General features: G+C 39.4%; 8 protein-coding genes and 2 non-coding genes across 33 annotated transcripts in view; 7 read left to right on the top strand and 3 right to left on the bottom strand.

The window, feature by feature from the left end:
• The window catches only part of limd2 (LIM domain containing 2), a 22624-nt gene extending 4159 nt beyond the window's left edge, over window positions 1-18465 (top strand). For both annotated transcript variants that reach the window (XM_077542136.1, XM_077542127.1), the window contains exons 3-5: window positions 13025-13066; window positions 14917-15053; window positions 16081-18465. In XM_077542136.1, the coding sequence (XP_077398262.1) occupies window positions 13025-13066; window positions 14917-15053; window positions 16081-16240 (339 nt within the window). In that variant the 3' untranslated portion in view covers window positions 16241-18465. The remainder of the gene's footprint in view (window positions 1-13024; window positions 13067-14916; window positions 15054-16080) is intronic.
• A 741-nt stretch (window positions 18466-19206) lies between these two features.
• On the top strand, window positions 19207-46396 carry map3k3 (mitogen-activated protein kinase kinase kinase 3). 2 transcript variants are annotated; one of them, XM_077542114.1, is made up of 18 exons: window positions 19207-20061; window positions 21044-21161; window positions 27213-27267; window positions 28363-28490; window positions 28569-28609; window positions 32272-32371; window positions 32440-32553; window positions 33122-33242; window positions 33425-33558; window positions 33976-34049; window positions 34901-34968; window positions 35706-35801; window positions 35879-36040; window positions 36113-36261; window positions 39318-39449; window positions 41691-41820; window positions 44061-44238; window positions 44710-46396. In XM_077542114.1, exons 3-18 carry the CDS (start codon window positions 27264-27266, stop codon window positions 44930-44932), a joined length of 1854 nt encoding a protein of 617 aa, XP_077398240.1. In that variant the 5' UTR covers window positions 19207-20061; window positions 21044-21161; window positions 27213-27263; the 3' UTR covers window positions 44933-46396. The 2 variants fall into 2 exon arrangements, with proteins under 2 accessions (XP_077398240.1, XP_077398233.1); XM_077542107.1 differs by lacking the exon at window positions 21044-21161.
• Window positions 46397-48117: 1721 nt separating this feature from the next.
• On the top strand, window positions 48118-60123 carry gfap (glial fibrillary acidic protein). Of its 2 annotated transcripts, XM_077542095.1 has the most exons (9): window positions 48118-48561; window positions 51866-51926; window positions 52005-52100; window positions 52241-52402; window positions 52470-52595; window positions 53466-53686; window positions 53768-53811; window positions 54048-54133; window positions 57208-60123. In XM_077542095.1, exons 1-9 carry the CDS (start codon window positions 48125-48127, stop codon window positions 57235-57237), a joined length of 1263 nt encoding a protein of 420 aa, XP_077398221.1. In that variant the 5' UTR covers window positions 48118-48124; the 3' UTR covers window positions 57238-60123. The 2 variants fall into 2 exon arrangements, with proteins under 2 accessions (XP_077398221.1, XP_077398214.1); XM_077542088.1 differs by lacking the exon at window positions 57208-60123 and having other exon boundaries at window positions 54048-55060.
• A 3926-nt stretch (window positions 60124-64049) lies between these two features.
• On the top strand, window positions 64050-94848 carry kcnh6a (potassium voltage-gated channel, subfamily H (eag-related), member 6a). Of its 4 annotated transcripts, none has more exons than XM_077541905.1 (16): window positions 64050-64539; window positions 68136-68366; window positions 70141-70290; window positions 71793-71896; window positions 73310-73616; window positions 73864-74066; window positions 82325-82750; window positions 84438-84855; window positions 85874-86073; window positions 87324-87576; window positions 88703-88896; window positions 89123-89222; window positions 89299-89586; window positions 90253-90439; window positions 91793-91985; window positions 92095-94848. In XM_077541905.1, exons 1-16 carry the CDS (start codon window positions 64464-64466, stop codon window positions 92323-92325), a joined length of 3561 nt encoding a protein of 1186 aa, XP_077398031.1. In that variant the 5' UTR covers window positions 64050-64463; the 3' UTR covers window positions 92326-94848. The 4 variants fall into 4 exon arrangements, with proteins under 4 accessions (XP_077398031.1, XP_077398022.1, XP_077398039.1 ...); XM_077541896.1 differs by having other exon boundaries at window positions 90250-90439; XM_077541913.1 differs by lacking the exons at window positions 64050-64539; window positions 68136-68366; window positions 70141-70290; window positions 71793-71896 and adding an exon at window positions 72231-72341 and having other exon boundaries at window positions 90250-90439.
• Window positions 68728-68799, top strand: trnac-gca (transfer RNA cysteine (anticodon GCA)). Its single transcript has one exon. It is a non-coding gene; the product is annotated as a tRNA-Cys (tRNA).
• trnac-gca (transfer RNA cysteine (anticodon GCA)) lies at window positions 90544-90615 on the bottom strand. Its single transcript has one exon. It is a non-coding gene; the product is annotated as a tRNA-Cys (tRNA).
• A 1514-nt stretch (window positions 94849-96362) lies between the features above and the next one.
• On the top strand, window positions 96363-106011 carry LOC144033743 (transmembrane protein 265-like). 4 transcript variants are annotated; one of them, XM_077542053.1, is made up of 3 exons: window positions 96363-96680; window positions 97896-98134; window positions 103664-106008. In XM_077542053.1, the coding sequence occupies exons 2-3, from the start codon at window positions 97904-97906 to the stop codon at window positions 103814-103816; spliced, it is 384 nt and encodes a 127-aa protein (XP_077398179.1). In that variant the 5' UTR covers window positions 96363-96680; window positions 97896-97903; the 3' UTR covers window positions 103817-106008. The 4 variants fall into 4 exon arrangements, with proteins under 4 accessions (XP_077398179.1, XP_077398202.1, XP_077398195.1 ...); XM_077542076.1 differs by lacking the exon at window positions 96363-96680 and adding an exon at window positions 96694-97145 and having other exon boundaries at window positions 103664-106011; XM_077542069.1 differs by lacking the exon at window positions 96363-96680 and adding an exon at window positions 96694-97782 and having other exon boundaries at window positions 103664-106011.
• Window positions 103002-114009, bottom strand: prr14 (proline rich 14). 7 transcript variants are annotated; one of them, XR_013288035.1, is made up of 13 exons: window positions 113606-113811; window positions 111902-112072; window positions 111449-111587; window positions 111306-111371; window positions 109873-109913; window positions 108085-109788; window positions 106343-106493; window positions 106157-106266; window positions 105958-106026; window positions 104222-104587; window positions 103662-103812; window positions 103515-103552; window positions 103002-103272 (listed from the first exon to the last, which is right to left on the bottom strand). XR_013288035.1 is itself a non-coding variant. In XM_077541940.1 (10 exons), the coding sequence occupies exons 1-10, from the start codon at window positions 113659-113661 to the stop codon at window positions 104281-104283; spliced, it is 2814 nt and encodes a 937-aa protein (XP_077398066.1). In that variant the 5' UTR covers window positions 113662-113812; the 3' UTR covers window positions 103002-104280. The 7 variants fall into 7 exon arrangements, 1 of the variants encoding a protein (XP_077398066.1); XR_013288034.1 differs by having other exon boundaries at window positions 103515-103812; XR_013288038.1 differs by lacking the exon at window positions 113606-113811 and adding an exon at window positions 113863-114009 and having other exon boundaries at window positions 103002-103812.
• A 401-nt stretch (window positions 114010-114410) lies between these two features.
• cd2bp2 (CD2 (cytoplasmic tail) binding protein 2) lies at window positions 114411-118772 on the bottom strand. 4 transcript variants are annotated; one of them, XM_077541996.1, is made up of 7 exons: window positions 118754-118772; window positions 118014-118120; window positions 117127-117259; window positions 116818-116975; window positions 115823-116405; window positions 115668-115753; window positions 114411-114598 (listed from the first exon to the last, which is right to left on the bottom strand). In XM_077541996.1, exons 2-7 carry the CDS (start codon window positions 118089-118091, stop codon window positions 114488-114490), a joined length of 1149 nt encoding a protein of 382 aa, XP_077398122.1. In that variant the 5' UTR covers window positions 118092-118120; window positions 118754-118772; the 3' UTR covers window positions 114411-114487. The 4 variants fall into 4 exon arrangements, with proteins under 4 accessions (XP_077398122.1, XP_077398094.1, XP_077398113.1 ...); XM_077541968.1 differs by lacking the exon at window positions 118754-118772 and adding an exon at window positions 118671-118737; XM_077541987.1 differs by lacking the exon at window positions 118754-118772 and adding an exon at window positions 118598-118723.
• Window positions 118505-123324, top strand: pheta2 (PH domain containing endocytic trafficking adaptor 2). 6 transcript variants are annotated; one of them, XM_077542019.1, is made up of 5 exons: window positions 118505-118643; window positions 120060-120324; window positions 121583-121670; window positions 121744-122047; window positions 122816-123324. In XM_077542019.1, the coding sequence occupies exons 3-5, from the start codon at window positions 121590-121592 to the stop codon at window positions 123127-123129; spliced, it is 699 nt and encodes a 232-aa protein (XP_077398145.1). In that variant the 5' UTR covers window positions 118505-118643; window positions 120060-120324; window positions 121583-121589; the 3' UTR covers window positions 123130-123324. The 6 variants fall into 6 exon arrangements, with proteins under 6 accessions (XP_077398145.1, XP_077398169.1, XP_077398136.1 ...); XM_077542010.1 differs by having other exon boundaries at window positions 118516-119103; XM_077542031.1 differs by having other exon boundaries at window positions 118556-118643; window positions 120130-120324.
• The last annotated feature ends 4584 nt before the right edge of the window (window positions 123325-127908 follow it).

Below are 127908 nucleotides of genomic sequence, written 5' to 3'. Positions count from 1 at the left end.
ACCTGAGTGGGGCGTGGAATCATGAGTGACAGCTACACAAAAGTGTTTTGGAACCTCCCCCCAGTGATGATGCCTTCAGTAAAAGTGGGAAATAAAATAAATCTAACTCAATACTTATATTCAACAAAAATCTAAACACAAGTCAAAACCAGTCAGTGCTTTTAATGACAAGTCCATAGTTTGACCTTATCAACAAATTTCACGAAGTACACAAGGTTATTGTGTAGATTTTTGTGTCAATAAACAATTCTTGCTTGTTTACAACTGCTGTACTGTATAATATGGTTAGAGTACATAATTGGGCTGGAAAAATAGCAATCATGATTATTTGATTGAGATTGAAATTAGGAAAAAAACAATTTGCTATTGCTTCGCAAGCAAAATGGGGCATTCAGGGTACTTTCACAGCGTCAGAAACTTTGGTTTTCTTCGATTAGAACATTTTAAGGGGAAAATAATTGCAAATATTTGAATTATCATCTCCGGCGGATTAATCAGTCATGCCCTGGTCTCAATACCCACACTACACACCCTACGCTCTTCAATTAAGTGTTCACTGAATAATAGAGGTGCACGACGTGTTCGAGAACACAGGTTACAAGCGTGAGAAAATTGTAGAATTGGGACAGTGTGTGTGACGTCATCAACTTGCGCCACTGCGTTCGATTGTGTCATCAAACATTGCCACAGCGTTTTGTCGTTTTGGGAACTTTGCTGCTAAAAATGATACAAAACTGTAGTAAAGTAGTACTAAAATAAAAAGCCCTGTCAATGACAGCTATGGCTCCACGCCTGGATTTGGGAAGCATTTATTTGCTTCCCCTGCACAACTGGCAGTGCATCTTTTTAATCAGATCAAATCAATATATTTTATGTAATCCTATTGGAAAAAAAAAAATGATTTAAGCTCTCTTTTCCAAAAATGATCTGGGCAAGATGTTACCGCAAAATTAAAATGGTTTCACCAAACATACAAGAAACAGATAAAATCCGATCTCATGGGGTAAAACTTGATCTGACATCACTATGGAAAAATAAGAGTGGGGTTTCGTGATATTTTGACTTCAGCTCATGAAAAATGGGAACAAAAACAAGTGATATATTTATATTTTTGTTTGATTTAAACCTTTACAGCCTTTCCTGTGATGCTGAACAAAAAACAAGATGGGTGTGCCATATTTGAGGCATCATGTTCAAAAAGACTTTAGGCTGTAATTGCATTGTTGAGCAAAGTCTGTTAATACTTAATGTACATGTTAGGGGTGTAACAAAAACTGATTTGAACCAGAAATAGTTTTTTATTTATTTTTTTATTTCAAAGATGTGAGTGCATCAAATTGAACTGAATCGAATCATCCCACTTGGAACTATGTATATCGAGATACGTGTCTTTTATTGGAGAGATATATCTTAGAAGAAAATGGAAAATACATTCACAGTAATGACAAGTTTATTTGAATGTATAAAAAATGACAACAAAAATTATCGCATCATGTCCTCTGGAACTGAGCCGTGCCATATTGAATCAAATTGTAATCCCACAGAGTCTAATTGAATCGAGTCGTTCGACTTTCAAATACACCTCACGTATCAAATTGTATCAAATCGTCTTTCTGGAGCGATGCACACCCCAGGTATGAAATGTTTTATTTGCTTTGTAGCGCTGGGAATACTTTCAGAATACATTTTCTCTGTCACTATATCTTACACTTGGCAGAGGCAGTCACTCGTCTATGTATGGTTATTTTTTCATTTCCTGCTAGGATTAGAGTAACCTTGCTCTGAAAGATGAATTCTCGCGGTATTTGTGAGTTCACAAACTAGGAAGAATAAATCTTGTACCGAGCCCGTTGATTTCCACCGCTCTGACCAATCACAAAGCGACATTGTGTTTAGGGTGGGACATGCAACTGTAGCCAGTGCCGACGCGGGGGTAAACAAACAAAACTAACATGGACGAATTACGAATTACAATTTCCTTGTTGAATGTGCATTTTTAGCTGGTAAAGATGTTCGTGCTTGTTTTCCCCACTTTGAAGAGAACGAAGACGACATTTTCATCGGTGTCTGTATTTGGTCAAAACAAACGTGCACAAATCCGCATCGTCCAATCAGCTCGAAGTATTGTACAGAATGGCCCGCCTTTCCGAGCAAAGCACCGTAGAGCAGTCCCAGATATTGTGGAGAACTTCCTTGAGTGAATCACAATATCAATCTGGCTATTGCCAGGTTAGGATTAGAGAGCTGAGTACTCTATACAGACAATTGTGAGTCAAGACACACACGCGCACATGCACACGCGCACAGATTTGTCCAGCCTGCTGTGGGTGCCATATGTTGCCGTTCCACATTCAGAGTGCTATTCGATCGACTACATAGCTTCAGGCAAAACAAGGGGAAGGATGTTACATGACAAAAGCTACATGCTGGAGCTGCTGTCACCTTGTGAGCAAAAGTGTTGTCTCAGACAATTAAAATGGAAAACATGTTTTTGTTAAGGAGTGCCAAAAGGCAGGCAACTTGAACATACCTTTAGTCGTGTGTCTATCCAAACCCAATTAAACAAAATAAATAAATAAATAAAAAATTGAAAAAAAAAGAGAATTGCAAGCATTTTTCTTCCATATACTATGTTACTATATGACTATTTTGTTTTCGAAACGACTCAAATAGACTCAAAAAAATTAACAAAGCCTAAAAATTGCAAGCCTTCATCTATTCAAATTAAAAACTTTACAACAGGGCTGGGGAAACTCGGTTGTCAAGGGCCGGAGTCCTGCGGGTTTTGGAGGTTTCCCTCTTCTAAGTTAACACAAGCCGATTCCAATCAGCAGGATCGTTATCAGGCTTATACAGAGCTTGCTAATGAGCGGATCATATATCAGTTGTGTTGGAGAAGGGAGACATCCAAAACCTGCAGGACTCCCTCAAGGACCGAGTGTGCCCACCCCTGCTTTAGTCGCTTTGAGTGTGTTCCTGGGGGAAAAAATGTTAGTGGCCTTTACAAAGCTTTGAAAAACTCTTAAATTTGCCTTTTATGACCAATTAAATACCACATCAATCAAGTTTTAAGACATTTTAAAGTCACTTTAATCAAATGTATGAATTTTTTAGGATTTTTTTTTTTTTTTAAAGGAAATGACCTTTAAAAAAAATCTTTGCATAATATGATCTATGCACCCCCTCTCGTCTAAAACACGGTATGTATTCCTGATTAGTCTTGTGTTTGTGGAATATGAGTTAAGCAGCAAAATTCCCCAGTTTTTATCCATCTCAGTGAGCAGCCATTTTGCCACTTGCTGTGGACTTAAAAATGACACCACATTTGCTCAATGGCTCAGGTAACGACCAATTACCGTTCACCTGTGTTCTGAATTCATGCCATCATTGGTCATTTTTAGGGGTGTGAATTGCCTAGTACCTGACGATTCGATTCGTATCACGATTTACAGGTCACGATTCGATTCGATACCGATTAATCCCGATACGAATGGTCACGATTCGATACCGATTAATCCCGATACGAATTTAGTCGATTGTTGCGATTTTTTTTTCATTCATATTTAGAAAATACTAATCAGTAAGCTTGTAGAGTGTAAGATTTATATGAAAATGTATTATTTATTTATCTGAAATTTCAGTCTTATAGAGGTTGTAATCTGTTTCATGTTTGAACAGCATTCAAATAAAATATTAAGGCTTAATGTTCCGTTCATATAACATTCTTCCATGCTCAAGGTGTGAATCCTAAAAAAAAAAAAAAAAAAAAAAAAATCGATTCTGCCGATTATTGAATCGATTCGAGAATCGCGCGATGTAGTATCGCGATATATCGCCGAATCGATTTTTTTTGACACCCCTAGTCATTTTGCTGCGCAACTTATATTCCACAAACACGATACTAGTAAATCAGAATACCATTTAGAAGAGTGGGGGAACATACAACATATTAGCGTAATGAAAAGTTTTAATTTTTGTTTGGCTTCCCTTTTTTAAGGCCACTTTGATCAAATTTAAGACTTATTTTCAAACATTAAATCTGACTGCAATTTGAGATTTTTAGGTTTTCCACTACATTTTACCGGTATTTAAAATTAAGACCTAAAATATTTTTAATCAAATGTCTTAAATGCCTAATTAAAATATAAGACTAGCTGTGTCTCACAAAAAAGTCAAACATGCAGAGTTTGTTCATTGACACTCGTTTAACATTCGCATGGCTATGGACACATATTTTTTAGTAATATTTTGTTGTAATTCATAATTCTGTGACCTTACAAGATGTTCCTCTTTTGCATCTTCACGGGCTGGACATTATACTCAAGGATTCCACACCTGGGGGAGACTTGCTCTATCAGTTGTGAAATATTCCTGTTGCACGTGATAAACACGAGAAACTTTTCAGAAGCAGGTTACTGGTTTCAACAGAGTTAGTTCCATCGCTATTCTGTCCACAATTGACATTACAATGTTTTAATCAGGAGTAAAGTCGGTTTGCATAGCTATTATCTTCCGTATAAAAATAACATCCAACGTCAACAGAGCTGCACGCTTGGCTGAAGTTCTATCTGAACTTTGGCAGGCTCCCCAGACAGGAAGCCACTTCTGCAAAAATGCCGCATCACTCTTCTGGGGACATGCAGGAGGTGTAAAATAGTAAAGAGGAAGAAGGGAAGATGTGATTATACACTACTAAGACTGCTAAAATTTCAATTAGAACATTAGAAATTTCACTTTTTTTTTTTATATGTGTTTTAGAATCATAGCAGTGCTTCAACCGTCTATGACAGACTCTTGATGCATGTCAAGATGCTAATTATCTCGGTTGCTAATGCTAATATGAAATCCACGAGCTAGCAAAATGACTTAAAAACAAACAAACAGCTTGTACAGCTTGTTTGCAATGGGGAAAAGGCCCAGTGAGCCGACACAAGAGCCTATGACCAAAAAAGAAAACTGTGCATTCGCAGGAGACTATTAACAATTCTGAGCTAACGTCACAAGTCAAAATGGCGGTCAATTTGGTGCAAGGAAGCTCTGCTAATTGAAAAGCATTGCCCGTCTTGACTAAAACATCCTGAAGAGTGACGCTGTTCCACTCCAGACCTGTAGGTAGCAGTGATGTGCATTCTACAGTATCTGCCAGACTGCAATGAAAGTGCTCCTTGTTCTGCTTAGACAAAAAGCAGCTTTATTTCTATTCAGTCTCTCCTCAATGGCGTCCACCAGCGGCTGCTTTGTGGTTCCTAATTTATTGGCTGAGTGAGCACCGTAGCCGAGACTGGAGCTGAGGAAGAGGCATGTCGTAACAACTTCCTGCCATGCTTCCGCGCCTTGCATGTACATATAAGGAAACACAAGATGGCATGCTGGCTACTACCAAGTAAGGCAGGTTTCCATCAGGCTACTCAGGCTATATGTTAGCGTTCCAACTGCTAGTATGTGTACAATACTCATCGATTGGTTCTTAAAAATCCAAGTAGATAATGTGCTGTTCTTGCTACACAATATAGCAAGTTTGCATTTGATCACTTCTCATTAGAAATAGTGCCTGGTTATAGGGCAATCCTAAATCCATCGACCCTAGCACTTCCACTTGTTAACATATTGCTATCAAAATGGAGGCATTATTCCAAAACTGTCTTATGTTCCAGCTCTACTTGTCTCTTTTCTTCACCCTTCTATGGTCACACTAATTTACATGTTTTTGTTTTTGTTTTTTTTGTACATAGTCTGCTGTGGACTTTTTCTCCCATTCCCAAACACAGGTGTCTGCTCTTCCTACCGCCTGCTTTTCCACGTGGAACTCTGCATGAAAGTGCCTCTTGTTAATCTATTCGGTGTAGTCATAACTGTTGGCGCCGCAGTAGCATGTAGCAGAACCCGTCTGCAGAAACAAATTACGGGGTTGGGGGGGCTTCAACCTAAATCTAACGTTTTTTAGGCTGAACAATGGCATTGTGACAACAGCAAAAGTGCTCAGAAATATTTTCTGTCACGTAACTCATGCACTCCCATGCCATTTTCACAGAAGCAATCCCCTTCACTCCCAGTTGTTTTACTGGATTTTGACTGATATTGCAAGGCCCACAGAATATTGTGTTCTATTGTTATAAAAACATGAAACCTACCAAAAGTAAGATTAAAGTCTCTTCTTTCATCAGGAAAAAAAAAAATATTTTAGTGATGCACGATATGAAAAATTTTAACCGATACCGATAACCGATAAATTCCTGCTTTGTATGGTCGATACCGATAACCGATACGTTTGTTTTTTTATATTTAATATAGCCTTCATATAATCTGCAATTTCTTCATCCAGGAATTGAAAAACTGATATTTTTTTAGTAGCTCTGATTATGACAGCAAACAAATGTGTCTCTTTCAAATGTGTATTTTCTATAGGAAATGGCTAACAGATAATTACACAAAATAATAAGTTAGTTTTTAAATTAATACAGAACTACAACTGGTTTATCTGGGAAAACAAAAAATTCATGTATATATGCATTATGCAATAGGAATGCATTTATTCAATCCTAAGTGCAATAGTGCATGAGGATGAGGTCGGTGAACGTTTGGTAAAATTATATACATTGACATTTGTCAACCTTAAAGGCCCAGTATGCCGGCTTCACTCAGGAAAATGCACCTTTTAAATACAGGATGTACACACTTTAACTTTCTCTCAGTCTTCACATCTGGGTTTATGTTAATCTTTGTTGTTGATTTTGTCCTAAACCCCCACTCCCCCAGTCTTTGGAAAGACAGTGTTTACACCCCTCCAGCCAATCGCAGAGCGGGAGGGTGCGTGTCGCAAACGGGGCCGGGCGAACGTGTCAGCTGCGTGACGTCACTCCCGCGGCAATTTGAAAGCACGCACGCATTATTATTTTTTTCTCACTCACTAACTCACTCACTCACTCACTCACTCACAGAAGATTACGAGTGTAAATGAGTGAGTGAAGAAAAAAAATAAATCCGTGTGTGCTTTCAAATTGCCGCGGGAGTGACGTCACGCAGCCGACACGTTCGCCCGGCCCAGTTTGCGACACACCATCCCCCCGCTCTGTGATTGGCTGGAGGGGTGTAAAGACTGTCTTTCCACAGAAACGTCCCGCTGTTTACAAAACAAACACAAAATGACAAAATACAAGCTGGGGGGGTAGGGGTTTAGAACGAAATCACCCCCACATGTGAAGAAAAGCCCAGATCTGTAAATTGAGAAGTAATTTGTTCGTTTAAATCCTGTATTTAAAAAGTGCATTTTCCTGAGTGAAACTGGCAGACTGCGCCTTTAATTTAAAAAAATTGAAATCAAGTAAATAGACAAAATTGGTATTGCAGCAACCATTGTGGGTGCGTGGGTGGTTATGTTGTTTCCCGTGGTCCCATGAGGGAGAAACACAGACTGGAAAATAATTAATTAATAACTAAATAAATAAAGAGGAAGCAAGCTGCTTACATTTGCATGTTGTGTTGTGGCTTGGTTACAGCCGACAGTATCTGGCATTAAATAGTTAGTTCAGTGCTTGGCTTGGCTTTAAAAGTTAAACATAAAATAACATATGATACGCATCCTTGAAAACCCCTACCCCGAACTGCGGTGAGACTTAACGTGTAGTGTTAGTCCATTCTTGTCAATCAATCAGAGGATGCAACTATGGCTCCAAATGTGCTATTAACTTGTAAAAAAACGGGTCAGCTACAAAAACTAAAAAAAAAAATGGCTGCTTGTCTAACGCTATGAAAGCCATAACTTTGGCGTTAATGGCTTTAGATTTGCTGCTGCTGTCTTGCTGGCTTCTTAATTTAGCGCCGTTAGCCTAGCAACATTAGCTGCTACAGCTGTGCCTCATTCAAGTTCGTTCAAAACGGCTCCACTCCACTTTTTCTCCTCTGTGCTTGCCAAAAGTCATCTGGATGGTAATTGTCATTCCGCCATTAGATTTGTTGGTGCTGGCTTGTTAGCTTAGCGCCGTTAGCCTCGCAACATTAGCTGCTGCAGCTGTGCCTCATTCAAGTTCGTTCAAAACGGCTCCACTCCACTTTTTCTCCTCTGTGCTTGCCAAAAGTCATCTGGATGGTAATTGTCATTCCGCCATTAGATTTGTTGGTGCTGGCTTGTTAGCTTAGCGCCGTTAGCCTCGCAACATTAGCTGCTCCCTCTGTGCCTCCTTCAAGTTCATTCAAAACGGCTCTGCCATGATGAAGTATTTTCAGGTGAGCAAAAGCCTTCTTTCCCCCTCTTCGAATCCTTGCTGAAAATGTTTTGATCTTCTGCCATGGAGAAGAAAAAACACCACACTGGTGAGGAGGACATGTTGATTGCTACGTGCTAGTCTAGACAGTAGTGTGAGGCGGACCAAGCTTCGGGTAAGCCGTTTTTTTTTTTTTTTTTTTTTTTTTTGAGATGCCGGTCTACAAGAGCGAGAGGCGTGATAGACGATGTAATCTGCGCGACCTGGACTGTACAAGATGTAAGCAGCGCGACTTGGTGTATTGTAGGGTCCTCACGTTGCAAACAGTGTACAGACTTTAATAGATGTATCGGACCTTCGTATCGGCTCAAATGTACATATCGGGCCGATCAAAAATGACGTCATATTTTCCCATATCGGCCGATATTGTATCGGTCCGATAAATATCGTGCATCCCTAGTATATTTCTAAAAAAGAAAAAAAAGAACTCAACTCAATTTGTACTGCAACGTGACTGTGTGGGTCCGTACCGCATTACTATGTATTAGGGATGTAACGATAAGGCCATATTAAAAGTGCCACAATATCGTGGTCGTCATGTTCACAATATTTAAAAGGAACACATCTGTTAAAAAAAAAGTCATGTTGATTTCTATTTGTGCAGTTCTAGCACCCTCTAGTGGCTAGTTTATTAGTGCAATTTAATTTTCATTAGGGATGTGTCTTCTATGTTTTAACATTATGCTAATTGTCAGCTGAAGTGGGACCTAATTTGCTTGTGAAGCGATCAATACGTGCTTGCATTAACAAGTGCCTCACTATTGTTATTAGAGATTGTAGGTGGTTTATATGCATTCATGTTATGTACAAAAGCACAGTATTGTGCTTTTTTTAGTATGAGCTCTTTTTTTTTTTTTTTTTTTTTACAATATTGTGTAGTGATGCACGATATGAAAAATTTCAACCGATACCGATAACCGATAATTTCCTGCTTTGTATGGTCGATACCGATAACCAGGTCATCTCCGGGTGGGACGCCAACCCGCGCCGCCAGCCCCGAGGCGAGGGCAAGCGATGTCTCGCCAGTTCCCATTTACACTCCTTTAAACAACACATTTTCTTTTTATGGCGCTTTTTCGGCTGAAAACCAGGATTGACTCGGAAGCTACGTTTAATCTCGAGAGGTTTTGGGAGACTTCCCGTCACATTCTTGAATGAACTCGGCTCCTGTGGGGTGTGTGATTGTGCAGTGTGGCTGCACACCACACACGGTACGTTCAAAACTGTAACTCGTGATTTTTTTCTCTTCACGTGTCTGTCAAAGATTGGAAATCGCCCGACAATTTTTACGTAACAATTTTCGAGTGGGCGTAAGCTCTATGAGCTTTTTTATCTGCCATTTAAGTAGAAGCACCTGTGGCTAAAGCCAATCTGTGGCAGTATTTTTATTTTCTGGACCTGGATTCTCCAACCCTGCTAATAGGTTATTTGAATTTGGCTCTGCAAAGTGTGCAAATCACTTTAGAGTTCTCCAACAAGCACCAAGCAAGTAAATCAGAAAGTAAAATTACCTTTAGTCCATGTTTATTCATGTTCCTGCCAGTGACTCTTCAAAGTTTGGCTGCACACTGAGGGGCATATTCACTAAGAATGCGCTGCGTCCAGTAATAGCGCGAAATATTGCACCACAATTGCACCTGCAGTCTGCGCCCAGTTACCCACCCATTCACTAAGGATATTGCTCTAATCATATACCGGCGCAAACACACCCACAAAACTGACAGCTTGGAGCAAATTTGCACCTGATTTACCACACATGGCAACGGATTTGCGCCAAGAACATGCTTGTTATAGTAACAGTTGCGAGAAAGATGACATCAGAAAGCGAGGTTGGACTGAGTGAGCGTTTATAGGGCCATTAAACTACAGAGCAGAGAGAACGATGACCTCATTCATTCATTCATAAAATACAAATTATTGGTGCGATCGTTGTTTTTTTAAAAATATTTTCAGAGGTTGGCGTGGGCGTACAGTATGCATCTGGCACGTAAGCATGATCGTAAAATGCCTCCCCACCATTGCTGATCAGCCCGGGTTACGTTATGTGTCCTAAAACAAACTTAGAAAGATTTCCCCCTCCCTCTCTTTTTCTCTCTCTCTCTCTCCTCTCTGCGTGATCTGCCCTGGAAGTTGTCCAGCAAATGGCACGCACTGCTGTCATGATCGAGGTTGGAGCAATTAATACATGCTTTCCAAAAACGTTATTTGCAAATGCGGTGTTGCTACTTGCGCTGGCGTTAGTGAATTAGTCGCTGCATATCATATCAGTCTCATTTGCATTGGGGTGGGCATGTTTTGCGTCAAATCTATGCAAATTACTTAATTTACATAGACGCAAATAACGCCAGCGCACCGTGACGCATTCTGTTCGGCAGACCACTTAGTGACGATTTCCCCATCTGCGCGTGTTTAGTGAATTAGGTGCTCCCAGATTGCTCCATTTTTGCCGGTTAGCGCGGTGCAAAGTTGACGCAACCCTTTAGTGAATAGGCCCCTGAGTTAACTGAGTTAGAAAAAAAATCACGCTTTGATGAATTTAAATTAATCTCCAGAGTTAACGTTTTAATTTTAACAGCGTTGCAATTTTGTCATCCTGGATCGGAATTTGGCGTTTGGCGGCTCCCATTACAGCGGCATGATGTGCTCATTGCTCGGTCATTGGGCCGGCGGGCGAACGCGCACCGGGACTACTCGCTAACCCGGAAGTATATTTGTTTGATGCGTCTCCGGAGCGCGTCTCCCCCCGCCCCACTCCTCCCGATCCCGATTGTCATTGGTTAGCTTTCGCTGTCAATCAAAGCCAAACTTGAAAGGAGGTATGTGGTTGGCTGGCACGCCATGCTTTACTTGAAACAGAAGCCGCAAGTTTACGTGACTGATAGGAAGAATAGTTGGTTGGCGAGGCATCTTAAAAACAGCTAGGGCGGGCATGGCTGACTGCCAGGGCGGGCACGGACCCCCAAGGCCCGCCCATTCCGACGGGTCCATCATGTAGCATGCGTGCCTCTGTTACTATTTGCCAGCATTGACCCCCTCTGGCTTTACCTTTGGCTTAAGCTTCCCTAAAGTGCAGTGGCGTAACACATAATAATTCATTAGCTGCAGTTGTACACTAGATGAAGGGTGTCACTTGCCAATCGAGTAAAATCTATTTGACCTGTCGCACAACCTATCAAAGCCAACATTCGTCCCTTGTGGTTGTTCTGCATGAAAGATACTGACATAGAACCATTAAGATAAGAATGCCAGCAGATTAGTGGACCATATTATTCAAACTCACGAGTACAGAGAAAATATGGTTTGAACTCATTTGCTCCCAAAAACGTTCATTAAAATAGCATGTTTTTAAATATTGCCGTGGTCCTCCCCCCCAAAAAAGCTTTGATGCAGCCTCTGACCTGAAAACGCTTAAAGCGATGGTTATTACAAAACATAGCCAACAGGTGGAAGCAGAGTATAAGAGATCAACCAGGGGCATGTTGCAATAAAAAGCTCTTTTTTTTAACAGATTTTTGAATAATGATGAAACGGCAAATAATGCTGCAAAACGGAAACGGATTGAAATATACTTCTTTTTTTTTTTCCTGATGAAAGAAGACACTAATCTTCCTTTTGGTAGATTCCATATTTTTATAGCAATAGAGCACAATATTCTGTGGGCCTTGCAAAATCAGTCAAAATTCCGTAAAACAGCCGGGAGCAAAGGGGGTTGCTTCAGTGAAAATGGCTGAGAGTTAATGGTGATTTTTGGTAGGGGGCGTACTATCCACAGGTGCGTATTAAACAGGATTTTGCGGTACTCTCTTCGCTCACACTAACAAAATAAGAGAACCACTGCCGCCTACAGTTGTGCAAGGCTCGAAATAAATGGTTTTGCATTGCAGTTTGTGGGTCAAAATTTGGATTTTGCGTCTCATTAGCACACTGGCAGCCATGCCTCCGTCAGTCAGCTGTGGCTACATAATTATGCAGTTTATCGTCACAAGTGTGAATGTGTGAGTGCATGAATTTGTGAAGTGTCCAGAAAAGTTGTACATAAATCTGATGCATTATTACCAAGTATCAGCACGTGGTATTAGCGAGTACTCAAATTTAAATACTAAAAAGGGGTATTTGTGCATCCCAAGTTACGTCCACTCGATTGTACATGGCTGTGGCAGTGTCGACTAGGGCTGTGCGATACAGTATATCGAAAAAATATTAATATTGCGATATTGGCCCATGCAATATGCATATTGCAAAAACATGTAATAAGTTTTTTTTTATGTGGAATTGTTTGTTTTTATCTGAATTTAACCAGTCAGATGCAAACTTGGATGTTGAACATTACCTAGGGTAATTCGTAAATTAATTAAGAATACATTGAGCTTGCTTATTTTGCTGCATGAAAAAAAAATGTAGTTCTTTCATGAATGAAAATTTCTGTAAAATTACATGTTAAATTTCACAATAATATCTATCGCTGTATTCAACAACTATATTGCATGTTTTTTTTTTCTTTTCTTAAATATCGTGTAGCCCTATTGTCAATTGTGCATGGCTGCGTTAATGTTCAGTTGAGGCCAGTGGCTTGGTGTCTAATGTTCCCCTGTTGGAGTCACTTGACTGCTCAGACTATAGTAGATCCTCTCCCATGGGTGAAGAGGCAGATGGAGACAGGAGGGCGATGACTGGGGTTTAGTGGAGTTAACATTCGGGTAAAAATAATAAGGGCACCATGAGAACATATTTGTGCTTAAACTGTCATTTGTATTCTTTCTCAGGATACCAGAAACACTGAGGAGAAACCAGTCCAGCGATCCAAGGTAAACAAGTGTGTTTGTGTGTGTGTGTCCTTTTTTGTGCAAAGTCACAAACGTGACTCTGGGGTGAGGTTGGGATCAATCTATTCAATGTTCCATTGGTGCTCAGAGCCAAGGAAGGCAGTGTGGACTCAATGAGCTTGCGTAATAAAACCAATTTAATCAGACAAGATAAGGCCTGCGGTTATTTACTCTTGTCACACTTTGGTGCTCCTCTGCATCAGATAATCATGTCCTTGTCTTTACTTTGTGAAGCAGCATGCGGCTCCAGGGTGTTTCCTGGCTCAAATTGAGGTAGTGGTGGTATCACCCTGACTATGATGGATGACTACCGATACCAAATATCGATGCCAATACCAGTCTTATTTTAAGGTAATGGTACTCACAGCGGTGACAATACCATTATGGGCTGCCCTCCTGCAGCCATTTTACGATCAAGGATTAGAAATTTGAAATTATATTAATACAAAGGTGTCGTTAATTTTTTGCCATTTTTCTTAACTGCAGTCATTAAAAATTAATCCACTCGTGCATATTAAATTGTAAATATAGTTCAGTGTTTTTGTAAAACACTTATGTTTATTGTATCTACTGTGTTTTTTTTATGACTTTGGCGATGGGTGGAATGTGCCACCTTTGCCTCGCAACCAGGAAATGGGCGTGTGCAACGGTTTCTTCTTCGGTACATTAAAGTTTTTTAAAAAAAAGAAAAGAAAAGAAAGCTGTTTCTTCTTTAGTTGTTGCTTCAGGTCTTTCCGGTGCACTGCTGTTGATGTAGTGCCTCCATAATGGCACAACACTGCAACTGCAGTTAAAATGCGTTCCTGCCGAGCTCAATCAACACAGCTGGAGAGCACTGTGTTGAGCGATATCAGCGGCTCAGGATGGAGGTGGGGCGCAAATTAGGTGGAGGTGGCCGCCTCTGAATTTTGTACACAGGTAAAACCCCTGCGGAACAGATGCGCAGAATGCAGTAGACAAAGTGTTGTCAAACATGGCATCGCAGCCAGTATCTCACTTAACTCATACCGAAAGTATTGGAACGGCAAGGTCAATTCCAGTTTTTGTTGTATACTGAAGACATTTGGATAATCAGGTCAAAAGATGACTATAAAACAAAAGTTGAGAATTTCAGCCTTTTCCCGTTAGATTTCTGCGGAAGTTAAGCTGATGGATATTGCAAATTGGAAAGGTGAATGGAAATGAATCATTGAGCATAATTAGAAACAGTTTTGTTTTGTCATAAACATACATACATGCACAATAATACAATTAAAAAGCATGCAACAGGTTTAATTTTAGCAGGACTCAAATACTTTATTAATTAATGAAGAAAATTATCCAAAAACAGACAAAGAAAACCTGAAGTCCTCTGCCTCAAAAAAGTCCCATTGGACACACAAGTTAAAAAAAAAAAAAAAAAAAAAAAAAAAAATCATCTTCCCTCAAGCTTCTTAAATCAAGACTATGCATTTTTTGTCAAAGCCTTTCAGGCAAAGGGTTTGACATATTAATTGTACTTGTGTGAAATCTGTTTTAGTTGAATCATGCTAAAATATATTTTCCACAACTAAATTTAAGTTGCCTAAAAACATTGATTGAACCTTCAATTATGTAAATTCCTCATTCCAATACATTATTTCCCATAGAAAGTTTCCAGCTTTGAAAATTCCCTGGATTTTTGCAACCCTATTTACAAACATGAAATTGTTTGGATTTATTTGCAACACAGCATACAAGACTAATCTTTGCATTGAGACGCATGTTCCTTCAGCAAGACTTTTCAATGTATAAATAAGTGGAATGTCTTTCATGTAGATGTCACTCCGGTGCGTAACGTTCTGTGTGGTCAGTCCTTTAGCTTCAAGGGGCAGAAGGAGCTGTGCTCGTCCTGCGAGAAGACGGTCTATCCAATGGAGCGGCTGGTGGCCGACAACCGGATCTTCCACTCCTCGTGCTTCTGCTGCAAGCACTGCAACACCAGACTCAGGTGACCATATGCCTCATTGGCATAGTGCAGCCCCTTTTAATTAGTTTTTTATTCAAAAACCAAAACAAAACTGTTTTTTGCTTGTATCCCTCTTACAAGATTTAGCTACCCATACATTTCAATTTGTTAAAACACACCTTTTGAACATGAAATTGAATTTAAACAAGCATAAAATGTATACAGCATGCTGGACAGTATTTGTAGGTGCTGTGTGCTGCAAATACTCCTCGCCGGCAAGATTTCCTCATGTATATTAAAAAACAACAGCTTTTTAATAATAAAAATAGCACTCCATAGTATTATGCTCCGTAGAAACATACAGTAATAAGATAATTAAATAAAATGTAGTGTGTGCTGTGTTTGAGCATGCATGCCTTGGCTAGTATGTGACATACATAATAATGCATGTAGGTTTCATGATGAAACATGGAGACTATTGCAATTATCTGGAGTCATATATGTGTTTTTTCACAGAGCAGAAAGAATGTATGTCTTTGAGTGTTGTTATAAACGCTGTCTGTATGTGCTGTTGCATTCAAATAACAGTTTGTAACTACTGTGATACCGATGCTAGTTTTCTTTTGGTTAGATACTGTAACGGCACACAATATGTAATTTTAATATCAAATCTTTGTTTAGTTTTTACAGTTAACTTCAACTGGGCCTGGCAATAAACAGCTTAAAATTAGCACACTGAGCCTATTTTTTTTTTTTTTTTTAAAAGTCTTCTCTATTTGACGAACTGCACTTGGCATTCTAATCAACATCATCTGCTTCTTCTCAGTGCTCACTTTCTTAAGACCCATCATGAGTAAAAAGCTCAGTCCTAAATCATACTTTTTGCTCACAAAGCAAAGCATCGATAGTGCGACTGCATACGGCAAGGTACTACTGTAGATGTTCTCCACAAAAAATTCTGCAATTTTATGGGGATGCAGTAGGTGAAGTGGGATATTGTGTATAGCGTTGCAAAACTATATTCCTTTTTCCATGCGACTAGTTGTGATTGGTCTTCTTCCACCCGCAGCTTGGGAACCTTTGCCGCCCTGCAAGGTGAATTCTACTGCAAGCCTCACTTCAAGCAGCTGTTCACGAGCAAAGGCAATTATGACGAAGGCTTTGGACGCAAGCAGCACAAAGAACGCTGGGCCGCCAAGGACACAGAAAACATAACCAAGACGGCCTGAAAACAAAAAAATGGTGACATCATTGCCCCCTAGCGTTTTACACCCCCCCCCCCCCAACTGGCCATAACTCACACCACTGTTTTGTTCTTCTTTAGTTTATTCCCAGCTAGTTGATTGTGACCAAAAGCCTTCTCGGCTATGGCGAGAAGGGAAATGTTACCATGCTGTAATACTTTTATTTTTTTTTAGTTCTTGTTGTTGTTGTTGTTGTTGTTGTTGTTGTTATGCAGAGGTGGGCATCCTCGTTGACTGCAATTGATGATTGATGAAATTGCCCACCTTTTGGCCACCTTTTCAGCGAATGCACAGACAAAAAATACACGGACTGAGCACCAAGTGAAGCAGGATTACTTCTGTCGATCGCAGTGAGTACGCACGATCCTTCTCAATCTGTGTATTTTTGTGAGGCTTCACATGATCAAGCATTTGCTGAAAGTGCTCAAGCACACGCCAAAAGGTGGGCACTTCATCAATCATCAATTCCAGTCAATGATGATGGCCACATCTGTTGTCATGAATAATTTGCACCCATTTAATCACGTCAGTAGGCACACAATTTTACACACACACTCAGGTCAACTATCCCAGGCTCTTTATTGGCAGTGTCACCCAAGGATTTTATACAAAAATGTTACAATAACAAACTGCAGCGGTCCCGAGCGCCTGACGGGGTACCAAACAGGGTACTGTAAAGTTACCTCGCGCCTTTTTTTTTTTTTTTGCGTTACATTCTCGTTTTTTGTCGTGTCAACCGTCTTAATTGCATGTGGTTGGTACGAGTGGGTCCTAACGGCCTTAATTTAACCACTGTATTGGCCTTTAATGCCGTAATGATCTGTTTTTGTTTCCAAGCAATTGGATTGCTTGTTTTGTAAATGTACCTGTACATAGCGCTGTGGTTTTTGTGACCTGTGAATACTACTCACTCTCCACCAATCGCCCGGAGTCACCAAACTATTCCACACGTTTGTGCCATCTGTCATTTGAATCATTCCAATCATGTGAAATGACCCTCCCCAAACCCAGTGTTTTGCCAACTTTTAAAAATCATCATACGGCACACCATCTAAATTTTGCAAAATGCAAGGTGGCCGTGTAAGAGCATTTAATTTCTGCACGTCACTATACGTGGCTGGCATAGATGATCAAAGATTCTGCCTAACCCGTTGGCACTTGGACCTATTTCTTCATGAAGTGGTGCCCCTCTCCGTAAAACAAGTAGTGCATGCTGCATGTGTGACAGCCGGTGCAGAGCTCCCCCTGCTGATGACAAGCTGGCTCGTCTGTGAGGAAGAGTAGTTAATCATATGTTGTTTTTTTTGTTTAGTTTAAAAAAAAAAAATTTTTTATGCCTTTTTAGTCAAAGTTGCCTCCATCTGCGGTCTCCATTTTTGATTGACCGACAATTAAGCAGGATTTTAATGTATTGTGTTGTATGAAAATTACAAAGAAAACTAATTTTAGGGACTTGACTGACACTTGAATGACTTGGTTGATTTTGTTACTGTGAATCGAGCTTGCTGCAACCAGTAAAACAGATATTTGCATTTTTTTATTTTTTATTTCAAGCGAAGCCTTAGAACTAACTATGACTTCATGTCCTTATCATGCCTTTTCCAAAAGCAAACTACTCATTCCACATTGCCGCTCAACCAGCAGCCCCACTCACACCTCCACAAAATAATGTATAATACTTTTAACTCTGCTGTTAGTGTGTATGTGCGTGTGTTTGTGAGTGTGAGATGACTTTTTAATCCTTGAATGCTTTAAAATCAAAATTATTGTACTGTATGTGGAAAATGCTGTCCTTTGTTTTGTCTGTTGGTTGTCACTCGCCAAGGTACAACATCTGTGAACATCACTCTGGTCAGATGATTGATGGCATTTAAAAAAAAAAAAAAAGAAGTTAAATCTCTGTTCTCATGGCATTTGAATCTTTTGAAATGTATGCCTCGTTTTGACGATGTGATTTATTTTTTATTTTTTAAACGTATCACACACTTGACCCATGGTTTGAGGTGGCCTTATAAGCAAAAGAACGCCCGGACTGCACTTTGCAGTCTTCTTACTCTTCCTTTATTGGGTTGCCCACACGTTTTTGTAATTAAATATGATGCACCCCTCATTCTACGCCTCAATATTTTGATCATCATGTTTTTTTGGGTTTTTTCGTTTGTTTTTTTTCATACTTTTGGAGAAAAAAATAAACAAAATGGTGATGTTGATTTGACTCGAGTTTTACTAGCTCCACAATCAGGGTCTGCCCCAGATTTTTTTTTCTCCCAGCACTATTTATTTATTTTCATTTTATTTTATAGAATATCAAAGAAAATGCTGGAAGGTTTAACTGGGGCTACACATATTTCTAATCTTAGTTTAGGGGACGGGCAAACTCGGTCCTCGAGGGCTGGAGTCCTGCCGGTTTTGGAGGTTTCCCTCTTCTAACAAAAGCTGATTCCAATCACCAGGATTGTAATCAAGCTTATTCAAAGTTTGCTGATGAGCTGATCACATAGCTGTATTGGAGAAGGGAAACAACCAAAACCTGCAGGACTCCAGCCCTCGATGACTGAATTTGCCCAGCCCAGGTTAGCGCTATCCCCGTGCACAATGGCCTATAAATGAGGGTTTGGCGTTATAAAATTGCTGTATTTTAATTCAACAATTTGGGATTTGCACAACAGTACAATTAACCTTTTAGTGAAACCAAAACGTTCAAGCTGCGGTTAACGAACACATACTCAAACACGAGTGATAGCCTCTAAGATTTTACACCTGCACCATAAATCTATTTCCTAGTGCTCGTGGAGGCATTGGCAGCGTAACTACTGTACAACTGCTCTAACTGTAAAACATGACAGGCGTACATTTATTCTGCAAACGAAATCTATGTCGCTAGTTGTATTTCCGAAGTGTTTGCGAAGGCATCACATCTCGTACGTCACAGTTGCTCCGCCCAAGCAGTGGTGACGCGCCAGTGCTTTCATACACATCGAATAGGTAACTGCGCTCCCGCGGCTTCACGGCGCTCATTTAATTAGTGGGACAAACGCGAAATCAGTCGGGATTAAAATACATTTTTTGAACTACTTGGACAACAGAATGTTGCGACACGTGGGGAACAAGGACGTAAAATTGGCGGGCTCCTTTCCAGGATACTTTGGAAGCTGATGAGATTCGATGAGTTCCGGTGGTATTTATTTTTTATTTTTGTATGTCACGAAGTTGGCGGTAGCCGCTTGAAATGATTTGGTGCTTTGTTTTAATCATGGGAATGTATGATAGACTACTTCCTTAATGCCAAGGGTTGTCGCATTGTTGTCACTAAAAGGCTAGTTTGCTGTCGTTTAAGTCAGTCACGAACAAACAAAAGTACTCAGAAATGTGACGTGTTATGACCCTCCACGGCTCTCCTTTACCTATTTTTTTCATTGTGTTTCAAAATGGATTCCATCACCGTCAGTCATTGGGACACCCTATTTGGGCACCTCCAGATGTTTACCCGGAACTTACTTGGCACATTTTCCGAACATGTCAGCATCCGTAGCTTCCCCAAAGGATCACTTCCCGTCTAACTCTCCCACGTGACCACTTTTGTTCATTTATTTTTCTTACCTGGGAACTGCCAACAATTATAATTTGTCATTTCGCTTGTGTGAGACCCGTGTGGACGACAACCCTGTGGGCAACAACATGGCGGTCGGCACGCATGCGCTCTCTTCATGGTGGCGCATGCCGACTGAGTAGGGGTGATGCACGCACACCACCACGACGACACCTGTCATCGCAGGCGGGGTGAGGACACACGTGTGACAGCTCAGGTGAGGAAAATAAATGCCTCCTGATGGCCCCACAACATGCCACCAAAATTGCCTCATCAGCACTTGCATGGATTAAGTAAATGCATGAGACGGAACCCCGTCAAGTCCAACACCCAATATGTCACCTGTCAAAAAATGTAAAAAATAAGTGAAGCCATAAATAAACACGTATAATTAGTTGGCGTACAGAGTAGACACATTTTAACTATGATACAAGTGTAAAAAGAAGCAAATTGCCGTATAATAAAGCATGGCATTTAGCATTCTTAACTGTCTTACAAGTCTAATAAGTGCACTGCAGTGTACCAAAACTATATGAAATGACTTAATCCTGTTGTAAGTAGGGATGCACGATAATATCGCTGGCTGATAATTATCGGCAATTATCGACCAATTTGATATCAAACAGATAAACCAGATAATAGAGAAATCTGCCGATAATTATCGTCAATTTGATTTCATACAGATAAACCAGATAAAGAAATCCAGCAATAATTATAAACATGCCACGTTGGTCCATCTGTTGTGGTTGTGTGGCTCATATAAATAAAATTCAGATTCATGGTGCTTTACATACATTGAAACATTGTGCAAAGTTTATAAAATGTTTCAATGTATTTGTTAGACTTATAGTAGGACTCGAAAGCATATTTTTATTCAAGTTAATTTTGCAAACAATTTTCAACTTATCGGTTATCGACATCACCACCCATAAATTATTGGTTTATCGGTATCGGTAGAAAATAGCATTATCGTACATCGCTAGTTGGAAGCATTTTTTAAATTAAAACATATTTGCCATACAAGTGCAATAAGTAGTCAATAGCTAGATAATACGATAAAAAAAACAAACTTAGATTGTACCATTTTTCGCATTCTTAACTGTCATGTGTAAAAACTAGAAAAAAAAATACAAGTGAACCACCGTGTATTAAATCTATCAAATATTAAAACAATTGAATCATTTGTTGGCATTTCTTAGCATTCTTAACTTTCCTACACTGCGATTGGCTGGCAATCAGCTGGGATAGGCTGCAGCACCACAGCGACCGTTGCCGTTCAGAAAATGGATGGCTGGAACTTTCATAACAAGTGTACAAGTAAGTCAACTGACATAAAAAAAAAAAAAAATGGTGGTAACATCAAGTCATATACTGTTAGCTTAAAAACAAGTGAACCACAGTGTATGGTAGGGCTGCACAATATATTGAAAAAAAAATCGATATTGTAATATTGCCCTATTCGATATGCATATCGCAAAGACATGCAATAAGTTTGATATGGAATTTTATGCTTTTATCTGAATTTGACCTGTCAGATTTACCTGTTTGACATTTATTATTACGTGACAAGAAAAGGAGAGAAGACACTCAGTTCAAAGCTCACGAGGAGAGAGGAGAGGAACTTACTGATACAATTCACTACTGCACTCTCTGAAAAAAATCCCCTCCTCCCCCTGTCTTTTTATTTGGTTTCCACGCCCCTAGTTACATGGGTGTTCCAACCGTAATAATGCAAATGCAAAACAGTTGGAACACTGAACTTAATGAAAATGTGCACTGCCATCCAATAGTTAGCTCATTGTTTGCAGATTTCTAGCATTCTTACTATTTGCATTTTATATATATTGTACAGGGGCGGCACAGTGATGATTGGTTAGCATGTCTGCCTCCCAGTACTGCAGAATCGGGTTCGAGTCCAGGCTCCGGCGCTCCGAATTGTCCCTAAATGATGGTTGTCCATCTCTGTGTGCCTTGCGATTGACTGGCAACCAGTTGAGGGTGCACCCCGCCTACTGCCCATAACCAGCTGGGATAGGCTCCATCACCCCCCGCGACCCTTGTGAGGAGCAAGCGGTTCAGAAAATGAATGGATGGATAGATGTATTGTACAACCTTTACAGTGTTAAAGTCTATCTATGATGTGATTTGGTGGAGGTATGTCCACTGTAAATGTAACCTCTCTCTAAAGTTATCTTCTGTGCGTACCTCAAAAATCTGAGCATTTTGGAACATTTTGTAGCATTGCATATCTTTTAGATATGTCATGCACGACATTCAAGTGCAATTGGTTAACAAGACAACTGCATTCTAGTCATAAGATATTGGTGGGGCTGGGGGATAAAATGTTCACTGGGAAAAACGGCCTCAGACTAAACAGCTCGGGGGGGAAGCGTAGTTGTATTGTGTGTGTGGTGGTTCTATGTCCCTGTAGCCCCAGCAGTCCTGGAAACATGATACAAAAAGAAAATAAAGTGGGCATAGCAGAGCGGTCCCGCATTCCGCTTGGAGGCTAATGAGAATCAGGACTGAAGGCAGCATGCAGAAGTGGGCAACTCATAGCCTGCTTACTGTTCTCATTATTCCCAGCATTCCTTGAAGTAACCACCTCCGAGGATTGTAAACACCTTCCTTCCGCATTGGCTGCCATGAATGCCAAGTGGCGGATGCTTGAAAGCAACGTGGCAAAGGGCCGCCGGCGGACGTGCCCGCCATACCTGTGGTGGAATTATTACCCACAAGGCCAATGGCTTGTTGCCACTTGCCACGGGTGCTGATGCCCTTTACAAGTTTTCACATTAAAAAAAATAATAATAAGGGTCATGGAAATAATCGTCTGCAGGTGCAAACTGTGTGCTTCATGAAACTTTTATTAACTTGACTCTTTGTTTTGAGCCAGTCTAACAAATCTTGATGATATTGTAGTCTTCAGACAATACTTGAGGCATGCCCGACTAATTACTGGCAGTACAGTAGAAAGCGACAAGATGTAAAAAAAAAAAAAAAAAAAAAAAACTGGACAAAAGGGGACATTTGGTCACCCTGCAATACAGTAAATGTAGTGGGCTAGGCTACTTGCTGGCAATTATTCTGCCCCCCTTTTACACACTTGGCTACTTGCTTTATGGAGCTGCTTCACGTGGTATCTGCTATTCTGCCAGAAAATAACCTGGTCCTACTGTCACTGCTCAACTTCCAAAATGTGAAGTAGGCCTGACTAATTGCTTCACTGGAGCAATTCGTATGCCCCACTTTGTGGTCTCTGCTGCATTTCCAATACAGTAAATGCTACTGGCCTCTTGCTGGCAAGAAATTATTCTGGCCCTGGCTGCTGCATTAACAGCAATTAATCCTGGCCATGTCTAGTACAGTCTGTGTTGCACTTCCCTTACATTACATGAAACGGACCAGACTAATTGTTGACACTGATGTTCGATTGTTATCCATTACCCATTGTTTGCTGTTTCATAGGGTTGGGTAAATAATCCAAATTTAATTGTGATTTTTATTTTGGCTTTGTACAATCTTAAAAACTAGTGCTGTCAAACGATTAAAATATTTTAACTAATTAATCACACATTTTTCTGTAAATAATCGCAATTAATCACAATTTTCTACTTCTGCTTCTGTAATGACTCGACAGAGTCGATGAAAAACAGATCCCAGAAACGCAGGCTCAGAGGAGGAAAACAATCTCGATTTATTCTTTTGGATAAACCGAAGAAACAAATCTTGCTCGCAGGCAAGACAACGAGATTTACAAAAATGCACTTGCACACAGGCAAGGAACACGGAGGTAACACAAAACACTTGCAAAAGGCAAGGACGGAATAGTAAACACAAAACACTTGCAAAAGGCAAGGAACACGAATGTAACAAAAAACACTTGCAACTGCAAGGAGCACTAACGTAACGGAAAACACTTGCAACCGGCAAGGAGCACTAACGTAACGGAAAACACTTGCAAAAGGCAAGGACTAGAAAAACACAAAACACTTGCAACCGGCAAGGACTACTCGAAAGATACACGGAATCAATCAACGCGGAAATACAAACAAAAAGCGACGCGGAATACTCACACGTGGATACAACTTAAACTAGGACGACAGCAAATTCAGAAGTTAAACAACAGGAGAACGCGGAGAACACTTGGACACAATGGTGAGCAAATAATAATCCGACAGCTGGCTGTTGCTGGTCGGAGTCCCTTTATAGTCCTGATTGCCAACTCGATGCAGGTGCGGGGCTGGGGAACGCCCCCCTCGTAATTGGCACTGGAACACACACACAAGAGCACAACAGGGCTGAGAACCGAACCATGACAGCTTCTACTTTTTTCGTCGAAGATTGTAACAGATATTTATTTGAGTAAAGTCAAAATGGACTCAACCAATTCTCAGAACTTCTCGCTTACAGGTTTAGTTCTGCTCATGAGCATTGGTGTGTGATTCCCCATAGACGTAAATTGAGCAGGGAATTTTGCTCTGAGAAGATACGCCAAAGGCATACAACTAATAGGCACGGTTGCGGAATCCAGGTTCAGAGAGAACAAACCCTGAAACAGTTTGACTTTAGCCACAGGTGCTTTTATGAGCTTGTTTACCTGCTATTTAAGTAGAAGCACCTGTGGCGAAAGCCAATCTGTGGCAGGGTTTTTACTTTCTGGACCTGGATTCCTCAACCCTGCTAATAGGCTATTTGAATTTGGCTCTGCAAAGTGTGCAAATCACTTAGGCTGCATTCAGACAAGCTACGGAGACCGGTAGGGGACATCACGAAAATATTTAAGATAGCAATACAACGCAATCCTATTGCATTATATTGCAATACTATAGTGTTATATTGCGCTCTTAAATATTTTGGTGATGTCCCCTACCGGGCTCCATACTATAGCTACGGCCGGGCACTAATTTGGTATTTCCGGTTGCGCATGTGAAGAACTGTGATTGCGAGACCGGCTTCAGCACAATTAACGTAAACTTTCACTGTATTTCCGGTTGAGTATGACAGGAGCCGATGGGGCAGGGGAGACTTCAAGACGTTTGACCGCAGAGCAAGCCGGGCAGCGAACCGATTAGATATTGACAGCGCGGGCGCATTGGTTTTTGCAGTGACTTCACGGACAGTCAAATCCGTTCTGAGTGTTTCGAGCTGATCAGAATGAGACGCATCCTGTCCAAATCGGATATGAAACTACCTTCCGCAGGTGGTTTCAATCCGTCCTGGAAAATTTGAATTTCATGTGCTTTGTGACTGTTCAGACTACAAAAGAGCCATCCACTTTCAATCTGGATGGGCTCAAAATCGGATTTGGGCTGCCAGTCTGAACGGAGCCTTAAGAGTCCCCCAACAAGCACCAAGCAAGTACAACAAAAAGTAAAACTACCTATAGTCCATGTTTATTCATCTTCACTCCAGTGACTCTTCCAAGTTTGGCTGCACAATGAGTTAACTGAGTTAAAAAAAACAAAAAAACAAACGCTTTAATGAATTTAAATGAATCTCTAGAGTAAACGCTTTAATTTTGACAGCCCTAAAAACATAGAAAAAAATATATATATGTGTGTGTATGTATGTATGTATGTATATATATATATATATATATATATATATATATATATATATATATATATATATATATATATATTGTGGAGAACTGTGCTATTTCCTAACTGTGTGAAAGTACACTGGATGCGCCGTGTTGCTTAAGTGTTCCCCAAGCATGCTTTTACCGATTTAATGACACCCCAGTTGGAGTTTACAGTAAAACTATACACACAACAAAAAGAATTAAACATATGTGTATATTTAAAAAAAAAGATATGCTTCATTTCCAAAATATCGCCACTCGCCAGTGCTAATGCTAAAGACAATGTAATCCCATTGACAGGAAATAAACATTGACTCCCTTGGGTGATGTTCATTCAAATAAATCTTTGAACGTGCTGTAGGAAGACGTTGACCGTGCACAGATAAAATGTACAGTACACATATTCTTCCTAATTTGTGAAAAAAAGTTATATTAATAGAGCTTAAGCAGAACGCTCCTCTTCTACTCTTATCTTATTTTAAGTGAATGTACACCATGCATGCACAGCACCACAATGTCCCTAAGAGGCCAACACGCAAACAACAGGAGCAGTTGGAATCTATTTTTATTTATTGCTTACTATTGCTATTTTAGTATATTTTTATTTTACTTTATTACTAATTTTTTTTTTGGGTTCCTTCAAAGTTATATTTAAAGTTGAGTTTTCAAGCATTCAAAGAACTTTTATTGTTGTTCCAACTCACATTTCTGCATGATATAGCACGGAATACGATACCCAAGCTTAGCCTGCTAGTAAGTCCCAAGACTTGTGAGAATTAAAGTAGAACAAAAAAAACATAATAAAACAAATATGATATAACAAGATAAGGGAGATTCACGGTCTGATTGTGTGCATCGATGCAATGCAGTAAAGGTGAAGCTGCAGCTGAATGAAAATGCTAGAGGCTTGAATTTCACATGACATTTACAAGGTCCTGCGATTAGCTGCCAAACAGTCCAGGGTGTACCCCGCCTCCTGCCCAAAGCCAGCTGAGATAGGCTCCAGCACCTCCCGCGACCCTTGTGAGGAGCAAGCGGTTCAGAAAATGAATGGATGGATATTTGTATTGTACAACCTTTACAGTGTTAAAGTCTATCTATGATGTGATTTGGTGGAGGTGTTTGAAGCGGTTATAGATGAAAGAGGACAGAATCAGTCTCCTTTCAGCAGTTGATCAGAGACGTGCTCACAACATGCATGACGTCACACACGTTTGCTACAAGCTAAGTTTGCTTACAGGCTAGCTCATAAACAAGCAGCTGCTGCGTCTGTGATGAGCCATACACACAAAGAATGGTCCAATTTGTGTATATGATGGTAGTTTAGAGTGGTTGAGTTGTGGTAGTTCTTATTTGTTTGGACTTGATCCTAAAGCAGGAGGTGCAAAGTTGCAAACCATTTTATCTTTAAATATCTGGGTAGATTTGTGGTATTTGTGGTAGTTGTATAAATACTAAGTTTTGAAGTCAATGAATAGTCATTTTTATTTATGGTGATTTCAGTTTCAATCAAAATAATTGTGATTATCATTTTATCCATGATTGCCCAGCCCAACTGTTTGCACACATGCTAAGAACGTGTCTGTGTTTTGTCGACCTACATCATGTCACATTGCCGCCAGAGTCGGCTTTTCTTGGCCAAGATGGCAGCACACTCGCATCCTGACAATTGTTGCGCGTCTGGCTGATAACCTTTTGTCTTCTTACATCCTGCTGGAGGACAAACATCACCGAAAAGCCTCATTTTGAACTCTAATGTTGTTATTTGGTGTTTACCGCAGTTGGACTGGCAACGCTTCTGAAGCTTTGAAGACCACGCCAGCGTCGCCACAATGAGTAAGTCCGCCAAAACGCCGACAACGCGAAACAGACCTGTTTGGTATTCATGTAAAAAAATGAAAAAAACTGAGGCCCTCTTCAGAGCGTTTGCTCTTGACTCCGGTGAGTAAAGGATCGTGTTTCCTTGCTTCAGAAGTAGAGTTCTGCTTCTCCTGACTGTGATGTCAGTCCAAGCTCCACAAGACTAAATGTTTGCTCTACTTGCGAGGCGAAAAACCTGCCCGGATATCAACCGTGGGAGAAGGCAGATCGAAATGCAGTTTGTTTGTTTGTTTGTTTGTTTTTTTAAGACATTGACTTTCTGAAAGGTACTTGCATAGAATAGGAGGGTGAAATTGACCAGAGAATTTCTCAGCTTCAGAGACAGAATCAGAGATGCATGATGCCTGCATGAGAAGGAATCACAGAAAGTTACGGCACAAAACTAAATTCAACTGGAACAGTAACACCCAACATTCATTTTGTTGTGCGAGAAAGGCACAAGCTGAGTCTGACTGAGCCAATTTGGGGGAAATGTTGTGTGAATGATGTTAAAGGTTTGACACTAGTAACAGGCTCGATAGGGGCTCTCGAGGACCGAACTTGGAGACCCCTGCCTTAGCCCCTTTAATACTGGCCATCAAAGAGATTGTCTTTTTCCATCTGTGTAAAAGAACATGGAATGGAGGTTCAGTTTTCTGTTTACGGCGGTATCAAGGACAGTGGCTGTGTGAAAGGGTACACTGCAAAGCTGGGATGGGGGTGTAAAGTTTAACACCAGACACTCACTTGTCCCTGCCACCTTTATACGTCACACCAGACCCTGACATCCTCTAAATATCCGAATGTGGTAATAATTTGCCTTGCTGGGTTCTGTGTGAAAAGGCACAATCTGATGAATTTACCATTGTGGTCCATTTAGTTTGTAGATTTTATTTTTATTTTATTTTTTTTTATTTTCGTTCTGGACAGAGAATTGTCCAACAATCAGTGTCAAGCCCTGCCCTTTAGGTACCTTACTACTGGATTTCATACCCCACGGAAGAATGCGAGAAAGTTTATTAAAATGGGGAAACTGTGAACCAAATATTTGCCGCATTTGTCTTTGTTCAGATGAGCGACAGGCACTCCACTCCATCATGAAGGACCTGGTGGCCCTACAGATGACACGGCGGCAACCCGTTGTACCGTATGACAGCAGCGGTGGTAAACTCAAGACACCTGCTCAGGCTCATAGACAGGTGGGTCATCACCAAGTTTATTTCTTTTAACTGTTTTTTTTTTCTTTAATGTAAAGCTTTGCATTTGTTTTCTTTCAGGTGGATGTCAGGATCAAGTTTGAGTTCTCAGGCGAGAGACGGTGAGTTTGTTGACACGCTTTTGTATACATATCGGCGAAATGTTACAAGTAATAAAAATAAACACATTTCTCGTACTCTAACTGGCAGAGCCTCAGTGTTGTTGGATGCACAAGCGGCGTTGGCGCTGCCTTCCTGACAAATGGGCTCATCAGAGTCGTAATGCTACTTTTATTCACTGGACCCACTGAAGCATTTGAATGCCAGGAATGTGTGCATTTAGTCCCCTGTTAAGATAATAGATGCGCAGTGACATTAGCGTGACGGGTCTTTCATCAAAAAGAGATGTGGACAGCGAGTGTTGGGACGTTCTTCACACGATGGTGTATTTCCTCTCTCATACATACTATGTCTGAAGCCGTCAAATTCCCAGGCCGACTTATCTCACATTGGTCCTTTCCACACATGACAGCAAGCCGGACATTCCTACATGTGTCGCTTATCAGAAGCTAAGCAATTTATGTAAATTAAAACGGTTTTCTCTCAAGATGTCAAATGATAAAAAATTTTAATGGATTAATCACATTTTAGAATTTTGATTAATCATTTACTGTAATGAAAAAGGCTTTTTATTAACATTTTTTGCCTGAGAAATTTGAAGAGCACCTGTTATGTGTTATTTCAACATTTAATGTTATGTCTTCAACATTTTTTGATCAACGGCACACTCATCCTCCTCTTTTTCTAATCAGTTAGTCACTTGCATAATTTAAAATAATAAAAATGACCCCAGTAGTTTTGACATGAACAAATATTCTGAAAGTCATATGCAAACATTTGTTAACTCATTCACTCCCAGCCATTTTCACAGAAGCAGTCCCGTTCGCTCCCGGCTGTTTTAGTGGATTTTGACTGATTTTGCAAGGCCCACAGAATATTGTATTTAATTGCTATAAAAGCATGGAACCTACCAAAAGAAAGATTAAAGTCTCTTCTTTCATCAGGAAAAAAAAGTATGTTTCTATCTGTTCCCGCTTTGCAGCAATTAGCATTACAAGAGAGCTAAGTTTCATCAGTTTTCACAAATCTATTTAAAATTGTAAGTAATTGAGCTTTTTTTCTACATGGCCTTGGTTGATGTCCTTTGCTCTGCTGCCACCTGCTGGCCGTTTGTGTAATAACTACCATTTCTGCAACCGTTCTTTGCAGTTGAGAGGCTGCATCAAGCCTTCTGTATGCTCTAGCATAAAAAAACACACACACAAAAAACGTATAAATACGTCTTTGGGACACTTAGAACATTTAAAAAAACGTATTTATACGTTATTGGGATTAAATGAGTTCAATGCATTACTTTAATGCATGTATGTTTATTGTTCAAACACAAACTGTACTACCTTTAACATAACCGTCCGCTGCCAAGATAAAGGATAATCTGTGGTCAAAATTAATAACTTGTTAAATCTGCGTTAATACATAATTAATGCGATTATTATTTGTGATTAATCAATAAGTTAATGCTTTAACATTGACAGCACTAGTTTTCTCACAAGTTACATTTTCTGAAATAGGCTACCTCAATGAATACATCAAACCCTTGCAATTCTCAGGGGTTATAGGTCAAGCTCTGATACAGCAAAAAGTTTTGAGTAAAAATGTTGAAAAATTGAGACTGGTCTGGGTCACTAGAGACTTTTTGCACATGACATCACAGCCGTCATCACAACGCCTCCTCCCGGATGGTGGACAGCAAAATAGTCACTTGCCTCGTACAGATCCATTGAATCTCGTACAGTCCTGTATCCAATCAATTATCTTCTAAAATGGTCATACCTTGATGTGTGGTCGGTTGTACTAATAGACGAGAAAGGGTGTAAACCAAAGCTAGCTTTTTATCGCATACCTACTGATGAAGATAAAAGACGTCGACGGTATTAGCAGGGCTCCAGGCAGCTCTTAAAAGTATTTGCGGATTTGCAGCGATCATCTTTTACGAGCTTAGTAGATCAATTTTCATATATTTTACGAACAAACATACACTCTGACAGAAATTGTAACGGAGATGTCGAATTATGTGACTGGAATTGATGACTTATGGAAGTGCCCACCTTTTGGCATGTGCTTCAGCACTTTCCGCGAATGTTTGATATTTGTGAAGTCTCACAAAAATACACAGATCGTGTGTACTCACCGCGATCGACAGAAGTAATCCTGCTTCACTCGGTACTCAGTCTGTTCACTTTTTTCGCATTATCAAGCATTCTCATGCTGAAGCACACACCAAAAGGTGGGCACTTCCATCAATCATCAATTCCAGTCAATGACGATGCCCACCTCTGCAAAATCGTATTAACGAGCCAGATAGTTAGCATCCACTCCAATTGCACATGCGCACAGCTTAGTTTTTAAGTATACCTTTTATGAAACTATTAAGTGCATTTGACTGTTTAATAATGAGGGATTAGGTCTTTGTGCTTGGAGTTTTTTTGGAGTCATAATCATGAAATTACTGCATTACGTGCTAGTCGACATAACATAATCATAGTGTTTCAATATAGAACAGAATGTGTACAAATAAGTCAGTTAGCATGATAAACAAGTTTTACCTTTGCATTACGAGCTATATTGTCCCCCGGATGTCAGTGTAGCATCTCGTCCCAGAGACCCAACCAGCAACAAACTTTTAAATCAGCCCCGGCGTAAGGAGGCGATACGGCATCGACTACATAATGATATAGGTCGTGCGCTGTGAATTCCGGCAAAGTCGGCGATTTGATTAACTTGGTAAAAACAGCAGGCGACAGAAGGTTTTCAAACTAGCCATCTCCAACTTAAGTAAATAACGATCTCTATGAGTCCCGACTAAAATGTGCCACTTTGACTGACAGGCGAACTTTGGTGAAGTTGTAGATTGAGATTCCATGGCTCGATAGACAGTAATAACTTTTAATTACCGGTAGTAAAATAACAGTCACTAAGTCGCTCCACATCACTTCCACTTCCATTCCACAGTCATTTCCTTCCACCGTCCATCATTGGGCAGTTACATGATCATATGATGATCACATGATCCAGTTGACGTCGGTGCAAAAGGTCTATTGAAAGTTGGAGTGGAATTTGACACCTTATCAGCTAGCATCAGCTATAGCTGCTCAACCTGCATTGAAAATACAGTAGCTTCTTTTGTAATATGCATTTGCAAAATGAGAGTGTCTATGCATCCCTAAATCAAAATGTGGGAAATGGCAATAGGAAAGTAGTAATTGGTATTTTACGGGTTGGGAAGAGGCGACATATACGCTAGTCCTCACATATCTGAACAAATCATCAGTAAGAAATGTATTTTTAAGCGTAATGCTGAAAGATTCATTTGAAGTGATATTAAATGGTGCAGTGTTTATTTTCACTAATTTTATCCAAAAAAAATGTAATTGCATGCCATCAAACAAAAGTCACAAACAAGTGAAATTGCATTTCCTGCAGCACGCTTGAAGATCTCTCATGGCTCCAACCTGCTGTGGCACATTGGTTGGGATTAGAGATCCGGACGTCACGTGACTATTTCTCTGAAATTGTCATAATTTGTGTCCTTTTATAAAAACTATTCCCAGTCCAGTTTGGAGGATGGGGAATGCTATGATTAGCTTCCAACTGCCTGCACAACACAAAGATGCAAAGGTGCACATGCAGGAATTCTCCCAAATTTGGTCTTCTCTGGTTTTAGGATCCTAACGTTTGGCCGACCGGTTCAGTTCGACGATGTCCAGCACAAAGTCAAACTGGTGTTTGGCCAACAGCTGGACCTCTATTACATGAGCAACGAGGTACATCATGAGTCCACGGTTGTCGTCATGTGGTTGCCTTGTTGACACGCTTGTTTGCATCCTTACAGTTGTCCATCCCGCTGCGAGGCCAGGATGACATGGACAAAGCTGTAGACCTGCTGGACCGAAGCGCCAGCATGAAGAGCATCCGGATCCTACTGCTTGAACATGAACACAACAACGTGAGGCAAATGCACACTGGACAGGACTTTACAACACACTATTGCAGCACTGTTGTTTCTTCACTGCGCAACAGTTGTGAAAACTGGCTTGCAGTGGTTGAGTGTGTTAGCAAATAATACTATGCTAATGTCTTTCCAAAGGTTCTAAACAAATTTTGCCGAACTCGAGGCCCATGGGCCGGAGCCAGCTCACCATATGTGGCACAGCAGAGCTTAACATGCTCAGCTTAATGGGTTGTTTCTTGAGAAAAGTCTAAACTTTGGTATATAGTACAATTTGGAGGATTTACAAAAATGTCATATTAAAGCTTTTTTTCCCTATAAACTAAACTAAGTGTGCTGATGTTATCTGGCTAGCTAGTAATGGATGCTAACTTTAAATGCACTTTGTCTTCTGGCACTGTTCTGCCTCAGAACATTGTAAATGATAAAATATTTACTTCCATAACATGAGCAACTTCTTTGACAGAGTGAGGAGAATCTCATCTCCTTCAGCAACTCACTACTGCCTCCACAGGATTCAAGTGGTATTGCCGCCTTTTTATACTACCAGATCTCCATCTTATAGGCCCCTTCGCCACCCCAGCACGTGCCTTGCAAGCAAGTTCGGATCAAAGCCTCACAGTCCATCGGAGACGTCAGTGCTCCGTACACGTCGTCGGAGCCTAGGGGGCGTCATCTGTCCACCGGTAAGCTGTTGAGTTAATTCATGTATTTTTTTTTACAATTAGTAATAGAGAAATATGTGAAAACCTTTAAAACACACATTAATGCTTGTGTTTTAAGTTTGTAACAGGCTGCTTAATAATTCATTTAATGTTTGGCCAACTGCATTTTAACCAGCCCCGCTCATTTCCCTCTGGATTAACAGGTTCCCAGAATGCGGGGCGAAGCTCGCCACCTCCTGGCTACGTGCCGGAACGCCAGCAGAGGATCGCCCGCCAAGGTTCCTACACCAGCGTCAACAGCGAGGGCGAGTTCATCCCGGAGACCAGCGACCAGTGTGTGAGTCACATATATGTATTCAAATGTATTATTAATGTGCTTATTTTTAACCATCATAAAACGATTTATGCATGTTTCCGTTACAAATGTAAACTTTCTTACCTGGTCTACAAATTACCTTGATTATTTCCACTCGTGTAGGCAACAGACACGTTTAAACAAATATTTCCTAGTACACCAAAAATAAGTCAGTTCCACACTTAAGTTGGGCTTTATTTTAACTGACTAGTCATATTTTTTTTTTTCTTTTATAGGGCTTATTTGTACAGGTAATTTATTTAGTTTTGTTTGTATACAAGCAGTAGAAAAAAACATTTAGATCATATGTCCATTATAACTTAATTATGCTATTTCAGCATTTCAATTCCTGCTAAGTGATGAGTTTGTGCGAAGAATGTTGTTTTGTTTCCCATGCAGGTTCGCGATCCCTGGAGCAGTGCCGAGAGCTCTGTGTCTGGAAGCTGTCAATCTTTGGACAGTAACTCAGACAGGTTGGCATTCCTTAACGCTACTGTAGCTATATACGAAAGTCTATTTTGAACATGAAGTGCAAAACAAAATGAAATCCTCAGGTTCTAGTTTTGTTTTAAGTCACTTAAATCAAACAGCCAACCTTCTCGTTACTGGACGACCGTCTCTACACCCTGAGCCACGGCTGCCCTAAACTAGGTTTCCTATGAGTGAAATTTGTTCCATCAGATGATGCCTCAATTTCTAATAGCTAGTTCAGCAAAATAAATGCTAAATGAAAATACAGTTGTCTTTTGTGGCTTAGCAGCATATTAGCAAGAGGCTAATAAATGGCTGGTAGCCGACTGTCACTCACAATATACCTTTGTCATGCTTGTTTGTCCACTTATTTTCTCTTTCTAAACTGGATACCTGATGGCTTTTCAATTATACTTTTTTGATCCATCATCTTCATTTAAGTCTCAACATCATAGTTTGCCAACGCCGTCTGTTCACCTATCGATAAGCTGGAGTCACGTGACGTAAACAAGTTTGTCCATCCCTCGCACCCCTCCCCCTTGCTTACCTCTGCAGTCACAAATTGAACCCCCCCACCCTTCCCACTTGCCTCTTTCAATTTGAATCTCTGCTGCAAGTTGATGTGAAGACGAGGGCGCCCCAGCACCCAGTCTGCTAATTCGACACAGAAATGAGTGGTAGTTTAGTAGAAACTAGTGAGTTTGGTTCTGTTTTTTTATTTTTTATTTTATCTTATTATTATTTTTTGCGGGCGCCCATTGATTGCGCCCACATCGGTAGCTCACATTGCCCATAGCAAAAAAACGTCCCCTGCCAGCTTCACATTTTGTGTGTAACTCTTCTGTTTTGGCAGCCCCTCTCTGAGGAAGTCTCGCATGCACCGAGCTAAGAGTTATCCTGACAACAGACAAGAATTTTCAGGTGAGAAGCCGCACACAATAAGCCCCTTTTCATGCTGTCCCTTAAACTGGTGTTAAAGTCTCCTCAAGTTAGTCCCTCAATTCCTCTTTAAATAGATAATTGGTTAATTTATTTACTCTAAATAATATACCGGTAATCACTTAGAAAGCCTTAATAGCTAAACATTTTTTTTTACTTATACCTGTACATTTAACTTCTTTTTTTGGCTTAGTACATTTAACCATTTTATTTAATTTTTGATTATTTATTGTTAATAAAATGAGAAATGCTTTTGTATTATATGAATAGAGCAACTGTTGTAATTATAGAATAAATATAGTGAAATAATTTTACATATACAAATCATTAACTATTTTCATTTTATTGAATAATTTATTATAAAGGTATTATCAAATAACTGATTCAAAAATTGTAAAAAACAAACAAACCTGAAATAATAATGAAAAACTATTTTACATACGGAGTACATTTAACATTTTTTTTCTGAAATAATTTGTTTTAAATAAAACTGAAAAAATATAGTATACAAAATATAAATACAAAATAGAAATTATACCCTGATATTTAATTATCATTTGGTTATTACTAAAATGAAAAAAAGTGATATGTTCAATTTGTTATAATCTTATATACAAATGAGCTGTCAATATTGTTTACTTTAAAAACCAAATGTGGCCCTTGAGCACAAACATTTGTGCACCCCGGGGGCTATTTATTAACACTCGTTCTACTTCCAGACAGGGAGAACCACATCTACGACCGCATAGTCGGCAAGGGGGGCACGTACCCTCGCCGTTACCACATCTCGCTGCATCACAAGGACCTGAGCGAAGGTACCATCATCACCAACATCATCATGCCTTGTGGCGACACTCCATACAAACGGCTTTATTTTTATTTCTCGCCGTAGGGCGACGCACCTTTCCACGCATCCGCCGGTCGCAGGGGAACCTCTTCACCCTTGTATCGTCACGCCGCTCACTTAACGGCAGCGACGAAAGCATCGGCAGCTGGCAGCTGGTGGACACCCAGGGCAGGCTCCGACCACAGGAACGCCCCATCGCTCATAAATGTACAGTGTATGTACGACATCCCTGTGCTGGTAAAACAAATCGTGGAACCGGCTTTGTTTTGGGTTTCCCAGCGCCGAGTACTCCAGTGACGTGGCGGCAGGGAAAGCTCCTGGGTCAGGGGGCGTTTGGGCGGGTGTATCTGTGCTACGACGTGGACACGGGACGGGAGCTAGCCGCCAAGCAGGTCCAGTTTGATCCTGACAGTCCTGAGACGAGCAAGGTAAGAAGGGCTTATATTTACGTTTGTATAACTGTTGTGTTATTTAGTAACAGCCCAGGAACTTTAAGTTTTTGGTACTTGTCGTTCCTATAGCAAAAACGTCAATCAGTCCAAACACAAAATGGTTCCACAACAGTTCCTAGTTCTTGTAAGATGTAAAGTTTTATGTTCAAAATGTGTCTTTCTGAGCTGCATTTCCATTTAAAGCCTCGGGATCTTTTAGTTCTTTGTAAATGCTGTTCCTGCAATAAAGAGGTTCCAATCAAATATGTTAAAGTTCCAGTACCGCTCATAAATACCCCGAGCAAGATCTTAATTTTCCTTGTTTGAACAAATAATTTGCCATTGAGACCTCTCAAAAGTACTACCTTGCCGAGAAGGGGTTTAAAACGGGAGTCACCAAACTTTTTGAAACTGAGAGCTACTTCTAGGCTGCTGATTATTGCAAATGGCTACCAGTTTTTTAAACACTTGAAAACACGCTCTAATAACAAATGTGCTCAAAAATACTTTTGTTATTTTTATATACAGTCATTCATAATGAATCATATTTATTAATGTGAAGATACCGATCATGTTAATGGGTTATCACAATTGGGAAGCAGGTAAATATCAGTATGCAACACATTTTCAACACTATTTCTATTTCTGCCAGTGTTTACATTTTCAAATGATCACTTCTACAGCACTCCTAGAAAATCACAATGTCCCATCACTGGTGAGCTATTTTTAGAACAGGCCCGCGGGCTCAGTCTTGCTACGCAAAGATGAACTCTGGTGGTATTTGTTCGTTCACAAACTCCCGAGAATGCATTTGTACCGAGCTCTTTGATTTTCACTGATTTGAACCACTGGCGGTTTGGACCAATCACACAGAGCGGGGTGTTTGGGGTGTGATATGCAGCTGTGACGAAATCAGGAAGCGCAGACGCTGGGGGTAAACAAACAAACAAACAAACCTATCATGGACGAATGGATGCTGCAAATAATTCTGTTCTTGCAGAATTACTCACCGTTTCCTTGTTGAATGTTGAATCGTGCATCTTTAACTGGTAAAAGATGTTACAGGGCTCAACAGTGCGAGAATTTCACTCGCAAATGCGGGCAGCTTTCAAGTGTGTGCTGGTGAAAAGAAATACTGCTCGCACAGCGCGAGTGCGTTAATGCTCCCTCTGCACTATGTTTAAAACGTACATTCGAAAGTTGCCGTGCCCTCCACTGGCTCTCCCGTAGCCAAGAGCGCACGGCCCCGCACCGACTCAGTCGAATAGTATTTGAGTGAAACAAGACCCGCCGCAGTGTGATTGACTGGCTACTTCCTGATCTGCACAGCATATGCATACACGTGCACCGCGCAGACTCATAAAAACATATCTGGCACTTTTCCACCGGACCGGTTCCACACCAAAGCGGCATCTTTGGTCCCTGGATGTCTCCATGGGACTCCTTCAGGGCTGAGCGGTTCCGTTGTAACCGCTGTTTAGAACCCTTTCGGCAGTGGTTCTGCAGCACCGGTCGTCGGGAGACGAGGGGGGCTGTGTTGTCATCTGTCATTTGATTAGCCGACAGCAATGTAGAGAGCAACGCCACGGCACACGCCCATTTCCTTGTTTTACGCGATAGAAGCAAAGGCGCCCGCTGGTCTTCGCCAAAGTCATAAAAATACAGTACATACAATAAATACAATAATGTTTTACAACAATACTGAACTATATTTACAATTTAAAAGGTACTTGTGAATGGATTGGATTTGTAATATTTGTGGTTATAAAAAAAACATTGAGTGCACAACGCTCGCTGGTGGTGTGTTCCCATTCACCTGAATGAGCACGCCAGCGGCAGAGCTCTCCATTAAGAAATAGCGTCACCAGCTGGTCGTGAATCTCAATATTTCATCCATGGTGGTTCATATTAAATTGTAAACGTGGTTCAATGTTGGCGTGACTTACCACTCTTGAAATATTATGGCAGATCTGCATGCACTGGGGAATGCAAGCTTGGCTTGGACAGTTCAAATGATACAGATGAAAAGTTCAGGCGCACATCGGCCGAGGAGCAGGTGAAGAAAAAAAAAAGTACTGACTTTTACTGAGCTAAACAAAATAATGTTCACATGAGTTAAGTTTTATGAAATTATTGACTTGTTTTGATAGCCACTGCTGTTGCAGGCAAACCTCGTGTTCCAATAAAATATTTTGCAACTATATCGAGTTGCGTATCCCTAAGGTCATGCCGTACCTCCACAAAAAATGGTGCGACCAAATCCTGTGATGTGCAACCAACTAAAAATGTTACTCGCACCAGTGCTACCAGTAGAAAAGTTAGTGTAGAGACCTGTGTTCGTGCTGCCCCCCCTGGATGAGAACAAAGGTGACATTTTCATCTGTGGCCGTGATTGCTCAAAACAAATGTGCACAAGATGCCGCATCGTCCAATCAGATCGAAGTATTGTACAGCATGTCCTGTCTTTCCCAAGCAAATCACCGTGGAACAGTCCCAGATTGATATTATTGAGAACTCCCTTGACTGAATAACAATATCTATCTGGCTATTGCCAGATTACCGCAGGCTACTCTTGTGGTCATAAGTGCTACCTGGTCCCCACAGGCACCACATTGGTGACTCCTGGTTCAATATAATAATAGTTTGTGACTGTTTATAAAACACTGATTTTGATGTCATTGTATGCTGATTGACTCAGGATGGCTGCCAGCTTGCTAGATAGCCTCCAAAGAATCATCAAGCTAATGTTATAGTTAGCTTTAGTCAAGCTGTAACTTGTTTGAATCCCAGGTGGTGAACTTTTGAATTCACGTACGTTTTTCCTACAAATAATTCTTGTAAACATACTCAGCCCTGTCTTCCTGTTTTTGCATTTTTTTCATTTCCTGTTTTGGGACAAAAGCTAAACCTGTCCTGTGTGTCATTGCCCGGTCATCCTTTTTGCCTCCAGGTTCACATATTTGCTATGATTTCATGGTTTGGCATTTTTTTTTCATGGTCCAATTTGTTTCACGTGTTCCAGTTTGTTTCGCCCTTTGCTGTGGTCCATGTAGGAGGTCAGCGCTTTGGAATGCGAGATCCAACTGCTGAAGAACCTTCACCATGAGCGCATCGTTCAATACTACGGCTGCCTGAGGGACCGCAATGAGAGGACCCTTACCATCTTCATGGAGTACATGCCCGGGGTGAGTCGGCCGTCCATTTTTGGATCACATAGCAGATGTTTCAACTAGTGATAATCGGTCGGTTGACAAAATGGAAATGGATAGCAAACGTTCCTCTCTGTGTTCCTGATCTAACTTGCAGGCTTTTTTTTTAAATCCCAGGGAAGTGAAAGCTGTTACAGTATTAGAAAAATACAATTGTCCTCGGTGTTTGTAGTTGCTGGAACAAAAAGGTACCAACCAAAGCACTAATCACCCAACAGTGTCTTCTTTTGGCAGATATATTAACCCTCCAACCCCACCTTATACAATAGTTATTGAAGTCCAATCATACAATGGTGGTCAAAATGTGCCTTTTTAAAGGGATTACACCATGGTATTTTAAACCCTTTTAACACTTAATTCTAGACATATAATGATTAAATCTTACCTTTGACACCATAGCGATGTAATTTTTTATGAAACATTAGGTGTTTTGCTGGTTAGTTTTCTAACGCGGAAGTAAAACGGCCAGTTCAGTAAAACCCCGCCTCTCCCCGTGTGATTGCCGCGCCCCCGGCGAGCCGACTGCAGTCTGCTTTTGGAGATCTGCGTTTGAGAATTCCTCTGAATGTAATAAATAGGAGTGTGAATTACCTAGTACCTGACGATTCGATCCGTATCACGATTCATAGGTCACAATTCGATTCAATACCGATTAATCCCGATATGAATTTACAAGTCGATTGTTGCGATTTTTTTACTCAAATTTAGAAAATACCATTCAGTAAACTTGTACAATGTACACTGTAAGATTTGTATGAACATTTATTATTTATTGATCTCAAACTTCAGTGTTATAACTGTGAGCCACTGTATTTAACAAACAGGTTGTAACCTTTTTTCATGTTAGAACAGCATTGAAATAAAATATTAAGGCTTAATGTTCCATTAATATAACATTCTTCCATGCTTAAGGTGTGAAAGTTAGACGTTTTGTTGAATATTTTTTCATCAAAAATGGATGTTAAAAAATCGATTCGGCTGCCTATTGAATCGATTCAAGAATTGCGTGCTGTAGTATCGCGATATATTGCCGAATCGATTTTTTTAACACCCCTAGTAATAAACATTTGAAACAAAATGGCTCCTTGCCACAAGAAATCGTGAAGGAGGACGGGAGGAGAGGGATGACGGGATAGGAAAGAAGGAGGGGGGGGGGACTCTGAGCTGGTCTCGAACCGGGGACTTGCTGCTTACAAAGCGAGCACACAAACCACTATATCATTCCTTCCATTAGGTACAATAGTGCAAAAGTTTTACTTGTAGTTTACACAAGTGTCAGCCAAACCACGTGGGATTTTAATTTTGTGGCATTGCAAATGTGAAGGATAATTGATTGCTTTGAATTCATTTGGACAGAATGTTTACTGATAAAGGCTGATTTTGTCACTACCCCATGGAGGCCTCAGAGAAAGGTGGCTTGCGTTTAGTCCTCAGAGGTGGTGCGGGGGTGGGTCCACACCTTATGACATCATAGTGCCAACAGCTCCTTTTCTCAGGTTGGGAGGGGCTGGTGCTTGGAGAGCAGAATGACCTTGAATTTCTCCTAGAGGGGCAAATGGAAAACACCACTTCAGTCATGTGTTTGGTGAGGAATTAGCATTTTAACATGGATAAAAGCTCCAAAAAAGTTGATTTTTCATGTGCCTTTTTAAAACCTTTCCACCGACAGTTCCAAAGAAGTTAGTTAACCAAAGGGTTTCAATCAGATCAGGGCTCCTTGTCAGTAGAGGGCACTTGGGTGCAACCCTAACATGCACGGTGGTCACCACATCACTTTCTTTGAAGGGAAAAAAGCAACCAAATAAAAATTGGTCATAAAATATAAATATTAGGATAAATGGTATCTAGATAATGAAGAGTAAAGTTGTTTCATTCATATCAGTTTGATTTTCTGATGCATTTCAGTCTTAGCGCCTTTTCAGGATCAGCACAATAGATTGAACCAAGACGTTAGAACCGGCTGTTATGGTTCGATTCTATGCATGTACACGTTCAGGGCTGCAGATACCAACCAAAACCGGGGTGCCAAGTCTGTAAAACATTATTTCAAGTTCCAGTAAGTTTTCATTTTTGGTATATTGACAAGGTTTTTGTTTTGTACCGATAAATTACCTTGAAGCAAGATTTTAAATCACAAAATAGTCATAGTTCACCAATAAATATAGAGGGTTGTCCTTGGATGTAACTTATGTAAGATGTGGTTTTGCTTCCTGTCAGGGTTCTGTCAAAGACCAGTTGAAGGCTTATGGGGCACTGACGGAGAGTGTGACCAGAAAATACACACGTCAGATCCTGGAGGGGATGTCCTATCTCCACAGCAACATGATTGTGCACAGAGACATCAAAGGTAAGCTATATTGCTCGACGGCAGAGGTCGGAGTAAGTCACACATGTACTGTGGCAAAAATCAACAAATCAAATTACTACTAAATTTCAAGCCGGTGGAGTCAAGTCCATCCATCCATTTTCTTAACTGCTTATTTCTCACAAGGGTTGCGGTGGTGCTGGAGCCTATCACAGCTGGCTCCGGGCAGTAGGCGGGGTATACCCTGAACTGGTTGCCAGCAGGGTAAAAAAAATAAAAAAAACTCTAAAATCCAATAATTTGAATTTAAGGCCGAAAAATGTCTAAAATTCTCTGAAGATCTCATATTAGGTCTTAAATATGATTTTGACAGGTCTTAAAAATATATTGATATTACTTTCATTTAAGACATTCATAAATTTCAGTCTTGCTGTGAAATGTCAGAATTTTTGAGGACGCTTTAAACGAAACTCAATATAGGCTACCTGTGCTGTCTGGTCAGAATTTAACACCACAAGTAATGGCTGTGTGCGCGCAGCAGAGTTTAGAACTAGTTAGCAGAGCAGCAGGGAAAACTTAAAACAAAACTGAATTATAGTACTTGCATACATGGGTAAGTGCAAGTTTAATGATTTGTGGCTTCAGGACGAACAGTTCAGTGCATGGTTGAAGCCAGCGAAGGGAAACACATACGAAGCACACTGTGTTTTAAGTGGTCATAGAATACCAGCAGAAAATGGTGTCAATCAGCCACTATTGCTCCACGTCGAGAGTTGGAGCATTGAGGTCCGGCGTGACCCATTCATTATCCATGTGAAATGGGTCTTAAATTGTATTCATTATGGTCTTAAAAAAAGTTTTAAAATTTGTCTTGTTGAAAACTGCAGAGACCCTGTTGACATTTCAAGTGGGGTTAAGCAGGTCAAAGGGAAACCCACTCAAGGAACTTGATATATGTATATAAGTTTAATTTGTTCCGTGACTAAAGTATGCTCGTAACTGAAAAAAAGAATTCTTATCTTGAATCATATTTCTCCATTGGAATGAGTGGAAATGCCGTCAAACAGTTCTAGCCTTCCAAAAATTTCAAACAAAAGAGTTGTTTTTTAATATGCAAAATATATACTAACCCATCTGCATGTTGGAGACTGTGTGGCTGCACTGCAAATTATTTTTTACATATTTTGGTCTTGCTCAGTCTTGTTCCCTTTTGGTAGGATGCCTATGAGATATTGGGGCGAATATTCCCCACAGTTTCCTTTTAATTTTGTTTATTTATACTTGTATTTAGGGACTTTGCCACCACGGAATTTTTCCTCCAATGATAAAATTGGTTTCAGATTTTTAGTTCTTTCTGTAGGAAAACCTTTACAAGGAGGTGGTTAACGATGATAGATGAATGGATTGACATTGTTAATGACATTTTCAAAATGAAATTAATTACTTTTGCAATAAGATCACACCAAAATGTGTTTTGGATAAAGTGGGACAAATTGATCAGGCATATTCTACAGGTACGATCATCTTTTATTTTTTGTCAATTTTTCATCTTTGTTTTACTTCTGTCAATTTTTATTTGTTTGCTAGCATAAATGTGCACCCCAGTGTTCTTTTTCTAGGGAGTTTTAAATTAAACTATTTTATTGCTCTTAAATAACGTTATAAAGACTATTGAAATGTAAATTGATGGACATGTGAACCATGAAAATATTTATTTAAAAAAAAAAAAAAAAAAAAGAGAATGTAAAAAAAAATTACGCTCTGTAATATTATATTTTATAAAGACTCTTTGTTTTCCGGGGGTTGGCTCCGGTTAACGTGCGAGGAGGACAGTGCCCCAGTGTTTACTCATATTTGGAAGTACTTGCGGAGCAGCCAACCAGGATGTAACAGAGAGGCTTTTCCCACTGGCTGGTCAGTTGCTGTTAGTGCTGACTCTGCCAGGCCCTCTCCTCTTGGATGAGCTATCTGAGGTTACTTGAGGTCTCGGAATAGTACATTTTTCTAATACATGCCTCATGGGGAAGATTTTGCACGCATTATATCATACTGGTGAGTTGCTAGTTTTGTGCACGCACGCACAAAACCTTTTCGTTTAAAAATAAAACAAATGGCACACTATGTTGAAAATGACAGTTTTCAAATAGTTCAAGTCTACATCAAGTTGAGTTTTCCATAAATTTTAGTCGCCAAGTTTACTTAAGTTAGACTCACGTCAAGTCTCCTGCCTGTACTTCACAGTACCACATGCAGAATGATGACAATGTACATTTAATTTTTAGGGGCCAACATTCTGCACGACTCTGAGGGCAATGTCAAGCTGGGTGACTTCGGGGCCAGCAAGCGTCTGCAGACTATCTGCATGTCTGGAAACGGCATACGCTCCGTGACGGGCACCCCCTACTGGATGAGCCCAGAAGTCATCAGCGGGGAAGGCTACGGCAGGAAGGCCGACATCTGGTGAGTCCACGCACAACTGGCTTTTTCGACCAAATCTCAAAGTTCGGGTTTCAATGTAAGGTTAGGATTTCAAAAGTGGGGTTTCAAGACAGTGTTAAGATTTTCAAGCTAGGGTTAGGGGTTCAAAGTAGGGTTTCAATTCTGGGTTTGGGTTTCAAATTCAGATTTCACACTAGGATTGTTTTGGGTTTCAAGCTAGAGTAGGGGTTTAAATTTAGTAAATAAGATTTCAAACCAGGGTTAGGGTTTCAAGTTCGAATTTCAAAGTAGGAGTTTCAGGACAGGGATAGGGTTGAGTCAGGACGAGGGTTTCCAACTAGTATTTGAGTCAGGGTTAGGGCTTCAAAGTAGGGTTAAAAGCCTGGGTTTGGGTTTCAAAATAAGGTTTTAGGGCTGGGTTTGGCTTTCAAATGAGGTTCGTATTTAAAGTAGGGTTTTCCAACAAAAGTAACAGGGTGTGTGTCTTTCCAGGAGTCTGGGCTGCACGGTGGTGGAGATGCTGACGGAGAAGCCCCCGTGGGCCGAGTACGAAGCCATGGCGGCCATCTTCAAGATCGCCACGCAGCCCACCAAGCCTCTGCTGCCAGCGGGCACCTCCGAGGAGGCGCATGACTTCGTCCGCCGCATCTTCGTGGAGGTTGAGCGGCGACCCGGTGCCGAGGAGCTGCTCAGACACCCTTTCTCGCACGGCTGACCTGGATGGAGTGTGTGGCCTGTAGCAAAGGTGCAGGTGGGGTGTGGAAAAACAAATGCTGTAGCTGCCTCTTCTTCAGTAAGCTTTGAAAGTGAAGGCCGCGTTCGTTGGCGCAGAGTGATGATGTCATTGGCACTCTTTCGGTTGGACCGTCTTGCACTGCAGTGACACGCACCTGGTCGAATTGAAAAACTGTCTCCTTCAAAAATTCAGTACATTGTGTGGATAAATGTATTGAGACACATGATTAGGGTTTCAAGTTTGGGTATGATGCGAGGGTTGATGTTTCAAACAAGGGTTAGTATTATTGTTTTAAAGTAGGTTTTCAAATAACAGTTTCATGGCTAGGTTAGGTTTTCAGTCTAGGTTTTCGATGATTTTGTAAAGATTACATAATTGAGGTGTGTCTCAAAACATTTGTCCACAATATATACTGTAAGCTCTTTTGAAATTTTAAGGAAAGAAACGCAAGTTGTTGAGTTGGTTTCAGAAAGAGTGTAGTTAAGTGTTACGAGCTATTGATGGATGCATCTTTGGTTGATTGATTGATTAATGGTGTTTCGGGACTCGTGTAATGTTGGAAAAAAAGACAGCAGGTTGTTTGAGCCGTGTCACCAGGAAGTGACTGTTATTGCCTTTGATGTTGGATGTACAGTAATGTGCAACATCACAACTTGAAGCTGCCAAATCTACTCACATCCTCTTGCTGGTAACCTAAATTAGAGGCTGATCATTATTAGCTTTGCCCCGTTTCCGTTTCGTGTTTAAAAGAAGAAGAAAAACAAAGGCCTTAACAAGAAACTTTTACAATCAATTGTTGTATAATCAAGTGCACTTTGTAAAAAATGATTGTTATCAATTAGATTTATATTTACTTCAAATGTGTTTTTATTTTATTTTTTATTTATGCTCCCATTCCATGTCACTTGTATTTTCTGTTTTTTATATATATTTTTATACTCCAGTTGATGTTGTTTTGACAAAGAATGGGTAGAAAGCAGCTGGTTTTGCAAACGTGCCAAATAAATATATCACGGTTCTTTTTCTAATGCAGGAAACAAACTCTGGCTGGCCGGGTTCTGTTTGGGGGCACAAACAAAATTGAAATGAGATGACAATCAAATGACAATGTTGAAAAGAGACATTTTAAATTACATTTATTTTGCTTTTCAGATCAAGAGGTTTGTTGGTTGAGCCAAATGACGACTTTGTTCACCATGGGCAGTGTTCATGCATCAGCTGCAGCATTAGGTACACCTGCACAATATAACATTTTTTTTTTAACTTTCTAAGATAAGTTTTTTTTTTTTTTTTTACTTTTTAAGATACACGTTATCTACAGCCACAATAATAAAACAAACAACTATGTTTAATGTTATGAGGACGTGTTCTTCAACATTTTTTGATCCACTGCACTCTCACCCTCTTCTTTTTCTACTCAGTTAATTACTTTCAAAATTAAAATTAAAATAAAAAATGACCCGATTAGTATGACATGAACAAATATTCTTAATGTCACACTCAAACATTTAAAAGCTTTACTTTTTTTTGCTTTAAGTTGTGTTTATTACGCAAACATAACCTGCGCTTACCTTTAACGTAACCATCCGCTGTCAGCTAAAGGATCATTGGCGGTCAAAATTAAGTGTGATTAATCTGCGTTAATACATGATTAATGCGATAATCTTTTGTGATTAATCAATGAGTTAATAATATATATATATATATATATATATATATATATATATATATATATATATATGAACAGTTTTCATATTGGGTCTAATTTGGAGGTGTACCTAATGTTTTGCCTAGTGATTAATTGCAGAGGCTACATGCTAATTGCTCAAATGCTTGGGTGGGGGATGAGGTGAACAAATGAGTATGAGCTACTTTAAATGTTTCTATATGATGTTCATGTATGTTTCTGTTGATGTTGTATCGTGACGGGACTTGCAGTGCAACGTCAAAATGTATTTTACAGAAAGCAGAGTTTAAAGTCTTTATTTACACAAAGACACAAAGTGCCTTTTCGAATAAAATAAATAGTTTTGGGAAAGTGCATAAATGTTTCTTGTTTTATTTGTAATGATATAAAATTGTTTAGCTGCAGAATTTAGGACTGAAATCAAATCTTATCTATCTAAAAATACAAATCTATTAGATTACAAATGCCCAAATACTAGAAAAAAAAATAATAATAATAGACAAAAACAATTACTTAAATTAATGTAATGTAATGGCCAATCATGGCTGAGTCCTCGGCAACTGTGATGTCGTTTTCAGTTGGCAGCAAGTTTTTTTTTTTAAATGTATTTAATTATTTGTATTTTATTTTATTTTTTTTAATTTCCCTCTGTACATTCCATCACACAAACACACACACAAGCACGGTCTCCCGGGTGGGGAAGCGAAGTCGACAGCAAGCTTGCGACGGATAAAAATGGGTGAATTTTGCTGCTTAAATAATATTCCACAAATCAATCCAAAATGCTGTCGTTAGACTAATACAACATATTATTGTAAAGAAACATTTGGGTTGTCTTTCCCTTTAAATGAGGGTTTCAAGAAGGGTTAAGGTTCTAAACAATAAATTCAAGGTAGTCTAGAAAATTATGGTCAAATTTTTTTAACCCAAGTTAGGGTTTCAATATAAATATAAAGTAAACTATACCAGTACAGTATACTGTGTGCGCGTATTTGTGTGTACGTGCACGCGTGTGCGTCATCATGTGACTGTTGTGGAATGTTTTTTTTTTCTATCTGGCTGACTGAGACTGACATCATTATCACCCGGACTTGAAACCCTAACATGTTTGAAACCCAATTTTAAAAATCTATTCTTTGTTTGGAACCATCATCAAGCCTAATTCTGATTGTACACTTTAATTTGAAACTAACCCTTGTTTAAAACTTAACCCTGGCTTGAAACCTTACTTTGAAACACGAACCCTGTTTGAATAATTTTAAACCCTTACGAAGCTGTCACCCTTGTTAATTTTGGCCTTATTTTGGGGGGACCCTTTCACTACCACCCAGACCTTCCCCACCTCCCCAAGCCCAACCACATACATACACACATAACCGTCCCTCAGGCCCACCCTGTGGGTCCTTCTCCGCCTCCTCCCCCTCCCACAACCCCATAAATGCCCCAGTTGTGCTCGGGTTCCGGATTCCCCTCGGTGGTCCATCATGGAGAAAGACCTGCACTCCAGGATGCGTTACAAAGCGTCCAGTGGCGCCTCGGGGGTCCGTGTCGGCACCGTGTCCCGACAAGGGACGGCTCGTGCCTTCCACGGACCTCCCAGCCATTATCTGGATTTCTCTGCTGACTCGGCGCTGACGGCCCGTTGCAAGGAGACGCGGATGAATGAGAAGATGGAAATGATGGACCTGAACTGCCGCCTGGCCGGTTTCTTGGGGAGGATTCGAGTTCTGGAGCGGCAGAACAAGCAGCTGGTGGCCCAGCTGGAGCGAAGCAGTGCCGGGGGGCCCGGTTGGCTAGTGGATGTGTTGGGGACGAGGCTGAGGGAGATGAGGCGGCGGGCGGATGAACTCTGCATGGACAAGGACTGCCTGGAGGTGGACACGGGCAACATGGAGGCCGATGTGCTCACACTTAAAAACAGGTAGGAACACAAACTGACTTCAATCTGAGTGACTCTGTTTTTATGACATCAGTTTCAAGTTCACTTTATGGTCTAGTATAGCCCTTTATTTGGTAGCCATATTTGTTAAAATATATATATATATATATATATATATATATATATATATATATATATATATATATATATATATATATATATATATATATTAAACTGCACTTAAAAGTATATCTTTTAAATAATGGCATTTCAATTTAGTGAATCATTGTTGAAAACTACAGTCCTTTGAAACCCTGTCCCAGGCTTGAATCATCAATTCCGAACCCTGATATTGATACCCTATTTCATTGATATCATCACAATATAAATTTATATTTTGTGAATTACTGTTGAATCCCTACTTTCAAACACTAACTTTTGCTTGAAACCTCAATGTAGAACCTTAGCGCTGACTTGAAACTTTAAAGCTGTAACTTCTGTTAACTTGAAACTCTCATTTTGGACTGGGACTTGAGGGACTAACTTGAAACCATAACCCCTGCTGTAAGACTTGCCTTGAAACCTTGATTTAAAACCCTAATTTGAAACATTAACTGTGACTTAAAACCTTATTTTCAAACCGTAACTTGAAACCCTACTTTATCAAAGTTTTTATGATCATGTAAGCCATAAATTCTTATGAAATAGAATCCACTCCTAACATGCTAATCTTTTATATTCATTTTAAGATTGATTTTAAAATTCACATGACTTAAAAAACAACAAACACATTTAAGTTCAATGGACAAGCTAAACGTTTTCTTTCATGGACACATTACAGAGTGTAAAGTATTTATGTGCAGAAATTAGAGCACATAAAAGTGAATCTGTAAAGAATTTTCTTCCCTTTTTTGTATTTGTGAGTGAATTGATATGTAGATCGTACTCTCACATTGGTAGGAATGCATAGCCCCACTTCAATTCCCCTTTCCAAACCTGATCCCTGACTGGACCGCTCCGTTGCTGTTGAACCAGTGTGGAGGAATGAGTTGAGCGCAACAATGCAGCCCCTCTCAGAGCCCCCGACTCTACAAAAGGGAGCATAAAGCCTGCAGATGTCCCAGTCATGCTGACGTTGGCATTGGCTGTCCTCCATGGAATACGTCATTGACCCGGAAACCTGTGTGAACTCCAACTGTATACAAACGTCTAATCAAGAAAATCATCCATCCATCCATCCATTTTCTTGACCGCTTATTCCTCACAAGGGTCGCGGGGGCTGCTGGCGCCTATCTCAGCTGGCTCTGGGCAGTAGGCGGGGGACACCCTGGACTGGTTGCCAACCAATCGCAGGGCACACAGAGACGAACAACCATCCACACTCACACGCACACCTAGGGACAATTCGGAGCGCCCAATTAACCTGCCATGCATGTCTTTGGAATGTGGGAGGAGACCGGAGTACCCGGAGAAGACCCACGCGTGCACGGGGAGAACATGCAAACTCCACCCAGGAAAGTCCGAGCCTGGACTCGAACCGGAGACCTCAGAACTGGGAAGCGGACGTGCTAACCACTCGACTACCGTGCCGCCCTCAAGAAAATCAACAACTGCCAATAATGTATGATCAGATTAGACAATCTTCTAGGGGATTTTACATGTTCGGTTTGTACTGTTGCCCAAAACTCAATCTGGATCAAATCTGGATTAAAACAGTTTTTGGCCTCGGACATTCTGCACTGTGTAGTGTACACAATGCACTACTCACAAAAAGTTATGGACATTTGTCTTTCAGGTGAATTTATAGAAAATGTAAAATGTTCTTGCTACAGTGATATACGTATTATGAAAGTGGTAGAAGGATGCACTAATAATTTCCTCAATCTATTAATTGAAACAAAAGTTAACAACAATGGTGGGTTTTCCAGCTTCGACACAACATCTCAGCTGGTTGCAATAGAATTCAGGTCTGAAAAAGTGCAGGCCGTTCCATTTGAGGTACACCAGTCACCAACAGCAGTTCCCTGATGATGCCGCCTCCATGAGCAGGAGCATTGTCATTTGTGAATTTTGCCATTAAGATCCTCGTTAAGATGGTCACATTAAGTTCACCTGTAAAGGTTTGGATGCATTTCAGGTTCGTCCTGAAATTTCATCCAAAAGCTAAAGAACTTTTTGTGAGTATCCTTCCATCCATTTTCTCAACCGCTTACTCTTCACAAGGGTAGTGGGGGGTGCTGGAGCCTATCTCAGCTGGCTCTGGGCAGGGGGCGGGGTACACCCTGAACTGGTCACCAGCCAATCGCAGCTTTTTGTGAGTAGCGTATGTTCAAAAGTATTGAGACACCTACAACATGATCGCGATCAGATTGGACAACATTCAGTAGGATTTTACACGGCTTGTTCACACTGTTGTCCACTACTCAATCTGGATCAGATCTGGATTAAAACAGTTTTTGAATTCTGATGCCACTCTTTTACCGTCACTTTTCACCTCCTTTGTGTTCCAATGCTTTTGCCCATATTGTATACATTGATAGAAACCGAATATAGACAATGGTCACTTTTCACTTTCTTGTAGCCAATTAATTTGCCTATTAATGCAAAGAATATGCTCAAAAGTACTAAGTCACATCACATGGTCATTTATTTTATCCAGTAGGCGTCCGTCCTATAGTTTTGAATATTGGGTCACATACTCACTTTTCATCTCCAGGCTGGTGTAAACTTGCCGTTTCCTTGTTCCTGGGATCATGACAGCAGCGCATGGTTGCACGGAGATGCATGGTGCACGTCCCTCTCTGGCTGAACACGCAGAAAAGAGAGAGAGAGAGAGAGGGGAGGGACCCTTTTCTAAGTTTTTTTTTTTTTTTTTTTTTATGACATAACCCGGGTTGATCGGCATAAGCTGGGGAGGGGGGGGGGGGGGGTCGTTTTCCGATCATTTTTACGTGCCAGCTGCATACTGTACGCCCACGCCAACCTCTGAGAATATATTTTTTTTAAACAATCGCACCAATAATTTGTACTTCATGAACGAACGACGTCGTTGTCGTCCTCTCTGCTCTCTACAGCTTATTGGAGCTAAATGAAGAAAAAGCTTCTGCACCTCTCGGTCCAACCTCGCCTTCTGATAATGTCATTTTTCCAGCAACTGTTACTATACTACAATGGTCTTGGTGCAAATCCATTGCCATGTGTGGTAAATCAGGTGCAAATTTGCTCCCAGCTGTCAGAATTTGTGGGCGTGTTGACACTGGTATGTGGAGCAATATTTCGCGCTCTTAGCGGACGCAGCGCATTCTCGTGAATCTCCCCCTCAGTTTTCCTTTTATGCTTTGCTCAGGTTGAAAGAGGAGAAGGACCTGCGACAAGATGCAGAGAATAATCTCATTGCCTCCAGACAGGTTTTTACTTATTTTAGATGGCTAATCATTATTTATGTATATAAACACTGTACACATGGCTGATTGTTATTGACACAGGATGTGGATGAAGCGACCCTCAATTGCATCCAGCTGGAGAGGAAGGTGGAGGCCCTGCAGGATGAAATGAACTTCCTGAAGAAGATCCATGATGAGGTAGGAATGTGAACACAGTGAATCTCTCTTTGTCATAGGGGATATGTTATATATATGCAAACAATTTCATATGAACCTAAATAATAATTCAATCAAGCTGCTCCTTTTACCATGGAGACATCTTTTTCCTGCTTGCTTAGGAGCTGCATGATCTGCAGGAGCATATCCTGGTCCGGCAGGTGCGCAGGGACGTGAATCTGTCCAAACCAGACCTGACCACGGTGCTGAAGGACATCCGGGTCCAGCATGAGAGCATGACCTCCTCTAACATCCAGCACACAGAGAAGTGGTACCGCTCCAATGTCAGATAACGCACACGCACAATGGACATGTACATACAATGGACATTGACAGGCTGTTTGTTGACAGTTTGCCGACCTGACAGACGCAGCCGTTCGGAATGCTCAGGCTTTACGCCAGGCCAAGCAGGAGGCCAGTAAGTACCGGTGTCAGGTCCAAGTGTTCACCTGCGACCTGGAAGTCCTCCGCATAACTGTGAGTCCACAAAATACCGCAAACAAGATCAATAATATTGTACTCCGAAAAATATAAATATAGACAAAAAGAGCATATGTCGTTAACCACAGGGAGTTCAAAAGTTAGTTAGTAATGATGCTTGGATAACAAGTATAATATTTGTTCACAAATTTCAAAAATCTTGCACTTAGCATCCTCAAAATGTTACATTTTGTCACAAAAATTGAATATTTGTCCATAAAAACGAAATATTATTATTTATGCACATAATGCAGTATTGACCACAAAAATTTGTATTTTATCATGAAAATGCAATACACTGCAACAAAAATAAAACACTGTATGTATTGTGACATTTGTTTATTTAGTGACAAAAGTGCACAAGTTGCCCAGATAGTTGATCACAAAAGGTCCACAAAAATAAAAAATAAAAATAAAACAATTTTTTTTCATTTTTGTATTTATTTTTTAATTACATTTTGTCACAAGGCATATTTGATCACAAACGTACATTTTGTGCACAAACTATGGAAAGATTTATTTTGTGAGAAAAATGCAATTCTTTGCCACAAAATTACTTTATTGTAAATTGTGACGGCCTTTGTGTGTTTGGTTATAAAACTGCAAAATTTGCACAAATACTGTATCCCCTCAATAAAGTTATATTTTATACTAAAAAGTTCAAATTTGAGCACAAAAGTGCAGTATTTGTTGAGTCGATCACTATTTTTGTTCTTTTTATTTATTATTATTATTTACAAAAATGCAATCCTGGACTTTGCCACAAAATACACACATAATGAAAATACTTGGCCAGCAAGGTGCAATATTTGTGTAGGAAAATGCTATATTTGAGCACAAAAAACGAGCTGGTCGCAAACTTTGCAGAATGAGCGCCTGGAACGCCAGCTTGGGGAGATGGACGAGCGTTTCTCGGCCACGTCGGCCGCCTACCGGGACGCAGCGAGCCGCCTGGAGGACGAGCGCCACGAGCTGAAGGAGCAAATGGGTCGACACCTGCGGGAGTACCGGGACGTCCTTCGCGTCAAGCTGGCCCTGGAAATGGAGATCGCCACCTACAGGAAGCTGCTGGAAGGGCAGGAGAGCAGGTGAGGAGCATCGCTGAACAAACTTTGACTTGCTTGGCCATTTGTATATTTTTAATGACCACCGAATTTGTTTACTTTCAGGTTTGACGTTCCAGTCCGCAGATTCTCCAACATGCATTTTAGAGGTATTAAAACATAATCCTTTTCAAGTAAATACCACATCTCGTCACCAAAAATATCAATATTTGTGCCAAAAAAAAAAGCAATCTATTGCCAATATTAGGCCATCAAAGTACAATATAAGTACTGTATATAAATTGTAATAGTTGACAACAAAATGTATTTAGTCATGTGTGAGACCAAAACGTGCACAAAAAAAAAAAAAATGTATTGAAAGTGATTTTGTTTGTGCGTGTGGTAGAAGTGTGTCGCTTGGCCCCTCGAAGGGCGGAGGCCCACTTGACAAGGAGCATCCAGTTGCGGACGGTGCAGCCCAAATATGGGAAGGTTCGTCATGATAACCGACTTGCACCTCTCACATTATTCCACTGGGGGGCAATGTAGCCCTATTGGGTTTTAGTTCAACCGTTTCCACCACATTTTCTCCCCTACATAAAAGACTGTATGGTTGATTTTTTTTATGATGTCATTGAATTTTTATTTTAGCCCATTTGTATTTCATTTAAATGTGTTTTGTTTAAGTTTATGTAGTTTTACGTTAGCCTATTTTGTTTTATTTAATGTCATCTCAATTAATTTGGATTTTGGGAAGTTTTATTTGATTTTACACAATTTTATTTGATTTTGTTTTAGATAATTTTATTATGTTTTATTTTGTACTAGCTAATTCTCTTTTGTTTAAGTTCATTTTATTTTATTGCATTTTAGCTGATCTTATTTCATTCCTAATTTTAAGTAAATTTTAACTCCATTTTAATTTTATGTTTCAGCTAATTTATTTCCTTTTATTAGGGCCCGAGCAGCGACCGGTGCGAGGTCCCTATTGTTTTTGTAAAAATTATTATTATTATTATTATTATTATTATTATTATTATTATTATTTATTCTCCGCAAACGATCCCGATTTTGGGTACCTAAACATTCACGAAAACTCACCGAACTTTGCACACTCCTCAGGCCCGGCGAAAAATTTGATATTATGAAGTCGTCATAACAACGCGACTCTATAGCGCCCCCTCGCGTAGAAAAATAAAAACCAAGCCCGGCACGTTTGAGCTAGAGCAACGAAAATTGGCAGGCACGTGTAGCACCCCGAGATGCACAAAAAAAAGTCTATTGGGACCATGTAGCTAAAATGTACAGGAAATGAGCTATGAATTTTTTAATGTCCAATTTTGGCCTATTTTGGCACATTCACTGTGGTCATGCTTTTCCCCCCTCTGCAAACATTTTTCATCCAATTGACTTCAAACTTGGCATTTATCATCTCAAGACCTGAGAGAACAACTGGGCAAAACATCTCGCTTTTTTGAAATACTATACGACGGGGGCGGAGCATCAAATATTGCCTTTAAAATTTCATTTGTCCAGAAAGAGCAAATGCTTAATAACTCCCATGTTCAAGCTCCAAAAAATCTCAAACTTCTCAGGCAACGTAATAGTCACGGCCTGAAAACATCTATATGATAAAATTCAGTTATACATATAGCGCCACCTAGTGGTAACAATAAATGTCATACTTTACGTTTTTAGCTACTGCGCTGAGCTCGTTGAAGGGATCCAGTTGAAAATTGGTCAGAAAAGCCTTAAGATGTTGATTATGCCCCACACCGAATATTGTAACTTTTCGCCAAAGGGCGTGGCCGCTACGGTGACGCAAAGTCTGAAGATTTTTCGTGACAATAAAAGCTGCATTAACCTGACCGAGATGATCCTATCTTCTCAAAATTTCACACATTTGATGAGAGTCCAGCCCTAAAGACATCTATGAACTTATATTTCATCTTACTGATAGCGCCACCTAGTGGCAATTTTTTTTCTTACGAATTTTCTTTTACGTTTTTCTCCAAACACGTTAACTGGACCTACCTCATATTTGCTCAGATGAGGGATTCGGCCTTCATGATGTCACAACACGAAGTTTGTGAGTTTTCGCGAATCGCTGTGGGCGTGGCTAAGCACTGTTCGCCAAGAAAACAATGCCAGTTTTGAGGGTCTAAACATGCGCAGAAACTCATGAAACTTGGCACACACATCTGGCCTGGTAAAATGAACAATATTTTATTGTTTATTGTGCTATTTTTACAAAAATGACTCAATAGCGCCCCCTAGGAATTTTTAATGAAGCAGCCCCGGTTGTACGTTTAAGCAAGATCTACGAAAATTTTTAGGTGTATGAGGGAGCCCAAGACCTACAAAAAAGTCTCTTGGACCCATATGCTAAAATGAACAGGAAGTGAGCTACGAATTTTTGAATGTCCCATTTTTGACGATTTTTGCACATTCACAGGGGGCAGACTTTTGCCCACTTCTCCTACACGTTTCATCTGACTGAGTTAAGACTTGACCTGGACCATGTCAAGACCTGAGCCAACGACAGGGGGAAAAATCTTGACTTTTCGAAATACTATATGATGAAGGCGGGGCATCAAAATTTGTGTTTCGCACTGAAAAAGGATATGCTTAATAACTCCCGGTACATGCTCCAAAAAATCCCAAACTTGACATGTATGTTTATTGTCAAGGCCTGAAGCTATCTCTATGACAACATTCAGTTATATATGCAGCGCCACCTAGCCCTTGAGGCATAAAAAAAAATACCCCACATACGGTATTTTGTACAAAAAATGTAAACTCATTCTAAGTGTGATAACTAAGTCATTTATGAATATTCTTTTAGTTTCCACCACTCAAATTGTTCACTGGCTTCACACCGATCCAAACGTATGTACGTTTCCATTTTGTTTTATTCATTTTTGATTGCCCCTTTGGACAATAAAAGTAACATTGTGCAATGAGTACAACGAGCGATGATGTATATATACACTTTTACAAAAAATACCAATCAGGGCAACTCATTGCCTAAAAATAAATAAGGACGCTGATTTTTGCAGGTCTTAACAATCACCAAAACCCGTTGAGCTTGACACACACTGGCAAAAAAAATATTCTACATGTAAACGTTTATTATGCCATTTTCAAAGAAATTTTGCTTCCAACGTGCCAGTACCCCAACGTGCAAGGACCCCAACGTGCAAGGACCCCAACGTGGCCCGGGCTGCGAGGGCCCTTTATAGCTGCTCGCAGCTCTAGTTTTATGTTGTTTTTTTATTTTTATTTTATTTAAACCATTCTTTATCTTTTTTATTTAATTTTAGCATTTTTACATTTTACATTCATTTAATTATTGTCACTATTTTAGCCAAATGTATTCCATTTTATATTACTTCATTTTCTTTTAATTAACCCATTTGACTTAAGCTAATTTTTAACTTAAGCTCATTTTAATTTTATTATATTATATTTAATGTATTTTTACTTTAATTTAGTGTATTTTATTATAGTTTATTTAATTGCATTTAATTTATTTTAAAATAATTGGCATCATGTTTTCTTTTCAGGGTGTCAAGGACTCATCCACTGCACACTAAAGGTTTCATCTTCTTATTGTGATTTTTATTTTTTCAACTTTTTTTTTTAATTGTGTCATAATCTCATATTGTTCTTCCATCATTGTCATCAGCAGGCAGTCAGTCTTCCGCTTTCAATTTTGGATGCTAAAAAATGTTTCTTTTATTAAAACAAAAACAAAAAAGCATAATTGTCGACTAAAAAGTACAAGAAGTAGAAACCTCACATTAGCACCACTGGTGTCTAAAAGGATCACTCATTGCATGAAATTACTGGAATGCTAGCCAAAAATGTCATTATGTGCTCCCACGCCATCTATTGAGCAGTAAGAGAAGGAGTCAAAATGTGCTTTCACATAGCCTATTATTTTGGAACTCACCAGATGGTGCTAGCTGTTCCTAATAAAGTGTCGCGTGTGCGTGCGTATGTGTGGAGTGACATAACGGTGCATATAGTGGTAGTTAGCAGTTATCTTTTTGACAATCTAGCTAGAAAGAAGGGAGAACGGTGGTAGGCGACCACTAATGAGGCCTTCTACAGCTGCAGCTGTCGCCATGGTTACACTGTTTTATTTGACACTTCATGTGAAGACCCCCGACTCCCGCAATCCCCCTCCAATGTGAATACTGAGGAGGCGTTTTTTTGTGTGTGTCTGGCAGGTATGAATAGAAGATGTTTTTTCCTGTGTTGGAGCTCATCGTGACACTACTAAAAAATACAATTTTGTGTGACACACATGCTTGGTTTTGTTTATGTTTTTTGTCATTTGTTTCTCAGTTTTTGGATCAAATGTCAAATTTCAACATTCTTCACAGTCAAAAAAAAAAAAAGGAAAAAAAAGAAGTTGACCCCTGTCAATTATAAGCAGTAAAGCACTCTAATATAGTGACAAAGGGAATTTGCGTGTATTTTTTCAAGTGTAAAAAGAAGTTCATCCGGTAGTAGAAAAACATAACATGAGGTTAAGCAGCAAAATAAATATAGTGGACCAAAAGTAGAATTCCGAAAAAGAAACAAGGATGTATATAAAAGTAAGTAAGGAAGGAAACAAGGATTATGAAAATAAGGAAAGAAATCATCCAAGAAGGAAAGAATGAAGGACTTATGAAAAGAAGGAAAGAAGAACAAGGTACAGGAAGAGAGGGAAGAAATTCCGAATGGGGAAATAAAGGTGGAATGAAAGAAAGGATGTAGGAGTACAGGGATGGTTGAAAAGGAAGGAAGGAGAAAAGGATGGTATGAGGGGGAGAAAAGAAGGATGGGAATGAGGAAATGGTGAAGGGAGACAAGGAAAGAAGGAATAAGAGTGGTATGAAGGCAAGCAATGATTGATGGAAGGTCAGAAGGAAGGATACATGAAAGAACAAAGGAAGAACAATGTGTGAAAGAAGGGAAGGAAAGAGGAAGGAGGGAAGGAAACAAGGATCTTGTGGAAGGTGGGAACGAAGTAAAGAAGGAATGGACTGAAGTAAGGAAGGTCAGAAGGAAGGATGCACGATTATGAAGGAACGAAAGAAGGATGCTATGGTAGGCAGAAATGAAGTAAAGGATGCAATTAAAGGAAGCCAGGAATGAATGGAAGGGAGAAATGAAGAAAGGAAAGAAGTGTTTGAAAGCAAGGAAGGTGGTATGAAAGGAAGGCAGGATGGATGGAATAAAGTATCCTTACTTCAGGTCAGAAGGAAGGATGCATGAAGGAAGGATACTATGAAAGGCAAGAACGAAGTAAAAGGGGAGCAGGGAATGAAGAAATTAAAGAAGTATGTTTGAAAGGAAGAAAGAAAGAATGCGGTATGAAAGTAGGAAGGGAAGGAAGAAAAAAGGTGCATGAAAGGAACAAAGGAAGGAAGGATGTGTGAATGAGGGAAGGACAGGGAAAGGAAAATGAGGAAATGTATGGCAAGAAGAGTGGAATTACAAATTGAAAGGAGGAAAGGAAGGAGGGATGGTATGAAAGGAAGGAAGGACAATTTCTTCCCCTCTGGGAAAAAAAAAAAAATCTTACCAGCATGAAATTATCTCCAACTTCCAAGTGTTCCAAGTGCCAAAAATAAAGTGAACCATAATTGACAATACACAAAGAATAATGCTACCTTCATGTGGTATCGTAATTATGGTAAATATCACGTGTCAAAAATTGCACGTGAACGCCCCCTCATGTCGTATTTTCTACTGGACAACTGGGAATGTATTTTGATATCCAAGTTTCCTGGTTGAGAGAACTTATCAAATTTCAACATGGTGGAGAGCGCACAAGGATTTGTGAATGGCAAGAAATATTAACACTTACAAGGGCGTTAACGTCTGCTAGCACAGAAGGCTGTTTTAGAATCTACACGTCTACGTAGCACACAATTTTGCTATAACAACAAAATCTCATGAACAGAACTCAGTCGTAATTAGGAGTTTCCGAGTGGTAATGTGCATCTTTCCCATAGCACGTCAAGCCAGGGTAAGACACTCTGTCCTTGTGCGTCCCTTTCCAGTACACTAGTATGTGTTGTGTCCAGATCTTATCACAGGAATGAACGCTCTCAGGGCAGCGATGGTACGAAGGAATTCCATCCTGATAATAAGTCTCCAGGTCCGTCCGAAGGTTTTGGTTCCCATCGGTTCCTACGATAAAGTGGGCAAGAGGTGAAACACGGGGCGAGGGGTGTCGGGATTGTGCGTTTTGGAGTGTGAGGCGATGACAGACCGCCATGTCGGCGACACAAGTCACAACGTTTTGAGATGCATGCAGGCAGGACTTTTTTGACTTTCATGACAATGTTTTTAGGTTGTGTTACACTTCAGTGTTTACACACGTTAAAGGAAAAGAAATATAGGAATCCCTGAAACACAATGGGATGCTAAGTTAAACAATAATAATAAAGATTTTTAGATGATGCTAATTAAGCTAACCATACTACCAGTGTTGCCACAGTTACCTTGAAAAAGCAACTTAGTTACTTTACTGATTACTTGGTTTTAAAAGTAACTAAATTGCGTTACTGATTACTTGATTTTAAAAGTAACTAAGTTAGATTAAAAGTTACTTTTTTAGTTACTTTCAGCAGCTGCCGATAACACCATCTCAACATAAAAATAATGCAGTAGAAACGGAGTTCCAAATACTTTATTGAAAGTGCATTTTTAACATGAAAATAAAGGGTTTTATTATGAAAAACAAAATAGGCAGTCTCTCTTGACTTCTTGTAACGTAAATACTTTTTATAAAACAAAAAATAAAAATCTATCCAGGTTGAAAATGAAAATCCCCTAAATTCCTCTATTGTTTGTTTGTTCCGCTATTCCAGTGTGTACACATGTATCAGTTTAAATATTTATTAGTAGTTATTGACAGTTATAATTGTTTTTTGGTTTGTTTGTTTTTTCTCTTCAAAATAAGGATCAGGAAAACAAAAGGTTGATAATTTAATGTTAAATATAAATATTTAACCTTTAGACAGACACCAACACAATTAAACAGAATATGTGCACATTGTGAAGTATTTCAGAAACATAAATTTAAGACATTAAATAAACCTACTGTCCAGCCAAAAGAAATATGAAGCCACCTTATGGAACAATAAATCTATCACACATTTTAACAACTTAAAATATGCAAAAATATTTCCAAAAGTTCATTTCCCTTTTTAATCAACAATTTTTGTTTTTAACAATTTTTGTTTTTCTTTTGCCATCACATTCATTTTTGGTTAATGTATGACATCTTTTTTTTTATTTTAATTTTTTATCTGAGACACGATGATGACCACAGAATCACTACTGTTTATATTTTGTTTTTTGGGCTGTCATAATCGCGGGCACGTCTCAGTTCTCCTATCTGCTGCTCATGCTAGTTGTAGACATTGACAGGGAGCCACAAACTGAGAAATGAGATACTTGCAGTGTGCTTTTAGCATAGCTGGTGTGTTGGCTGTGGGACATACCTGTGTCGTTTGAATCCATGCATTGGATCGTCACGGGAGTTATTCTTTTTGGCTCGCGCGCAGTACCAACGCCGGCCCGGGACATACAAGTGCACCGAGAGGACTCGATAGCCATGGGAAATACCGAGATGTACGGCACCGGCTTCTGCTAACTGTCTCCATTTGTATGTTGTCACTCGTTGCGCGCGCGCGCGCCGTGTCGCGAGCACGGAAACACGGAAGTAGCTTGAATGGTGATGCTACTGAAATGTAAACAAAACAAGTAGAGCACGGCGCAGAACTCTTGCTATTGTTATGAAAACCATAAAGCCTCACTCGCAACCGATACGGTCGTTTAGCTCCCCTTGGCGAACGATGGTTCGGTCGAATCGTTTTTTTGTTCCACCCCTACTGAAAATGTAACTTGTCTGACGTCACTCCCCCTGGCGAGAGGGCGGAGACGACCTCATCCCATAATGCTTCACGGACCAGTTGAGGATGGAAATAAATTTTTGTTTTTACCACTTTTATGGTCCATAATGCACACTTTTTTTTGTTGTGTTGTGTGCCTGTTGGTTAATAAAACTAGTAGTAAAAGTATCATCACTTTTGTTTTGAATGTGCAAACCATTCATGACCAGACCATGGCTGAATTCAGTGTGGTGATCAATGACTTCTGCCTCATCTTCGTAGTTAGCAGTAGTTGTTTGTCACTGTTATAACAGTGAGATAGTTTGCCTTCTTCATGAAAATGTGGATTAACGCATTGATTCTCTGGACAGTAACTTTAATCAGACTACTTTGTAGAATAAAGTAACGCGTTAGACTATTAGTTACTTTAGAAAGCAAGTTTTTGAGTAACGCGTTAGTAACGCTTTTACCGGCAACACTGCATACTACACAGGTGCACAATTGGCCTGATTCACAAATGTGATAGATTTGACACATAATTTCTGAAATACATTTTTAGCCATTGCTAAGCTAAATGTGTGACACGTGAATTTTGGAGACACCTGAAACACTATAGTGCCATTTTCCCTAATGTGAAAGATTTGGGACATCATTTTTGTAGTACAAAGCTCGTCGCGAGCTAATGGTTTTAGCTAATTGTAAGCTAATCATGCTGCGCAGGAACTTTGTGGACACCTGTAACACAATCAGCCTGTATCACCACTAAGATAGATTTGGGGCAACATTGTAGAGTACAGAGCTAGTTGTGAAAGCCTATAACATTTTTAGCCAATGCTAAGCTAACAATGCTATATACACATTTTGCTGGAAATGTTTCTCTCTCTCTCTCTCTCTCTCTCTCTCTCTCTCTCTCTCTCTCTCTCTCTCTCTCTCTCTCTCTCTCTCTCTCTCTCTCTCTCTCTCTCTCTCGCTCTCTCTCTCTCTCTCTCTCTCTCTCTCCTGTCTGCGACCTTTCGTAGAGTGTTCTATTTCAGAATACCACTGGGAGGCTAAGTGAGTGTTGCTGTGGGATCAGGATGGATTGAAGGTGAAAAACTTGTCATTGTTTTCCTTTTGTTGTGCTCAACTTGGCACTCACACATATATAACAAGGACACGCAATGGTGGCTTATCGCGGTACAAGTGCGATGGTAGCAGCGTACGTGGAGGATGCTGCTATTTTCAGAGCTGTGATGTGGAGTGAAGCAGACTGATGAGGGTCTGCACTCTGTCACTGACAAGACCACAGTCAAGCAGCAACGCCAAAATAACCGCACATCTAGACTTTCACAATAGGACACACGTGCTCACGCACACACACAAAATCAAGTTCCGTTTTAATGTTCACAACACCAAACATAATAAATATATATTTTTTATTTTTTTGCTATAATCTTTATTTTGTACGTCCCCCAAACTTTAGTCTTTAACCTTCTATCCCTCTTTTGCTTCAAACATCAAAGCGTGTGCAGTAGGTATGAAAAAAAAAAATGTTGATTTGTTGAGATTATGTTGTATTGCTGTTAATGTTTTTTGTTATGTTTGTTTTGCTGTGTTTCTGTAAAGCGCTTTGTGACAGCTAAGGCTGTTTGAAAGCGCTATATAAATAAAGATGACTTGACTTGCCTTTTGTTCATATATTTATTTACTTTGAACATGTAAAATTAAAATATAACAAAATTAATATTAAAATGTCTTAAATAAATACTCATTTTGTAAAATTTCTTTATTTACCTATGCATTTATTTATTTTGGGACAGTAGGCTATGTGTTTATATTTTCAAGTTTTTGTTTTTCACTTTGGATTTCATCCTAAGTAATTGTTCATGTATATTTTTTTTGGGTAACAATTAAAAAATGTGACTCATTTAAAAAAAAAAAAAATGAAATAGAAATTTTGATCTATTTCAGAATTAATTCTGGAGCATTTTTACATCTATCCATTTCCTATACCGCTTTCCCATAGTAGGGCTTAAAGCTTAGCCTAGCTGAGTTTGAATGAGAGGTGAAGTACGTTTCGGCCAGCTCGCCTGACAATCACAGGGCATGGATCTCAAATCAAATCAAACTTTATAGCACCTTTCATACATAAAAACTCATCAAACGCTAAAACACTAGAAGAAAACAGAATAAAAGGCAAAAACAAAGTCAAAAGATAAGCAATCAGTGACACTCACCATCGCATCTAACAGCAATGCTTTGTCTTAACGCTAATTTAAAGATGTATTTATTTTTTAAATAAATACAAAAACTACTGTTTCAATTACTTGTAATGATGTCAAATTGTATTGGGTTATTATCTGGATCGAGATCTGCTCAAGCCACATTTTGGGTCTCAAACTTGAGATAGAGGTCTCGACGTGGATAAACTCTTATTTTGAAAGGCTGACTGCTGGTTCTTTCCGTTCCTCTGCTTCTTTGCTGGCTTGACGCAGGTGGCTTGTGAGGACCCGCGGGGGACGGTGAAAGCAGCATAGAGTAGATGGGACCAATTTTCGTCTGCTTTTTCTTCTTCTGCGCACTTTCTCAGCACACAATCTTAATGGTTAAACAAAAGGCGACAACTTCCTGTGTGTTATTTTCTGTTGTTGTTGTTTATCTGGGTTTTTTTTTCTTCATTTTTTAATTGCAGTTTAATGGTCTGAAATTAACTGCAATTTAGTGTACTTTTCCTCCTTTTTAAATTTTTAACTCAGTGACATCCAGCATCCCATGTCACCCTGGCAACCAGCCTTCATCATCATTATCATCTTCCAGGCAGCATCAGCATCCCTCAGCAGCTTTGCATGTGTACTTTACATTTGAATTCGAATTTGGCACTTCTTGCTGCTGATTTGATTTTGCGGGAAGGTTGATGTGTTGTCATCACCACCATTGTCAAGATGCCCGTGAGACGCGGTCACGTCGCCCTTCAGAACACTTACCTTGATACCATCATCAGGAAATTTGACGAGCAAAGTAAGTCTCTTAACATTTTTGAATCGCTGCCTTATTTTGATTATAAACTGCATTTCTTTTGAATGAATTAAATGGATCTATTTACACTTTAAAATGACTTCAATTTAGTTTATATTGTAGTTTGTAATGAAGAAAGAAATATGAAATGTTTCAAGTGTCAGTGCTGAGAAAGTATTAGTACGCCCAAATAAATTAAATGCAGATTATGTGTTATTTCGTCTGAATCTAGTGAAAAATGACACTTGTTAAATTCTGATAGAGGTTGCTGAAATGAAACCATTGATGTCCTTGGTCACATGTCTCAAAAAGCAATATGCATCAGGGTTGAATAGGTCAAGTCTCACATTTTGTTCTTTGTTTATGTCTGAATCTGTTGGGTAATGACTAGGGATGTAACGATAATGGCAATATCGTGATATTAAATACAATACAATATCGTTGTCGATATTTAAAAGCTACACATCTGTTAAAAAAGTCAGGTTGATTTCCATTTGTGCAGTTCTAGCACCATCTGGTGGCTAATTTTTTAGTACAGTTTAAATTTCATTAGGGATGTTTTGTCCCTTCTATGTCTAAAATCACTAATTGTCAAATGAAGGGGATTGTAATATGCTTGTGAAGCGAGTCAATGTGGAGGAACTCAATGTGTGCTTGCATTAGGTGAGTAAGTGCCTCAATATTAAGTGTTATTAGAGATTGGAGGTTGTTTATATGTATTGCTGTTATGTACAAAATCACATTATTGTGCTTTATTTTATTATGTCCTCATTTATTTAGTTTTTTTTACAATATTCTGACCTTTTTTAACTATCGCCAACCTCCCCACAATATCGTGATAATTATCGTATCGTCAGCTTCATATCGTGATAATATCGTATCGTGATATTTGGATATCGTTACATCCCTAGTAATGACACTGCTGTGAAACACTGAGAGATGATGTTGCTGAAATGCCTTAAACTTTGGGAGTCAAATATCTCAAAAACAGGAAGTGGAAAAACTCAGAAAAGTAATAGCACATCACTGTAGATCAATTTGCTCATTTTGTTTTCGATTGTCTGCATCTGTTTTGAAATGTCGCCTCTATTGAATTCTGAGAGAAGGTGTTCATGATAAAAAAAAAAAAAAAAAATACTGTAATTGAGGACTATGTTGCTGGTTGGCACATCCTAGGCTGTCATAGTAATATACATGATGACATCAGCACAATGTGATTGGTCGAGGCGATGCCATCATGTCATTGCTATTCTGTCTCTTTTGATATCCTTTCTAGACAAATTTGCATATTTCAAAAGCGACAAGTATCAGGACTAAGAAGAGTAATAGCACACTGGAGTAGATCACACAAATCACACATCCTTGATTATGCCTAACTGTCGAGAAATTATGCTGCTATATAAATATACTGAAGGAATTTCCCAGCTTCAGAGGAAGAAGTTCAAACACAATCAAAATATTTGATGTAAGTGTGCTAATGTTAATGTAGCAGCTTAAGGCAGACACGTATGCAACATATGCAACCACAGAGGTTGGCCTGCTCTGTTTTCAGCTTTTTAACTGCCGACTTCAATGAATATGAGTCATGATCCCGATGCGTTCGTCTTTGATTGTGACATCACTCTGGCTACCCACAATCCCCTTGGGGGCCTTCTGTGCTACATCCCATCTTCCTTTGCTCCACATATTGGCATTTTGAAACCCTCTTTGTCACTTAGTGGTTGCTAAGCAGCATGCTCACCTGCTGGGGGGGACACAATGAATTTTACACTGAAACCAGAAAAGGTGGCATACAGTGTAGAAAAGTAAAGTGAAAGAATATTTTATTTATCCTAAATGGCATCAAAATCCAATGCCAAGGTTCAATGGAAATGAGCTGTACTGAAATAGTACACGTAGCAAAGCAGTGACATTTCCGAATAAGTCTGTTAAGTGTCCAGCTGCTCCTCTGTGGCCTCTCAGGAGTCATTGTGATGCTAAGCAGCCTGGAAAGCTCCACTTCATTAGTTCCACTCCACATGATTGTTGACTGTATTAATAGCTAACAAGACATAATGTATTGTCACACACAAAATGGAGAATGAAGTGAGCATCTTTTACTGGACACGAGTGGCAACATACCTAGAAAATGACTGGAACTCAATAAGCTCACCATTAAAAAGGAGCATGATGTCAGGAGAGCTTTCTATTCTGATTAAAGGTAACATATTGGTTTAAAATATGCACCCATCCATCTATTGTCCATTCACTAAATGGCTTATCCCTCACAAGGGTCATGGGGCAGCTGTAGTCTATCCCAGCTGTCTTTGCGCAGGCACACCCTGAAACGGTTGCTTGATTAAAATAGATCAAATACATTTTCTTTTCCTCATACAATAATATATATACAAAAGATTGTTTTTATATGGGCAACAAGCAAAAGATAAGCAGCAACAGCTTGCAAATGCTAAAGGAAACCGGATTTGAACAAAACAAAAATGGCGCTAATTACCAAAGCTAGGTTGCTACAGCTAGCAAATGGGTCAATATTACTTTGAAGTGCCTTTGGTGACCTCATCACAATCACTCAGCCATCATTCAGATGTAGCCCAATAATCAAACTCTGAGGTGTTATTATAACTGGTCAAACATTTGCATACATGCAAGTACAAAAGTACAATGCTAAGTCTCTTAAAAAGTTTTTCAATCAAATAAATAAATAAATAAATATATAAAGATGACTTGACTTGACTTGACATATGGTTAATAATTTTCAGTGCATTATTTGTGTAGTTGGATGTTGTCAAGCTTAACATGCATTGTCATAGTAAAATATCAACTAATATGAAAACCTTTCCTTTCAGAATGTCAAAAATGTTTGTTAAACAGTCACAGTGAGCTTGATAGCTGAATCCTGCTGTTATGTGAATGTCTACTGGGTGCTCATTAAATGCAAACATGTCCAGCCTGTCAGCGCGCACAATTTGTTGTTGCACGTACATGTTGTGCTTGTTTTGTTTTGTTTTTTAAAAAAAAGGTGGACACTTGACCAATATATGCACTTCCTACAACACGTGCTTGGTATGATGTATATGTATTTCATTAGAAAATCACAAGTCTATTTTTTTTTTTTATTAATTGGGTGTATACGCAATAGTAACAAGAGTAATTGTACTACTATGAGTGGTAGTGCTGGTACAAAAGTTATACAGTGCAGTATATTGTCAAAATGATTTAGTCACAAAAGTGCAAAATTTGAGTACTACACTAGTATTTGTTGACAAAAACTGTAAAAGTAATGCACATAATGTCTCATTTAAAATAAATTGCTTCATTCTAAAAGAAAATTGTACATTAGTTAAAAAATTCATGAGGAAGTTCTAACTAACAAACACAAAACAAAACAAAACAAACAAAAATAAACCACATCCAAATAATAGCTAGCTTGTATGACACCAAGCTTACCTGCTTTAGCATGTTTGGTCAAACTAAGATGCTTTTATCCACATAAAATGTCATTTTTATAACTAATTACATTAATGGTTCCAATAAAACATGTCAATAAATAATTAATATTTAAAGCCTTAGTGCAGCTAAACCTTGACATGTGGACCTTCCAGATCGCAAGTTTGTGATCGCCAACGCGCAGATGAAGAACTGCGGCATCATCTTCTGCAACGAGGCCTTCTGCCAGATGTTCGGCTTCACGCGGGCCGAGATCATGCAGCAGCCGTGCACTTGCCAGTTCCTGGTGGGGCCCGGCACCATGAAGAGTGCCCTGGCGCAGCTAGCTCAAGCCCTGCTCGGCTCCGAGGAGCGCAAGGTGGAGATCCTCTACTACTCCAAAGAAGGTACTGGTACAATAATTAGGTGCTCTGAATTGTCCCTAGGTGTGCTTGTGCGTATGGATGGTTGTTCGTCTCTGTGTGCCCTGCGATTGGCTGGCAACCACTCCAGGGTGTACCCCGCCTACTGCCCAGAGCCAGCTGGGATAGGCTCCAGCTCCCCCTGCAACCCTTATGAGGAGTGAGCGGTTAAGATTATGGATGGATGGATGAATGAATTGAAAATCTGTTTTGAGTTAATTACCCGTGAGGGGGAAAAAAATACAAAAATTAAATAAAAAAAATGTAAAAAATAAAAAATAAAAAATAAAAATTGTGCAAGTTCTTTTGTGACATCTGGTCCATAATCAGCAGGCTTCATCTTGTCGGGGTATAGCTCAGTGGTAGAGCATTTGACTGCAGATCAAGAGGTCTCTGGTTCAAATCCAGGTACCCCTCAACCCTTTGCTATGTTCCATAGTGAAACATCATAACATGCTTGCATGTGGCCACTGCAGTATAATGTTCATTCACAAAGATGCAGTAGTTGATTACAACAACCTCAAGCTTGTCAGAAAAAGCAATAAATTGTCACAGATAAATGTTTTGGACACAAAAATGCAATTGATTTTGTTTTGCCACACAAGATTATATATTGCCACATTTTGAAGATATTTGTCATAAAATTATAATAATTGTGTACAGTACTCCAATGTAATAGTTTACCATGAAAGTTGTATTTTGACACAGAAATGTGCCAATTGTCACACAAGTTTTATATTTATTTCACCAATCACCACCAAAGTGCAATATTCATGAAAAAAAAAAAAAAGAGAGAGAAAGAAATAGTTGACCACAAAACATCTGGTTTGACACAAAAATGCAATGTTAGTGCGAAACATGTAATAGTGAACCACAGAAAATTGTGTTTTGGAACTAAAATTCTACTTACTACCGCAGAAATTTGACAACAGTAGTGTATTAGTTCACACAAACTTAGTTTTTTGGAAACAAAAAAAAAAAAAAAGTATAATGTCACAACAAGGGTTTGGCCACAAAAGTACAATATTTGCTCAAAAATGAAATGGTTGACTACAAAATGTTGTATTTTGCCATACAAATGTTATACAGTATATTATACAGTATATACAAAAGTGCAAAATGTGCATAGAAAAATGCAATACTCAATACACTCGAAGTTATATTTTGGAACAATTGTAAATAATAAAGTAAAATCATTTTCTTAAAATAAATGTTTTTTGTGTGTTTATCATCCATAATCCATCCACGAGAAGTCCATGTTATTGAGATGAGGGCTAAGGCTGCCTCATTGAGCAAGTGCCACAGAAGAAGCTCCAAACACGATTACAATTAAAATGCAGGATGACTTTTTGGATGAAAGTGGAAAACAGGAGCATAGCAACATGTAAATATTGCAAATCTAAGACAAAGACACTACATCTAGGTGAACTTTCATTTGTCAAGAGCAGGTAAGATCGCTGTGTAAACTGTGAAGCTAGCTAGGTTAGCTTGACAGTTTAGCTTACTAATAGCTCGTCTTTAACTACTCTCAGTTCAGCATTTAATTGAGAAGGCAATTTGGTGAAAAAATAGGCAATATTGCAATCTTGAAACTAAAGCATTAAAAAAGTGAAAACGTACTTTTTTTTTTGCATTCTAATCAGTGAAAAAAACATTTTATCAGTTGATTATAAGTTGCGCTAAGTAAGCTTGTATGACTTGACTTGCTTGAAAATTACACGCTTGCACTTGCAAATATGATTATGTCATGAAATGACAGGCACATGCAGGCCGTGCATGGTGGACATCGTCCCGGTGAAGAATGAGGAAGGTGTGGTCATCATGTTCATCCTGGACTTCCAGGAGCTCGTTGACCCCACACTCAAGAAGTCTGGACTCAGGCAGCGAGTCAGCCAAGGATGGCTCTACTGTGAGGAATTTCATTTTTTTTTTTTTTTACATCATTTTTTTTTTTTTACATCATTTTTTTTTTTTTATCTCCACAGTGGTGTCTCGTGATTAAACTATTTTTATTTTTTTATTTTTTACAGATTTGGGCTGTCGTTTGCCCAATTTTGTATTTTTTTTTTTGCTTTGATTTAGCAGATAGTGATCAATAAAAAGAGGCCTCAAGATGAAGTTAACATCAAACTAAACATCAAACTAAACACAAAACAAAGAGAATTACACTTTGTGTATTTCAACAACTACACAACTTTGTCTTCTGCTAGCTAAATATTAACAAAGCATCTTAGTGAGTTACACACAGTTGTAGAGTGCAATTAACTCTTCTTTGTTAGTGTCTACATGAGATACTGGTGATATCAGTGTTTCGAGTCACAAGCATGATCATACAATGATTTAACTCATATCTCAAGGCACCACTGTATTTTCTTGTTTGTTTTTAATTTGTTTTTCTCATCTTTGTCTAATTTGTGTTACTTTCTAGTCGTTTTCATTTCATTTTGTCTCACTGTTGACTTTTGCCCCCTCTCTTGTCCTTTTTGTTATTTTGGACTTTTACTTGTTTTTGACATGTTGTTTGCTCCTTGCTCTTGTTTTTGTTGCTTTCTAGCCTCTCGCTTTTCATTTTGTCTAGTGCAGTCGTATTTGTCTTGCTTTTTTACTTGTTTACATTTGTCCTTTCTTTTCACTTTCTATTCTCTTTTGTCTCATTTTTCGACTAGTTTTGTAATTTTTGTGTAATTTCTCCACCACTTTTGCCATTTTAGTCTCATTAAGTTATTGTTAGCTTTTTCTTGCTGCTTTTAACTTCTTGCTTTTGTCTGTTTTATTTTAATTTTTGTCAAGCTTGTTTTTTTGTATCAGTGTTTTGGTCATGTTTCTACTCCTTGTCGCTATAACTTTTCACTTGGTTTCATCTTGTATTTTTCCGTTGTGGGTGTTACTGCTTGCATCTACTTTTTGCCTTTATTTCTTTTGGTCATTTTCTGTCATCTGCATCTTGCATTTGTCACTTTCGTAAACCTTTACATCGGATTTTGTCACACTTTTAGTGTAGTTTGTCATTTTTGTCTGGTTATTTTCTATTTCTCACTCTGTTTATGCTTCTCATTTTGTTGCAGTTTTGTCTGCTTTCTTGTAATTCTTGACTCTTTTTGTTTTTATTTGCCTCATTCGTCTGTTTTTGCCTCTTTTTTAGCGAACCTTCTCATTTGTGTCTTGTTTTATTTTATTTACCGTATGTATTATTATTTTTTTTCCCTTTTTTAACTTTAGTTTTGTCATTTGTAGCTCATTTTCTAGTTTGGTCATCTTGCTTCAACTGCCATCATTCTTGACTTGATTCTAGTTTGTTGTTGTTTTTTTTAGCTTATTCTTTTCACTTTTGTTTTTCTTTCTACCAAATTTCTCAAGTGTTTGTTGCTCTTCCAAACATGATCTTTATCGTAATTCTTAATTCCCTCTCAGGTCAGAATCGCAGGTTGAAGATGCGACTGCCAACGTTGCACTCCATGCGGCGGCAGTCACTTTCTAAAGATCAATTTGAGGGTGTCGTGGTGGACTATTTGCAGGTAGGAGAACTTTTTATAGAATACATAAATGTAATAATGCTCACTTTCTATTGGAAAAAAAAAAACTGTGATCATTCAAAGACAGCAAAGTCTTCCTTCTTGTGGTCCGTTCTCACGAAATTCCACGTGAAAGTGCCATTAAACAGCTGCAGGGAATTATGTAATAGGGAAAAAGCCGTCAAAGAGATGAATGAAAAACAAATGAACCGCTCGCTCATGTTTGGACGTCTCTGCTGTGTTTTTTGAGGGATGACACTTCCTGACAGGATCCATGAGCAAGCAATCCGGAAACATACTCCGTCACGTCGGACACATTCAAACACGCGCACACACACACACCAACACACACATTCCTTTCTTTTGCTGCCTCACGCTCACCAATATTCAAAACTTTTTGGAAACAAAACATTCAGCTGTGGGGCCATCACAGGTTGTCCTTGGCGGAGTAAGTAGAGAGTATAAGTTGCAAATTTAGCACAACTAATCGTCACAACCAGGTGAGTTTACATAAAAAAATAATTAGTATGGGAGGCTCTTGGTGTCATTTTTAAAAAACATTTCTATTGTCATATAAGTGTAAAAAGAAGTCATTAAAACTAAAAAAACAAAATTACTTGCCCATGGATGAAAACATGTTTTCAATTATTTCACCTTTTTTTTTTAAGTACATAACTCTACATGTGTTCATTCATAGTTTTGATACCTTCAGTGAGAATCGACAATGAAAATAGTCACGAAAATAATAAAAATGAATTGCATGAGAAGGCGTGTCCAAACTTTTGGCCATGATTCATTTTGGTTTAATTCAGCGGGATTACAATTTGATTCATTATGGTACGGCTGAAACTTTTGTCATGTTTATTAATCTTCAATAATATTTAAAAACCCTCCAAAGCCCAAAATAGCTGAGTTAATTAAAGTCGAAGAAACAACAAATACTCAATGATGTCAAGCAGATTTATATCTGGTCTACATCTTTCATAAAAGATGATTCGATACGTATCCTGATACATAAATGGCAATATGATTCAAAGATGCCATGATTTCAAAATGTAACAATTCGATTTGGTTGATCAAATCAAAAAGGAACTTCTGATTTGAAACAGCTTTTGTTACACCCCTAATGAATAAATAAATAAATAAATACTGTATGCATTTATACTCGCAACAGTGATTGATACCAGTATCGGCAGCCGTTTAATAGAAAATTGCCATTAATTTCATGCTATTTTGGAATAAATATGTCTTGCTTTGAAATGATTTGTTATTGTTTTTGTTTTTGATTTTATGTATCAGAAGTACTCGTGGTATCCATACTCGGTATGGATGACTACTCAAGAGTTGAGTACTCGTGCTGGTATACCGTAGGCTGAACAAAAAGGGGTACTGAAGATCACTTTTTTTTCTCTGAAGCCCAACAGTGAGCAAGTCCCCCTGAAGGATTTCCGCATCCCGTCTAAGGAGAGCTGCATGCAGTCGGAGACCGAAGCCCTCATCGAACAAGACCTGGAACCTCCCTCTCCCGCCGCCAATCCCTGCACCAAGCGTCGCTCCCTGCTGACGGACCGCCTGGACCCGGGCCTGCCGTTAACCAGGGGGACCTTATCCCGAAGCAGCTCCAGGGAAAGTGTCCGCAGCCTGCGACGCGCCTCCTCTCTGGACGACATTGACGGGATGAAAGCAGAGTGGAGCGCTCGCCCCGGAGAATCTCGGACTAACAGTGAGTCTTAGAAGCGCTCATATAGGCCTTTAGAAAAATAAGTAAAAAATAATGGACGGAAGAATGAGAACAAACCACAATAGGGTTAGGTTGGAGGGGACAGCGGAAATGAAATGAAAAAGTGAACATTAAAAAGCATCAACAATCCCTTCAGTTTCTCCGTTTGAGAGGAGACCGAGAAAAGAAATCAAAAAGCAAGAAGAAAAGACAACAATACGTTTCAATCGCAATATTTTGCTTTGTGCAGATCTGAAGCCGAGCGGCGCCAACTCCACCTCGGACTCGGACCTGATGAGGCATCGGGCCATCGGGCGCATCCCGCAGGTGACGCTCACCTTCGGCTCGGACCGCGTCAGGCCGCCGTCGCCCGGTGAGATCGAGATCATCGCACCCAGCAAAGTCAAAGACAGAACGCAGAATGTCACTGAGAAGGTGACGCAGGTAACACAGGTGAGATCACAAGTCGTTGTTACCTCCGCCAGGGGGATTACGCTTGGGCGTTTGCCTAATACAGTGCTTCTCAATTATTTTCTGTCATGCCCCCCCTAGGAAGAAGAAAACATCTCGCCCCCACCCAAGCGCTTAGTCATATTTCCTCGTCTTAGCTTTCGGGCGACTCTGCTTTGTCTCTTTATCTCCGTCTCTTTCCGCCTGTCTTCTCATCCCTGTTAAACATTTTTTCATGGTGTCACTTGAGGGTCTGCTACACTTCGTGCCTACACTTCATACTCATACCCTGTGTGTGTGCAAAGCGCGCATGCTCAGTGCAAACAAAACCCCTACACCACCGAGCGAATGCTCCCAGCGCATACTCTGCCAATGAGAACGCCACTGGCCCCTAATGTAGTGGAGGTGCAATTGCACTTTATTCTAAGACAGTAAAAAATAAATAAATAAAAATAAAAAAGCATGTTCCCAGAGGTCAAACGCGCCCCCCTTGACGAAGCCTCGCGCCCCCCTGGGGGGTCCCGCCCCACTATTTGAGAAGCACTGGCCTAATAGCATCAATGTCTAAGTCATATTTGAACATTTTCAGAAAACTACGAAAAACAAAACATTTGCAAGCACAATTCATTTTTTTAATTGATATGAACTTAGCAAATTATGCTACAAGGCTAACGCTTCATATCGCTGTCAAATTTTGTCCTGTGTCAAAGGAATTTGCTTTTGTAAACTATAATATTGCACCAAATAGTAATCCAGATCTGATCCAGATTGGGCATTTAGTGACAGTGTAAATGCAAAGGGAATCCCCATACGTGTTTATACACTTGCAGTATTTCGTTGTATTTATCTATTTACAATGACAATAAAGGCATTCATTAATTCAGTATATCTTTGTGAAATGTTATCAAATTAGTTGATTTTTAGTGTCTCTTATTACATTTTGTTTTGTTTCTAAGATGTAAAATCACATCAAGTTTTAGTCTAGATCTGATCCAGATTTAGCATTTATGACAGTGTAAATGCAAAGTGAATTTCCATACGTGTCTATACACTTGCAGTATATCTTTGTGAAATTTTATGAAATTATTTTTTTAGATGCAGTATATCTTTGTGAAATTGTATCAAATTTGTTGTTTTGAGTGCCTTTTATTATTACATTTTGTTTTGTTCCTAAGATGTAAAATCACATCAAGTTTTAGTCCAGATCTGATCCAGATTTAGCATTTATGACAGTGTAAATGCAAAGTGAATTCCCATACTTGTTTATATGCTTGCAGTATATCTTTGTGAAATTTTATCAAATTAGTTGTTTTCTAGTGGCTATTATTACACTTTGTTTTGTTTCTAAAATGTAAAATCACATCAAGTTTTAGTCCCGATCTGATCCATATTTAGCATTTATGACAGTGTCAACGCAACATAGAAAATCCTATAGTAAATGGTCAGATGCTCAAAGATTGGTCATATGTCAACAAATTACTTTTTCTGTAGGATCGTATTGCTCTTTGTTCCTTTTGAATGAAATTTGACTTGCTTTCACCTTTGAAGTTGTTACATGGCAGTTGCCCAGTCACCGATTTGCCAGCGGACAGATGTTAAGCCTTGGCAAAGGTCTGTTCTTTGTTCTTACAACCTAAAGCGTAAGACAAGATAACATTTATAGGTTCCACAATGGGGAGATTTGCCAAACCATATCAAAGCAAATTTTAGTCCTGATCTGATCCAGACCGAGTAACGCCAGTGTAAAATACAACATCAAAAAAACTCTTGGAAAAATGCTCAGACACATCTTTGTCGTATTTCATTGTTTTCGTGGAGGATCATATTACATGTTGATCTCTAGTTTGAGCTGCTTTTACCTTTTAAGGTCCTACATTCCATAATTTAGCCAAGGACAAATGTTCAAGCCTTGGCAGAGGTCTTTTGAGTGTTCTCGCTGTCATTTATCTTTTAGCTGGAGGTGAAAGTGACATTTAAATTACGACTTTCTACTCCTCCACTACCTACTGTGAGAACATCTCTAACTCTCACTTCCTTTTTCCTCTCACTGTGTGTGTATATGTGTGTGTGGGTGTGCATACATGCATGTGTTTGTGTGACAGGTTCAGGTCATTAAGTATCTCCGCTCTCATGCAATCACACACACGAGAATGTCTATAAATGGAGGGCCGCCTCCGGCTTCTTGGCGGTGGCGCTCGATGATGTGCGGGAAGAAATAATCTCACCTGAGGTGTGACATGTGTCTTCGCGCCGCGCACACTGTGTCGCCTCCACAGCACTACAGTGTCAAAACCACCTCGACACAAGAAAGCTCTTGTAACATCAAGGAAAGCAGCCATGTGCCAGTAACACAGAAATATATTTAGCCCAGAGCTTGTTGCATTTTCTGTGTCATGAATTCAAGTTTGCGCCAAGCAGTTTGGTTTTGTTGCCCGCAGTTTACATGTCAATTTGACTCTGATTATTTGCCAGTTTGACTTTGTCGACCCTGTTTGACTTATCAATTTGCCTTTGGTGGCACTTGTACTTGCTAATTTGATTTTGTTGCCCTTGCCTACTTGTCAATTTGGCATTGTTTCTCCGGTGTAGTCTTTTAATTTATCTTTTTTTTTTTTTTTTTTTTTTGCCCAAGGTTACTTAAGAATCTGGCTTTGTTGACTCCGGTTTCTTTATCAGTTCCTCTTTGTTACCTTCCATTTGATTGCATTTTGTTTTGGCTTTGTTGACCCTGGTTTGCTTAACAAAATTGTTATTTTTAAAATGTAGCTTTGCCTGGTTGTCTTGCCAAACGCAAGCAAAGAGTGTGGTGTCTGTTTGTGCCCATCGAACAACGTTGCCTGGCTATCTGGCCGGCTGGGGGTGCGTGACCTTGTTCTCTTGGGCTAATGGATGTGGAGGACAGCGTTTACTTGAATACGCCTTGCAGGCTAAAACCTCCCCAAACACACGCGTCATAGTGAGTAAGGCGTTAAATTGTCTTTTCCTTCGTTATTGTTGCGTCATAAAAATTGCCAGCTGCTTAATTGAGTTTCGATTGGCACCTTGCAAAGCGAAATGAAGGTTGCCATTGATCCTCGCTGCTATCGATTGGTCTGCATGGCGTGATCGAGCAGGAAAGACTGGATTTATGTGTGCGTGTGAGCGTGCGTGCATGTGTGTGTGCATAGCACCCCCTGGCTTCCACAGGGGAAATGTGAGGATTTTATTTGTAAGTGCCAATAATTTCCCTACATTCAAATGCAAATTTTAAACTGCAATGATGCTTGGTACCATGACATTAATATCACATTTTTTTATTTTTTTATTTTTATTTTTGCCATTCAGTGCATTTAAATGTTTTCTCACCTGCCATGTAATGGAGTTGTTCCTAATATTGTGTATCTCTTGCAGGCTTAATTATGGAACACATTGTTGATTTACTGTCAATCAAAATTCAGAATTTTACTCTTGAATTGACTGCTGAGTATTATGCGTCACTCTAAATTGTACATTTTGTTTGTTTGTTTGTTTTTTACTTGCCGAAATTGTTGTTCAGGTTTTGTTGCGCACAGTTTATTAGCCCAAGTTGTATATTTTAGGCTTCTTTGTCCCCACTTTACTTGTCCTTACTATAGTTTAGACTTTGTTGCCAACAGTTTATCGGTCATTTTGTCATGGATCACATCCGTGCTTGTGATGTCATCATGTCACATGGAGGTCATTTTTTAATGTTTGGGTTGGGCCTAATGCAGGGGATGGAGAAGGACAGAGAGAAAGCAAGGGGGAGGAATTTATTTGAGGGAGAGGTGTAGATGGACAGACAGAGGTTGCTGTCTCTGCGGTTAGCATGAAGTACACTTCAACATGAGCTTCAAGCAGAAACTACAGCCTGTGAGTACTTTTATTTGGATTTATAAACACATGATAACTCACTCATTTTCTGCTAAAGTGCTCCTCTTTTTCTATGTGGAGCTGACAGGTGAGCAACAGGAAGTCAGGATATGTTGTTGCCATGTGACCACAGGAGCTCATTTATGTTTGTTTGTTTGTTTGTTTGTTTGTTTCTTAGTTTGCCAGATTTGTTGTTTTGGCTCAGTTGTCCAATGGTTGCTTGCCCAAATGATGCTAATGACTCAACTTTACTTGCTACTTTTTGACTCGTTGGCACTGTTTGTTTTTTTGTTTTTTGTTTTGCCCAAAATGATAGCTTTGGTTTTGGGATCCCTTGTTAACTGTCATGCTGGCTTAATTTGTAACCATCAGTCAATCCCCAGCAACACCCCCCCCCACCCCCGCCACCCGCAAAAAAAAAAAAAAAAAAAAAGACAAGTTAAAAAAAAAAATTATTTATTATTTTTTGTAGTTTTGGCTTTGTTGCCCTAAAATTGTGCTCCAAATCACATGTAGAAAATGTTAAAAGAAAAATATCTCAAAACTTAGGTATCTTGTATAAAACCAATGATATTTTGAATAAGAAATCATTGTATACATTATATTGCACATAATTACTGCCATACCAGATTTATTGTGTCGAAATATGGGGACTACATACAAAACCAACAAACAATCTGTCTTTAAATTAGAAAAAAAGAGCCATACGAATAATTAATCACTCACATTATATAGAACCACCAAATCCGTTATTCATTAAATTAAATACTCTCAAATTCTATGACCTTGTCGAATTTAAAACAGCTCAAATAATGTACAAAGTATACAACTTTGCCACAGTATTCAGAAGTTATTCCAAATCAAAGGGCTGTTGCTATGGGTTACGGGGCACAAGTGACTTTCAAAAAACAATGATAAGAACAAATATAAAGCAAATGTGTGTTTCTGTTAAAGGGGTTAATTTGTGGAACAGTTGAAATCGAACTGAAAAAAATGTGAATCAATGACTGTATTTAAAAAGAGGTTTAAAAAGCTAATGATAGAAAAACATGTAAATCATGTATAAATGTAAGTAAATGTGTGTTTATGTATGTTTATACGTGTATGTAATGTGCGTGTATGGGCATGTGCATGCGTGCCCACATTTGTTCAATACTTAATGTTTGGGAATTTATTGTTTATGTAGGCTTTACTTTTGCTCTCACTTCTTTGCGTATATGTAATGTATAAGGACTTATAACGCATACCAAATATATCTGTGCACTTAAGATAAACATGTTTTGTTTATTTTCTATTGTTTAATTTTAATGTTAGTAAGAACAACTTTAGTAAATCATTATGATAGAAGCATTAGGGAGTAAGACCAGATAAGTTTTTGTACTTCTTCCTACTCCTTTTGAACATGGAAATTATGATGCTATTGACGATTTACTTTTCCCAAACTGTCATGTATCAATGATGTCGACTTCCCGCCAGGCTAACGAGATCCCCATGCAGTCATGAACTGGTGCCATGTTAATTATAACGAGCTGATGGGTTGCATGCGACGTTCTGGTGCTCATTACAAAACAGAGCACGTCAATAACTTGTTGGATGAGTGACCCTTCTGTTTACACTTTGATGTCGCATGTCGCCCTTCCGCATGTATGCAGCAGGTCACAGCGGCCCCATCGGTGCCCCCTGCGAGGCCCCGAGTGTCTCTGAACCAGATTTCGAACCGACACCAAACTCGCTTCTCTCAACATTTCGGTGACCCCGAAATGGCCTTATTTCGATTTGTTCCCAAATATAGTCAAGCTCTTAACACGCTGGCTATTTCATAATGTGTCTGACTTTATTTAAGGTGGTTATTTTCAGCTATGAGCTCGACAAGTGGAAACAGAACATTAATATACTTCTTGCGGTTCCTGGGTGAGAATTCTCCGGTTACGTGAGTCGGAGGCAGCAGCTGAGCTTCTTTGTGACAGATCACATCATGCAAAGTAGAGCGCAAATTAGCTTGGCCAGGACATGAAAAGCATCCGATTCATGCAGCCCAAATGCAAACATCATATTGGTGACATCATTTTGCTCTCTGATCAATAATACAATTCCCCACAAATTTATGATAACGATTATATGAGTATGATTTAAGACAGCACACTTTTTGGTCCCTATTTACTTGTCTAAATTGTTAGTTAGCCTTTGTTTGCCACACTTGCTAAAAATGTACTTTGGATCATTGTTGCCCACACAGTGTTTCTTGCCAAAACAAATGTTTTTGGCTTCATTACCACTGGTTCCCTTTCCTAAACTGAGTTTTGGCTTTGCTGCAACATACGCAAGATGTCCACCTTTCTCATCATGCATTGTCATCTTCTTGCATATTCAGAACTTCACCTGGCTTCTGGTCTGGAATGACCTCACTGTGTGATGATGGTGATCAGGGTCCTTCAAAGTCTTTGAACCCCTGAAACAGACATAATTAACATGTTCGTAAACTGTTTGATTGAAGTTTTTCTACATTTCAATGAATTTCTGCAGCTTACTCGAGGCCTTTAGGCTACAGACTGTGATTTCAGGCTCCTGGCAGTTTGGCTCATCACTCCATCGCCTGGCAGTCAATCAATGTAGCACTTATTGCCTGTTGAAACCAAAATGGGGTCACATGGTTGGGACAGAAGCAGGTGAAAGTGGTCCTGTTTTTCATTTTGACTGTGGACCCTTTAGCAGGGAGTACGTACACGCATTGGAAGGCGCTTGTAACATAAAATGATGCTGGAGAAAAGAGGAGATGAAGAAGCAAGGCAGGTGGCGTTGCAAAGGCTTTGGAGGAGTTTGCTCTTGTGCTGTTGTGGTGGTCAGAAGGATGCTAGGGTGCAGATGGAGACTCTGGTTGTCATCCCGGTCAGTAGGATACTAAACCTTCAAAGTGGGTTTGTGATACAAAGAGTATTTGTGCTTGCTTCACTTTTTCGGAGCTGGAATGCACATATCCACTTTTTCAAAGAGACCAGCCATGTCATAATAGTTTTGATTGAGTTATGAATGTAACAATATGTGTATTATTATTATTATTATTATTATTATAGTGGTGTACAACGGTATTGCATTACGGGTTCTAGTCTGTTTACTCTGTTGGAAATGCAAATAGCTAGCTTGATGAATTATTGTTGTTAAACTGTTTTGTAAAAACGGGTTTGTAAGTACTTTTATTTAGATTTTTTTCTCCTTTGGCATTCAGTGGCCATTTTGTTGCAATTTTGAGCAATTTCATGATCTCTAATACAAGAGCATAGTTGTTCTTGTTTAATTTTCTTCCCTATTTGTTTTTGGTATTTTCTTGTTTTTTTTATTTATTTAAAAATTAATGTAGCCTATTGTTTAAATATTGTATTTTCTTTTTCATCGATTTTAGTTTCATTTTCCCCCTTTTATTATATTTATTTTTTCTCATATTGTATTTTTATTGCATTTGTTTTAATGCTTTCTCAACCAAATACGTAAAATTGAACATTAAACACAATAATTTAATAATAATAATAATAATAATAATAATAATATAGATAGATAGATAGATAGATAGATAGATAGATAGATAGATAGATAGATAGATAGATAGATAGATAGATAGATAGATAGATAGATAATTTAGATTTAATTAATTTAATTTAATTACTTTTGTTGTCTTATTTTTGTTGATTTTGTGTGTTGGGGGAGGGACTTTGTGTGTGGGTTTTTTTTTTTTTTTTTGGTTTTTATTTTATTTTTACTTTAAAAACAGTTCCCTATCCTCATTTTTTTTGTTTAATATTCATTAATATATGTTTGTTAGTTTTTTTGCAACAATGTTGGATTTTGATAGTAGCGTACAGGACTGTCTCAGAAAATTAGAATATTGTGATAAAGTCCATTATTTTCTGTAATGCAATTAAATAAGCAAAATGCCATACATTCTGGATTCATTACTAATCAACTGAAATATTGCAAGCCTTTTATTGTTTTAATATTGCTGATTATGGCATTTTCAGCCAAATATCTTATCTCAAAATATTAGAATATTTCCTCAGACCAAGTAAAAAAAATGCCATAATCAGCAATATTAAAAGAATAAAAAAGCTTGCAATATTTCACTTGCTTTGTAATGAATCCAGAATGTTTCGCATTTTTGCTTATTTAATTGCATTACAGAAAATAATGGACTTTACCACAATATTCAAATTTTCTGAGACAGTCCTGTACATGGGATTGTGACTTGCTGTTTCCACGGTTTTGTACCCAAAATATCAGAAACGCCCAAAACTGATCAATTCAATGCGGAAAGGCACAATTGTTTTCTTGGATCTGATTATACAGCGTACTGAAATGTCCAGTGAGCTATGGTGTCAGCCAATGTCTTCCTTCCCGGTCAGGTGCTGTCTCTGGGCGCCGACGTGCTTCCCGAGTACAAGCTGCAGGCCCCGCGCATCCACCGCTGGACCATCCTGCACTACAGCCCCTTTAAGGCCATGTGGGACTGGCTCATCCTGCTGCTTGTCATCTACACGGCCATCTTCACGCCCTACTCGGCCGCCTTTCTCCTCAACGAGGTGGAGGAGGACCGGCGGCGGACGTGCGGCTACACGTGCAACCCTCTCAACGTGGTGGACCTGGTGGTGGACGTCATGTTCATCGTGGACATCCTCATCAACTTCCGGACCACCTACGTCAACCGCAACGACGAAGTGGTCAGCCACCCTGGCCGCATCGCCCAGCACTACTTCAAGGGTTGGTTCCTCATCGACATCGTGGCCGCCATACCCTTCGACCTGCTCATCTTCCGCTCCGGCTCAGAGGAGGTATGGAAGAAATGGAAATACGGTGGTAAAGTGCCTGGTAGTATTAATTTTATCCGCCATTTTTAAATTTTGTCCTTTTTTAATCGACTTTAAATCTCGCGTTTTCGTCTTTATTTTAGTCCAAGAAAATATAATTTTATTCATCTAGTTTTAGTCAACACAAACTGTTAACGTTTTAGTCAGGACTGTTTTAACCCATGTATTTTTTATTTTTATTTTTTTTGTCAGCAGATTATGTTGAACATTTCAGATCTACAATTTTCACATAAAATTTTCTCTCATCTTTTTGATGAAAATCAAAACTTCACACACAATTACAGTAAATCAACAAGTGGCTTACATGGCTCCATGCTATGAGCTAGTAAATTAGCCAGCATTAGTTAGCGATCGGATTAACATTATTGCTGGAACGTTATAGTGACAGATTAGCAAAGACAAGAATTTGAAACATCAGATTTTTCGTCTCGTTTTTGCTCATGAACTAAAATGTCCTTAAATTTTAATCCAGTTTTTATTAAAGGGATACTTCACTTATTTAGCCCATTATAGCAATAAAAAGTTAATATTTTGTCTTTAATTAATTTGACACTTTCATTATTTTTCACATCCAATTAATACCTTTATAAACACATTTTGCAACTTTCTGTCGACTGAAAATGACATCACAAGGGCTCAGGTAACCAATCACAGCTCACCTGTTTTCTAGGTTTGGTCATGTGACATTCATAAGCTGAGCTGTGATTGGTTACCTGAGCCCTTGTGATGCCATTTTCAGTCGACAGCAAGTTGCAAAATGTGTTTTTAAAGGTACTGATTGTACATGAAAAATAATGAAAATATCTTCTTTTTTTTATAGGCAAAATATTAATGTTATTAATGTTATTTAATGTTATTTAGCCAAAATGGCTAAATAAGTAAAGTATCCCTTTAAGTGAAGTTCATTTTCGCCTTGTCTTCATTTTTCAAAGAAAATGCATATTGATGTTATCCTAGTTATTGTTTATTAATGAGGGTTTTAGTCTCGTCTAGTCTAGTTTTAGTACAGTGAATAATGTGTGTTGACGAAATCATAATCTTTGTTTAGTTTTCGTTGACGAAATTAACACTAGTGCCTTGAAAGGTTTTCGACGTATGGGTCATTTGAATGATATTTTTTGCTTTAACTTGAGAGCAAAAATTTGAGATCCGAGTACTGTTTGATGGCAGTCAACTCAACTCACTTTACAACAAGCATTTAGCAGACATTTCTTTTATGAACGAGGCTTCAAGCTTATTTACAGTATTCATGCTATTGCCTTTCGGTCACATGAATGAATAAACGGTAACAAAATAAACACGTACAAAGCAAATTCAGACAAGCTTCAACAGCCACAACTAATGCTCTGCAACTCAACGCTAACCTGAGCTAACAACAGCCACATGCATACTCATTCAATAACGCAAATGTCACTCACAAGATCAATGCCCACCTTTTAAAGCCACACACATTCAAAGTCACACATGCTACACTGTATAACATGAGGCTGGTGGACAAAAATAATGCCTGTACATCACATGTGTATTTCATATTGGTTTAGGTGTGTAATAATTTTTCATCAATTGGGATATCAGATGGAATCAATTCTAAAAATATTCAAGAGCTGCAGTCCCAGTTGAGCGTCGTAACAAGATGGCATCTCTCTCCCAGCCGCAGACGACCACGCTGATCGGCCTGCTGAAGACGGCGCGCCTGCTGCGTCTGGTGCGCGTGGCCCGCAAGCTGGACCGCTACTCGGAGTACGGCGCCGCCGTGCTCTTCCTGCTGATGTGCACCTTTGCCCTGATCGCCCACTGGCTGGCGTGCATCTGGTACGCCATCGGCAACGTGGAGCGCACCAGCTCAGCGCGCGTGGGCGTCCTGAAGATCGGCTGGCTGGACAACCTGGCCGAGCAGATCGGCAAGCAGTACAACGACAGCGACGCGGCGTCGGGGCCGTCCATCAAGGACAAGTACGTCACGGCGCTCTACTTCACCTTCAGCAGCCTCACCAGCGTCGGCTTCGGAAACGTCTCGCCCAACACCAACCCGGAGAAGATCTTCTCCATCTGCGTCATGCTCATTGGATGTGAGTACCTTTTGCGTTTGTGGCATTCGGTTGCCTGCTCTCGTAAGAGTGCATGTCCTGCGGTCAGCGTGGTGACTGTTTTAGAGGATGAACAGTGTTTTGCTTTGTTTCATTTTTATTGTAACTTTATTTAGTTATTTTTGCGGGCATATCTTATTTTTATTTTTATTTATTTATTTTAATTTAGTTTTCATTTAATTTTTTTTCCTCTTTTTTGTTCAAGGTTTTTTTGGGGTTGTTCTCTTTGGATTTTTTCCTTTTATATTTTATAAAAACATGTATATTCACATGTTTATCATGTTTTGGATTTTTTTTTGTTTTAATTTGTTTCTTGTTTTTTGTTTTCTTCTTTTTTCGTGTATCATTGCATGTTTTTATATTTTTCTTTTATTTGTCTTTTAATTGTTTGCTACTGTTCTTGTTTTTTTCTTCATTTTTGTTTTATTGGTATTTTTTGTGGTCATATCTTATTTCTATTTATTTATTTTAAATTTGTTTTATTTCATTTTTTACTGGGTTTTGTTCTAGGTTTTTGTTGTTGTTGTTTTTCTTTGGATTTTTTTCCTTTTATATTTTATAAAAACATGTATATTCACATGATGATCAAATTTTTGATTTTTTTTGTTTCTATTTATTTCTCGTTTTTTGTTTTCTTCTTTTTCCATGTATCATTTTTATGTTTTTATATTTTTTCTTTTATTTGTCTTTTAGTTGCTTGCTACTGTTCTTGTTTTTATTTTTTTTTCTTAATTTTTGTTTTATTAGTATTTTTTGTGCTTTTAAAAAATGTTTTATTAAAAACATTCTTGCTCTTATTTTCATTGTCTTACTTTTTATTCTTGTATACATTTAGCATTTTTGTTGTTTTTTAATAGTATATAGTGTTATACTTTTATTTTTTACTTTTTTATTTTTCTGCTTGCCTTTATTTTATGTTTTCATTTTTGTTGGTTATTTTCATTTCATCAAAGGCCCGTTTGAAATTTTGCTCAACAAGCGCTTTCCTCCTGTGTCGCAGCACTGATGTACGCCAGCATCTTTGGCAACGTGTCGGCCATCATCCAGAGGCTGTACTCGGGCACGGCGCGCTACCACACGCAGATGCTGCGAGTCAAAGAATTCATCCGCTTCCATCAAATCCCTGGAGGCTTGCGGCAGCGTCTGGAGGAATACTTCCAGCACGCCTGGTCCTACACCAATGGTATCGACATGAACGCTGTGAGTAGGATAACTGACTCTCAAAATTGCTCTTCATTTCAGGCCGAAATTGTAAAGTGCATGCTGATTCTTTTGTAATTTTTGTTCTTGTTTTGTGTTTGTTTTAGATTTTTGTTGTTTTTATTTTACCAACTCATGGTAAAGTTGTACGCTGGCCTGAATTCAGTGAAAGGCAGCGCAGGTTCCATTCCCACTCAGTGACGTGTGAATGTGAGTGTGAATGGTATGCTTGTGATTGACGAGAGACCAATCCAGGGTGTAGTCAACTGGGATAGCCTGCAGCACTCTGCAGGATAAGCAATAGAAGATGGATGGATGGATGGATGGATGGATGGATGGATGGATGGATGGATGGATGGATGGATGGATGGATGGATGGATGGATGGGTGGATGGATCTTATTTTTTGATATTTTTGTTTGATTTTGTTTGTGTAGTTTTTAATTATGTTATTTGTTTGTTTTTCACTTTTGTCATTTTTAAAAAAATATATATTATTTAGTTGGTTTTATAAATGTATTTTTGTTGTACATTTATTTTACCATATCTTCTGTTTTATTTTTTTAGATTTTTTTTTCTCAGTTTTAAGGTTTTTTTTTCTTATCATTAATTTTCATTTTTATTGCATTATTTAATGTTTTTGTAATTTTGTTAGTTTATTTGTATTTTTCTTATTTTGCCTTTTTTCTTGTTTTTTTCCCACATTTTTTGTTTTTATTTTATTTTAATTTTCATTTTATGTTTTTGTTTTTTATTTATATTACCGGCATGTTAGTTTTTCCGTGTCCTTTTTGTTTTCTTGTTTTTCTTTTAATTGGTAATGCTTTTAGTTGAATTTTCTATTCTTCTATTTCTCATTGTTTTTATTTATATTTTTATTTGTATTCATTTATACATCCCACGACCCTTGTGAGGAATAAGCGGTCAAAAAAATGGATGGATGGATGGATGGATTTATACATTTTCATTGTTTTATTTTCACAATTTCTCCATTTACATTATTTTTTTCATTTTTATTTGTTTTTGCTTTTTTGTAGAATTTATTTTTGTTTATTGTAATATTGTCATTTGTGCCCCACCCGCCCTTCCCTTTTCGTTATTTTTATTTTTTTTCAATGTAGTCATTGATAGATTCAATAAAGTTCCAGCCATCCATATGTGCAGTAAGAGTTAAGTAAGAATACCTTGCAGAACACTCACAAGTGGTGTGGAGAAATACTTTTTAAAGGCATGCACGGTGTTTCCCAACAGGTGTTGAAGGGCTTCCCCGAGTGCCTGCAGGCCGACATCTGCCTGCACCTGAACCGCACGCTGATGCAGCAGTGCAAAGCCTTCCGAGGAGCCAACAAAGGTTGCCTGCGTGCCCTGGCCATCCGCTTCAAGACCACCCACGCCCCGCCCGGCGACACCCTCGTGCACAGCGGCGACATTCTCACCGCCCTCTATTTCATCTCCAGTGGCTCCATCGAGATCCTGCGCGACGACATAGTGGTGGCCATACTGGGTGAGGGGGACGTCTGCTTCCTTTAGGATTCAGAGCACAAATTACGGCATTATTCGAAAAATAATTAAATAATTAATTAACTCTGAGATTTGAAGCCTCTGTTTCACATTTTGGTCATCAAATACACAACCAGATCAGATTCAGATCCAATTGTATTAATTAATCAATTTATTTATATTTATAAATTGTTACAGTAGCTGCTTAGACAATTTGACTTCATATCTTATTTTTCCCTTTATAAAAAAGGTTATCAGTAAGGATTGTCCCCATAAAAATACATCTTCACATTTTGCTTTTAAAATTTGTTATAGCTGTATGTGTGTATAACGAATACATTTTCAAAACATTGTTTCATTTATTATCACTTTTCCATAATTGGTGCTCACTCAAAAAGGTCCGTGTCCCACAACAATTTTTTGAACAAGGTAAGTTCAATAGTTAAACTTGTAAACAAAATCATTTTTGGGGAACAAATTCTAACCTCTCAAACCACTCAATTAATTGTTTTAATTTAAATCTAAATGGATTTAAATCAAATATTTATTTCAATTTGAATAAATCCCAAGGGGGGAATTCTGTCAATTTATTGTCATGTAAATGTACTCTTACGTAAATTAAACTTACGGTAAATTTAAATTTAATTTCATTTCAAATTTCCTGGTTGATCCCTCAAGATTAAGTTCATTCAATTGTTTTAAGTGCAATTTATTTTGTGTTTTATTTTATGTATAATGTAATGTAATGTTTAATGTAATTTATTTTATCATTTCATCTGGATTACATTATAATTTAAATTGAATGTAAATTTAAATAAAAAAAATTACTGTACTGAAATGGAGTCAATTAATTCAAATTGAATATTAATTTAATTTGATTTAAATCTAAATTTATTAACAATGTGATTATTTTTCTTTTCCTCCATATGAAAAAGCGCACACACATAGTGTGCTGTTGCCTCGCCAGGGGTGTTTGGGCACAGCTCCATTTAATTCTTCCATTCGGCGTCACCATTGATCACCAATAGCAGCCCCGCTCAAATCCTGTTGGTGTGCTTTCTTTTTCAGTTGAACATTCACCACAATGTTTTTGTTGCGTTTGCTTTTCCCTCCTCTTTGCGCATGTCCAGGAAAGAACGACATCTTCGGCGAGTCGGTCAGCATGTATGGCAGGCCCGGCAAGTCCAGCGCCGACGTCCGGGCTCTGACGTACTGCGACCTTCACAAGATCCAGAGGGACGACCTCATGGAGGTTCTGGACATGTATCCCGACTTTGCTGACACCTTCTGGCACAACCTGGAGGTGACCTTCAACCTGAGAGATGTGAGTGCCAGCAGATGGAGGGAAGGAGGTGTTGACCGACAGCAGAAATGTGAAAAATCTGCCTGTTTAACTTAATTGGCAACATGAAACTTGGCAGACATGACTATCATGAGTAGACACACACAAAAAAAAGTCTCAGTTAGCCATGACTGTCAACACACGGGAAGTCCGGCATCTCCACTCCAATTTTGCATTTGTGTCCATTACTGAAGCTGCTCTGTATCAGGCAGATCGAGTCAACCTGTCAACCCCGAGCAAGGACTCCGAATGTGGCTACCGCCGCACCAGGCACCACAGGGGCTCCCCGCGACGTCGCAACCGACCTGGTGAGCAATGACCCCACCTTTACAAAAAAATCTCTTCCAGCTGGTACATCATTTTAAAAAAATACATCTTCTTTAGATGGCATGGACCGGGAGGACAGCTACCCCGAGCAATCTTGTCCGATGGCCAACCATCATAGAGTCGCAACGCCGCGCTGGGACGAGCAATGCAGCAGCGACACTTTTTCATCTGAGTCCAGCGACGAGGAGATGAAGCACGTGAGGCGAGGCAGCAAGGGAGAGTTGTACCCCCCGCCGGCAGGGGGCGCCAGAGACTACCCGCCAGCCGTCATGAACCTCCTGCCACATGGCAGAACTGCCCCAGGGATGGCCAAGCCCCTAGACCTTGCTGGGCCCCCGTACTCAGGTGAAGAGTCTGTCACAATACATGTTTTTCTTTTTCTTTTTATAAACTATTGTTACAATTTGAGAAATACGTCATATATTCTTAAAATATAATTTTCTTTCACCCTAACTCATTTCCATATCGTTGTTTTATGTCCACATTTTAGCTGTGTGGTCAAAACCGCCCTTGAATATAAATATAATTTATTATTATTATTATTATTATTATTATTATTATTATTATTATTATTATTATTATTATTATTATTATTATTACTATTATATTTTTATTGTTGACTTGAGCTTTGAGCTCAAAATAGCCATTAAACACATTTTGTATTAAATTCTTTAATTTAATTCATTATTTTATTTTACCTACAGTGTATTTACTTTTTCATATTATTGTACTGCATCCAATTATTTTCACTTGTGTCATGAACTACATACGCTTCAGTAGTCGCCATCTTAGAACACTCCTTCTCCCTATCCTCAATGTAATGTGCAGAGTAACACTGCCACCTATTGCTCAAATCAGGGGACACAACAAATATGAATATGAATGTGCGTTATTTATTATTAGTACATCACAGCTGTTTTAGACAAGGAATGAACAGAAACTTCATCCAGATTATGTATTAAACAGAAGTGCAACGTTTAAGATTATGTCCTGAAATTGGCTTCACAGCAGCGGTTCCAGTCAGCATGTCGGGCCTTTACGGCTACTGGCCGGACCGCCGGGCCAGCCAGTACACCGAGGCCCAGAGACGCTCGTCGTCCGCGGCCAGGACCACCGGCTTCCAGCCTGTCACCTGTTCAGAGGATCGGCCCAGCGAGCTCGGGTCCAGACTGGAAGTGCTGCAGTCGCAGTTAAATCGGTGACACTTGATGTTTAATAAATTTGTTTAAGATAAATGATGATGACGGTAGATAATTGAATTATGAATATTTATCAAATAATATAACAACAAAAGATGTTTGAAGGGGGCACCCGGATTTGAACCGGGGACCTCTTGATCTGCAGTCAAATGCTCTACCACTGAGCTATACCCCCAACTTGCACTGCTGTTTGACAAATATCAGTTTTGTAACTTAGCGAACCTGTTACATGGTGATTTGGGGGAGGGTTTGATGGGACAAATACAATTTAAACAAGGAACAAATGAGAGGGTAAAAAACGGCCTTTGGGGGTAATCTGTTCATTTCATTACGTGCGTGTTGTGTGAACGAAACGATGCGTCAGCGACATCTGGTGGACTGTTGGAGACCTCAAATTTGGAGGAGACTTTGGAGGCTCTTTTCTTATTTATCGAAATATAAATGAAAGAGTTACAATGTTAACTTCGTCGTATTAAAAAAATACAAGTATAGATTTAATCTGTTTTAAAACCAATATTTATGCTTGCTTCACGTTCGTTTCGGTTTCTACGGAAGCTCGTTTAGGTAGCGCTGAAGTCAGTCATGTGACCCACTGATTAAAGCGACATCTTCTAATACGTTGCAATTCCTCAGCATATCTCTTCATTACTTACTTTTAATACAAGAGTATTTGCAAAGTATTTGATAGATTTCATAAGTTCAAGGGTCAAACTGTCTCCATCAGAAAAAAAAATCAAATTGTGATTTTTCTTATGTGTGCCACTTGGCCTTTAATCAGACTATTTGTGAAAAACTTAATTCAAACGTGGAAATTAAAAAGTTTAACTCATTTCTCAGTAAACAAAGGGACAAGTTTCATTTCATTTTAACAATATACATTTTTAATTCACCACTTCCAGAATTCAGGATACAGCGTGCCCTTATGTGCACCAAGAGCAGCTGAGAATAACATTTGTTCCACTCCCATGTTTAGAATTGCCTAAACTATGATCACAAAACACTTCATGAATATTTTTTGCTTTCTACAGCATCTACCTCACCAACAGCGTTACCAGCCTGTACTGAAATCTTCTGTTTAATTAATATCAAACCGGCTAGCTAGCTATAAGCTGGTGGCCAATGCTAGCTATTCCTTTGCGCGCCTTAAAGAAAGCTGAACAGCATCCTAAGGTATTACAAAAAAGAATACAAAAATGTGCATATAGGTGTGATTTGGTGAGGTTTTTTTTTTTTTTTTTTTGGCAAGTAGCGAATAGGGTAGTTTTTCAGCAAAAAAAAAGAGGTTAACCTTCCACCAAAAATCCACAAATTTGCCACTTCCATTGTTCACGTTTATGTTGTGGTTGTTGTAGGCTGGAGAGCCGAATGACGGCGGACATCACCGTCATCCTGCAGCTCCTCCAGCGCCAGATGGCGCCGGTGCCGCCCGCCTACAGCGCCGTATCGCCCAGTCCCCTCCCCGCTGCCGCCCTGTACGGCACCGCGCCTCCGCCCACACTTCGCGCCGTCCCACCCATGATGGACAGCGCCGTCTCGCTGCTCCAAGTAAGATCAGAATTGTAGAAGAAAAACACGAGTAACCGCCTCACAAACGTGCATAACAATTGATCACATGATTCCAAGCTTGACCAACATGTCCCGCTTCCCATCCTAGAGTCCAGGCTCCGAGTGCAAGTCCAAGGGCTCGCTGTCCAGCGGGATCCACGTGACGGCCACCTCGGACGACACCACGCCCCTGACGCCGCCCCAGCCCGAGGCTCCAGGGATGCTGGGCGCTGCGCAGCGCTTCCCCTCCCTCCCCGAGCACCTGCAGGTCTCATCGGAAGCGCCGGAAATCCAGAGGCACGTCTCGGACCCGGTCCTGCCGGGGAGCCCAGGAAGCTAGAAGGTGGACCGTCCGTCGCTGCCGGATCTGGACTCGTGGACTTGTTCCTCAGCTTCCGACAGACAGGACACGCTGAATAGAAAACAATACGCATCACACCAAAGAAGTTGTAATAACAAGATTATCCTAACATTTTTGTGGGATAAAGTTATAATTTTAACAACGGGGAAATTTATACAATTTTACATCAGTTTAAAATTCTGTTTTAAAAACATTATAAGGTAAAGTCAAAATTGTTGAAAAATTAGATGAGGAAAGATAAGTAAAAAAAAAGATCCCAATTACGAGAGTAACGTTGTAATTTTGGGTGTTAAAGTTGAAAGAAGAAGAAAATTGCAATTTTACATCAAACCATTTTAAAACTGTTTAAAAAAAAGTTGGACGTAAAAAGGTCAAAATTGTTAAAAAAGATGAAATATTAAAAGATCATGTATAATTTCACGAGGTAGATTATATTTTATGAGGAAAAAATGGCAATAGAGTACAACAGTATAAAAGAATTTCATCGTATTATGTCAAAAATTGCTGAGTATAATCAAAATTTTTGGAAAAATGTGGCAAGAAAAAAAGTGAACTGTATTCGAAAATTAGTCATTATGAGGGTGTACTTTAAATATTGCGATATAAAGTTGTAATCTTATGTGGGAAAAAAATTGTGCTTATGTTTAAAGCTGGTTAACATTGTACGCTCAAAACGTTGGACAGTGGGAAGTATAAAGTCAAAAGGAATTGTACAGTTAGCAGAAGAAAGTATGACTACCCAGATAAAGGTCAAAAGTCAAAATTGTGGACAGTTGCGATATTATGAGAAAAATAAAACTGTATGTGGAAAAGAAGTTATTGACAGTAAAATTGAAATGTCTTACATTTTAATTTGCTGTCGGCCCCCAATACTTGAGGCTCCAGATTCACATGTTTGAGTTTTTGTTTTGTTTTGTTTTTCTCAATATTTTGCGGGGAAGGTTCTGCTATTCCCTCCCACCCCCACACCTATTTTCAACACATTCTGAAAATAGATTTTTATCATTATTTCTTAAAAACTATTTTTTTTGGGGGGGGGGGGTGAAACATTTATTTTTCTCCAATGCATCACTCATACACAGATTTTTGCTATTTACAGGCCGTCCTGGTCTCCATCCCCTGCAAATATCAGGCGAGCACTGGATGTGAAAAAGTTTGAATTTGACGCGAAAGAAAACAAGTTTCGTACACTGAGTTCCTCATTTCATCAAGAAAAACTCAATTGTAGTGATAAGTCGAAATTCACAGGAACTCAGAATTGCAACAATAAGATTGTTTTACAAGATAAAGTTGAAAGTTTACAAGAAACAACAGATGCAGCATAAAAAGTTAAAAAAAAAAAATCTGGGGGGAATCTTACTTTTTTGGCAAATAAAATCGGAATTGTACAAAAAAATTTTTTTACTTCTGAACGGTTGTTTATGCGGTGAAAAGTGCAGTGTTGAAATTAATTATGCTTTTCTAAAAAATGCTGAAATATGAGCGCAAGGAAACGAGTCAAAAGACACCTTGTTTGAAGATGAGCTTCAGCTTTGCACAAGAATCAAAGGTTAGGGTCAGGGTTTTTTTTTTTTTTTTTTTTTTTTTTGTTAATTGATTTTTATTTGCTTTTTGCTTTTTTTGTCGAAAAATATGACTTTTCTCTCTTAAAATTACGACTTTATTGTCATACGTTTTTGCATGTAATTTTCCATTCTTTTGTCTTGTCAGTGTTTCCCTCGCACACATTGGTATGTTCCAAAGTTCAAATGTCCCAAACAGGTTCCTTTTCCAATTTCCACGTCACTTGACTGACTGGGGCTCTGTGCCCCTTTCGGACACTCCACATGCAAACCAACCCCGTTGCTGTGCCACACCCGCAGTGATGGGAAAATGACGATTTATGAACCATTTGTGACATTTTACACTTTCAAGATGGTGCACTTGGTTCAAAGATAAAGGCTAGTCCATTGGAAATTGATTAAACATCCGTTGCATCTTTGAACCAACAGCACCATCTAGAGGAGTACAAAGTACTGCAAGTGGGTCACGAATCATTACCGTACTTTGCCGCTCCCTCCCTCCACTCACACACAGTAGACACCATAAAGAGATCATTTTGGAAAATGTTGACATTGAGAAAATAAAGCTGCAGTATGTATGCTGGAGTGCTCTAAAGGGAAGAAGAAAAAGACTAAATTCACTTTTATTTTTGCATTAACATTTTTTGCACATTTTTACACAGAAGTATTAGCACCACACTCAAAAGAAAATGACATTACAATTCAAGAATACAAAATTCTATTTTTTTTCCACCTAATCGTTATTCCTATAGAGTTTCCCTGTCGTTAAATTGAGATATTCCTGTAAAATTGTGACTTTTTCTTCAAAAATATAAGACTTTATTTCCCAGAAACAAATGGCATTTTTATTAATATTTCATTAATCATTAATTATTAATTACTTTTAACTTGAATAAATATTACTTTTATTCAAATGTTCTTTTAAACCCCCCCCCCCCCCCCCCCCCAAAAAAAAAAAAAAAAATTGTTTCCCCAAAAATAGTTTACATCTCTAGAGTTCAAAATAAATAAATAAATAAATACATAACTTTTTTTTCTCTGAAATTTCTAACTTTATTACATTTTATTCTGGAAAATGTGCAAACTTTTTTTAAATTATAAATATATAATGAAAAATTGAATTCTCTCTCCAAAAAGAGTTTAAAAAGAAGAAGAAAAGAAAGCACCAACTTTTTTTTCTTGAAAAAATATAACTTTTTTCATCAATTTTAAAATGTTAAAAATGTACAGCTCACTTCTAAAGGGGACAAAATACAGACTTTCTAAAAAAAAATTTTAAAAAAAAACCTAGAAAAATTCACATTTTTTCTCAAAAATATATCTGCTTCTTCGAAAAAAAATACTACTTTTTTTCACCAAACTACAACCTTTATAACTTGTTTCATAAATAATAGACTAGATGCAAAACTTGTTTGCTATTTTAAAACATGAATTAAGTTAATATATTTTCCCTGATATATATACGTTTTCTGGAAAAATACAAAAACTATTCTTGAATATGTTTTTTTCTTTTCTTTTTTACATTAAAAAAAAAAAAGCCACATTTTTGCACAGTGAAAAATGCCAAATTGGAGAGAAAAAAAATTCTGTTTTTTCTCAACAAGTAAAACTTTTCAACAACGTTTCTCTGAAACATAAAACAACTGCTCTTTTTTCCATTCTTTTTTCTTTTTCAGTGCAGCCCTAATACTCCTTTATGACAAAATGTATTCTTTGCAGAGGACTGTCGTCCATGTCACTTGTAGCAAAGAGTGAGTGGATTTGCTGTGGTGGTGATTTGAGATCACTAAACTGTTGTGATTTCCATCTCATATTTTGATTTACTTTCTATAGAATTAAATTGGACCAAAAATCAAATTTCATTGGATTCCATTTGTCCTGTTCTCACACAATGTCCACGTTATTATTAAGAGTGAAGAGGATGAAAACTGTCCAAGAGGCACGAGATAGTGAATGTATGATTACTATTTCAATAAATTGATTTATACTCTTATATTCATGTTTCTTCGAGCACATTTTTTTTATGTTGCGCTTTCTTATTATTTAATAGATGAATTACCAGAAACTTATCCAAGTGTATAACCCAAGGATTGGCATAGTCTCAGATTTATTTTTCCATTTTTTATTATTTTTATTTTATTTTATATATTTTACGTTTCTTTTTTCTGGTAAATCAGCTTAATAATGCGTGAGCACCAGCAACAGATATCCACTGCAACGAAAACAATGTGAATAGATGGATGTGAAGTCTCCTACTGCCATCTAGCGGTGGGAGTCTAAAGCACACTCAAATTTTTGCTCATGTCTCAAGACAAAAGGTCAGCCAAGCAACGGTTTCAATCTTCCAAAAGCTTAAGTCAAGGCACTTGTATCTCAAGGCACCACTCCACCGCGTTAACAAAGAAGCAGCGGATTAGGAATGACAGACACAAAACGAGACCAACTGGAATGTGATTCACCCTGAGGTGTAATTTAAAGGCACGGCACACATTGCTTGCAGTTCCTTTGACCTCCGAGGACCCAAGAGGAAGCCCATGGACAAGTCATACATATGTGTGTGCGTGGGTGTGTTTGTGTATGTGTCAGTGAGAGGGAGAGATCCTGAACAGTAAATGGGCGTGGCAGTTTCACACACACTTGAGCGACAACTTCAACTTTTCATTTGACTTCTCGTCAACATGAGCAAGAGCGGAGGTCTTCAACTGGAATCGCACTGACGGCAACTCATCAAAACGACGAGACTGAGGAGGACACGACCTCAACTGCTTTCAAGTGAGAATGACAACTTTATTAGTCGCTTTGCCATTCGGGGAGAGAAAAAGAATGTGAAACACAAATGATTAACAGGCCTGTGTGCTATTACATGTTACTGAACTGCATTGTCACCTGCAGATTAACTTTGTTGGCATTTTACAAATGTGAGACTTCAAAGGAATCTGGTTTGTCTGGATTTCTGTGTTTGGGTTTACTTTTTGTTTTGTTTTGTTTTTTTTGTTCAATCTCGGAATGTTTAAGGCAGATATCAGACATTTAGATAGACACATAGGGAATGAGGAATGGTCAGACAGAGAGAGAGAGAGAGAGAGAGAGAGAGAGAGAGACAGACTTTCATTAAAGGCAGCACTTTACTGATGTACAGACAGACATTTAATAATTTTGAACTCTATGTACAAACGAAGCTACAATTTCCGGCTGTCTATGAAGGCAGCACCTGACATCTAATAAACAGGCACACAGGTAAGCAAACCGATTTGGACATATGGAACAAGAGGTTAAGTTATGTGAAAAACCTAACATTTAGGATTGTCCCTGAAGGCAACATGAGTCAAAGGGAATTCAACCGGTTTGTCAGCCTTTTTGGGTTATTTATTTATTTATTTATTTATTTTTTAAGTGCGAACATGTGAGGCCAATTGCGACACTCTGCTTTTGGATTTGCTGTTGAAAGCCTCAGCAAAACAGAAGTTGCCGTGCGCCTTCGCGAGCGTGCTCAGACTCGTCGGTGGCATTCACACGGCAGGCCAAAGTGTGGCGGGAGCTGACCGGAGTGGCGGGATTTCCTGCAGGTGGTGAGGCGTGTCGATTATAAACAAAGTCCCGTGTTCAAACGTCACGCGTCTGTCAGCACGTCATCACAAAAACTGAGGGAGACCACACGGAGACCACACAACACAAGCACAAGATTGAGGCCAAGTGGGAAGAAATTGTGCACTTTTATGGGGAAAGCTGTGATTTCAGACTGTCCTTGAAGGCAACACTTGAAAATAACAGACCGCAGTAGTGCTTTTCACATTGAATCCAGTAAAGTACAGGGAAAACGCCTCACACTATTCTGACTATTTTAATGCGCCAAATATGTGAAGCTGTAAAGTAGGTAACTAGTCTTAATTAACCTTCTTTAACATGTCTTTATCTGGCCACACAAATCTTATCAGTCGGGGGGGAAAAAGTTAAAGCCGTAAAACCCGTGTTTGTCTTTTATCTGAGTTGCGGACATGTCCGACTCCGACTCACCTCACACCGCCATCAACATTGACGAGGACATTCCACTCAACGCGGTGCCGGGAACAGCGGAGACGCGAAATGGCCTCATGTCGTCGACGAAGATGAGCGGCATCTGTGCGGCGGTGTGCGGCGACGACAAGCATCACAGGAAGTTGGCCATCTGCAGCATCATCTGCGGCATCTCCTGCATTGGAATCAAAGCGCTCATCAACTCAGTCAAGGTACACACTCTTCCTTCCTTTCCAGTGGTTATACGGTCATCTCCCGCCTCTCATCCACTCAGTGGATTCCACTGCCTGCACCTGCCACAATATCATCCGCTACTTCACTGTCATTCTCCTTCTCAGCCACATCATCATTACCTGGAATCTCACCACCTTCTAGTCTAGTAACAAAACAATCGTCTTCTCTCTCTTATGCATTGCATTTCGCTAACATATCAAACTGATTAAGCACATACAGTAAAATGTAAAAACACTTTTTACATGACAAGAACATTATATATAATACTTTTCCTTTGGAAAAACGTGTTTCACTTGTTTCAATATGGGCGATTAACGACACGCCTTGATGATGACCACCAGGGGGCACAATGACTTTAAAAATCTGAGGTAATGGGGTATGTCAAGACTAATTCTTTATTTATTTATTTATTTATTTATTTATTTATGCTTTATTGAACCACCAAACTTACAAACTTACACTAAATATCAACAAGACGACCAAACCAATGCAACAACAACAAAAAATAAAATTAAATTAAAATGCCAGGGGAATACAATAATCGAAACAAAATACATTAATGAAAATAAAATGTCACTTTTTATCCATATAACTCAAATTTCGCACATACATTCAAAGCCCTTGCAGCCTTTTTATTCTGGCAGCCACTGATCGATTGCATATATAACTGAAAGTCTTTATAAAATAAAGAAAATAGTGGTTTGTGAGTCCCAAATTTACATTTGTGTAAGTAGAACTTTGCTAATATAATTAGCAAATTTACCACAAAGACCATTTCTTTATCATATTTATCACTCTTTGTAAAATAACTCAAAACAAAATGCTCATAAAACAAAACAAAATTTGGGTTCACCTTCAAGAATTTACATTTGTGTATAAAAAATGTACCCAGGATAAGAATTGCGTAAACCAGATAGTCATCATTAACCTCTTTCAAAACAACACCAAAAGATACATCTTCTTGAGAAAATTATATTAATTGGAAAACTTTCGGGTGAAGCCAGTCATGTATATCAATCCACAATGTCTGTGACCACATACAATCAAAAAACAAATGTACAGTCGTTTCTACTTCATCACAAAAAATACATTTACTTGTTTCAATACCAAATCGCTGTTGCACAAAGTCATTCGATGGATAAACACCATTCATAACTTTAAAGTGTATTTCTTTGGCTTTGGGAAGTATTGGAAATTTTCTATAAGACAAGAGTGGATATGAGATATTGTTAAATAATGTTCTCAATACCTTGTTTGGAATCTTGGATTCCTTAAAATTATAATTCCCAACCCAAAGAACTTGAAGATCGACGACTGTTGGTGCAGGGCCACTTAAAATTCCTCGGATTAAACCAAGAAATGACTGTCTGGGGGATGGCGTTAGTTATCGAGTAAAACATTTTGCGACAATCATATAGCTTATATTTGCAACAAAAAGTGTTATAAGACAGAAAATCTCCCTGACTATCAACCAAATGCAATACTGACCAAATGCCCTTTTTTAGCCAGACCTCGTTGAACAGCGATTTGTATTTAATTGTGATGTATCTGTTGTTCCAAATTGTTGTATTGTGTGGGGTGAAGTTGTGATTGTATAGAAGTTTCCAGTATAAAAGGACCTGTTGGTGAAACTGTGATAATTTGATGGGGAGTTTTTGAACACTGAAATCACATTTGAGTAGAAAGTCCGAGGCATTTATCCCATTACATGATGACATCAAAATAACGTGGAATATTACCACTTGCAATCGTTTGTTTTAAACTGAAGCAAGTTCATTTGGCTAGCATGAGCATAGATATATTTTTGATCGAAAACGAGCACTTTACGTTTGCCATTTTCTACAGATTTGCCATCGTGTCTGGCCTCTCGCTCTCTGGGCGGACGTGAAACGTCATGACTGGATTGTGATTGGTTAGCTAGGCTAAGCCTTAGATCCGAGCTAACCAATCACAATCAAATCAATCAATCAATCAACTTTATTTATATAGCACCTTTCATACATTTAACATGCAACTCAGTGCTGGACATCCATAATACAATAAAATAAAAGAAAGAAACCCCCCCCCCCCCATCCCCATGATCGTACCCACAGACACACCCAAAACCCAACAAACACATGAAAACCACAACATGTCGGGGCACAGAAGTACCCTGTAAGGAAAGGCACCCAGGAGGAGTTCATCCACAGTGAGATGGATGAAGACCAAGCATCCCTCTCACTGTGGAGGCTCCCCCATGAGAAAACACTGGAGCTAAAAATGTAATAACTACCAAATAAAAACATTTAAACACTAAAAGAAAACAGTTAAACATGATAGAAAAAATAAATAAATAAAAACAAAGCTACAAGACAATATAGATTAAAATAGTTAAATAAATAAAAGGTGATAAAAAATATATATATATATATAAATAATAATAAAAATAATAATAATAATAACAATAATAATAATAATAAATAAAATAAAATAAAAATCAATCAAATGCCAAACTAAAAAAGCAAGTCTTAAGCCTCCTCTTAAAAACAGAAATATTCTCTGCAGACCTGATGCTCTCTGGCAGGCCATTCCATAGGTGAGGACCATAGTGGCTAAAGGCAGCTTCACCATGTGTCTTGGTCCTCACCTTTGGAATAGTTAAAAGGCCGCTGCCAGAAGACCTCAGAGGCCACGAGGGGTAATAGGGTAAAAGCAAGTCAGATAAATAAGACCGTTAAGACATTTAAAAACTAATAAAAGCACCTTAAAATCAATCCTGAAACGCACGGGGAGCCAATGCAGCGATTTTAAAACTGGTGTAATGTGCTCCCGCCCTCCGGTCCCCGTCAGCACACGTGCAGCTGAGTTCTGAAGGAGCTGTAGGACTGAAATATTCTTTTTGAGAAGACCAGAGAGCAGGGAATTACAATAATCTAAACGACAAGAAATAAAAGCATGCATCAGCACCTCCGTGTTGGCCTGTGAGAGAAACGGGCGGACTCTGGCAATATTCTTAAGATGGTAAAAAACGATCTTGGCTACATTTTTAATATAAGGAATAAAAGTAAGCTCAAGAGTCAAAAATGACGCCCAAATTCTTCACACAACGCGAGAGTTTAAAATCTTGTAGTTTAGGTAAAAGTTTCTCTCTCTGACCTTCAGGACCGATGACTAAAACATCTGTTTTGTCCTGGTTGAGCTGCAGGTAATTTTCTGCCATCCATGACTTAATGTCTAAAATACAATTTAAAAGGGTATCAATAGGCCCCATGTCATCAGGTGACACGGTGATGTACAGCTGTGTATCGTCAGCGTAACTGTGGAAGTTGACGCCGTGTCTCCTGATGACTTCCCCAAGGGGAAGCATGTAAAGATTAAAAAGTAATGGGCCTAACATTGAACCTTGGGGAACCCCACATTTAATTTCATGGGTTCCAGAGGAACATGTATCCATACTTACAAAGAAATATTGGTGTGTGAGATAGGAATAAAACCAGTTAAAAACTGTACCAGAGATGCCCACCAGGCTTCTAAGTCTGTTTAATCAAATGTGGTGATCTACTGTATCAAAGGCAGCACTTAAATCCAGTAGCACCAAGACTGTATAGCTTTTTCATATCTTCATTACACCTGATATCATTTAAAATCTTTAAAAGGGCAGTCTCGGTACTGTGGTTCATCCTAAAACCAGACTGATATTTCTCTAAAATAGTATTTGTATCTAAAAATGAATTTAATTGAATAAAAACTATTTTTTCTAAAATCTTACTAAAAAAGGGTAAGTTGGATATAGGTCGATAACTATTAAAACAGCTGGGGTCCAAATTGCTTTTCTTCAGAAGGGGCTTCACCACCGCCGTTTTAAAGGCGGCAGGAAAGACACCCGTCTGAAGAGAGAATTGGCTATATTTAAAATATGTTCCTCAAAAAATCCATAAAATGTCTTAAAAAGTGATGTGGGAATCGGATCTAAAAGGCAGGTTGTTGGGTTGACCTGGGAGAAAACTCGACCAAGTGTCCTTGCGTCAACCAGGGTAAAACTTTCCAGTGTTTCCTCAGGTAAAAGTGACTGTCCATATTTTTATTAAAACTTATATTTTGATCAACTAAAAGACTGGACCTAATGCCATCAATTTTACTTCTGAGGTGGTCTGCAAAGCCATCACAGACTCCATCAAACACTCTCTGTTTTGAAATCTGTTTTTGAAATCAGGATTGGTTAAAAGATCGAAAGTGGAGAAAAGAAATTTAGGATCTTTTGAATGAACTGCGATTAAATTTGAGAAATAAGATATTCTTGCCTGTTTGACTGTTTTATTGTAGGATTTAAGTTGTTCACGTAATATTTCATAATGTATTAAAAGTTTAGTTTTTCTCCACCTCCTTTCAGCACACCTGCATTTTCGTTTTGATTTTTTAATCTCGTCATTTCTCCATGGGGGAATAGTTTTTAATTTTATAGTTTTGGTTAAAAGTGGAGCTACTTCATCCAAAGTTGTTCTTATTAAAATTATCAACAATAAAATCACATGAAGCAGGTAGAAAGTCTGCAGGGATTCTCTTAAGATTCTCAATAAAATTTGCAGCCACCTCAGAAGTTAGGTAGCGTTCCCTCACTGTTCTCACCGGGGCATCCTGATGATTAAAATTCAATCATGTAACACGAGTAATGACATCATCTAATGCAGCGTATTTATTGGTTTATGCCCGTAAATTTGTTGCGCGCACGAGCAGAGCAGGGTTTGATGGTTTGGAAAATACTGTAAAATAATATATATATATATATATATATATATATATATACACACCTAATTATGAAACAAAAAAGTTGAAATGGTGGTACAGGGAAAAAAATTAAATACCATATCAAAGTAACACTGGTTTTATTAAAAAGATTGGAACATAAACATTTAAAATATAGTCATGAATAAAAGTATTTATGTAGTATGATTTGTTGGAAACCAGAAAAAAAAAAAAGAATACCCCGCACACTGACAGGACTTCACTCAATGAGTTCAATACGAAGGAAACGTCATGATTTGAAGCGAAGCTGATGACGTGGATTCCTTCTTTTGGTTTCTATACACGAGCTCCTACTATCCACCAACACCTGACCATTGGCGGCTGTGCCAATTATCTGTTATTAAAAAAGTAATAAAAATAAAATTAATCTGAGACAATGGTAAAGGAAATTACAATTTACAACTATGTAAAATTGATTTTATTTTTAAATGTAGAATAAGTATTTACAAAATTGTGTGAAAATAAAGCTACATGAAGCACTTATGATTTTATATATATATATATATATATATATATATATATTTACACTAATTGTCACTCTAGGTGTAAAGATGCAATGAAATTTTAATCAATTACCATCGCACTAGCTGTTATCTTTAAACCAAGTCCACCATCTAGGAGAGTAAAAAGAAAAAAATTAATACATTTAAAAACTTTTTTTTTTTTTTTTTTTTTAAATTTAAAAAAAAAGTGTTGCATATAGTAAACAAGTGTCTTCCTGACAGGCCGAGAAAGAGCTGGACCAAGAAGCATCCGCCAGGTTTCTGCACCATGCCAGAAGGCTGGGCCTCGTCTCCATTGGCACGTGGATCGCCATACTGGTCCTGACACCGTGCCTCATGGCACTCTTCTCATATGTGGTCACGCTGAAAGACTGAGGAAGCGGTGGTGAAAATCATGACTCTTATAGGACACGTTTATAAGCTGATATTTATTACCCATTGAGAAGACGCTTGTAAATCTGCACGTATAAAACCAAGTATACAACATTTATACATGACAAATCCTCAACACTTTAACGTTTAATAACAAAGCTTGTAGAAAATTTAATAAATTAGCCACCACGGTAACAAAACAAGCGGCGTTATTGCCTTTCTATGCAATTGTTGTGCTTTTTATACACCGTTTGTAATAAATGCTTTATAATACAAAAAAAAAAAAAAAACTTGGCTGCTTGGATACAAAACGAACATTAAGGATGTGTTTAAGGCCGCCTCGTTCAACTGGGCCACAAAAACAACGTACGCACAAAATAACAACAGCGACAAATGTCTAAGTTGCACCTTGATAAATAAGAGCTGCCATGAATGTCGTCCTCAGTGGTCACATGGCAAGGCGGAAGTCAACACGCGGCATCCGCCTGGTCGGCGATGAGCCACAAGTCCAGCTGCTTCATTTTGGCGCACAGAAGCGAGTCGATGTCGGGCGGCGGCATGAGAGACGGGTCATCGTCAGATGTGGCGAAGCCCCCTCGTCGCGTGCGGGACGATGCGGCCCCTGTCTTGCCGCCGCCTGCCAGTACCTTCTTTGGCTTTCGCGCCTCGCCCACCTCGAGAAACGCCATGTAGCGCTTGAGGCGGCGCTGTCCAAAGTACGACTCGGAGCCGTCTCGACGACTGAGCGGCGCCTCTAAGATGGTCTCCAGCCGGCTGAAGCACAAAAGACATCATTTTTATTTTATTTTTTTTTTAAATGTGGTCGTATGCAACATGCATGTAAAAATTATAAAATTCACCAATTAAAGTTTAATTAAATCTAAAAACTAGGGATGTTCGATACCACTTTTTTTCAGACCGATACTCAGACCCTCAGTACTCACCGATACCAACTGCCGATACCAGTAGTACATTTTGACAAATAAAAATAAAAATAAAAAACCACTAAAAAGATATTTTTAAACAAAGCACAGTCACTCTTCAATAGTCTTAACGCTCAAAATAAAACACAAAAATGCTCTTTTAGTTTAAGATTCACAATTTTGAAGTATTTCCAAACCGGTGAAGTTTTGGTGAAAAACTGCTGCAAGCTAGCGCCAGTTACAGGCAAGGAAGACTCACTTAACGTCTTCCCCCTCTGCCATCGGTCGCTTGTACTCGTCTATGTCACGAGTACTTGAAAAAAGGCTGGTATCGGCCCGATACCGATACCTGGTATCGGTACTCGCCCATCCCTACTAAAAACACAAAAGTACTCAATTAAAATGTCAAATGGAAAAAAACTATTTAACTCATTCACTGCCTTTGACAAGTATACTTGTCAATTGTATTTTTTAGAGCGGTGCTAAATGGGGGCGAATCTGAGCATGCTCCACTGTAAATATCAAACTTGGAAACAACTTTACTGATGCCCAACCACCGGTAGATGACATCATTGCCCCATTTTATAGGAAATAAACACAGTTTCAGAGTCCATGGGAGAAATGGCTGTATTTTGGCAAACCTACATTTTTCTGCTGTCAATTATAAAAGAACGGGACGGGACAAAAAGTAGGGAGTCTATTCTGTTATTTGGTAGATTCGGTTTATATAGAATTATTGAATGTAATATCACGTGAGTACTGGAAATGTAAAAATTTTCTATAATGACTGGCAGTGAATGAGTTAATTGGAAAATTAATTGAACAGTGTACTAAAACAAGACAAAAAAAAAACCGTAATCGTGAACAACTAACGGAATCAATTTTTTTTAAATGCAAATACATTCACATAATCAATATGTATTTAAATGCAAAATATTACCCCAAGTTTTGGTCTTCTTCAGACCACAAACTGGTTGAGAGTGAATTAACAGCCCCTCTGCTGGTAGCAGCTGAATAGTGCACTCAATTTTGACACCATTGCTTGATTAATATTTCATGTAGAAGTGCCTTTGTGAGTAAGCGGATTTACGTGCTCACAGATTCATAAAAAACCCATTTTTAGTCAAAAGTTCTACAACCAATTATAAAACGAATGAAATGCATTTGGAAAGTATACATGAGTTTGTATTTACGATAATGAAAAAACATGTTTGAGCTCACCTTTCAGGGGGTTTGCTATAGTTCTTGTTGGTGTAAATTTCCTCCAAGCTGAACTGCTTCTTCTTCAGCCTGTCAAAAAAAAAAAAAAAAAAAAAAAAAAAAAAAAAAAAAACCCCAACAACAACAACAACATGTTAACAAGAATCACATGACATCCGACATGCCATCACCGCACAAGGTGGCCGGCTGGCATACCCACCTGACAGCTTTGGGGAGGCCCATGGGCGTCAGGTTGTTCTGAGGTTTGGGCAGCGACCTCCGGATGCGAATGGACGACACCTTGCCGTGACGCTCGTGTTTCTGCGCCACCTGTGAGGACGACGGTGGGCACCTGTGTTCCTTAGTCGTTCCGAGACGACCTGACCAAGATGGCGGCGGCGCCTACCTTAAGCTCTGAGTCGGACAGAGACTTTTCTTCTCTCTGTGTCGCTGTCGCTTTGTCAAACTCGTGACAGGAGGAGCCGGTGTCTTCGTCGTCCTCGCTGGGCACTCCCCTGTCAGTCCCGCCCGCCAGCAGATTTGCGCTGTTGAGAACACTGCAATTGCAAACACGTTAGTAGAAAAAGGAAAGTTTTTTTGTTTTTGTTTTTTTAAATAAAGCCCTTAACTCTTTGACTGCCAAACGTTATCCAAAAACCAACCCCGACAGTTCCAGCTGATTTCGAGCATTTTTACTCAAACAAAATATTGTGCGCTATGACTATATAAACATAAAAAATAAAAATAAAAAGTCAGTTTCTACCTTATTCCCTTCTTTAGTAATCACCATTTGAAAATAGGTCATTTGAGTGACATAAGTGAAAATAGGAAAAAATAAATAAAAAATAGAGAAAATAAGTTTTTTGTGAAGATACATTTTTTTGCACAACTGACTTTGACAGGAATATTTTTGTTTAGTGAAAATCTGTGAATTAGATTTAAAGTGACAGAGACTTTGATCATTCATGTTATCGTTGAAAATGTTCTCGTTCAACAGATTCGTCATGTTTCATTGGAATTTGATTATGCCAGTATTTGTTGCTCATAACGATATCTCGTTGTTTATAACCATATTATTTGCACATTGACAAATGAATAAATATTGAAAGGATATACAACGCTGCCATCTGCTGGCCATAGTTAGTGGCTGTTTTGGGATTTCACAACCCCAAAGACAAGGCAGCAAGACCTTGTGCTGCCCATTGAGAAGAAAAAATAAATAAATAAATAAACAAAATAAAAAACGTAGTAAACATCAACGTTTATGGCGGCATTCATTAGGATTTCAGCATACGTCATTAAACGTATTTGGGGGTCAAAGAGTTAAGAAAATGGATGGATGGATAAATAAAGTAGATTGAATGTAGGAAAAAAAATGAAAGATGTAGGAGAATCTTAATATAGTCAGAAGTACTGTATTAAGCAAAGAGATCATTTTTAATTAATTTTTCCTTTTCAAATTCAATTTATCAAATTCACTCCAAATCTTTAGATACTATTTTAATTTTTCTATCTCAATTACAAAAAATGTTTGAATACAAATATTTAGACATTATATATAAAACATACTTTAGTCACCATTTTATTTCTTTAGCTTATTTTTTAATTTAATAATTCTTGTAAAAAAATAAAAATAAAAAAAAAACAGCAGCTAAAAAAAAAGTGGCTAATGGAAGAAGCTAGTTAAAAATAAATAAAATAAAAGTACATTGATGGAAAGAACATTTGATGCATATTATTGAAATCAATAGTGTTTTTAAAATGAATGAATTACTTCACCACTAAATGGCACTAAAAGATTACACATTGTCACTTTCGTCTATAAAAAGGAGAAAAATCCATAACAGAAATATAACAATTTAATTTTGTAATTAGAACATATTTTATTGATTTATAATAAAATATTTCTAATAAAATAAAAACCACTAAAATGCTAAATATTTAATTATTTTATTAAAAATGTGTTTTAATGTAATAATTATATTATTCAGTAATTTTATTTTTGTAATAACATTTTCAATAATTTCATAAATTCATTTTTAACATTTAAGTTAAAAAATGAACTTGATCATTTAACTGACAGAATACAGTATTTGATTTGTTCTTTTAAACAGTAGAAGAGTAGAAAAAGAAGGAGAATGAGTTTACCTGACGCAGTCATCTGGAGCACCAAATGAGGAATCGGTTTTTGGTGAAGAAGCAGGCAAAAAGACGGCATGGCTCGACGCAGCGTTGCCAGCAGCCGCCGCTCTGCCCTCGCCTCTCCCTGACAGGAAGGCAAGCGGGCTGGACAGGAAGCAGGAAGCCAGCGCCGCCATCGAGGATCTGGGTAAGAGCACGGGCGGCAGGTTCTGCCCGTCGCATGGGAACGAGCGCCTGGACGGGTAGACCTCCTTGCGCAGGCACAGTGGGGCGATCTCTCGCTCCACCTCCACGCTGCTCACAGTGTGACGGCGGGCGCGACGCAAATCCCCCGCGAAGCGTACCGGGACAGAGGCGAGCGGCGGCTGGTGGGGGAGCGAGGCAACGAGCGAAGGGATCTCCGGGCATGAGTAGCTGCGCAACAGGTGACGCGGCGAGACGCTTTTGCCAGCAGATGTCGGGAGGTCCTCCACGGTGGCCGAGGTTGTCCCGTTGGGGGTGTGACCGAAGCGGGACCCCCTGGACCGGGGACCCCCTCGGGGTTGCTTCCTGCTAACCCGTCTGTTGCGTAACCTAGAGGCATCCTGATCGCCATTCTGGTTTGGCTCGCTACATTCTGACTGGTTCCCTTCAAAAGGAGTCATTTCAAAATAAAGTGGTTCCGTGGATGTATGAGCTTGTCCCAGTTTAGTTTTCGTCTTTTTGGTTTGTGCTTGAAGCCCACCCCTGGGATCCTTTTTGGGTCTCTTAACGGGCCTGCTGCGTCCCACTTTGGGGGCATCCTTGCTTTGCATTGCCACCCCCGCGGGTGCCAGCGGGGGGACGGAAGACGGCGGCTGCGTCGGGAGTAGCGACTGGCGTTTGCGCACTGCGACCGCGTTCCCTAGCGGCACAGTCATTTGGGCGCCGCCGCCACTTTGCTCGTCCGCTTCCACTTCACGCTTGACGTTGCGGCACCTGGTGGCAGGTTTGAGGTCTTCTTGAACATCAGAAACTGTGGACAGCACTTTCTGTTTGAGTGGCGGGGGTTCAGCTACGTCATTTTTAGTTTCCGACTTGAGTCTTTTCCTCTCCACCCGTACTCGGGTGCTCAGCGTCCTTTTGGATCGCACGAGATCAGACTTGGTCTCATGATGAGTGGCGTCCACGCGGGTAGTTGAGAGAAGGACATGGCAGGAACGCAAGGCTGGACTCTTTTCCACATTGGGCTTCGTGGGGCGAGGGTTTTTTAGCTGCGTTGACACTTTAGCCTCCTCGATAACGTCAGCTGTATTTACTTTGTGTTCCTGTAAGAGTGGGACCTCCTGGCTGGACGGCAAAGGCACTTGTATCTCATCAGACGACGTGTTAAATAATTTCCGAGAACAGTGAGAACCACTTCCAGGTTGGAGCGCCAAAGTCAACAAGCTTTCCTTTTCTTCTTGCTTGCCATTATCCCGCGGCTCCCACGTGGCTTCCAAAGACTCGTCGACCTTGTCTGGTTGAACTTCAGGAGTCACGAGGTTTTTCTCCTTAAACAGCTTGACGGGACTCATGACTATTTCCGTGAAGCTGGCCATCTTGGACTTGAAGGACTGGAAGAAGGGCCCCATCAGCCACCCGGTGGGGGCGGAAGCGCTCACATTTACGGCGCAGCTCGGTGCCTCGTGCTCCGGCATCCGATCTGACCTCTCCAACAGATGATCGTCTTCCTTTGCAAAGTCTTTCCCCCTGGAATAAAAGGCAGAAATTGTGAGATGTGAGACTCAGGAAGAAGGCGAGCAGACAAGGTGGACGGCATCTGATTACACTTACGTATTTTGGAACTCTGCTGCAGTGTTAGAATCACGGCCATCCTACAAAATTATTACACCATTAGTCCAAGAAGCAGCAGGAAATACATGACACAGATGGATTCATTCTTGCACATTACTGCTGATTAGAAGAGCCTCAGTAATGTTTAGATGTTCATGGTTACTTATCGTATGCCTACTGTACACTACTCCTTTAAAGATGAGTTTACATTCTGTTAACAACAGCGGGAAATTAGACATTTAAATAGATAGACAGTCAAAAATGCTGAGTGTACACGCATTTTTTTTTTCTTATCCGATGATTTTTTGTTGTTGCTGCTGCTGCTGCTGCTGCTGCTGCTTCCCCCCGCGCCCCAAACTGACTGTTTTGTTTCCTGTCGAGGATGAAAAGGTATGTAATAACTTGAAGTGTTTTTTTTTATTTTCATTTTAACTACGTAAATCATATTTGGAGAAAGATTATTGTAATTAGATATTCATAAATATTTTGTATTTGATTTTATGATCTAAAATAGCAACTCTTCAGTCAAATAAACATTTTTGGCAATGAAAATAAGCTTAATAACTAAAATTAAGTTTAAGTAAAGACAATAATAAATTAATAAAAAAACATTCAGATGAATTCTTTTCATGAGCCAGTGACAAATTATAAAAATATGTTGTTTCCAAGCAGCACGGTGGTCGAGTGGTTAGCACGTCAGCCTCCAAGTTCTGAGGACTCCGGTTCGAGTCCAGGCTCCGGCCTTCCTGGGTGGAGTTTGCATGTTCTCCCCGTGCCCGCGTGGGTCTTCTCCGGGTACTCCGGTCTCCTCCCACATTCCAAAGACATGCATGGCAGGTTAATTGGGCGCTCCGAATTCTCCGTAGGTGTGCGTGTGGGTGTGGATGGTTGTTCGTCTCTGTGTGCCCTGCGATTGGCTGGCAACCAGTCCAGGGTGTCCCCCACCTACTGCCCAGAGCCAGCTGAGATAGGCGCCAGCACCCCCCGCGACCCTTGTGAGGAATAAGCGGTCAAGAAAATGGATGGATGGATGTTGTTTCCATTATCCATTTGGCCTGGTAAAATATTTACTTCCAATACCAAAGACAATTTTTGTGATTTCTCTTTTATTTACTCATTCATCTCCAAATTCTGTTTTGAGTTTAGTGCTAAAAACATGATTTCCCTGATTAATTTCAGGACTTAATAAAACACTTAGGTGGACCCTGACAGGACTGTTAATTATGTTAGTGGGTCAAGCACAAATGGTGGTCCTGATGGGATGCAGCAGACCGTGAAGGAGGATTTCCCGTTACCCTACTTAACCTCCATTTCCCGCTTTACTGTTCGGGTCAGCTATGTTGACAAACACTCAAGGATGAAATGGCGAAAGCTTCAATTTGTTTAAAAAATAAACAAACAAAAAAATCTAGGCATGAACAGCTCAAACTGACCTGCTTACGCTCATCATCTTCATATATGCTTTCAACTCTTGGCTGCTTGCCCTGAGACACCTGCAACTTTAAAAAAAAAAAAAAAAAAAAAAGTGAGATTAATGAATGACAATCTCATAACGCACAGTGTTTAAATCAGGCACCATATTGTTGCCGTGTCTCTTGAACGAGGACGGATTGTACGTGGACGGCGTCTGCACCATCTCCTCCACTTGAGTGCTCTGAGGTTTGACTGCTTGTATGCGCCTGCTCCTCCTGTGGCCCGACGCGCCATCCCTTGCTCTGCCCAGAGAAGGACTCGTAGTTAAAAAAGTGGACACCCGACTACTTGAAACCGTGACGTGTTGCCATTTAATCGGTCAGAAGTGCAGTCAGTGCCGGTGGAAACAAACTAAAAACTGCAAGGCAAACAATCAAATTAAAGCATGAAGTGAGGACAAAGGCTGCATTTACATTTAACTGTAAGATTGGTTCCCTATGTGCCAAAACAGCTCATATCGTTACAAAAATCGTACGATATGACCCATACACCTCTGGGGGGAAAAAATAGAAATGGAAGCCGTGAGGGGCATTTACCTATATCCTATACACTATACCTGGAAGTGACGGAGGGAAGGGGGAGGAGAGGAGGAGGTGGTGGAGGCTCATTGTGGGGGAGTGCACTACAGAACGGGTGTGGGGGCATTGCATCACCATCCATCGGGAAAACGAGGTGGCGGAGCGAGTTGGAGGGGAAAGTCAACATGGCCCGGCTCTCTCTCACTCCTCTGCAAACAACCACAATAACACAACACGTTACTATCACAGTTGGGACAAGACTCAGGAGAAGAACTACAAACTATACACAATATATGACAGATTAATTATTGAGTGTGAAGAAATGACATTTCGTGTCTTTAACTGTTAAAATGAAGTCAATAGTATAATTACGTGAAAAATGGTAGCCTTGTGGTTAAAGCACCTTTACCTTTCTCATTTCTTTATTTCTATTTTGGCTTTGAGTTCCCCTCTTCCTGCCTATTTTGACTTTTTTTAAACAATATTCACAACAGATCAGGACCAGCAAAAAGTGCCATTGTGTTCTTGAAAATTTGGACACTAGCATCGTATCGACATAACAGTATGAAAGTGTTGAATCAGCAGATACAAAGAAAATAATTGGTGGATCACATGCAGAGAATGAATTTCGCCCCACTTAAATGGGTGTGACTATCAGTGGTGATACTTTAACGTTAACCTTTAATTAAGCCAGCGGAACATGTGGGTGAGGACAGGAGGATAAATCGAGTGGATGTTAAATAGTTTGACAGAGTAAAACCATAAGTTGGTGGCCAAGTAGACCCTTCTACAAGGACAGACTGGGAAACAAACGTCAATATAGCCTGGAAATAAAAATAAAAAAAATCTACAAAAGCCTCAAATTTTCTTCATAGAATGGATAGTTGCTAAAGTGTTTGGTTGGGTTAACATTGAGCAGGCCACAAACGCGCCATTAATACAAGACACAGAAAAGACAATTCATTAGCCAGTCCATTAGTGTTCACGTAGCCATTTCTGAATTAATCAAATTACCTATTGAAATGGAATAACAGTCAGCATTCCGATTCCCTTGTCTTTGGTTTTTCAACTGACATTTCATATATTAAAGATTATGGCTCTAGAAACGGAGGCAAAAAACAAAACAAAACAAAAGAGAACCCATCATTCATGCCACTTAGCCTATTCTTTCAGTCGCTGTGCCATGTCAAATGAAATGAGTATTTGACATGACAGTATACTCCCGTTGCCACTCGGAAGGCTGTATGACGTTATGATGAATCTCTCGCTAAATATGTGACTTAACTGTCAGCAAAATTGTACTTAGCTTCACTTGATGTTTTGATTGCATTGGTGTTACTGGTAAATGTATATTGGTTTAAAAAATAATAATAATAAATAATTATATTTTAATGCAAGTGCTGGTTCTTGAAGCGTTATTTTTAAGTCCGGGTTGCCGTCAAGTCGTCTGAAATTGTAATAGAAACGATATTTTTTCTAATTACGTCAGTGTGACGTCACACTTCCAGAGGACTCATTGAATCAACCAAACTGAAATGGGAAAAAATGAGAGTTTAGTCACCCTTACGACAATCAAGCCAGTCTTTACACGCTATTATCAAATTCGTTAAACCGTGAGACGTATTCTGTTAATGTAGTGTTTTGAAAAAGAAAGATGTGGCACGCCGCTCATAGAAGAGGGTGCCGTCTATTTGCTGGAATGGACCCGTGTCAAATGGCAACTTAACGCTAGCGAGGCTTACATATTTGCGAGTCTCCGTCCAACGTCCCGCGTGGACTGGCATGTTCGGAAGCGCATTCTCCAGAGAAACACTTCTTTTTAAAAAGTTAAATCGCCTTCCTCGCTGGCTTACACTGCCACAGCCTTTACACCAGTGTTTAGCCTCATACGGGAGCGGTCGAATGCATCTGTTTACCCCCTTACAAGGAAGCGTAACCCCTTCTTTGGTTTACGCGGGATAACAAGTTGGTGTACGTTTCAAAAGAACTAAAGTCTTACCAAAAATGTCGTGCAGACAACGCTACGTCCTCATCGTAAACAAGACACGCCGGACGGTAGACCAGACAGCGGGCGGCAGCGGCGACAGCAGATGGATGCGTTTTTTTTCCCTCACTCAAAACAGACACCGAGAATGGCCAATCAAAGTCGAGCTTTTATGTCGGCCGCAGAACAACACTTCTCCATCTGCCCGATAGGAGAAGGCCTTGAAACATCAACTTAGGGAGGGTGACCAATCAATAAATCGACGTGACTTTATTATTGAAGAGTAATATTCAAGCAAAATGACCGGATTTGTCAGATATAACGATTACGAAAATGACAAATAGTAACGAGTGTACGTTTTAATTTACCGTAGTGACATTTGCTTAAAAAAAGTAACGGATTCTTCCCTAATAACACAAATTATGAAAATCCCAGGTGCTTAGAAGGGCATGGATGTATGATTAAAAAGTAATGATCCTGTCTTATACAAAATTAGACCACAGACTTGTATTTGTTCTATTGACGAGCTATATTGTTTATTATGTCCAGGTAACAAACAGCAGTACAGCATTTGGGCGATTTATTTAAAAACAATGTGGACACAAGAAAAGAACATGTAGCGCTGCGTGGGAAGTGGTGATCACGTGTAGAGCTCGAAGTCCAGTCTCTTGGAGTTGTAGAATTGTGAGCCTTCCTGGTCCAAGCGCCTGCAGTACACGCCGCTGCTGAAGTAGCCTTCGTCCACCCAATCCTGACCACACATCCAGATGATCAGAGGGGTGCAGGGAGAAGCAACCGAGCAAATGTGACATCTGTAAAGCTGATGGTAATAACTGAGCTTAAAAAGAAAGTGTAGCGAGGACCATTCCAGACCAAAAGTTGCAACAAACATATACTTCAAAGTAATTAAAATGTGAAGCCTCCTGATTCGGTTGAGAAATTGTTTATGGGATTCAGTAGGTGCCGTTGTTTGGTTAGACCACATTACAGTATAACCACATCATAGTCTGACGAAATGCCAAAATTTGGTTTTAGCAACAGATGAACATGTGTTGAATCCTATTAGTCAAAAGGTGGGAGGTAGGGGGGTGGGGCGTGCGGGAAAATGAACTTCATCTGCCGAAACCTTACAGGTTCAAAATTTGGCATATTTCATATTTTGTCAGAAATCTATACTTTTGGTTAGTCCACACGTGTGGGTGTCATTTTTACAAATTATTGTCCAATATAAAGTTTTGAAAATGGCTTACTCTCTTTAATGACACAATGTTAATGGTTGAACAAACATGCTGTTTTTGAGATCTGAAAAGTGATGATTTTGGAGGCACAAGGTTTATGTTTATGTATTTATTTATTTATATAGTGTCTAGATAAAGTCAGTGCTTCATGTGTACACATTTGACTAAACATGAAAAGTTGAAGTGATAAACCCACAGATTTGTTTGCATTACTACTGTAATCTGATTTAGAATTTACTGACTTATGTTTATGCAACACTTGTTTGGTCCACTTTTGTGAAATTGTTTAGTCAACGCTTAAAAGACTGCAAGTCAGTGTGCTAAATTGACAGCTCTAATTGAGTCTTTCAAATGAATTCATGATTCATTTGCCTTTATTTTAGTCCATGCCTAACCGATAAAACCAAAACATTGGTGTGAAAAATATACATGGGAAGAGGACCTTGAAAAAATAATTCCATATTAAATTGCAATCACAATACTGAGCGGGAAATAAAATAATTTTAATATTTTTCTAAATTGTCCACCCCTAACATAACCCGTGACGTTTCAAAGAGCATGCTGTGACTACCAGCGGTCTACCTGCATCTGCTGACTGGTGAAGGGCCCGTAGACCTCCGACTTTTCCTCATTCTCCCACTTGTACTGCCACATGACTTCCTCGCTCACTGCCAAGAAACAACATGAGCGCCAATGAAATCCGTGCACCTGCGCGAGAAAGCCAGCGAGCGTCAAACCTCTTTCGTCCTTCTCTTCGTCCCGCGTGCCGTGCCTCTCGTCAAACTTCTCTCCAAACATGTCCAGTTCATCGTCCTCCTCCTTCGCGACAGGTCGCTTGCTGCTCATGCTCTTGAGCGTGTATGCCAGCTTCTCCTGAGTTTGCTGGTAGATGCCGTACATGCCCGACGCCACCAGCCTGTCAGCGAGAGACGTGAGGCGGTCCAGCTTCTCCGTGTCCCGCTTGTTCTCCGCCGCGTGGTCTCCGGCGTCCCGCAGCTTGCCCCTCTTCCGCCCGCCGAGGCCCCCGAGCCGCCGCAGCGCCGCCGTGACCGTCTCACCCGGCAACAAGAGTTCAACCAGGGCTTCTGTGAGCTGCTGCTGCGTGAGGGAGGCCAGCGGGTCCTCGGCGGGCTCGGCCTCCTCGTCCTCGTCGCCCTCCTCGTCTTCGCCGCCTTCCTTGTTTTCGCCGCCTTCCTTGTTTTCCTGTTGTTCCTCCCGCTTCTTCTCTTCCTCAGCTTCATCTTCATCACCTGCTCTGCGCTTGCGTTTGGCTCCGAGTCCTTTCTTCTTTTGTTTGAATGGCTGTTCTTTGATTTTCACCTAGATATTAGATAAGATTGGCCCCTTAATCAGTGACCCAACACATTTTTGCAGTTGGGCATTGGCAAATTCCAGTATTTGTGAATTATTTTTTTTTAACTAATCTTCAATCAAATTAGTGTGCCATCTTGTGGAATATAGGTGTTGTTGTTAGGCTGAATGTGTTGAATAATTTAACTAGTGAATACAGTTGTTCATGTAACTTGGGTTCATGACCATTTACATGCTTAGATGCATGCTGCTGGTCACAAATACTGTATTTCGAAAACTGTGACAGTGTTATTATGGGATACAAAGTAGCAATTTCCCTTTCCTGGCTTCTAAGTAAACAGTAAATGCTTTGCCAGTCTACAGGTGCAGCATCATCTTTGCATGAAGGACGCTTGAGAAAGGGTCCAACGAACACAATTACCCAGTCGATGTTGTCGAGCCAGTTGTCTCGGATCAGCTCCTCCTTTTTAACGAAGTAGTTACCCTCTGAGTCAAAGTGTCCCTCCTGCATCTCCTCCTCCAGGTTGAAGGGTGTGATGGAAACGCCCTCGTCATAATCGATGGTGGCGTTCTCTTGGCCTGAAGACAACAACGGACATCAAGTACACAACTGATGGACTCGCAGCAAACAACAAAGACGCCCACAGCTTGTGGCAATAAAAAATAAATAAATAAATAAATAAATAAATAAATAAATACATAAATAAATAAATAAATAAAAAAGACTCACCGTCTACGTCGTCGCTGGCTAAAATGTCATATTTGCTGCTCTGTGTGTCCTCCCCTTCATCCTCCTCGTCACTGTCGAGGGAATGCTTGCCCTTGAACCTGGAGCCTGGACCGCTCGGCACCTCGAGTGTCGGCTTCAGGAAAAACAGAAATAACATTTAAATGTATCTCAATACAACAGGAAGCAGAATAACCAATTCTCTTTTTTTCACCATGTAAAACTGTTCCCAGCTGTCTTATTAACATGTTTGTGACATGCTTTTGTAAGACATCACATCAGAGTTATCCATATGAAGCAAAAACTGATCTCACTTCAAGTGAGCATCCACAGTTTCCAGTACACTATCCCTAGTGGATGGAGCATATCAAGACAAATTACGGATTACACTTGCCAATTATTTTAGAGTTGTAGCACATAACATCACCAAGGACAAATAAACCTACCCCAGGTCAATAACTTCTTCAAGTATTATTATCAAAAGCTAATGTTACCACTAAACTGTGCTAATTCTACACCTTTGTTTACCTTTTGACTGTCACATGATGCATCTGGTTCCTTTACTCGAGAACTGCTGATCATGTCATTGGCTGACAAACCGATGTGGGCCAGATTATGTTAATTAACACAAGTGTTGTTTGGCAACACTCGCAGAAAGGCTCGCTCACGAACACAAATAAACTCATGTATTTACTTGTGAGTTTCATTTTGAACGTAACTATAGTATTTGTATACAAATATTAACGAGCCAATTTTCCATAATACATCCCCAAATTAACTTCATGACGAACTGTAGATACTGTACATTCCAAAACGAATCTTCGGAAATCGACACACAGGAACATGCACAATTAGTTTTGTTTTACTGTAGAGAAAGTTGTCAAACGTACCTTTTTGTTTGGGACCTCGTCGTCCAACTCCAAATCCCCACCATCACCATCCGCAAACGTGACTTTTCTTTTGGACATGGTGCTTTTTTTTAAGCCCCACTTGAAGACTTGTTATTCCGAAGAAAAAACAAGAGTAGGAGGTGTAAGGGGAGAAAACGCATGAATATCGCACAACAATCACGTTAGCGCTGTTGCTAACATGTTAGCTTGCAGCAGCATGCGACACATGCACGAATGTAAAGCATTGTCAGCTAATTTGCGCTAAGATGAAACTATGCTTGATTAGGGAGGCTAATGCAATAATCGCGTGATGAAAGCGTCAGTTTATATATTTAACACAGCAGTATGAACCGAAAATAGCTCAGAAATGTAACCTGATAACAATTTAAACGACGTTCGCTGCTCTGTTCTTCTTTGATGGTTTGTTTCTTTCTTCTTCTACTACAAAGAAGTCGGCCCTGCTATGTCAACAGCGCCACTACTTGTAAGGAGGCCAAACTGCGGATAAGACATTTTTCCAAATATAGACGGGTTGATGTGTTCTTTATTATCATAAACAGTGTTTTAAATGGGCCGGAACGCACCGGTACGGAGCTCCGGCACTTCTAACAGTCTCACTTGAGCGTTCAGGTACTTCTCAACATGAAAAAAACGTACTATCAGCGTTCCGGTACGCTCGACAATGCATGTTTTTATCCCCAAAATCTGTTCCGGCGAGCGCTGCTCATTCACAGACTTACATATAGTATGGAAGTCCTGCGTTCATCACATTAACATGCGCACGCATAATCCAGAATTTTTACAGATCTCAGCTTTGTGAGAGACGCGCGCTTACGTCATTCAAGTCGGCCGCTGTAAACGTGATGCTCGCAAACCCGAATGCGTGTGTTGAACCGTCGTTCTTGAGTTAAGAAAATTAAATAAAAACGGTACCATGCTGTTCCAGCTCAAAGCTTCAAAAAGACTACGGTCAGACGGTGGATTCGCAGGCTGATACAGCATGGACGTAAGAATAAACGGCTGCTCATGTTGTAGCGAGAAGTGAAGCCTTCAGCGGCCATCTTGCGTTGCCACACCTATCTGACCTACTGTAAGTTGAACACATTACAGTATTGACTTTTCTGCTGCGTACTTTTCACATTATTTTCTTCCTTTATAAGGAAAATACCACTGTGTGTGGCATACGGTTATACCAATAAATATATAATAAGTGTGGGAGAAGCTCTAAATGAAGATTTAATCAGTAAGAATCTGAATATAAATTTGCTGTCATATGGTATTTTTCCGAGTGCTACTCAGAATGGTCTGCATCATCGGAACCACCGATTATAAACTTAGAAACAACAACGAAATGGAAAGCAAAGCACTTAAGAAAAATAAATAAATAAATAAACAATCGCTGTGAAATGTACTTCTGAAATATATATATATATATATATATATATATATATATATATATATATATATATATATATATATATATATACGCCAGCAGCCCCCGCGACCCTTGTGAGGAATAAGCGGTCAAGAAAATTGATGGATGGATGGATGTATATATATATATATATATATATATATATATATATATATATATATATATATATATATATATATATATATATATATATATATATATATATATATATATATATATATATATTTACACGTTCTCACATTTCCCTCTTGTTCAAACATTGATAATGTTCAAAACTTCATAAATTTTTATAAAATGGGTATATTACTGTAAAAAAAATATGCAAAATTGCACTTAAAAAACAATCCGCGATACAGCGAGACCACGAAAAGTGAACCGCGTTATAGCGAGGGAAGACTGTATGCAAAAAGGCCACTCGATCCTCATATGAGATGGGAATAAGCCTTCAGCACTGATAAAAATACAATTAGGGTAATTAAATGTGTCATAAATGAGGATTTGCTAGTCAGTGGTGCAGCACATGACATATTTGAGAAAAGTCATGTGTGACACAGAATGCAGAAGCGGTCAAGCATCACTTCCAGGTGACACTTTTTTTTTTTTTTGCACAGCAACTACTCAATCGAAAACAAAAGCCTGGGTTCTGTTACCAGGAAGTGGACCGAGTTATTTATATTTCAGCACTCGTCCTCGGGCACCAGCACTCACAGGAAGTAACCTGAAACTTTGAAATTCAAACATTTTCGGACTGCCTGTGACTCCTGCTGAGGAAAGAAGAAGAGGAGCTATAAGAAAAGACGTTTATATGTCCAAAAAAGAACAAAAGTTGAATGAATGTGGGCAAGTGACCCAGTGAGCGACTCAGCATTGGCAGAGGTAAGTCACTAATGTCACTCTTGTCCGCTATGCAAAATACACAAAATGAATGTGTGAGATAGGTCGGCCTGCGATTGGCTGGCAACCAGTCCAGGGTGTACCCCGCCTACTGCCCAAAGTCGGACGAAATAGGCTCCAGCACCCCCTGCGACCCTTGTGAGGAATAAGCGGTCAAGAAAATGGATGGATGGATGGAGGGATAGTTCGGGGGTTTAGAGGAGTGTAGAGTTAGGCTTTCGGGGGGGGGGGGGGGGGTTCTTCTTCCTGGGGCCAGGGCCGGACTGGGACTCATTTTCAGCCCTGGAGTTTCAGGGCTCAGACCGGCCCACTTTAGTTCACATTTTAATAAATATACACAATGTTACAGTTTGTGTATCAATGTAAAATAGATGAGCATTCCCTCCAACGATATTCATATTACATTTGATCAAAAATTAAATTTACAATTGAATGCTCTGACAAGAGTACGGTCTTCATTTATTTGAACAAGTATGTCAACGTTAAATGGGCCCAAAAAAATGGCAAAAAGAAACCAATAAGCAACTGGACATTAAATGGGATGACATTTTACACACAAGACACACTTGCCAAATGAAGTTTAACCAGCAAGGTTAAGGCAGTTAACACTGTACTTCCTGTTAGTACTCTTATTTTGAAATGTGTTCTCTTTTATGTGTTATTTTTCTACAGACAAGGTTTAATGTAGTTATATTGTTTATTATTTCTAATCGTGGATTAAGGTTTAGCTACTTTTGATATTAAATTATTGTAACTATTGTAATTATTGTGACACACTTTGTAACAAAGGCAGGCAGTCAGTGCTATTATGGCCTGTAAGGGTGATTAGTGTTACAGTCGATTGACAATGGGACAGTTAACATACGATGATGTGGATATTCGTGATTTACCGGCTGATGATGTGTGGGCTGCTGCCAGTGTGATACAAGTGTGGGCTCCTGCCTGCCGATTCACGGCCTGAAATATAGGACGGCCCACCGGGAATTGTCCCGCCCCTCTAGATGGCCCAGTCCGGGCTTGCTGGGGGGTGTAACAAAAAACAACTCAGAAGCACGGGGTTAGTAGCGTTGCTGTTAGGGTTAGGGTAGAGAAAGGACAGAGTTCACAGGTAAGGTTAGATTTCGGCTTGGACCCTTGCTAGATTGAGATTTAGGATAGTATTCACCCAGCGTAATGTTAGCGTTAAGTTATAGGTTGGGAAAGATCCCTATCAAAATTAACCATGTTCTCTTCCTTTCAGTGTTGTTATGAAAATCCACAAGAAGATTTTGACTCATTACCAATCCTGCACGTCACCGGTTGACAAAGAAGGATATCTCTTCAAAAAGGTTCTGAATAAAAAAATGTAAAAGTTGTCTATATTTCAAGGAAAAACCTCAAATCATTCAATCATCCTCGCAGAAACAGCGAAACGGCTCGTACCATCGACGGTGGTTTGTCCTCAAAGCCAACCTGCTCTTCTACCAGGAGCGGCCTGCAGACCGCCTCCTACTAGGCGTGATCATGCTGGAGGGATGCGCGGTGCGGCGAGCAGACGCCGACGGACGCTTCTGCTTCTGTTTGCTCTTTCAGGGACCCAAGCCAAAGAGCTACCAGTTTGCAGCAGAGGACGAGGACACTCTGGAGAACTGGCTGCGGACTTTGCTGTCCGCCAGCCACCGCTACCTGTCACTGCTGCTACGAGACCTGCACATGCAGTATCAAGGTAACAATCTCACATCGGATGGTGGAGGTAGCGACCATCAGCAGTGACTTTGATGTCAATATTGTTCTTGCTTACAGTAAGAATATTAACAAAAGATGGCTAAATATAGTCAAGATCAAAGGTCACATCTTTGAACTTTGATCATTTTCATCCAACTATCTTCAAACTTTAACTCTTTCACTGCCAGCCATTTTAGAAAATTTCAAAATTTTCAATACCCACGCGATATTACGTTCAATAATTATATATAAGCCAAATTTACCAAATGACAGAATAGACTCCCTATTTTTTGCCTCGTCCCGTTCTTTTATAATTGACAGTAGAAAATGTAGGTTTGCCAAAATACAGCCATTTCTCCCATGGACTCTGAAACTGTGATTATTTCGTATAAAATGGGGCAATGATGTCATCTACCGGTGGTTGGGCATCAGTAAAGTTGTTTCCAAGTTTGACATTTACAGTGGAGCATAATCAGATTCTTCCTATCTATCCCCACTCTGAAAAATTATAATTGACAAGTATACTTGTCACCGGGAGTGAATAAGTTCAGAGATAAGGCAAGAATCCTTCCTATGTCAATCTAACACAAGCAGTTTAATGGTAGTTGGGATCTAAAGTAAGATCAGAATCTATTTGAACTGGCTTCCAAACCCTACCAATCGAATTGTCTTTAAACTTGAAAAGAGCAGGAATCAAATATATTTTCAATATGACACAAGATGGCTGAATGCTTGAAGTACGCATGACTCCATCTTTTTTTTTTTGCAGAAGTGAAGCATCACTGTTCCGATGAGTCTCCTCCCTGCACCTTGAACCTCAGACCACCACTACCATCATCAACATCATCATTATCATCGTCAGCAATAGTCATCAAGGAGTTGCCGAGGCCGGAGCACAGGCAGAACGCACACGTCACCCCCTTGAACATGCCGACGTTGCATTCGCAGCCCGAGCGGCCCCTGGTGGCTTCCTCGTTCCGTGAGCTGCACGAGCTTTACGGGCAAGAAATTAAAAAGGCCCGTGAGGAGTGGCTGGCCAGTCGACGTTCACCCAAAGGAGAACGTCCAAGAAGATCAACCTGACGTGAAAACAAAAAGATTCTTTAACAAGAAGTGTGACGGAAAAAAGGAACCTAACATATTATCGACTTCAAAACGTGATTAAAAAACAAAAATAAAACTCAAGAGTGCTAAAATTTGACAACAATGAGTGATAGCATTTGTTGATGAGGTCAGAAAAAATGTTTGACGATTTATGTTAATAAAGAAATAATGCTTTCTTAATTCACTTTATTGTGTTGGTTACATTTACTCTAATTAAAATGAATTAACCTCTCACCACCATCAGACTACCCAAATTAACCCACAAGGACAATGTCGTCTTCAATCATCCTAACATGTATGTTTTTGGAATGTTGAAGAAACAGGAATACCCTACCTAGAGAAAATGCAGGTAAACCGACAAACTCCCTACAGGAAGTCCAGAGCTCAGGATTTGGTTAGGTTTAGGTTGGGGTAGGGTTCAGAATATTGGTTGCCTGGTTTGGGATGAGGCTAAACCTTTTTTTCTGAAAACTAATTATCTTAAGATTATGCAGCAAAAATTTTAACACAAAAATCAAGAAGTTAAACGTTTTATTACAGTTTTTCTCCATAGGTTTGGCACATTTCTTGAAACTGAAATGACATTTTCAAACTTGCAAGCTCATTTGGCCAAACAGACTTACATTTGTGCACAACTTTTGCTAAAAAATAAATAAATAAATAAAATCACAGTAATCCAATGAGATTTTACAAGAATTAGCTGGCAACTTTTTTTTTCCCAGTTATTTATTGTAAATTCCATAGTCAGTTTGTTACAGTGTGGCACAAACCACAAACTACAAACCAAAATGGATGACCGCCTGTGTATTTTTAGACAGGGCTCATTGAGACTTTTTTTTTTTATTTTTTTTTTTTTTTTTTATGGGTCAACTCAAGATAGTCATGATTGTCAAATATACCTTTGCTCAATGAAATTGGCTTTGGCTTCTACAATATCAGGCGGGCGCGTACAAACAAACAAACAAACAAACAAAAAAACAAACTAACTAACAAAACAATCTGTAATCCACCAATGGGTTCCTTGACACATTTTGGACACCCCATGTTTCATCACCATGAAGAGGAAAAAAGTAGAAGGCCCAAATGACAGCGTGACGGCATGGGGAAGACCAGGGCTTGTTGTATCACGGGTAAGTCGTCACATTGCAATTTTCTTCTCCACCAGAGGACGCAACGAAAAAGTGGAATACTAGTTTTCTTCGTATCAAGGGTCAGGGGTTTGTACTGTCTGAGAAGAAAATAGCACATTGTGAGCTGAGATGAGTGCCAGTTATCTATTTTGCACAACCCAAAGTAAAAATTTTCACCTTCATATATTTTGAAGCAGGCCTACAGACAAACTCTAGCAACAAATCATGTGGACTCGTTAGAGGAGAGATTCAGGCATCTTGTCATGCAGTCACTGCTGTTTTAAGTCAACTTGAAACTAGAGCAAGTATTAGCCAACATGGTAGTTTGGGACAACTTGTCCCAGTCATTTTGGGGTTTGTTGTCACATATGCAAAGAATGGGCCAATGAAAATGCACCTCTGGTAACTCTGTTCACGTATGCCAGAATTGTTCTTCAAATGATGAGTCTGACAAATGCCGAATTTAGTTTGATATGTTTTGTTTCATTGATAAAAATTGATTTTCCAATTGTTGGAATTACAGTATGCCCACATGTCAGGACTGGTTTAAGTTTCGTAATGAACCATCCATCCATTAACGGAAATGCTTTAATTTTTTAAAATCAATTTAATCCCAAATTCTCAATTTAACGGAAGAAAAACAAACACTTGAGGCTGAGAGCCATGACCTACATGCTAGCAGTTCCCAAGGATTTTAATTTATTTCAAAATATTTTATGCTAAAGTTTGCTCAATTACTATAGTAAATTGTCAAGATAAACAATTTATCTGGCTTTAAAAACAAACAAACAAACCAAACAGGAGAACAAGGATAATTTTGTCCTTGTTTTATTAGTTTCAAAATACAGTGTGACATCTTACCCCATATAGTGTGACAACTTATCCATTGGTGGGGCAACATGTCACATGTTCCCTCCCTCTATTTGATGGCTTATAACTCTGCACTGACACAAAATGTGAAAATGACACAAATAAGACTTTGGTCATTCATCTGGTATACATTATGATTATATATGATGTATTGATTTCAAGAAATATATAAAAGTATAAAAAGTGATACTACTAGCCCTGGTCTCCTTTCGTCACTCGTCTGACAAGGCAGTGACAGCTACGTAAGGCCGGGTTCAAAGGTCAGCCATCACATAAGCGACAGGGGGTCAAGAGTGGGCAAGGATAAACAAATGCGCCCAGGTTGTGGCCAGTTCAGAGGTGAACCAGTGCAGCAGGTGGAAAAAGATCTGTGGAAATATAAACACCCAATAATAGCCTCCAATGACGGGATTGTTAATTAAATGAATGCGGATTAGTGACGAGTAAATTTGGATGCAAAAAGACAAACACGGGAAAGCCTTTCGCTAGCGTGGGTTCAAGCCCCCCACCGCCCGTCCACAACCCCTCTTCACGCCTTGGCAGAGATTCAAGTTTATTTTGCTATTTCGGTCACTCCCAGCTGTCCCAGTTCTCCAGCGAACGTCTGCTGCCATCACCAACGACATGACAAGTAATCCCCTTATGTTTCAGCCAATGAGGGGCCCGGCCCAGGGACCAAACTGTGTGTGTGCGTGTGTGTGTTTTTGTGTGTGTGTGGTGGTGTTGTTGGGGGGGTTTTACACCAGTGGCGGCGGTCCCAATTGGCAAACAGGTGCAAAAATGCCGAGCAGCAAAGTCACACCTTTGCACAAAGAGACGCCAGGAAGAGATCACAGGTCAACGGTGCGTTCAAGTGTCTGACAAATTGTTGTTCATTTTGACGCTATGATAGAGTGTCATAAATTTCAGACTTGACTGGCTAGAGAGAGAGATAGATAGATAGATAGATAGATAGATAGATAGATAGATAGATAGATAGATTGATAGATAGATAGATAGATAGATAGATAGATAGATAGATAGATAGATAGATAGATAGATAGATAGATAGATAGATAGATAGATAGATAGATAGACAGACAGACAGACAGACAGACAGACAGACAGACAGACAGACAGATAAGATAGATAGATAGATAGATAGATAGATAGAGAGAGAGAGAGAGAGAGAGAGAGAGACAGACAGACAGACAGACAGACAGACAGACAGACAAGATAGATAGATAGATAGATAGATAGATAGAGAGAGAGAGAGAGAGAGAGAGAGACAGACAGACAGACAGACAGACAGACAGACAGACAGACAGACAAGATAGATAGATAGATAGATAGATAGATAGATTGATAGATAGATAGATAGATAGATAGATAGATAGATAGATAGATAGATAGATAGATAGATAGATAGACAGACAGACAGACAGACAGACAGACAGACAGACAGATAAGATAGATAGATAGATAGATAGATAGATAGAGAGAGAGAGAGAGAGAGAGAGAGAGAGAGAGAGAGAGAGAGACAGACAGACAGACAGACAGACAGACAGACAGACAGACAAGATAGATAGATAGATAGATAGATAGATAGATAGAGAGAGAGAGAGAGAGAGAGAGAGAGAGAGAGAGACAGACAGACAGACAGACAGACAGACAGACAGACAGACAAGATAGATAGATAGATAGATAGATAGATAGATAGATAGATAGATAGATAGAGAGAGAGAGAGAGAGAGAGAGAGAGAGAGAGACAGACAGACAGACAGACAGATAGATAGATAGATAGATAGAGAGAGAGAGAGAGAGAGAGAGAGAGAGAGAGAGAGAGAGAGAGAGAGAGAGAGAGAGAGAGAGACAGACAGACAGACAGACAGACAGACAGATAGATAGATAGATAGATAGAGAGAGAGAGAGAGAGAGAGAGAGAGAGAGAGAGAGAGAGAGAGAGAGAGAGAGAGAGAGAGAGAGAGACAGACAGACAGACAGACAGACAGACAGATAGATAGATAGATAGATAGATAGACCAGTTTTACGGATGGTTTTAGTGTGGATCAGGGCTAATAAGTACCATTGAGCGGCATGGTAACTTACACCCCTTTAAAAAACAGATTTTTGAACACAAATGGTGGTGCCACACATGTAGACAGACTCTATCCCATTACTCACAGATGTAGATTCTTTATCCTTTGTGAAAAATAACTACTACTATTGCAACTTATTGAGCCATTGAGAGTAGCAGCAACTCTTCTTTTGTGTCTAATATATACGTGACTGTATTCTACTGCCCCCGCTGGCTAAAGCAGACACGCTCGAAGGTGCAGCTATAAAAAATTGTTATTGTTACTTTTTTCCGGGGGTTAAGTTGTAATGGATGAATATATCCCTTCCGCCATTTCAATCGGGAAAGATGATTTGAGATACGTGTGTGGTAACTGCATGAATTGCAGACATGGTATGCAGATTAAAATATGGAAAATGTTTTTGTTGTGTGGGTGTGGCTTTATAAATAAATGTATTAAGGAAGTCTTACAACTTCAATTGTGTGACCTCATCAAATGTGACATGATTGCACCAAAAGACACGGGAGTCGTGCACATACACGGTCAAGGCGGCGTGGGTCGCATGCTCGCGTCCCACTCCCTGATATCCCACCGAGGACCCAAAAATAAAGGCTGCGAGGTTCGGCGTGGAACCCAAGGAGGGAGCAGGGCGGAGGGCGGAGGGCGGAGGGGGCGCTCCGTCCTCCGGTCCTCCGGGCATC

The sequence above is a fragment of the Festucalex cinctus genome, chromosome 1, assembly GCF_051991245.1.
Source record: "Festucalex cinctus isolate MCC-2025b chromosome 1, RoL_Fcin_1.0, whole genome shotgun sequence".
Taxonomy (NCBI): Eukaryota; Metazoa; Chordata; class Actinopteri; order Syngnathiformes; family Syngnathidae; genus Festucalex; species Festucalex cinctus.
Note: the sequence above shows the minus strand (reverse complement) of the source record. Positions and strands in the feature narration are given on the sequence as shown.

Bases quoted from the DNA above. Each gene is read 5' to 3' on its own strand.
- map3k3 (XM_077542107.1), top strand. The intron at 34,050-34,900 runs GTTGGCATTCCT...CTGTTTTGGCAG, and splicing joins TTGGACAGTAACTCAGACAG to CCCCTCTCTGAGGAAGTCTC. The intron at 39,450-41,690 runs GTGAGTCGGCCG...GCTTCCTGTCAG, and splicing joins TCATGGAGTACATGCCCGGG to GGTTCTGTCAAAGACCAGTT.
- kcnh6a (XM_077541896.1), top strand. From the start codon at position 64,464: ATGCCCGTGAGACGCGGTCACGTCGCCCTTCAGAACACTTACCTTGAT. The intron at 71,897-73,309 runs GTAGGAGAACTT...TTTTCTCTGAAG, and splicing joins TCGTGGTGGACTATTTGCAG to CCCAACAGTGAGCAAGTCCC. The intron at 88,897-89,122 runs GTGAGTGCCAGC...GCTCTGTATCAG, and splicing joins TGACCTTCAACCTGAGAGAT to GCAGATCGAGTCAACCTGTC.
- LOC144033743 (XM_077542076.1), top strand. From the start codon at position 97,904: ATGTCCGACTCCGACTCACCTCACACCGCCATCAACATTGACGAGGAC. The intron at 98,135-103,663 runs GTACACACTCTT...TCTTCCTGACAG, and splicing joins CGCTCATCAACTCAGTCAAG to GCCGAGAAAGAGCTGGACCA.
- cd2bp2 (XM_077541968.1), bottom strand. From the start codon at position 118,701: ATGCATTGTCGAGCGTACCGGAACGCTGATA. The intron at 118,121-118,670 runs GTACGTTTTTTT...CGGAATAACAAG, and splicing joins AGCGTACCGGAACGCTGATA to TCTTCAAGTGGGGCTTAAAA. The intron at 116,976-117,126 runs GTGAGTCTTTTT...TGTTGTCTTCAG, and splicing joins AGCCAGCGACGACGTAGACG to GCCAAGAGAACGCCACCATC.
- prr14 (XM_077541940.1), bottom strand. From the start codon at position 113,661: ATGCGCTTCCGAACATGCCAGTCCACGCGGGACGTTGGACGGAGACTC. The intron at 112,073-113,605 runs GTAAGCCTCGCT...GGTTGTTTGCAG, and splicing joins GGACGGAGACTCGCAAATAT to AGGAGTGAGAGAGAGCCGGG. The intron at 106,494-108,084 runs GTAAACTCATTC...TTGCAATTGCAG, and splicing joins GCTCCAGATGACTGCGTCAG to TGTTCTCAACAGCGCAAATC.
- pheta2 (XM_077542019.1), top strand. From the start codon at position 121,590: ATGAAAATCCACAAGAAGATTTTGACTCATTACCAATCCTGCACGTCA. The intron at 121,671-121,743 runs GTTCTGAATAAA...TCATCCTCGCAG, and splicing joins AAGGATATCTCTTCAAAAAG to AAACAGCGAAACGGCTCGTA. The intron at 122,048-122,815 runs GTAACAATCTCA...TTTTTTTTGCAG, and splicing joins CCTGCACATGCAGTATCAAG to AAGTGAAGCATCACTGTTCC.
- gfap (XM_077542088.1), top strand. From the start codon at position 48,125: ATGGAGAAAGACCTGCACTCCAGGATGCGTTACAAAGCGTCCAGTGGC. The intron at 51,927-52,004 runs GTTTTTACTTAT...TTATTGACACAG, and splicing joins ATCTCATTGCCTCCAGACAG to GATGTGGATGAAGCGACCCT. The intron at 52,596-53,465 runs GTGAGTCCACAA...CAAACTTTGCAG, and splicing joins TGGAAGTCCTCCGCATAACT to AATGAGCGCCTGGAACGCCA.